At 47.6% G+C, this 144,179-nt stretch overlaps 1 protein-coding gene across 1 annotated transcript; it reads left to right on the top strand.

The window, feature by feature from the left end:
- Nucleotides 1-26,409: 26,409 nt before the first annotated feature.
- Nucleotides 26,410-125,010, top strand: KCNK3 (potassium two pore domain channel subfamily K member 3). The gene is made up of 2 exons (XM_035110733.3): nt 26,410-26,958; nt 122,514-125,010. Exons 1-2 carry the CDS (start codon nt 26,676-26,678, stop codon nt 123,425-123,427), a joined length of 1,197 nt encoding a protein of 398 aa, XP_034966624.1. The 5' UTR covers nt 26,410-26,675; the 3' UTR covers nt 123,428-125,010.
- Nucleotides 125,011-144,179: the final 19,169 nt, after the last annotated feature.

Here is a 144,179-nt window from a genome sequence, read left to right as displayed (position 1 = left end):
CCTGCGAGGAAGGTTAGGCTGAGTGTGAGTGGCGCAAGGTCACCCAGTGAACTTCATGGCCGAGTGCGGATCTGAACCCATGTTGCCTCTTACCACTGCACTGCTAATAACCTCCCATGCGGGCACGCACACACACACACATTTGCAAGCCTTGGATCAGGATAGAATTTTCAGTTTTTGCTGCTGCTGCTGCTGGTTATTTTTTTAAAAAAAATCCAGGGAATAATAAACAGTCCTGTCTTGCAGCGTGCCAGAGAGCTGGCAAAGCCTTTCGGTTGCAGATAGCGAGATGGATGGGTGCCTCTCATCACCTCATTAGTCTCGCTCCTTAGCAGGGGAGGAGGGGAAGAAGGGCTTTTTTTCTTTTCCCTGGACAAATTACCTCCCACCTCCTGATGCCCGGGGTAATTGATGGGGGTGCTTCTGCCAGCTGTCTGTGCAAGGAGAGGACCCCACCCTCCCCTTCTGGGCTCATTAGGAGAGAGAGATCGGTTGGTGCCTGGTGCTGCTCCGCTTAGCTTCATTTAAGAAAGGCTTCCAGGGCTCCACTGCTGGAGGGGAAAGAATAGAGGCTCCCGTCCCTGAAAGGGGCTCCTCTGCTTGCAGAATCTGGATGGCAGCGAAGGTCTGGAATGCAATGGCAAGCCGGCCTGAGATGATGCTCCTGCAGGCAGACAACCCTGCTGCATTTCTTTCTCTCTCCACCCCCTCCAATGTTTCTCTTGAGGAATCATAGAATCGTAGAGTTGGGAGAGACCACAAGGGCCATCCAGTCCAACCCCCTGCCGAGCAGGAAACACCTTCAAAGCATTCTTGACATATGCCTGTCAAGCCTCCGCTTAAAGACCTCCAAAGAAGGAGACTCCACCACACTCCTTGGTAGCAAATTCCACTGCCGAACAGCTCTTACTGTCAGGAAGTTCTTCCTAATGTTTAGGTGGAATCTTCTTTCTTGTAGTTTGAATCCGTTGCTCCGTGTCCGCTTCTCTGGAGCAGCAGAAAACAATCTTCCTCCTGCCTGCAGGAGCATTCTTTTCCACACCAGGAATCTTCTCCTGCCTTCTGTCTCACCGGAGACATAGATGTCATATCTATGCAGTACACCTATGCAGTACATATCTATGCAGTACACATATGCAGTACACCTGTCCCTTCGAGCCACTCGCAACCTCTCCGCTTAACCTACCTCGCAGGATTGTTGTAAGGAAAAAATGTGCGAGGGAAGGGATCATTTAAAGCACCTTCTGCAGATCAATGGAATGAAATGAAATGTTAGCTGTAAGCTGCCTTGAGTTAATAATAATAATAATATTAATTGAAACTGCGAGAATGATCAGGAACATAAAAAAAGGTAAAGGACCCCTGAGAGTTAAGTCCAGTTGCGGACGACTCTGGGGTTGCAGTGCTCATCTCGCTTTACTGGCCGAGGGAGCCGGCGTTTGTCCACAGACAGTTTTTCCAGGTCATGTGGCCAGCATGACTAAGCCGCTTCTGGCGAACCAGAGCAGCACACGGAAACGCCGTTTACCTTCCCGCCAGAGCGGTACCTATTTATCTACTTGCACTTTGACGTGCTTTCGAACTGCTAGGTTGGCAGGAGCTGGGACCAAGCAACGGCACCACCCGCGTCCCTCCAGATCAGGAACATACCGGTACCAGAGAGTAAATCCTATTGAACCCAGTGGGACTTAGTTCTGAGTAAAAATGCCTAGGATTGCCAGTTACCTGGGAATAAGCTGCATTGAATACAATGGGACTTATTTCTAAGTAGACATGTAAAGGCTTGCAGAGTAAGACTCAGTTTACAATAAAGGAATAAACGCCATGCATTTCCTTAGAAATTTCCAGGCTGCTGTGAAATTCTCCTTATATATCTCCTTATATATCTGTTTCCAGCTCACTCTCTCGCCACCCTCTCTCTCTGTGTATGTCTTGCTTTCATGCACATGCTTTCTTTGTCTACATTTTTATTACCGGTATATTGCGAAATTGCCTCGTTGGTTCATAGGAAGTGATTCACAAATGAAATCAAAAAATCATAGAATCATAGAATCATAGAGTTGGAAGAGACCACAAAGGCCATCCAGTCCAACCCCCTGCCAAGCAGGAAACACCATCAAAGCATTCTTGACATATGGCTGTCAAGCCTCTGCTTAAAGACCTCCCAAGAAAATGAAATAAAAACCATAGTAATAATAATAATAATAATAATAATAATAATAATAATAATAATAATAATAATAATAATAATCTGGTTACAGGTAGGTAGCCGTGTTGGTCTGGATCAAAGTAAAATAAAAAAATTCCTTCAGTAGCACCTTAAAGACCAACTAAGTTTTTATTTTGGTATGAGCTTTCGTGTGCATGCACACTTCTTCAGATACCAGGTATCTGAAGAAGTGTGCATGCACACGAAAGCTCATACCAAAATAAAAACTTAGTTGGTCTTTAAGGTGCTACTGAAGGAATTTTAATAATCATCATCATCATCATCATCATCATCATCAAATGAAGCCGACATGTACCCCAGAGGCAATGTACCCTGGGAGATGCACATAGTTCAGCTATGGAACTCCTTCCCTCAGGAGACAGGGCTAATCCCGCCAACTTGGATGTCTTTAAAAGAGGAGGAGAGAAATTCATGGAGGAGGAGAGGGCCCTCGAGGGCTCCTAGCCAGGATGGCCATGCTCTGCCTCAACGGTCAGAGGCAGCCATGCTTTTGAATCCTAGTTGCTGGAAACCACAGGAGGGGAGAGTGTTTTTCTTGTCCTTGGTTCCTGTTTGCGGCCTTCCCATAATGGGCTTCTGGTTGGCCACTCTGAGAACAGGATGCTGGCCTAGATGGACCAGTGGCCATATTTCATAAAGTAAAAACCAGGAAGACACCCTGAAAGCTGTTGAGTTTTTTTTTTTTTTTACATAAACACTTTCTTTCTTTTTGGCGATTTTTCCATTGACTTGCCTAAGATCCAGGAGCAAGCGCTGCCTTTTTGGAAATTCCCCTGGACATCAATTCTGCCTTCGAAATCCTGGTAATCCCTGGGAAAATCCGGACTTATGGCAGCCCTGCCAATGGCCATATAGCTGCAGAGTTCTTCTTCTGTTCCTAAGGGCCTCCTGCAATTGTGAGCTTCTACAGATATCTGGCTACCCGTCACTGGAAAGAAACAGTGAACCAGAACGAATTTGGATTTGATACAGAAGATCTCCTTTCATGCTGGTTGTTTTTTTTAAAATAAAAAATAAATAAAACTGGAACCATCCCCACCCTGTATTTTGACAGGAATGTGTGCATGCTCTTTTAGGGGCACTGGCGTCATTCTCCTTAAAATAGTGCTCGGACGTTACCCTTTCCAGCTTCGAGAAGGGTGACGTCACCAGGAGGACAATGTCAGCCGGGAACTGGAATGCCGGCTTCTGACAAGCTAGCCGGCAAAGGCAAATCGGCAAAGGAGTCCTGAAGGACGATTCTAGGCTGCCGGGAGCTTGCAGCAGAAGTGTGGGGTTGCCTCTGCGCAGCCTGAAGATGGTAGATCTTGAGCAAAGCTTTGACCTGTCACAACTACCTTGAACGGTGGCGCCAGTAAGGCTGGGGAAAAGGATGGTGCAAGACGGAGCTTAGGCATCGGTCCAGTATACCTGAAGGAGCGTCTCCACCTCCATCATTCTGCCCGGACACTGAGGTCCAGCACCGAGGGCCTTCTGGCGGTTCCCTCATTGCGAGATGCCAAGTTGCAGGGAACTAGGCAGAGGGCCTTCTCGGTGGTGGCGCCTGCCCTGTGGAACGCCCTCCCATCAGATGTCAAAAAGGAAAACAACTACCAGACTTTTAGGAGACATCTGAAGGCAGCCCTGTTCAGGGAGGCTTTTAATGTTTAATAGATTATTGTGTTTTATTCTTTTGTTGGAAGCCGCCCAGAGTGGCTGGGGAGACCCGCTAGATGGGCAGGGTATAAATAATAAATTATTATTATTATTATTATTATTAGGGAGTGAGATTGTGCATGCTGTCACTGCCTCCCACCTGATGTTGTGGGTTTTGTGGGAGGGGTCAGTCTGGATGATGCCCTGAGGTCCCGCTTCCAATTCTTGGGGCCCTGTACCCAGTGAGGGTTGGTGTCTAACAGAGGATTCATTGGCAAACTAGTCAGACAGTTTTCTTTGTAAGGCGATGAACGGTGCTGGATTTACGTATAAGCTAAACAAGCACTAGCTTAGGGCCCTACTCTCTTGGGGGGCGCCAAAAATTTAAAGGAAAAAAAACCTGGATGTACATTTCCAAAATCTAAGATAAAAAAACAAATAAAATAAAACCTACATACAGCAACAGTGTTTTGTGTTGTGTAGGCTCCTATGATGGGCCATGGGCCTGCCTGCTCCCTAAAATATCACTGGTTTGCTCCTTTCTATATATAGGGTGCCTACATTCTGCATGGACTGGATGCATGGCAACATGCGCAAATGGCTTGAGATACCTATGAGGTCCATAAATGACCATATAGCATATATTCAACACACACAAAAAAAACAGCAACCATTTGTTGTTGACAAAGGACAGCTGGACATAGAAAGGGCCCCATTACCTTCAGGAGCTTAGGGCCTCATCCAACCTAAATCCTGGCAATGACCCTGGCCGGCCTCAAAGGAATGAGGCAAGAATGACGGCAGCAATTAGGAATACACCAAAACAAAAGTTAAAAGTCGAATGGAAATATGTGGAAGAGTATTTTAGAGGAGAAGGTATAGAAACAAAGTTAATGATTTTTTTGGATTAAGGGAATATATGGGAATATGTAAATAGATATTAGGAGATGAAGTAGTAATTTAATTATTTAGTTTGGTAAATTAAATTATAAGAATCAAAGCAAGTTACAATGATATAATAAGGGAAACGATCCATTAGCAATTGGAAGTTGCTTTTAAGTTACGATGAGTAAATTGTTATGGTATATTTTACATTTATGTTTGGGGACTTATTTTGATATATTGGTATGTATATAGTTTAATTTGTTTAATTTGCCCAATAGAATTAATTCAGGTTATGCGTTATCTTGTGTTGGGTGGCTTAAATTTTGAATTTATGTTATTAATTCGAATTTATGCCATTTATGTTATTTCCATTATCTTTTTTGTATCCCCTTTTTTCTTGTTATTGTTTGTATTTTTTTGTATGTTTTTTAATCAATAAAGATATTTTTATTAAAAAAAATCAAAGGAATGAGGCAGGTTACAATTTATTATTTTTATTATTTATTAAACATGCGTACATACCTGCAGGTTTCAGGGTGGCTCACATGGTAAAACCACAATATAAAAACACAAGACACTTGTGAGCTGAGCTGCGAGCTGGAGACCCAGGAGCCCTGCTTCCTCTGTGCTGGATCCACAGCTGAGCCTGAGAAGCAAGATTTGCTGGGGTGTGAATGCCACGAGCCCCTCGACCGTAAGCGTATATGTGCGTAAATAAAACCCGTATAACCTCAAGCCATCCAAGTCTCTGCTGACCTTCATTGCAAGCGCCCTGGGGTGGCGTGTGACACGATGCAGCCTCGGCTGGAGGGTGGAAGAAGATGAACGTGGGTCTCAGGCTCACGTACAGAGAAGATCAAGACCCCTGGGCTCATGCCTGCTTATAAGATGCTGCAGGCCATGGAGAAATGGGACCGTTTCCCCCCCCTGTCTTCTAGCACTGGACTCGAAACCAGGACCTTGAGCTGAAGACTTTCATGTTCTACCCACTAGGCAAAGCCCCAGGAGGGGAGAGTGCCTCTCTTGTGCTTGGATCCTACTTGCTGCTTTCCCATTGAGCCACCTGGCTGGCCACTTTGAGAACAGGATGCTGGGCTCGATGGGCCCCCTTTGGCCTGACCCAGAAGAGCTCTTGTTGCAACCTTTTGTGTGTACAGCGGTGACCTGCCTGTGGGCCCTGCTCACCCCCCTCCAGATGTGCAGCCAGAGTACATCGTCTGAAGGTCTGGAAAAAAGGCTAAGAGCTGGACTTTTCTGCTTCCCAGATGGCCTAATGCAATCACAGCTCAACCCCCCCCCCCGGTTGCCTGCACCCCCGCTGCTCCCGAGATGCTGGAGTTCTCTCTGTGTGGCAGTCAGACGCACTCTGGCCTCTCTGCTCTGCTTGGTGGAATCTGATTTCATCTATTAAATTTGGAAAGCAAAACCGGAGGAACACACTTTGCAACCTGCTCTTCAGATGTTCCTTCCGGAGGCAAAGGTCCAGTTTGTCTCAGGCCACAGGCCTGTGCAACAAAAAGCAAAGGAAATAAAAAAATTCCTTCCAGTAGCACCTTAGAAACCAACTACGGTAAGTTTGTCATTGGTATGAGCTTTTGTGTGCATGCACACTTCTTCAGGTACATGCACACGAAAGCTCATACCAATGACAAACTTAGTTGGTCTCCAAGGTGCTACTGGAAGGATTTTTTTTATTTTGTTTCGACTATGTCAGACCAACACGGCTGTTGTTGTTTCGTCGTTTAGTCATGTCCGACTCTTCGTGACCCCATGGACCATAGCACGCCAGGCACTCCTGTTTGGTCAAACTCATGTTCGTAGCTTCGAGAACACTGTCCAACCATCTTGTCCTCTGTCGTCCCCTTCTCCTAGTGCCCTCAATCTTTCCCAACATCAGGGTCTTTTCCAAGGATTCTTCTCTTCTCATGAGGTGGCCAAAGTATTGGAGCCTCAGCTTCACGATCTGTCCTTCCAGGGAGCACTCAGGGCTGATTTCCTTCAGAATGGATAGGTTTGATCGTCTTGCAGTCCATGGGACTCTCAAGAGTCTCCTCCAGCACCATAATTCAAAAGCATCAATTCTTCGGCGATCAGCCTTCTTTATGGTCCAGCTCTCACTTCCATACATCACTACTGGAAAAACCATAGCTTTAACTATACGGACCTTTGTAGGCAAGGTGATGTCTCTGCTTTTTAAGATCCCTTCATGGATCAATGCCTTGTCGTGGCGAAGGGGCTTAAATAACTCAGAGAAGCTATGAGCTATGCCATGCAGGGCCACCCAAGATGGACAGGTCATAGTGGAGAGTTTTGACTAAACGTGATCCACCTGGAGAAGGAACTGGCAAGCCACTCCAGTATCCCTGCCAAGAAAACTCCATGGACAAAGACAACAGGCATATAACACGGCTACCTACCTGTAACTAAAAAACAAAGACTTTGACTAAGTACAGCAGTGCTGTTTGGACCCAAGGCACCTTGCTGCCCGCCAGGCATGGGGCATGGTAACCAAGGCTAGCCAAGTTATTGTGGCATTTCATAGAATCATAGAATTGTCGAGTTGGAAGTGGGATCCCCAAGGGTCATCTAGTTGAACCCCACTGCAAGGCAGGAATCTCAACAAAAGAATACCTGACAGATGGCCATTCGAACTCTAAAACGTCTAAGAAAGAACCCACCATCTTCCAAGGGAAACTGGGAGCAGCTATAGTAGAAGTCAGTTGTTCATACCCTAGTGACTGCTTGGACTACTGCAATGAGCTGTAGGTGGGGCTGCCCTTGGAGGCTGTCCAGAGGCTGCAGCTGGTGCAGAAGTTGGCAGCGAAGTTGGTAAGGGCCGACTCTGCCATTAGGCAAACTGAGGAGAACATCGGAAAATCTTCCCAATGTGTAGTTCACGACAACCCACAATACCTATATGTCGAGGCATACATGATTGTTATGGGAGATAATAAATGAACTTTGCCCAAGCTGGTTCTCCCTGGATGTTTTGGGCTGCCGGTAGTAATTGCAGTCCAAAGAATCAGCTTGACCATTCCTTTCCAAGCTCACTTCACCAACCCTACAATTCTAGGATTCTGTGATTTTGTGAGCCTGATGCCCTGCTGCTGCTTCTTTGGCGATCCCTTGTAGCCAAGTAAGATTGTCTTCCATGAACACGGTTTTAACCATGAGTCTGTAAGTGACTGTGGAGGCCAATTCTGGATCCACACGTCCTTCCACAGTGGGGACATTGGTTTCCAGGTGGGAGTTGATCACGGTGTGGATTTGCCAAGCGTGCCTCCCTCTTAGCACGTTTCTCCCTTGTGTCCTGAGTTCGAGTGTCTTCAAAGCCCATGACACCTTTGGGAAAGGCTGTTCTCCAACTGGAGTGCTCGCAGGCCAGTGTTTCCCAGTTGTCAGTGTTTATACGACATTTTTTAAAGATTTGCCATGAGACAGTCTTTCAACCTCTTTTGTTGACCACCAGCATTACGCTTTCCATTTTTAAGTTTGGAATAGAGTAGTTGCTTTGGAAGACGATCATCAGGCATCCGCACAACATGACCAGTCCAACGAAGTGGATGTTGAAGATTCTTAATCTTAGGGTTGTGGGTTTGAGCCCCACGTTGGGCAAAAAAATTCCTGCATTGCAGGGGGTTGGACTAGATAACCCCCATGGTCCCTTCCAACTCTATCATTCTATGATTCCATGAATCTCAGCTAAAAGAATGCAGGAATCACATCAATCCCTTCCAATGGCCATGCAGGGATCACAGCCACAGGATCTCTGATGGTTACAACCACCTCCAACATAGGAGAGCCCATCGCCTTCCAAGGCAGTCCGCTCCAGCACTGAACAGCTCTTGCTGTCAGAACCTTCTTTCTAATGTTGAGTCAGAATCTCCTTTCTTGTCATTAGAATCCGTTGGTTCATGTCCTCCCCCCTGGAGGAGCAGAAAACAAGCTTGTTCCATGGAGGCGGCACACAGAGAAGGACCCTGGATGTTGATCCCAGAACAGCAGGTAATATACAGGGTTCTCTCAGTTCCCAAGGCAAGGAGCAAGAGAGAAAGTCGGCTTCTTGCAGAGGGAGACGGGGTGCTGAGTTTTGACTGGTGTTTTCCTAAACTCAATTGCAGCTGCTGCTGTTTAGGAACCTGAAGGAGGCACGATGGGTGGTTGGCTGCTTCCGAATTTCTTTGCTTGCTTATTCGTCAATGAACAGGAAATTGTGAAGGAACCACATTTCACGTGCTGTCTGGAAACAGACCCTGTAGAAGAAATGCATACACCCTTGGAACTCCCCGCCACTTGAGCAAGACGAGCAGCCTGTTTTTGTAACTATTATGAAAGCCCAGCTTCTTTCCAGAGACTGAAATGACAACATTCAGCCAGTTGGGTCGAGATGAGGGAGCTGATGCCTTCAAGACACATTCTCTGGTATGTTAATGAAAATCAACTGTGATCATGGCAGATCATATAAATAGCTTGCCCCCGAGGGCACAGCGTGTGTGCATTTATAGCATTTAAGGTCAGCGTGCGGTGCAAAAGCCCCTCTCTCGCCTCAGCCTGTCCTTGCAAGACTGCAGAAGCTGGAGACTTGCCCCCAGTTATTATGAATAACCCTATTTAAATCAAACTATGCTGGGTGAAATCGTCTTTTAAGAGCTAGAATACATCGGAGCAGGAAGTTTTGACTGGCTGGACCAAACATTCCCTTGCATGTCCACTCTAGGAAAACAAGGAATGTTGTACTTGACTGCTCCCAGTGGATTACATCCCACAAGGTCACCGTATTTGGGGATTTTTTGGTTTAGATAAAAGGTGAATATGTAGGAGACAACATAACAGAAGTTCATGAAATTATGCCTAGTGTGAAGAAAATGGGACAGAGAACAGTTTCTCTCTGTCTCTCATAACACTAGAACTTGTGAACATCCAACAAAACTGAACATTACAAGATTCGGGATGGATTTTAAAAAAAGGACTTCTTCACACGGCACAAAGGTTACCTATGGAACTCCCTGCCACAGGAGGCAGTGATGGCCACCAACTTGGATGGCTTTAAAGAGAGGATTAGACAAATTGATGGAGCAGAAGACTGTATTGATGGCTACTAGCCAGGATGGCTGTGCTTTGCTGCTGAAAACCAGTTTCTGGAAATCACAGGAGGGGAGGGAGTGTTTGAATCCTGCCCACAGGTTTGATTGGTCCCTGTGAGGACAGGATGCTGGATTGTAGGGGCCATTGCCCTGGACCAGCGAAAGGCTGTCCTTGTATGTTCTTAAAGCGAAATAGCATGTGAACTGTCCAGTAAAACATTTGCTGCTCCCAGACTTTGGAATTCCCTCCTGGGCTGCCTTCTTGTTTTCCTTCTGCAAGCAGGTGAAGAGCTCCTTATTCTAAGAGCTGCTTTTTAATGAAAGGGCTGGTGCTATTCTGCTTTTATTGTAATTACTGGAATGTTCTTTATAGATCTTAGATAGATAGATAGTTTAAATTCTATTAATGTTTAGTAGTTTTTAAAGGGTTGTGACCTTCAGTGTTTTTAGCTGTTCTGATCTGATCTGTAAGATGCCTTGTGTCCCTGTCAGGGGAAAAAGCGAGGTATCCAAAAATAGAGAGCATCATCATCCTGGATAGAGCATGGTGCTGATAATGCCAAGGTTGCAGGTTCGATCCCTGTATGGGACAGCTGCATATTTCTCCATCTTGAAAGACCTACATTGGCTCCAGTACGTTTCTGAGCACAATTCAAAGTTGGTGCTGACTTTTAAAGTCCTAAATGGCCTCGTTCCCAATATTCTGGAAGGAGCGTCTCCACCCCTGGACAAGTGAAGTTACAGGGAATCAGGCAGAGGGCCTTCTCGGTAGTGGCACCCGCCCTGTGGAACGCCCTCCCATCAGATGTCAAAGAAATAAACAACCACCTGACATCTAGAAGACATCTGAAGGCAGCCCTGTTAAGGGAAATTTTTAATGACTGATGTTTTAATGTATTTTAAATTTTTTGTTGGAAGCTGCCCAAAGTGGCTGGGGAAGTGGGGAAACCCAGCCAGGTGGGTGGAGTATAAATAATAATAATAATAATAATAATAATAATAATAATAATAATAATAGCAGGGGGTTGGACTAGATGATCCTCAGGGTCCCAACTCTACTATTCTATGATTCTATTCTCCCAGGTGGGACCCAGGTGGCGCTGTGGGCTAAACCACTGAGCCTAGGGCTTGCTGATCAGAAGGTCAGCGGTTCAAATCCCTGTGACGGGGTGAGCTCCCGTTGCTTGGTCCCAGCTCCTGCCAACCCAGCAGTTCGAAAGCACGTCAAAATGCAAGTAGATAAATAGGAACCGCTACAGCGGGAAGGTAAACGGCGTTTCCATGTGCTGCTCTGGTTTGCCAGAAGCGGCTTTGTCATGCTGGCCACATGACCTGGAAGCTGTACGCCGGCTCCCTTGGCCAATAATGCGAGATGAACGCCGCAACCCCAGAGTCGGTCATGACTGGACCTAATGGTCAGGGGTTCCTTTACCTTTACCTATTCTCCACTATCATTGCATCAATGGGTTGTTGCAGAATAAACCACTGAAAAACAAAACAAAACACAGGCTCATGCAATAACCATTTCCCGCTTTGTAACCGCAAAATGTGCAGTCTGATCCATCACCTCCCTTTTCATAAAGAGTATCGAGCTTAGCACATGATAACAGGTTCTAAGTCCCTAGAAACAGCTGATTTTGTGGGGATGGTACCAGAGCAAGTGTTCTGTACTGCAACCCTGGTTGCATCTGCATGCTTCCAAACAGGTAGACCTGCCTATGCAAACTGTCCTAGATACAGGGAAAAAACCTGCGGATGGGATGAAAGAGAAGAATCTTCCTGCACAAGCAAACATCTCATAACGCCGGGCTGCTTTAGGCAGGTAATTATTGCAAGGCAGATCATCATGCAATGTGCAGATTGACTAAAGCTTGCCTGCGCATATGGTTGGACCTGTGGGAAACAAGGAGAGCGCAGAAGGAGCCAGCCAGCCAGCTGAATGAGTTTCGCCTGTGCAGAGCACAGAATTCAGCAGCAGCAGCAGCAGCTCCCTGTAACACAGCAAAGCGCGACACACGTACAAGCACAGCCGCTCAGTCCCAGTTGCGGGAACAAACATCAAATGTTTCTCACGAGCTCAGGAGGGGAGCTTATCCTGCCCCGCCGTTAGGAAAACAATCGAAGCCAAAGATCTGCACAAAGTTTGCTCATGTTCCAGAACCTGCATGATGTGAAACAGGATTGGAATCATCATCACCATCATTTTATTTGTATGCTGCCTTTCCATAGTTGGAACAATACTCAAGGCGGCTTACAACATAGAATCATAGAGCTGGAAGAGACCACAAGGGCCATCCAGTCCAACCCCCTGCCAAGCAGGAAACACCACCAAAGCATTCTTGACATATGTCTGTCAAGCCTCTGCTTAAAGACCTCCAAAGAAGGAGACTCCACCACACTCCTTGGCAGCAAATTCCACTGCCGAACAGCTCTTACTGTCAGGAAGTTCTTCCTAATGTTTAGGTGGAATCTTCTTTCTTGTAGATTGAATCCATTGCTCCGTGTCCGCTTCTCTGGAGCAGCAGAAAACAACCTTTCTCCCTCCTCTATATGGCAACCTTTAATATATTTGAACATGGCTATCATATCACCCCTTAACCTTCTCTTCTCCAGGCTAAACATACCCAGCTCCCCAAGCCGTTCCTCATAAGGCATTGTTTCCAGGCCTTTGACCATTTTGGTTGTCCTCCTCTGGACACGTTCCAGCTTGTCAGTATCCTTCTTGAACTGTGGTGCCCAGAACTGGACACAGTACTCCAGGTGAGGTCTGACCAGAGTGGGATACAGTGGTACTATTACTTCCCTTGATCTAGATGCTATACTCCTATTGATGCAGCCCAGAATGGCATTGGCTTTTTGAGCTGCTGCATCACACTGCTGACTCATGTCAAGTTTGTGGTCTACCAAGACTCCCGCGACTGTATTTGAGCAGATTACTCTGTATTGCCTGTTGTCTTTGTCCATTGAGTTTTCTTGGCAGGGATACTGGAGTGGCTTGCCAGTTCCTTCTCCAGGTGGATCACATTTAGTCAAAACTCTCCACTATGACCTGTCCATCTTGGGTGGCCCTGCATGGCATAGCTCATAGTTTCTCTGAGTTATTCAAGCCCCTTCACCACGACAAGGCATTGATCCATGAAGCTGAGGCTCCAGTACTTTGGCCACTTCACGAGAAGATAAGACTCCCTGGAAAAGACCCTGATGTTGGGAAAGATGGAGGGCACCAGGAGAAGGGGACGACAAAGGACGAGATGGTTGGACAGTGTTCTCGAAGCTACGAACATGAGTTTGACCAAACTGCGGGAGGCGGTGGAAGACAGGAGTGCCTGGTGTGCTCTGGTCCATGGGGTCACGAAGAGTCGGACACGACTAAACGACTAAACAACAACAACAACTCTGTATTGCGACACAGGGGTTTGTTTTTGTCTCTAAGCACAGAACCCCTATGGAAATTCATTCCGTTAGGCTTGCTCCCATTCTCTGATCTGTTAAGATCATCTTGAGTCCCAATTCTGTTGTTTGCAGCGTGTATGTGCACGAGAGATCTGCAAGGCTTGGAGGCCTGCTTTAGAGCGCATTGAAAGGGAAGGTCGCACAGCCACAATAAATGGCTGTTATTTCTGCCACTGGCCAGAGGACCACAGGGCAACCAGGTAGGTGCTGTGTGCTGTGTGAGTGGTTCCTTTGTCTGATCTAGGAGCTGGGGACATGTTCCTTCCTGGAATCCTTTTTCTTGAAAAATAAAAAACCAGATTCACAGTGGCTGGCTGTTTGGGAGAAGTGCAGGTGGGGGACAGAGGGGTCGATTCATTCCCCCCCCCCCCGCATTCTCTCTTTTTTGCCAGACAGTTGATCAACAGAACTAGACACCTGCTGTCTGAGATCAGAGAGCCCCAACCATCCAGGCAATAGATATATTGTTTACCGCTGCTCAGTCCAATCATATTATTACCAAGCATTTTTATTTTTAAATTTCATTTATGCTTTCCAGGTTTATACATTTCACTAATTTTACAGCCATTTTAACATTTCAGAACTTGACTTCCTTCCCCCTCTTTCTGCGGTTCCTTAAATTTATTTTTTAATATCATCTGCATATCCAAATTTACTTAATTTGCTCATTTATTCATCTACTTTAAATATATACTCTTATGAAACTGCAGGTTATTACAATAATCCTGCCAGTGTCCTTATCTGTTTACAATTTATCTGTAAATATTCAATAAACCATTTCCATGCTTTTAGAAAAAGTTTGTTATCTTGATTTCTTATTCTTCTGGTAAGTTTTCCCATTTCTGCATATTCCATAAGTTTTTGTATCCATTCTCCCTTTGCTGGGACTTCTGCTTCTTTACATTTTGGGGCGAGTAGCATTTTTGCCGCTGTAGTTCCATACATGAATAAGTTTCATGGGGTCACGAAGAGTTGGACACGACTAAACGACTAAACAACAACAACAACAAAGGAAAAGTGGGACATTCCAGGATCAAATCAGAAACCGGGATGGCTTCTCTAGATCAGGGACTTCTCTGGAAAATAGGGACACTTGGAGGGTCTGCTATAAATGGATCTTGTCTTCCTAGGTGTGTGTGTGAGTGGATATATATATATAGAGAGAGAGACTGTCTCAAGGCAAATCTAAAAAAAAAATGTAGTATAAACATTGACAACTGGAAACACTGGCCTGTGAACACTCCAGTTGGAGATTGAGGTTGAATCCTGACAAGACAGAAGTACTGTTTGTGGGGGACAGGAGGCGGGCAGGTGTGGAGGACTCCCTGGTCCTGAATGGGGTAACTGTGCCCCTGAAGGACCAGGTGCGCAGCCTGGGAGTCATTTTGGACTCACAGCTGTCCATGGAGGCGCAGGTCAATTCTGTATCCAGGGCAGCTGTCTATCAGCTCCATCTGGTACGCAGGCTGAGACCCGACCTGCCCGTGGACTGTCTAGCCAGAGTGGTGCATGCTCTGGTTATCTCCCGCTTGGACTACTGCAATGCGCTCTACATGGGGCTACCTTTGAAGGTGATCCGGAAACTACAACTAATCCAGAATGCGGCAGCCAGACTGGTGACTGGGAGTGGCCGCCGAGACCACAAAACACCGGTCTTGAAAGATCTACATTGGCTCCCAGTACGTTTCCGAGCACAGTTCAAAGTGTTGGTGCTGACCTTTAAAGCCCTAAATGGCCTCGGTCCAGTATACCTGAAGGAGCGTCTCCACCCCCATTGTTCTGCCTGGACACTGAGGTCCAGTACCGAGGGCCTTCTGGCGGTTCCCTCGTTGCGAGAAGCCAAGTTGCAGGGAACCAGGCAGAGGGCCTTCTCGGTGGTGGTGCCTGTCCTGTGGAACGCCCTCCCATCAAATGTCAAAGAGAAAAACAGCTACCAGATTTTTAGAAGACATCTGAAGGCAGCCCTGTTTAGGGAGGCTTTTAATGTTTAATTGTTTTATTTCATTTTTCTGTTGTAAGCCGCCCAGAGTGGCTGGGGAAACCCAGCCAGATGGGCGGGGTATAAATAATAAATTATTATTATAATATTATTATTATAACAGCCTTTCCCAAAGGTGTCCTGGGCTTTGAAGACACTCGAACTCAGGACACAAGGGAGAAACATGCTAAGAGGGAGGCACGCTTGGCAAATCCACACCGTGATCAACTCCCGCCCGGAAACCAATGTCCCCACTGTGGAAGGACGTGCGGATCCAGAATTGGCCTCCACAGGCACTTACGGACTCACTGATAAGACCTTGTTCATGGAAGACAATCTTACTCGGCTACGAGGGATCGCCAAAGAAGAATATATATATATATATATATATATATATATATATATAGAGAGAGAGAGAGAGAGAGAGAGAGAGAGAGAGAGAGAGAGAGAGAGAGAGAGAGAGAGCGCGCTAAAAAGGTTCTGGTTGGACCTTTCCTCACCCAGACAGTTTCGCCCCCCGCCCCCGAAAAACACCCCCAGGCTGGCCTTGATGATGACAAACCTGCTTCCAGGAGCTCACAGCTCTGCTGCCCCCCCCCCCCGGAAAAGAAAACCCTTTAGCACAATACTTGGCAACAGCCTCGGGGACAAAAGCTCTCTTCCCACGACAGGTGCTGTGGTCTCCCTTCCATGCCTGGAACCAGCCTGGGCTTGTTCCATGGAAATTTTGGGAGCTGGCCAGGATGCTGAAAGTGGTGGCTGCGGCTATTTTTTGCTTTCTCTCTACGCCCCCCTCCCCCCGCCTCCCTCCCGCAGCCAGCTGCTTCTCTTGTGGCCAGGACACTGGCACGGGACGGACAATTCTCAGCCTGTTTGCGTCCCCGTTTTCCAGAGGAAATCTGAGCAGGGCAGGCCCTAGCCTGCCAATAAAACACAATAATTTGCCAGCCGGATGCCTATATTTAGATGCCTGACAGGTGGCAGGGCTGGGAAGAGGATGGGAGCCAAATTCGAGCCCTGCCCCTCAGAGGGGAGCAGCGGCTATGAGGCCTCGCTGCCACCCCAACGATCAAGGGGATGGAGAAATTCATGGAAGAGGAGAGAGAGCGATGAATGACTCCTATCCCAAATGGCTATGTTCCCCCTCCACAGTTGGAGGCTGTGATGCTTCTGAATGCTGATTGCTGGAAACCACAACAGGGGAGAATTGCTCCTGTGTTCGAATCCTGCTTGTGTGTGGGTTTTCCATTTGTTTGTCCGGTTGGTTACTGTGAGCAGAGGATGTTGGGCTAGATGGGCCATTGCCCTGATCCAGTAGGCTCTTATTACTTATTTCATAAAAACTATACACTGCTTGTAGTTAAAACAAACAAACAAACAAACAAAAAACTCAAAGCAGTTTACAAAAGATAAAACAGTGAAATCAGGGGGAAAACCACAACCATACTAACCGTATTTTAGCCAAAGTTAAAATACTAAAACAGATTAAAATCACCTCCGCTTTCTAAGCAACTGGGCAGCCTGGTTGAAACAGGAATGTTTTTTATTATTATTTATTTTATTTATTGAATTTATATACTGTCCTATATCTGGAGGTCTCAAGGCGCTTCATAGAAAAGATCACAATGTATATAAATCAGAAGAAAAACAACAACCCAATAATCCCCCCCTAAAAAAAAAAGAGCCACATGTCAATCAGATCAACCAAAGGCCTGGTTAAAAAGGAACATTTTTGCCTGGCGCCTAAGGGTGTGCAATGAAGGTGCCAGGCGAACTTCCCTGGAGAGAGCATTGCGCAAACGGGGAGCCGCTGCAGAGAAGGCCCTGCTCTCGTGTTGCCACCCTCCGGACCTCTCGAGGAGGAGGCACACGAAGGAGGGTCTCAGAAGGTGATCTCGGGGTCTGGCTTGGTTCATATGGATCAAGGCAGTCCTTGAGGTATTGCAGTCCTGAGCCGTTTAAGGCTTTATAGGTCAAAACCAGCACTTTGAATTGGCACACTTTTTTAGCAGGTGCTGAAAAGAGTGCCGTGAAGGCAGTGTGGTCAGCGCTTCTTTCCTTTCCTCTGAAGCGTGATGAGTAAAAAACAAAAAGGGGCCCAGCAGGAGCCAGGAGTTGCTGCCACCGGCAGGTCTACGGGGCATGCAATAGAGAAGAAAAGGTGAGTAGGAAGCATTGTCATGCAATTTGCACCCTCCTCCAGCTTTCGGTTGGATGCCAATATTGAGCTGCGGATACCAAAATAAAATGTTTTAAAGAGAAATCTTAGCTCTGCTCTAATTAGAACTGCTCAGCATCACACCACTGGGATAATGGAATGTGGCTAATGCTGCAATAATACTAATTATAATGGTTTTATTTATATGCTGGCCATTTGAATGGGTTTCCCCAGGCACTCTGGGCACCTCCCAACAAAATATTAAAACCACAATAAAAATATTAAAAACACAATAAACACAAACAAAACTTCCCTGTGCAGGGCTGCATTCAGATGTCTTCTAAAAGTAAAAGAGTTGTTTGTTTCCTTGACGTCTGACGGGAGGCTGTTTGCCAGGACGCAGAAGTTGAGAGCCTGTAGAGCCACAAGACGAAGCCACCCAGATCACAGCAGACTCTGCTCTTTTGGACCGAGGTGCATGGAAGCAGAGTCTGCTTGCAGCTGCGTGACATTTGGCCGTGGACGAGCACACGCTGCTCTTTGCTGCGAAATAGTTGAAAAGGTTCGGCCCGAGAAAGGGCTGCATTTTAGCAGCTGCAGTCCTGCAAATGGCACAGGCATCATCCCGGAGAAGGCAGCTGTTCTCTGCACCTGTGAGTCGCCTCCTCATCTGGTTAGGTTTCAAGGCTGCAGGGGGAACTTTTGGGGCAGCTTTCAAAGATGATTAGGTGAATTCATGGAGGAGGAAAAGGCTACCAAGCACTGCTAGCCACAATGGCTATGTGGACGCAGGTGGCACTGTGGTCTAAAAACCACTGAGCCTCTTGGGCTTGCCGATCAGAAGGTCGGGGGTTCGAATCCCCACGACGGGGTGAGCTCCCATTGCTCTGTCCTGGCTTCCGCCAACCTAGCAGTTTGAAAGCACACCAAAAAGTACGAGTAGATAAATAGGTACCGCTATGGCAGGAAGGTAAAAGGCGTTTCCGTGCACTCTGGTTTCCATCACGGTGTCCCGTTGCGCCAGAAGCAGTTTAGTCCTGCTGGCCACCTGACCTGGAAAGATGTCTGTCTTCTTCTTTGGCGATCACTTGTAGCTGAGGAAGATTGTCTTCCATAAATTAAACACGGTTTTAACAATGAGTCCGTAAGTGACTGCGGAGGCCAATTCTGGATCCACATGTCCTTCCACAGTGGGGACATTGGTTTCCAGGCGGGAGTTGGCCACGGTGTGGATTTGCCAAGCGTGCCTTCCTCTTAGCACATTTCTCCCTTGTGTCCTGAGTTCGAGTGTCTTCAAAGCCCATGACACCTTTGGGAAAGGCTGTTCTCCAACTGGAGCACTCGCAGGCCAGTGTTTCCCAGTTGTCAGTGTTTATATTACTTTTTTTTTTAGATTTGCCTTGAGACAGTCTTTAAAGCGCTTTTGTTGACCACCAGCATTACGCTTTCCATTTTTAAGTTTGGAATAGAGTCGTTGCTTTGGAAGACGATCATCAGGCACCCGTCTTTGCTCTTGTGCTTGAATCCTGTCCACTTGGGGGACAGTCCATTATGTTCTTACAGCGGCCAGCCAGATGTCTCAGTGGGAAGGCTGCAAACAGGGCTTGAGTACAATAGCAGCCCCTTTCCCACCACAGTGCCACTCGAGCAACTCAAGCAGCCTGCATTGGCTGAGCTCTCTCTCTCTCTCCCCCCCCCCCGACTTCCAGTTGTCTTCTGAACCAGTTGCAATTTCCCAAGGCATGCTTATGTGAGTTCATGGAGCACATGACAGTGGTCCGATCTCGATGTGACTAAGGCATGAATCACTTGGTCATAACTCTCCAGGAAGGGTCATAGCAGGTGAATCAGCCTAAGACATCCTTGCCACAGACGCTACCTCTGCATCCAGGTATAGTTCTGGACGCTGGAGGAAATACAGCATTTGGAACAGTCATGCCTCGAAACATGATTTCCCTCCTAGACATTTCGCAAGCAGAGAGGCCTTTGGAAACTAGGTTCAGTTAATGCAAACCGTATCTTAATTGCTGGTTCTAAATGTGTTCTGCTGTATTTTAATGGTTGTTTTAAACTACAGTGGTCCCTTGGTTCTCAAACTTAATCCGTTCTGGAAGTCCGTTCCAAAACCAAAGTGTTCCAAAACCAATGCAAAGTAATGCAAAATTGGTTAATCCGTTCCAAACTTTTGAAAACAACCCCTAAAACAGCAATTTAACATGAATTTGACTACCTAATGGGAGCATTGATCCAAAGAATGAAAGCAATAAACAATGTACTGCAGTCACACAATCAACCAATCAGTACCGTAGTTGAACTGGGTTCTACACAGTCACAAAAACAAAAAATGAGCCGCAAAAACAAAAACACAAAATAAATAGCAAAAACAGACAGACCTCAGTGTAATGCTCAAAACAGAAGTGTGGCACTCAAATCAGAAGCATAACATTCAAAACGGAGTATGTTCGGCTCCCAAAACAAGTTTGCCAACCAGAACACTTGCTTCCGGGTTTGCAGTGTTTGGGTTCCAAGTTGTTTGAGTACCAAGGCGTTTGAGAACCAAGGTACCACTAGTTTGTCTTTAATTGCTCCCATTACACCAGTGTGGTGTAGTAGTTATAGTGTTGGACTAGGAACTGGGAGAGACCAGGGTTCAAATCCCTGCTTGGTCATGAAGCTCATTTTGTGTGCCCTTGGGCCAGTCACTGCCCCCCAGCCTGACCTACCCCACTCATCCCTATCAGCGCTGTGGGGTATTTAAAACACCACCTGCCAGCCCCAGAGCTTCCATTCCAGTTGTGGATATTTTTAGATACAGTGTTTTTGATCTGGAGAGAGCGTTGATAGGTGGGGAGTCACCTGTATTTGGAAATGGCCACCACATCACCTTTCCGTCTCTCCTCTTCTCCAGGCTAAACATACCCAGCTCCTTCAACCATTCCTCATCTGGCTTGCTTTCCAGACCTTTGATTCTCTCGGTCACCCTCCTCTGCACCCCTTCTAGCTTGTCCATATCCTTCTCAAACTGTGGTGCCCAGAACTGCAGGTGGAGATCTGGCCAAGGCAGAATGGTAGCTGCTGCAGTGCTAGGATGGAAGATGCCCCTAGGGTTTTTTTTATTTTATTTTAAGTTACTCTCAATATCAAAATAAACCTTGGAAAAAATGGCGGCCCAAAGTCCTGAATATACGGGTAGGTCATAGCTGCCAAGTTATCCCTTATTTTAAGGGATTTTCCCTTATGCTGAATAGGCTTCCTCGCGAGAAAAGGGAAAACTTGGCAGCTATGGGGTAGGTTAACTATGCAATCTCTTGCACAAGCCCCATTGACATGACTGGGAGCAGCTGTGCGATGGCATAGCAGTTAAGGAGCACCGCCTGGAAACGGGAGGCCTTCATCTGTTTTGGATGGAGATAACAATTCATAAAGGGCAGGCAATGGCAGAGCAATGCTCCTGCTCACATGTCCGCTGTCCCTATGTCTCAACTCCCCTGCTCCTCTGGAGAAGAGCCACAGTGAGCTACAGTGTGATAAATGACTTTTGAGCATTTAAACAAACAGGCGCCAGATGTTCCCTTAATCAAATCTCCATTTTGCTGCTTTTAACTATGTTACAAATCAAGGTCCGGTTTCGGAGGGCTGCTGCTCGCATGGGAGGCAGCAACAGACGCCTTGCGTGGCTCGGAGAACGCGCAGAATCTCCTAGACTCCCAAGAGTCCCATCTACCAGGAAATTCTCCTGGGCAAGCAAGGTGCTCTTCCCTGTACTTCTTTCCTGAGAAGCTAGAACATGCTGGGAGATGCTGTTGTTTTACGGAGGCCAATGGAGAGCTTTGCTGGCTGACTCGGCTTCCCAGCGGGATCAGTCCAGGAAGTTTGGCTCACATTCTGCCCATGACGTCAGCATACGATTGCCCACACAAGCGCCGATCCCTGATTGGCTGGGATCACGCTGACAACTAGATGGTGCAGCAGCAGCAGCAGCAGCAGTCTGGAGAGTAATGACTGAAAACAGGCACACAGAAGAGGTTTCTCAGGAAGTATTTTGGTGCCTCTGCAAACACGACTCCTCGCCCCTGCAAAGCCAAAGTGGGGAGGGGAACGGAGCTCAGTGACAAGGATGCAGAAGGTCCCAAGTTCAATGCCCAGCGTCTCCAGCCATGGGACAATGAGAAAACCCCAGGGGGATTAATCTGGGCACAATGCAACCAAAATACAGATCAAGGAAAAGTGGGACTGGGATGTGAGATTGTTCTCTGAGCACCTGGCCATGGAACTTACCATGCTGATGGGCTCTGGGAACCAAGAGAACTGTCTTGGTTTTGGCAACTCTGTGGGTGTCTGCCCTGCCTTCAGACAGCCCAGACTTAGCTGCTAGGAGATTGGTAATTAGCGAATAAAACCCCAGCTCCTTTGACTCTGCTGGGCAGCACAGCTGTGCCTGACTTTATGGTGTTTGCAAAAGGGAGGGGAGCAGAAACCGCCATCAACTGTTTCATAGAATCATAGAATCGTAGAGTTGAAAGAGACCACAAGGGCCATCCAGTCCAACCCCCTGCCCAGCAGGAAACACCATCAAAGCATTCTTGACATATGCCTGTCAAGCCTCTGCTTAAAGACCTCCAAAGAAGGAGACTCCACCACACTCCTTGGTAGCAAATTCCACTGTCGAACAGCTCTTACTGTCAGGAAGTTCTTCCTAATGTTTAGGTGGAATCTTCTTTCTTGAAGTTTGAATCCATTGCTCCGTGTCCGCTTCTCTGGAGCAGCAGAAAACAACCTTTCTCCCTCCTCTATATGACAAGCTTTGATATATTTGAACATGGCTATCATATCACCCCTTAACCTTCATTGCTTTGAGGAAGCAATGAGATGCAATTGGCTGGCCTTGTGATTTAACACTAAAGGTTAGGGTTCGCCAGGGAATCCACTCTTAAAAAATCAAATATTAAGGATGAAATGGATCAGAATATCAAAGATCTAAAGGGCTGCCACATGGAGGATGGAGCAAGCTTGTTTTCTGCTGCTCCAGAATGGAGGATCCAAACCAATGGATTCAAATGGCAAGAAAGGAGAATCTGAGTAAAACTTTGGGTGTGATGGTCTTTCAGACCTTGTGGTGGTGGGGAGCTCCTGACCGGTGCTGAAGCAACACTCAAGACTATCTCAACACTCAAGATTATCGGCAGCAGCATCCCCACGCTCTGTCCATGGTCCTGAATCTCCCCTTTATTTTCCTGCATCTTGCTCTTTGGATCACTTGCTCCCTAAACTCTGGAAGGCTGCCTTACTTCTCTCCTCAGGCCAATGGCCAGCGTGGTGTGGTGGTTAAGAGAGGTGGACTTGTAATCTGGGGAACCGGGTTCGCTTCCCCGCTCCTCCACATGCAGCTGCTGGGTGACCTCGGGCAAGTCACACTTCTCTGAAGTCTCTCAGCCTCACTCACCTCACAGAGTGTTTGTTGTGGGGGAGGAAGGGAAAAGGAGATTGTGAACCGCTTTGAGACTCCTTCGGGTAGTTATAAAGTGGGACATCAAATCCAAACTCTTCATCCTCTGTTGGGGGATAGACCCCTGCCTTGGAAAACAAACAAGCAGAAGACCTAGATTCCTGTCCTTCTCTCATGCAGAATTCAGGGAAGCTGAGCTGGCTTTTAGGAGCAGAGCACTCAAATGATATTAGGCAACAGAGCCTCGCAAACCTGCCCTATTCCTCCAGTGGCACCTGTGATCAAATTGTGTTGTCTCTCTGTGCATGGAAGCGTCCCACAGGAGCCAAGCGTGGCCAATTATTTATAAGTACACCAAACCTCTCTTATTCCTCAGAGGACTCTTCCGGAGCCTGACAGGCATCAGTGTGGCATAATATTGTCTTCCTCGCTTTTGTCCTTGTGTTGGGGGGGGGGGGGGAGGCTAGAAGCATCTTTCCATGGAAGGGGTCTCACTGTGGGTGTGCTGCAGACAACTCAGCTCTGGAGGCAGAGGGGAAGGGGAAACGGAGTGGAACATTGAGGTGGGCCTTCGCCAACTTGGTGCGCACCAGATGTTTCCCACAAGCACCACCATGTGGCCATAATGATTGGGACTCATGGGAGTTGTAGTTCAGAACACTAGCTGGCAAGAGGAAGCCAATTCAGGCAGCAATGCCTCCTTCATTGATTTGTTTGCACACATTTTCACTTTTAAAATCCCTTTGCTGTGAGTTGTGCACATTTTTTTTAAAATAAAAAAGTAAGGATGGTATTCACCTAAGTCAGGCTTCCTCAACCTCGGCCCTCCAGATGTTTTTGGCCTACAACTCCCATGATCCCTAGCTAGCAGGACCAGTGGTCAAGGATGATGGGAATTGTAGTCCCATAACATCTGGAGGGCCGAAGTTGAGGAAGCCTGACCTAGGTCCTTCTGCCACTGTTTTATTCCGACCGGCCTTTGCAAACTGACAGTTTTTTTTTTAAAAAATAAATATTATTGTTAAAGGAAGTGGCTTTTAACAGTGTTGTACTGTTTTTATTATCTGTATACATTTGGGTGTTTTATTTTTTACATGGTTGTCTTTTATATGTTCTTAGTGTCTTGTATTTTGTCAGTATTGTTTTTAATTTGTGTGAGATGCCTTGAATCTTGGCCCGGCGGGAAAAGGCAGGCTATAAGTAAATATAAAATGAGGTTTTACTCAGAGTGGACCCATGGAAATCAAAAGACATGGCTAAGTTAGGTCCATTAATTTTGACGGGTCTACTCTGTGTGAAACTGTCCTAAAGAATCGAAAAGAAGCAAGGGAACCCTGATAGAGTTGTCAGAGGGAGGATAAATATTTGGAATGAACAGAGAAGGAGTTTGAAAAGTCTGCTGAATCCTTCCATCATCACTATGGGGTATCATAGCCCCCTTTTTGTGGAATGCTAATTTTAGTCTTTATAGAGAGGTTGTGCAAATGAGGGCAGGAAAACTGAGAGTCCAGTAGCACCTCCAAGACTAACAGATTTAGCGTGGCTTCTGGAATCCTCTTTACGCCAAACAAAGGAAGTCCTGCTCCCAGTTAGCAGATAGACACTCGCATACAAGCACAGAAGAAATCTTCTTTTGTAAGCTGTGGTCCTAAAAGGTCACGAGATGTAAGAGGAGCACTTTGCTCGTGACATTTCTAAGCACTTCCCAAACGGGTACAAGATAAGAGCGGAGTGACCTATTCACAGCGGTAATCGTTTCCGTCTGGGGCTCTGGGCCCTTTAATCTAATACCTGCAATGGGAAAGATTCTCTCCCACTCTTGTGGTGGCACTAGATGTCTTCACGGGCATTCATTGAAGTGGGACGGTGGAAGATTCAGAACAGGGGAAAGGAAGACTTTTTCTACGCAGCGCAGAGCTAATCTATGGAACTCACTGCTGCAAGAGCCAGGGGTGCCAACAACCGGGATGGCTTTAAAAGAGGACTGGGCAAATTCATGGAGGAGGAGAGGGCTATCGATGGCTACACTCTGCCTCCACAGTTGGAGAAAGCAATGCTTCTGAATACCAGTTGCTGGTAACCACAGGAGGGGAGAGGGCTCTCTTGTGCTCGGATCCTGCTTGCCAGTTTCCCATTGGGGCATCTGGTTGGCTCCTGTGAGAACAAGATGCTGGCTGGGGGGTGGTGGAACTGAAAACATATTTTGTTCCATCAAGCTTTCCAAACTGGATGAACAGGTCTTTGCCATAAGTGTCCACTTGGAATCATTTTAAAATTCACCCTCTGTTGTTGTTATTATTGTTTTGCAATTGTGTTTCAGCTATGTCTTTTACAAGATAAACCAGATCGCCTTGTGAAAGGGGATTAATAAATAAGCGCATAAGCAGAAGAGGCCAATGGCTCATCTAGTCCAGCATCCTGTTCTCGCATTGCCCGGCCAGATACTTGTGGGAAACCCGCAAGCAGGATCTGAGCACAAGAGCCCTCTCCCCTCCGGTGGTTTCTAGCCACTAGTATTCAGAAGCGTTGTTCCGTCTGATTGTGGAGGCAGAACACAGCCATGGTGGCTAGTAGTCACAGTCGTCTTCTTCTCCATGAATTTGTCCAATCCTCTTTCAAAGCTGTCTAGATTGGTGGCCATCACTGCCTCCTGTGGGAGGAAGTTCCGTAGCTTAACTTTAATACTTTAGCTGTGGTTCCGGAATTGCAAGGGACTGGGATAGATGCCCCTTGGGGGTCCCTACCAGCCCCTACAATTCCATGAGTCTATGACCTCAGAAGGTGGAGGACTCTCCTTTGTTGGCTGGCCATCTGCCAGGAATTCTTTATCTGAGATCCCTGCATTGGGGGCCTCTTCCACCCCTGCAATGTTATGATTCATTGAGATTTTAAAACAGAAGTTGGGTGGCCATCTATGGTGGATCCTTTCACCGTTAGCTCTGCATTGCAGCGGGCTGGACTAGATGACCCTTGCAGTCCCTTCCACCTGTACGATTGCATGATTCTGCAAGACAGAGGCTTTTAAAACAGAGTTTGTATGGCCGCCTCTGGAGGATCCTTCCGCTGCACCACAGGCGGTTGAACTAGTAGACTCTTGGGGTCCTTTCCAACCCTCCTACCCCATAATTCTATAATTCCCCGGAGGTTTGTAAACACAGGTCAGACGGCTATCTCTTATGGACCCTTTCCCGGAGGTCCCTGCCCCGCAGAGGCTTGGGCTAGCAAGACCACTCTTCCAACCCTCCCAAGCTAGCCAAGTGCGGGGGGGGGCAAGGAAACAGCAGCACCCCTGGGATCCAAAGTCACCTGGCTGGGAGAGTGCGGGCCGGGGGGGGGTCTCTCCCTACCCCTCTCTCCCTCCCCCTCCCCCTCTCCCCTCCCCTCTCTCCCTCCCCCTCTCCCCTCCCCTCTAAGGCTGCCCAGGCGGCGTGGCCCGGGCTCTCCTGGAGGTGGTGCTGAAGGGACAGCTCCGCGCCTCCCTCCGCCCTCCGGCGCACTCTCCCTCCCTCCCTCCCTCCCCCCCGGGGAGCAGCCTGGGCGGCGGGTGCTCCCCGCCCGCCCGCCCGCCTGCCTTCCCGGAGCAGCCGTCGCCTTGGCCAGCCCAGCTGCCGCGGGAGCCTCAGCAGCGGCGGCGGCGGCAGGAGGCAGCAGGCAGGCGCCGGAGCAGCAGCCATGAGCCAGGCAACGGCCGCTTCTTGCGTCTCCTCCTCCTCTCCATCCTCTCCATCGTCTCCAGCAGCAGCAGCAGCGCCCTCCGCTCCCGGCTCCCCGGCGTCCGGCAGCAGCCTCCCCAGCCCGGCGGGACCATGAAGCGGCAGAACGTGCGGACGCTGGCGCTGATCATCTGCACCTTCACCTACCTGCTGGTGGGCGCCGCCGTCTTCGACGCGCTGGAGTCCGAGGCGGAGACGGCCGACCGGACGGCGCTGGAGGAGAAGCAGCTGGAGCTCAAGAGCAAGTACAACCTGTCCGAGGCCAACTACTGCGAGCTCGAGGGGGTGGTCCTCAAGCTCAAGCCCCACAAGGCCGGCGTCCAGTGGAAGTTCGCCGGCTCCTTCTACTTCGCCATCACCGTCATCACCACCATCGGTAAGGAAGGCGGACTCGCCGCGCGCCCATCGCCGCCGCCTGGGGCTCCCCACCAAGCCCCGGCTATTTGCCCGGAGGGGGGGGGGAGGAGGAGAAGGACTGTCCCCAGAAAGTGTGCATGTGTGCCTGTCTCTCTCCCCCCCCCCTCCGCCGCCGCCTCATTCCACCTGTATAGTTTGTCCTCAGTTTCCCCGTCTGGGGCCGCACCTGCCTCTCCCCGCGCCTGCTGCGTTTCAGAACCGCGTTCCCACTTTGGGGTGGTTTGGAGAGGAGTTGGGCAACTTGTTTGGAAGAACGGGCTTCGGAAACCTTCCGCTGAGCTCGGAGGGGGGGGGGTTCCCTTCCCTTATTACAGTTCACTTTACTCTCCAATAGACCCACAAAGAAGCCCCCCCCCTTCCAGCTATATAATCGCTATCTCTCTCGATCACCATCCAAGCTCAGTACACGGCTCACGTCCCGCTCCCCGTCCACCCGTTTTTTCTCTCCTTCGCCTTCTTCTGTCCCCCCCCCACCCCCCACCCAAGTAGTCTTGGGGTGGGGTGTGCGCAGGAGATGGCACGTTCTCAGCAGCGTCCGGAAGAAAAATCTCCATTAAAAAAAACCAGCAACACCCTCCCAGACCTAAAGCAAAGCTGTTTCTGGAAAAGTGGGGGGGGGGGCGGCTGGTTTTTTAAAAAGTGACACTCCCCCCCCCCCCCACAGTAGGCTCGTATAGAAAAAGTGGCGAGGGGCGCGGAGAGGTCTGGAAGCAGGGAGCGTGAAATGCATACTAAAGCGCGGAGGAACAATGAAGACAAAGGGGTCTTCCCTGGAAAGCAGACCCCTCCTCTCTTGTCTCTTCCCCCCCCCCCCCCATTTAAGATAACCAAACCAGATTACTGGTTGGGTTTGGAGGCGCGACTCTGATCTTCGGAATTTCTCATGGAGGATCGTTGGTGTGTCTGGGTAGAAGCTGTGGCCGAATAATCTTTTGCCGAGTTGCGGGGGGGGGGGCGGCGGCGGGGCTGCTGTCGATTATGGGATGGGGGGCTGTTTAGGGTGTTAAGCGAGCGGATCAGGGGGAAGGCTCCAATTCCCCAGGGAACTCAGAGGCTTGGACGAAATTCTCGCATTATTGACCCGACATGCTTACCAAAGAGTAAATGCTGTTGGGCACAGTGGACGTTACTTCTGAGTAAACACGCAGAAGGGTGCGTTATTGGGCTGCGGGATATGTATATATAAATTTACTGGGAAGAGTGGGACTTACTTCTGAGTAAAAATACATAGGTCGTGCCATAAAAATGTCTTTTGCACGAAATGAGGAAGGCAGTCGCTAGCTCAGAGGCAGAGAGCAGCTGCTTTACTTGTAGGTTCAGTCCCCTGTGGCATCTCTAGGCAGAAGCGGGAGAGATCCCTGGCTGACACCCTGGGGAGCTGCTGCCAGCCAGTGTCGACAATATTGTGTTGGATGATGAACCAATGGTCTCTGACTGTCATAAGGCAGCGGCCGAGGTTCTTATCAGATACATTCACTGTGCAATCCCATGCGTGGTCGCTCGGAAGCAAGCCCAGCCGCAGCATTCCGCGGGGTCTACTCTCGAGTAGGCGCGCCGGATCGCGACCTGCGAGAGTTAGAGAGCACTTTTCGGACCCCTCCCCCTTGCCATCTGTGCGTGACCGCTTCCTAATCCCTGTAGGGAAGAGAGCCGACGCTCTGTGTCATGAAAGCGATTTATTAATCTGTCCTTAAAGGCGTGAGCTGAGTTTATCTACCTGCCCTCAAGAGGGGTGTTTTTGGGGTGGGTGCGTGGGCTTAGCAAGAGGAAGGTTGCCCCCCCCACCTACCCTACTATGCAGGAAGCGACTGAGGTTCAGGATGCTTGTTTTTTCTTCCTGCTTCTCTGGAGTAAAAAAAAAATGGATCTACTGTACAGTACTTTGCTCCTCCGCTGTTCCCAGAAGAAGGAGGCGAGTTCGTGGATTCAGGGCTCGTGGGTCGCTTATGGGGAACACCCAGCCTGTCATATTGCCAGTTTCCAAACATGTGAATAAAAACACAGAGGAAGCCGGGGGGGGGGAGGTCTCGCCGTGTCTGCAATGCGCAGGATTCCTGCGAGTGGGCAGCGTTGCAAATGGAAGGGGGGTTTCCTCGGCCAGAGAAGTCCTATAGTTGGGGATCTTATTTGCCGCTCTGCTTTCCACTAAGCTTCGGAAGGTCCTCTGAGAGAGAGCCAACAGCGCCTCAGATCTTTAAGAGCATCTTGCAATTCAGTCTGCAGTTGTAAGCACACCAAGGAAGGAGTAAACGCCAGAGCCCAGTGGGACTCACTCCGACGTAATCGTGGCTTCCTGACCTGCCAAGCTTTCAATAATACTGTATTCCGAATGGGTAGATGGAGATTTGAGGTGGGCAGAAGGGAACCCATGTCAGAAGGTGGAGAAATTAAATCCCAGGCCTTTTTGGGGGGGTCCCAAAGCTCTACCATCCTCGAAGTTTACGCTCGGGTCTATTTGTTGTTTCCTCATCATACTCAAAGTGCCCCCACCCCCCATGGGCTAAGTCATGTGATCTGAGGTGGGTAGGCAAGAAACCCGTGGATTATCCCAAAGTTCATTAGCACAATATTAGATATTCTATGGGGGAAATGAGGAAAATACCCTTCTGTAGGCAGAAATGTATTAATTTCCAGAAATTGCACCTCAATATTTTCTCTTGCCTCCGTACAATAAAGTGAGAAAGGTCAGCTGTATTGCAAAGTCTAAATCTTTAGCTGTGCATGAAGCAATTCATCTCCAGTCCTGTGCACTTTTACTTAGGAGGAATAAACGTAGAATTGTGTTGCATGTTGAGTAAACTGGACAGGCCTTTGCTTTGACCCTTCCGACATTTCTCTTCTTAATGGGGACAGAAGGCTTTCCTTTGACGCTTTTAAAAGGAGAAATTATGTGCCTCTGTTTACGATGTATTAAGCCAGCTACAAATAGAGCATTTTTAAGGACAAACGAATGCAATTGGGCGCAGTTTGACGCGCAGAGGAAGAGATCAGTTTAAGCTCCTAACTCTTGCTTGCAATCAGATTAATTCCTGATTTATGCCGCTCTGGAATTCTGGCCAAAGACCCCCAGAGGCCAGACAGCCTTGAAGCCTGTTGCAATGTTTCCAATTTGTTTCTCAAATCCCGAACTCTTAAAAGCTCTTCCCTGCAGAGTCTCTTTGAAATATGGTGCACACCCTCTCTTCCTGGTTTGGATTTTTTTTTTGGTACTTTCCCTCTGTGCTGAATTATTTCACTTTTTTTATTTTAAAAAAGTCCTTCTATAGCTTTCCTTTTTTGTTCGTGTTCAGAACACCCTTTTGAGAAAGGCCCCCGACTGCTGTTGCTGGTTGGCAATACTTATGCCTAAAAAGAGTATTAATAAAACAAAGGAATAAATGCAATTGAATCAATAGCAGCAGCAAAGCCAAAATAGGTTGGAAAAGAACAGCTTTTTATCTTCTCTGAAATAGCTATCTATCTATCTATCTATCTATCTATCTATCTATCTATCTATCTATCTATCTATCTATCATCTATCTATCCATCTATCTATCCATCTATCTATCTATCTATCTATCTATCTATCTATCTATCTATCTATCTATATCTATCATCTATTCATACCACCCTTCAGCCAAAGCTCGCAGGGCAGTTTAAAATATAACAACAGAAAAATATATAGCATAATAACAAAAAAAGCAATCCCCCCCCCAGTTCCAAAGGACATAGATTGTTAAAGGCCTGGGAGAAGAGGGATGTTTTTTGCCTGGCACCTAAAGATATATAATGAAAGGACCAGCTGAGCTTCCCTGGGGACAGCACTCCACAAGCATGTTAGCCAAATATCTGGAGATGGAGCAAGCTTGTTTTCTGCTGCTCCAGAGGGCTAGGACTCGAACCAATGACTTCAAACTGCAAGAAAGGAGTCAGGAGGAACTTTTTGAGGGCAAGAGCTGTTTGACAAGGGAACAGACTTTTCAGAAGGTGGTGGACTCTCCTTCCTTGGAGGTTTCTAAGCAGATCGCCCTCTATCATGGATGCTTTAGCTGAGATTCCTGCATTGCAGGGCGTTGGATTCGATGCCCCTCAGAGGTCGCGTCCAACTCCACAATCCTATAATTCTAAGTCACAAGAACAGAAAGAGTCCCTAACCCTCTGACAGCGGCCCTCACACTTCCCGGGGCACTTGGGGAGGGGGAGTGGCCCTGTTGCTTGCTATAGAATATAAACAGCAGCTGAACTCCATTAGGGGAAAGGCCCCTCTGACTTTTGTAGGTTGCAGGCCCTGGCAAGAAAGAACCAGGACACTTGGTGCAAAAGAGGTGGCGCAGGATCCCTTGGGTTGGCTGGGGAAGTTTTTAATGTTTGATGTTTAATGTTTTATCGTGTTTTTAGTATTCTGTTGGGAGCCGTTCAGAGTGGCTGGGGAAACTCAGCCAGATAGGCGGGGTATAAATAATGATGATGATGATAATAATAATAATAATAATAATAATAATAATAATAATAATAATAATCTGCACTAGTTGCCAAGTGCAGCTCCATGGAAACAGAGGCCAATTCCAGAGGTTACAAGGAACTGGATCAGTTGGGAAACTTGGCCCAAGACTCAATTCCTATTGCAGTTTTGGCACACAATGGCTTTGGGAAAATTGCAACCTTCCCAGTGGCTTTAGTGATGGCAAATGTGCCAGTGCCAGTGCCGTTTGTTGGAGGTTTTCAAACCAAGGTCGGGTGGCCATCTGTAAGAGATGCTTTAGCTGTGATTCCTAAACTGCAGGGGGCGGGACTAGATGACCCTTGAGGTCCCCTCCAACCCTCCAATTCTATGATTCTATGACCATAGCTGTCAAGTTTTCCCTTTTCTCGCGAGGAAGCCTATTCAGCATAAGGGAATTTCCCTTAAAAAAAGGGAGAACTTGACAGCTATGTCTATGACCAAGAGGTCAATTCCCCCCCCCCTGCAAGGTTGTGCTGGAATTATCGCATGAATTGCCTTTGAGTGACATTGTCTTGTCCAACATTGATGGTGATTATTTAGTCTTGATAGTTGCATTTCTTTATTTATAAGAATAGTTGCATACAGCTGCATCATAAAAAAAAATAAACCGAAGCAGTTTACAGAAATGAAAACATAAAAACTGTGCAATGGCATCCATATAAAAGTTTAAAAAAAGACCTCAAACAACAGTTGTGGACAAATGTGTTCTTAATTGCAGGCAGAGGCCTGGCAGAATACAAAAGTTTTACAGCAGGCTTTTAAAACTTGACGCAGTGGCAGAGAGTTCCAGAGGACAGGGCCAATGACACCAAAGGCTAAGCTTCTGGTTGTCAAATTAGCCCCAGCAACTTGGGGGGTGACCAGTGATGCTCTTGCAGATGACCTCAATGACCAAGTGGGGATAGAAGAATTCAGGTGATCCTTGAAGTATCCTGGACCTCAGTTGTCCCAGGGTTTGGTGAATTAATAAAAGAAACTTGAACCAGGCTCTGTATAATGTATTTATGTTAGCATGTTATGCAAAGTTCTCCAAGCAGCTCGCATCACTTTTCAATGCATAAATATAAATATACTATACGATTAGAAGAATTAATTCAAACACCTGAACACATGAAACAGCCCATACCATAACAGTCACAGGCAGCACATTGGCAGCAAACTTAAGTACCGGTAGTCTCTTGCTGTGACAGGATTTGAATCCAGGACTTTCAGCTTCTAATCCTACTGTCTGTCTACTGGATGGATGCTTTCTGTCTTCTTCCATGGCTTGCTTCCTTCCTTCCTTCCTTCCTTCCTTCCTTCCTTCCTTCCTTCCTTCCTTCCTTCCTTCCTTCCTTCCTTCCTTCCTTCCTTTTTTGGTGTGTGTGTGTGTGTGTCATATCAATGGTCAAATCTCATAGAAATCCATGAGAAAATAATAGTAGAAAATGGAATGAAGTTTTATTAAGTGCCAGTTTGATGTAATGGTTAGAAAGCGTGTTGGAGTAAGACATGGGAGAGACCAGGGTTCAAATTCCCACAGCTGGGTGGCGAAGCTTGCCAGGTGACCTTGAACCATTCGCTGTCTCTCTGCCTTGCCTACCTCACAGGGTTGTTGTGGGGGTGAAAAGGGGAGGTGAAAAACTGTGCTCAGCACCTTGAGCTCCTCGGCGGAAGGGTGGGGTGGAGATATAACAAACAGACTAAGTTTGAAGCCAGCTCCCACTTCCAAACCAATTGCTCTAATAACTCAAGAGGATGCCTCTCATATCAGCAGAACAATGCGATATTTGAGAGATACAGCTCACAAACTCTTCTGCGGAGTTTGGGCTCCATTCCTTCATCTCGTTGCCTTTTAGACCTTTTTAGTTTTCAGATTGTTTACGGGAGTTACTTGATATCGTCTTGAGTTTAATTAAAGTGTGTGTGTATATTTACCCTGGCTGTAAATTCCCTCGCATCTATTTTATAGACTGTTGGGATCTAAATCTTAATCGTTGTCTCTGCAATATCCCAGTGCAGAGAAGGACAACCGAAATGATCAAGGGGGTTGGAGCAAAATCCCCTAAGAAAAAAGGGGAGCCATGTTTGGGGCTTTTCAATTTTAAGTTTAGACCAGTTTCTGGAAACTGCAGGAGGAGAGAGCATTCTTGTGCTCCAATCCCACTTGTGGGTTTCCCATAATGGGCATTTGTTTGGCCGCTGTGAGAACAGGAGGCTGGACTAGATGGGCCACTGGCCTGATCCAGCAGGTTCTTCTTATGGAGCCTCCAGGTCCAGAGGCAGTCTATTTAATATTTCATGTATTTTTACTCTTTTGTGGGAAGCCGGCCAGAGTGGCTGGGGAAACCGAGCCAGATGGGCGGGGTATAAATCATTTAGCCCGGACAATGAGGTCCAGCTCCAAGGACCTTCTGGCAGTTCCCTCACTGCGAAAAGCAAAGTTACAGGGAACCAGGCAGAGGGCCTTCTCGGTGGTGGCACCCGCCCTGTGGAACGCCCTCCCATCAGATGTCAAGGAAATAAATTCAAAATTGGTGATCTGTTTAGATTGAATGCATAAGTTGGTAAAGTAGCCGAATAACAAAAGGGATAATAGATAAGACATAGAATTTAAATGATAGAGAAGCCTGGAAAATTGCATATAGAAAGGGAACCGATATTAAATGTTTGGAGGTTTGTTTTTCGATATGTTAATTATTATTAGTTTTTGGTTGTTGTTCTTTTTTCCTTTTTTATCTTTTCATAATTCTTTTTGTGCCTTTTTCTTTTTTCTTTCCTCTTTTTCTTTCTTTCTATGTGTAGCTTATGGCTATGTCTGATTATGTCTGATTATGATATGTTATATTATGTTATGCTGAGATTTGTGTTGATTGTAAATGGTTTTAACAAGAAATAAAGATGATATTTTTTAAAAAAATAAAAAAATCATTTAGCCCGGACACTGAGGTCCAGCTCCAAGGACCTTCTGGTAGTTCCCTCACTGCGAAAAGTGAAGTTACAGGGAACCAGGCAGAGGGCCTTCTCGGTGGTGGCACCCGCCCTGTGGAACGCCCTCCCATCAGATGTCAAGGAAATAAACAACTACCTGTCTTTTAGGAGACATCTGAAGGCAGTCCTGTTTAGGGAAGTTTTTCATACAATCATAGAATCATAGAATCATAGAGTTGGAAGAGACCACAAGGGCCATCCAGTCCAACCCCCTGCTAATGTTTGATGTTTTATTGTGCTTTTAATATTCTGTTGGGAGCCACCCAGAGTGGCTGGGGAAACCCAGCCCAATGGGCAGGGTAGAAATAAATAAATAAATAAATAAATAAATAAATAAATAAATAATAATAATAATAATAATAATCCACCCATCTCTTAGGACAGGCAGCATGATAAAGGGGTAACCCCATGGGGAGTTTCCCATTAGCCACCTTGTCTCGCTGGGACAGCCCCATAACAAGCCTTCTCTTTGCCAATGATTGGAAAGGTAGGAATGGGTTGCTAGAATTCCCGTGTAGATGTGATGGGAAAGGTTGCAGCTCATTCAAAGTGCAGGTCTGGTCCCGGGCACATCCAGGTAGGGCTGCAGAGTAAGCAGGATGGGGGAAAACCCTTGGAGAGCTTCTGCCAGCCAGTGCGGGCAAGACTGAGCTCAATGGGAGGTAAAGGGACCCCTGACCATTAGGTCCCGTCGCGGACGTACAGCTTCCGGGTCCTGTGGCCAGCATGACTAAGCCGCTTGTGGCGAACCAGAGCAGCGCACGGAAACGCCGTTTACCTTTCCGCCGGAGCGGTACCTATTTATCTACTTGCAATGCCATGCTTTTGAACTGCTAGGTTGGCAGGAGCAGGGACTGAGCAACAGGAGCTCACCCCGTCGCGGGGATTCGAACCATCAACCTTCTGATCGGCAAGCCCTAGGCTCTGTGGTTTAGACCACAGCACCACCAGCGTCCCATGTGAAGCTCGATGGGAAGCCGGGTGCAAAAGGCATCTTTCTTCGTTTGGGGCTGCTTTGAGCATCTCTTGCCGCTGCTTCCCGACCTTTGCATGCAAATTGTCAAGTTGGTTAATCCAGGGAAGCTGAGGGAGGCTGGATTTGAAACCAAATGTGAAGAGAGAGAGATTAGGTGGGATTATGATGGGGAGGGGAGAGAGGAGGGGAAGGAAAGGTCAAGGGCCAGCAACAAGGCGGCCGCAGCAGGGAGAGGAGGAGGCTGAAGAGTGAAGACCAGAGCTTAGTTTTTACAACTGACAGCCTGGGGTGATGCCCTCCAGGGGCTGATTCATGGTCCACAAGGACGAAAGGGCTGGGAGGGCTGGGAGAATCTCAATTTCTCATTTCTCTGCTCTTAGGTTCAATTCTCCATATTAGTTTACGAATTCTTCTTCTTTTTTAGAAGTCCTCATGAAAATTATTCAGCACCATACTGAGAATTTCTCCTAATATGCACATTTTTTAAAGTTTTTTTGCAACTGCTAGCATAATGAATTTCAGCTGGGGAACTGCAAGGCCAAATTCAGAGAAGTCCAATTTCCCAAAGTGAATCTCAGTTTCTCATTTTTCCGTCTTAAATTCAGTTCAGATTACTTTATGAATTTTTTTTAAAAAGTCATTGCGAAAAAGCATTTTAGTCTGAATTTCTCGTGCACCTTTTCAAAGGGAATTTTGACTGATATACACAAAGGCATTTCTGCTAATAAAATGCATTTCTGAATATGGACACTTCCCCCTCGTCAATGCATTTCTGTCGGCTGCAGAATCGCACCACAAAATTCAGAGAAATGCAAATTTCAAAGGACAGGACTGCTTTGGTTCTTGTTTTGTAACCATGAACTGCATAGAATACATTCTCCGCCTGGGAATGTCAGTGTCGGTTGTGAAGGACAGGCTTACATTGGAGTGACAAACAGGCCCCACTTCCACGATTACAGCGAGGTTAAATTCTGCATGGAGAAAGTGTGGCACAGAGAAGGTTTTCTCCCTTTCTCAAAAATACTGGTGTGTGTGTGTGTGTCACTCAATGAAGCTGTGAATGGAAGGAGATTCAAGAAGACGAAAGGAAGACTGTGGAACTGACTGCCGCAAGATGCGGCGATGGCCACCAACTTGGAAGGCTTTAAATATGGTTCAGACAGATTCATGGGGGGAAAGGCTACCTCCTTCTCCTCCTCCTCCGGTCCCTTGTACATTGTCTTCCATAAACACGGTTTTAACAATGAGTCCATAAGTGACTGTGGAGGCCAATTCTGGATCCACACGTCCTTCCACAGTGGGGACATTGGTTTCCCTGTGGGAGTTCTGGCCACGATAGCTGCACTGTCGGAGGCAGTTTGAGTCTGAACAGCAGTTGGGGGCGCTTTTGCTTCCCAGAGTTTTCTAGTTGTGAGAGCAGGGCTAACCTAAGAACACTAGGAGAGCCCTGCCGGATCAGGCCAATGACCCCTTCAGTCCACCATCCCGTTCCCACGAGATACCCATTGTGGGAAACCAGTGCTGGACTTATGTATAAGCTAAACAAGCTATAGCTTGGGGCCCCACTCTCTTGGGCCCCCCAAAAAATGTAAAGGAAAAAAAGAACTGGATGTATGTTTCCAAAATATAAGATAAAAAGCAAATAAAATAAAACATACATACAGCAACAGTGTTTTGAGTTGTGAAGGCTTGTGTGTTGTGAAGTCATGGCTCTGCCTGCTAATGGTCAAAGGCCTGGAAACGATGCCTTATGAGGAACGGCTTAGGGAGCTGGGTATGTTTAGCCTGGAGAAGAGAAGGTTAAGGGGTGATATGATAGCCATGTTCAAATATATGAAAGGATGCCATATAGAGGAGGGTGAAAGGTTGTTTTCTGCTGCTCCAGAGAAGTGGACACGGAGCAATGGATTCAGACTACAAGAAAGAAGATTCCACCTAAACATTAGGAAGAACTTCCTGACAGTAAGAGCTGTTTGGCAGTGGAATTTGCTACCAAGGAGTGTGGTGGAGTCTCCTTCTTTGGAGGTCTTTAAGCAGAGGCTTGACAGCCATCTGTCAAGAATGCTTTGATGGTGTTTCCTGCTTGTCAGGGGGATAGACTGGATGGCCCTTGTGGTCTCTTCCAACTCTATGATTCTATGCTCAGCTCCTCCCTAAAATATCACTGGTTTGCTCCTTTCTATGTATAGGGTACCTACATTCTGCATGGACTCGTTGCATGGCAACATGGGCTAATGGCTTGAGATACCTGTTAGGTCGATAAATTACCATATAGCATCTATTCAACAACAACAACAAAAAAAACCAGCGACCATTTGTTGCTGACAAAATGCAGCTGGACATATAAAGGGCCCCATTATCTTCAGTAGTTTACGGCCTCATCAAACCTAAATGCGGCCCTGTGGGAAACCCACAGGCAGCATTTGTGCGCAAGAGCGCTCTCCCCTCCTGTGCTTTCCAGAAACTGGCATGGAGATGCTCTAGTGATTCTAGGACTGCAGTCTGAACAAAGTGGTTGGAGAATTGGGGGAAAGGCCTCTTCACCCTCTGGTTTATTGGGTCTGTGATGCTCCTAGGCCACGGGGACCCAGGGCGCTGTGGCGCATGAAACGGCGCCCTCCTCCCAACCGCACAGAATGTACGCTATCTCCGGAATCCCTGCTCCGGCCTTGACTCTGCGGCCGGCTCTGCCGGTGGCTCAGAATCACCCTTGGCTCCACTCACGAGGCTGTGCTTATCTCCCCAACCATTTCCTGATCTAATTCTCCGTCGAGGAAATCTCCATTTGAAGATGAGCTTCTAACAACGCCTCTGTGTGCCTGCTTCTTTGAGGAACACGGCCGCCCAGCATTGCAATGGAACCTGCCATGGGCGTACCCAGGATCAAAACTAGGGGGGGGGGCAAGGGGAGGGGCCAAGGCACGGAAGGGGAGGGGCCACAAAGTGGGCGGGAACAGCGAACTCGCGCTCCGCCGGGCTGTGCCCCTCCCTAGAAGCAGGGCTGGTGGGCAGAGGCGGAGCCCAGCCCAGCGGAGCGCGAGTTCAGCGTTCCCGCCCACCGCGCCGCGCTCCCTGGTTCCCCGCCGCGCTTGGCCTTGCCTGAGGGCGCGCCGGGGAGCTGGAGGGAGGGTGCGGCGCGGTGCGGCGGGAATGGCGAACTCGCGCTCCGCCGGGCTGTGCTCCGCCTCTGCCCACCAGCCCTGCTTCTAGAGTAGGGCAGCTGCCCTAACTTGCCGAATGGTGGGTACGCCCTTGGAGCCTGCCAATAATTTGGGTCCCCGTCACGGCACATTGAGCATAGGTGCGCTTCCCCCACTGAAGCCGGATTGGCTGAGCGGAGTTTCTGTTCAGGGTGTGCTCTCAGAGATCTGGCATTCTTGGCATGCTTCTAGACCTCATGGTCATGCGATCACTTTCTGGAGCGTTTTGAAGTTTTCGTATCGTAGTCAGCACGATGGTGGTGATGGTGATGATAATTTATTTATACCCTGCCCATCTAGCTGGGTTTCCCCAGCTGCTCTGGGCGGCTCCCAACAGAATGTTAAAAACACAATAAAACCAGGCAGAGGGCCTTCTCGGCAGTGGCACCTGCCCTGTGGAATGCCCTCCCATCAGATGTCAAGGAAATAAACAGCTACCTGACTTTTAGGAGACACCTGAAGGCAGCCCTGTTTACAGAAGTTTTTAATGTCTGATGTTTTATTGTATTTTTAATGTTTTGTTGGAAGCCATATTTTTTTATTATTATTATTATTATTATTATTATTATTATTATTATTATTATTAATTATTACTACCGGTATCATCATTATCAAACATTAAAAACTTCCCTAAACAGGGCTGCCTTCAGATGTCTTCTAAAAGTCAGATAGTTGTTATTTCCTTGACATCAAAGGGAGGTTGTTCCACAGGGCGGGTGCCACCACTGAGAAGGCCCTCTGCCTGGTTCCCTATAACCTCACTTCTCGCAGGGAGGGAACCTCCAGAAGGCCGTCGGAGCTGGACCTCAGTGTCTGGGCTGAATGATGGGGGTGGAGACGCTCCTTCAGGTCTACTGGGTCAAGGCCATTTTGGGCTTTAAAGGTCAGCACCAAGACTTTGAATTGTGTTCGGAAATGTACTGGGAGCCAATGTAGGTCTTTCAGGACCGGTGTTATGTGGTCTCGGCGGCCGCTCCCAGTCACCAGTCTAGCTGCCGCATTCTGGATTAGTTGTAGGTTCTGGGTCACCTTCAAAGGTAGCCCCACGTAGAGCGCATTGCACGATCCCCTTTCTCTCCTTTGGGGTTGGTAATCATGTTCTCCTCTAGAGCGACAGAAAGCAACCTTGCTCCATCTTCCATGTGGCAACCTTTCAGATACTTGAAGATGACTATCATATCACCTCTCTGTCTTCCCTAGGCCAAACACCCCCAACTCCCACCAACCATTCCTCTTAAGACAGATGCTTCCTGATATTTTACTGTTTCTGCACTGGCTGCAAAAAAAAAGTAAATTGAAAAGAGAAAGAGAATTCTAAATTCTGTCACTGTGGTGCTTTGAGAATCAGCAGTGGCTTAAGAAAGCAAATGCGGAATTTCATTCTAGGCACAGAATTAAGTTTCCGGAGAATTTCAGCTTTCATTCACTGTCCCATGCTCCTAGATCTCATGACTGCCAAGTTTCTTTTGGAAATGTATGGGCGATGAAGACTATTGATATGAAACCTCCAAGAGGTTGGGGCAGGGTGGTGGCTATGTTATGCTAGATGGATCAGTGACTCTGAATATAGAAGTTTCTTATTTATTTTATTCTTATTTATTAAATTTATATCCTGCCCTTCATCACAAGAGCTCAGGGCTGTTCACAGAATAAAAAACAAGATAAAAACACAAGTAGACAATTGTTTTTCAATTTATTTTTTTTAAATTAAACTTCCCCAAACTTCACACATACATTTCAATACTTTTTTTCTGGCTTCCCACCTCCTTTCCCACGGTGTTTCTGTTTCTCTCCCTCTGCTGAACCCCGTCTTCTATGTCTTCAACCTTAACAAAAACCGCTATAATCGTTAATCCCTTCTGTTGCTCATGGTTCAAATCCTGCTCTCGTGTTCATCGTATAGCATTTCTTTAAATACTCCATTTCCCCACAAAACCTTTGTCATTATCTTATTTTAGCTGCCAATTTTGCATAATCCAGCACCTTAATTATCCATTAGTGGGTATATCTGCTTCTTTCCATAAACAATTAAAACAAAACCAACAATGCTGGTCGAGAACCGTAACAATAACTAACTAACTAACTAACTAACTAACCAACCAACAACACAACACAACACAACACAACAACAAAACAATCACCACCCCTTCCTTCTATGTGGGGTTCCTAGGTGTGGGTCTCTGCTGCTCAGCCCGGCACCTCAAAGCTAGCATGTTTAGAAGACATTATGTGGAGAAGACAAGGTTAAGGGGTGATATGATAGCCATGTTCAAATATATAAAAGGATGTCATATAGAGGAGGGAGAAAGGTTGTTTTCTGCTGCTCCAGAGAAGCGGACACGGAGCAATGGATTCAAACTACAAGAAAGAAGATTCCACCTCAACATTAGGAAGAACTTCCTGACAGTAAGAGCTGTTCGGCAGTGGGATTTGCTGCCAAGGAGTGTGGTGGAGTCTCCTTCTTTGGAGGTCTTTAAGCAGAGGCTTGACAGGCATATGTCAAGAATGCTTTGATGGTGTTTCCTGCTCGGCAGGGGGTTGGACTGGATGGCCCTTGTGATCTCTTCCAACTCTACGATTCTATGATTCTATGATTCTATGTGAAATAACAATGGTGACTCCTGCATTGCAGGGGGTTGGACTAGATGACCCTTTGTAACTCTACGATTCTATGTGATGCAATGTGCTCCATCACTGCAATTTATAAAGCTTATGAGATTCACTTCCTTTGCAGAATTTCAGTGCTTGGACTAACAACATTTTTAGAGAAAGGTTTCTCCTTTTAGCAGAGAGGACAAACATTTTGCATGGAGCAACGAGGCAGCCGTATCATTGTACGGGGCAGGCAGCTGGCATTTTTTCTGTGCCAGCCTGAGAACTTCTCCCTCTTTGCCAGCCTCCAACCTGCTTTCGGCCCAAGCTGGCAAAGGCTTCTCCGCAGTCTGCCGCTGCCTTGCCAGTTACGATATCCATTGCCAACATTGCATTTCTGCCTTTCGATGCCAGCATCTGTTCTGCAAGCATTTCTCTGCTCTTGCCTGAGAGGGGAAATGATGCCCTACTAAGAGCCCTTTCCTTTGAAACATTCACTTAACCTAAGAACGTAAGAACAGCCCTGAGGCTGGATCAGGCCCATGGTCCATCTAGTCCATCAGCCTGTTCTCACAGTGGCCAACTAGATGCCCCAATGGCAATTTCCACAAGCAGGATTCGAACGCAAGGGCACTCTCCCTTCCTGGAGTTTCATAAGCAGAAGTGGAGCTGCAGCAAAGAGACGTCCTGGCTAGTAGCCATGAAGAGCCCTCTCCTCCTCCATGGGTTTGTCTAATCCTCTTTTAAAGCCATCCAGGTTAGTGGCAGGGAGTTCCACAGTTTATGTGCTGCATGAAAAAGAACATTCTTATATCGGTCCTGCACCTTCTAACATTCAGCATGCATGGAGTGTTGGTGGTGAGCTGCAGGGTGGGATGGAGAGGTGCAAGGAGGAAGTTGGAGGCAGCAACGCTTCGGAACACCAGTTGCGGGAAACCACAGGAGGGAAGAGGGGCCTTAGGTTCGAATCCTGCTTGCAGGCTTCCCATATTGGGCATCCGGTTGACCACTGTGAGAATAGGATGCTGGAATAGAGGGGCCATTGGCCTGGTCCAGAAGGCGGTTCTCATTGGTGTGAGGGGGGTGTTTTGTTTCTTGTTTTTGCTTGTCCCATCGCTTTCCCCACTCTTGACCACTGTATTGGAGCAAATATGTCATATTATAGAGGAGGGAGAAAGGTTGTTTTCTGCTGCTCCAGAGAAGTGGACACGGAGCAATGGATTCAAACTACAAGAAAGAAGACTCCACCTAAACATTAGGAAGAACTTCCTGACAGTAAGAGCTGTTCGGCAGTGGAATTTGCTACCAAGGAGTGTGGTGGAGTCTCCTTCTTTGGAGGTCTTTAAGCAGAGGCTTGACAGGCATATGTCAAGAATGCTTTGATGGGGTTTCCTGCTTGGCAGGGGGTTGGACTGGATGGCCCTTGTGGTCTCTTCCAACTCTATGGTTCTATGATTGTATGAAATGTCAATCTAAGAAATACCCAATTGGCATTTGCTACGATTCAGTGGTGGGATGGTCCACTAGGACAAGTGGGGACGATCTCTCAGTCTCATCTTTTCCAAGCTAAACATCCTCAGCTCCCTCAACTGTTCCTCGCAGGGCTTGGTTCCCAGACCCTTGACCACCCCGCTCACCCTCTTCTTCACATGTTCCAGCTTTTCCAATACCCTTCTTACATTTCTGGTGCCAAGAACAGAACACAGGACTCCACGAAGGCAGAATCGACTGGGATGTTGCCACGGCTTTGCTGTTTCAGTAGCTGTTCTTCCTGGGCTTTTACGCCGACTGCTTTTACCACTGCTGTTTCGGAAGGTATTTTTAATCGGCCGGTCGTTAGTTTTTATGGGAGCTGCCTCGCTTAAATAAACACGCAGGAATGAGATCACCGCGGGGGCTCCCAGATCGCTCCCAGAACAGCAGGTATTAAGACTCAGGCGAATTGATGGGCTGGCACAGAGAGCTGGCAGGTGGACGGGCTGATCATTCATCTGAGCCAGAGGACAGAAGAACTTCCTGATACCCTCCCCCTTCTGACAGAGCTGAGACACAACGCTATCCTTTCCCTGCCGACTAACCTGGGAGTCTGGTTGGAGTCCAGCTCAAGGGTTCGATGGGCACGCAATGTCCTCTTCCTCCTCGTCATCAGAAAGGACCAGCCAAGGCCTCCATGACCAATTGGGACAATGAGAAAAATAATCCGGCCTTGGAGGTTGGTGGGATTCTTTCCCAACTGTTTCAGTGCAAGGACACATCCCAGGGGTCTTTCATAGAATCATAGAGTTGGAAGAGACCACAAAGGCCATCCAGTCCAACCCCCTGCCAAGCAGGAAACACCATCAAAGCATTCCTGACAGATGGCTGTCAAGCCTCTGCTTAAAGACCTCCAAAGAAGGAGACTCCACCACACTCCTTGGCAGCAAATCCCACTGCCAAACAGCTCTTACTGTCAGGAAGTTCTTCCTAATGTTGAGGTGGAATCTTCTTTCTTGTAGTTTGAATCCATTGCTCCGTGTCTGCTTCTCTGGAGCAGCAGAAAACAACCTTTCACCCTCCTCTATATGACATCCTTTCATATATTTGAACATGACTATCATGTCACCCCTTAACCTTCTCTTCTCCAGGCTAAACATACCCAGCTCCCTAAGCCGTTCCTCATAAGGCATTGTTTCCAGGCCTTTGACCATTTTGGTTGCCCTCTTCTGGACACGTTCCAGCTTGTCAGTATCCTTCTTCAACTGTGGTGCCCAGAACTGGACACAGTACTCCAGGTGAGGTCTGACCAGAGCAGAATACAGTGGTACTATTACTTCCCTTGATCTAGATGCTATACTCCTATTGATGCAGCCCAGAATTGCATTGGCTTTTTGAGCTGCTGCATCGCACTGTTGACTCATGTCAAGTTTGTGGTCTACCAAGACTCCTAGATCCTTTTCACATGTACTGCTCTCAAGCCAGGTGTCTCCCATCCTGTATTTGTGCCTTTCATTTTTTTTGCCCAAGTGTAGTACTTTACATTTCTCCTTGTTAAAATTCATCGTGTTTGCTTTGGCCCAGTTGTCTAATCTGTTAAGGTCATTCTGAAGTGTGATCCTGTCCTCTGGGGTATTAGCCACCCCTTCCAATTTGGTGTCATCTGCACACTTGCTCAGGATGCCCTCAAGCCCATCATCCAAGTCATTGATAAAGATGTTTCCTGACAACAGCCCACCAGTCATTGTAATGAATAGCATGCCTGCTTGGTGGAGGCCCCGATTCCAAGGCAGTGGAAGCTGGCAAAGCAGAGAGTGATGCAATAAGTTAATAGGCACCCCCCGAAAAAAAATCTTTCAACAGAGAAACAGGGAGAATCTGTCAAACTACTGCAGTGGGGGAAAGCAAGTTCATTCCTTTTTTGGGGAACTATTTCTGGCCATGTCGGTCGGTTTCAATCACATGCACTTTCTAATTTAAGGGCATATCCCTTTGTGAGCTTTGCAATGTCAGCATCCAGGAACCAGGACAAATATACTCAGCATTACTTAGCCATGCCGAGAATTTTGGTGGTTTTGAAGTGTGGGCTTGTGGGGCCTTCAGTTTCCCTCCTCCGTCACAGAAATTCTAAAAACGGGGCATGAGTAAAGCCTACGTCGTAGACCCCGCAGGCTTAATTTCATTTCCATGTAAGTTCTGAGCAGGGGATTTCCACAGAAAATCTATCATCCTGTCTGCTCTTTGGCTGATTCGGTTTGCACAGCCCTTCTTTCAACTTTGTCATAGAATCGTAGAGTTGGAAGGGACCCTGAGGGTCATCTAGTCCAACCCCCTGCAATGCCGGAATCTCAGCTAAAGCACCCATGACAGGTGACCATCCGACCTCCAAGGAAGGAGACTCCACCACCTCCTGAAGGAGACCGTTCCCTGTCAAACAGTTATCACCCTCAGAAAGTTCTTCCTGATGTTTAGTCGGAATCTCCTTCCTTGTAGCTTGAAGCCGTGGGTTCGAGTCCTACCCTCCAGGGCAGGAGAAAAAGTCAACTGATCACTTTTAAGTGAAAGGCTTTGGGTGGTTTTTTGTTTTTGTTTTTTTGTTTGCCGCTGCATGGAATTGCTTATTGCCCCTTGGGCCCCAAAGTCGTGGGTAACAGACTTCTCCTCTTGGCTCCCCGAATTTGTCTAAGCAGTTTTGGAACCGCCCAGCAGCGATGTTGATTTACATTTGTTAGTTGTTTGATACAAAGTAATAATAATAATAAAATGTCAGAGTGACATTGCAGCGAGATAAAATCAATTCAACTATCAAATTGCAAACAATGTACAAAACAAAATTCCTAAAATGCTCCTCTAAAACCACAAGGAGAAGGATAAGTTCTGCCACCCACCAGTAAAAGCTGAGCAACACAAGGAGAGGCAGACTTAACTGTGAAAAGCCTGGGCATAGAATAATAGAATTGTAGGGTTGGAAGGGACCCCCAAGGGTCCTCTAGTCCATCCCCCTGCAAGGCAGGAATCCAGCATCTGCTTAAAAACCTCCAAGGAAGGAGAGTCCACCACCTCCCAAGGGAGTCTGTCAAACAACTCTTACTGTCAGAAAGTTCTTCCTGATGTTTAGTCGGAAATGCCTTCCTTGTCACTTGAAGCTATGGGTTCGGGTCCTGCCCTTCAGAACAGGAGAAAACAAGCTTGCTCCATCCTCCATGTGACAGCCCTTTTGAAGAAGGCTCTCCTATCTCCTCTCAATCACCTTTTATCCAGGTTAAACATCCCCAGCTCCCTCAACTGTTTGGTTTCCAGACTCTATCATATTGATGCAGCCTAGAATAGCATGTTCTCTTTTTTTTTTGCTTCTGCGCCACACTGTGGACTCATGTTAAGATTGTGCTCCTCCAAGACCCCTGGATCCTTTTCACATGTGCTGCTAGTGAGCCAGGTGTTCCCTGTCTTATATTTGTGCAGCTGGTCCTTCATGTCTAAGTGTGGAAGCTTAAATTTGTCCCCATTGAAATTCACTTTGGTAGTTTGGGCTCCAATCTGTTAAGGTCACACTGAATCCCAGTATTCTGTCTTCTGCAACATTAGCTACCTGTCCCAGCTGGGTGTCACCTGCAAATTGGCTGAGCCCTCCATCAAAGTCATGTAAAAAGATACATAGCATGGCTGGGCCCTTCTAGAGGAGATGCAATCCAGACTAGAGGCCTCGAACTGCTTATATGAGTGAGCAATGCCAGGATGAGACCCTGAGGAGAGCCAGCAGTCTGGTTCTTGAGCTGTTCTGCCGAATTAGCCAAGCTACCCATCCTCCGGCCCAAGGACAACACGAAATATTTCTGCCCAGCTAGCCTGTTCCCCGGGACAGAGCCCGAGTGGAGAGGACGGGCTCGCAGGTTCAATCTCCAGATGTTCACCAGAAAAGTTCAGATAGAGAGGAGCCCCCAGGCCAAGAAGTCCAGATGGACCCGTGCCCTTCTCCACTATGCGGTGGGAAGCATCAATTTAATAACTTCCTAAAAACCTCCGAGGAATTCAGCTGTGTGCTTCCTATGCTTCGTCCAAGCGAGCGGTCACCCCGGCTGACCTTGTTCTTTGCGGACTCTTGAAGCCTCTCGGTCACCCTGGGGAGACCCAGGACCATTTAATCATAGAACTGTAGAGTTGGAAGGGACCCCAAAGTAATAAATAATAATAATAATAATAATAATAATAATAATAATAATAATAATAATAATAATTTATTATTTATACCCTGCCCATCTGGCCGGGTCTCCCCAGCCACTCTGGGCAGCTTCCAACAGAAAAATAAAGCACAATAATCTATTAAACATTAAAAGCCTCCCTGAACAGGGCTGCCTTCAGATGTCTTCTAAAAGTCTGGTAGTTGTTTTCCTTTTTGACATCTGTTGGGAGGGCGTTCCACAGGGCAGGCGCCACCACCGAGAAGGCCCTCTGCCTGGTTCCCTGCAACTTGGCTTCTCGTAATGAGGGAACCGCCAGAAGGCCCTCGGTGCTGGACCTCAGTGTCCGGGCAGAACGATGGGGGTGGAGACGCTCCTTCAGGTATACTGGACCGAGGCCGTTTAGGGCTTTAAAGGTCAGCACCAACACTTTGAATTGTGCTTGGAAACGTACTGGGAGGTCATCTGGTCCTGCAATTTGCAAAGTCACAGACCAGGGCACTGCTCTTGGACAGAGCCCCATTTTCCTGTGTGTGCAGACTGGGTTTTTTTTTTTTAAATAGCAGTGCTCTTTTTCTGGGGGTACTTAAGGAGATGCCGTACCGGCACTTTTTTTCAGGAAGAAAAGCACTGGTTTAAAGTGTAACAACTTCATGGGGAATACCAGCGCCATTTTCCCCTAGGGGATCACACTCACAAGGGGGGAAAGGAGCGTTGCAAATTTCCTCCCTCTCCCTTTCAGCTGTTCATTAGGAAGAACTTCCTGACAGTAAGAGCTGTTTGACAGTGGAATTTGCTACCAAGGAGTGTGGGGGAGTCTCCTTCTTTGGAGGTCTTTAAGCAGAGGCTTGACAGCCATATGTCAAGAATGCTTTGATGGTGTTTCCTGCTTGGCAGCGGGTTGGACTGGATGGCCCTTGTGGTCTCTTCAAACTCTATGATTCTATGTTCTGTATGATGCGTCCCTCTTTAAGGCAAGTAAGAGGCAACATCAAAGAAGTTTATAGAACCAGGCATGGTATGGAGAAAAGACCCCCTCCCCCAACACTAGAACGGGTGGACATCCCATGAAACCTCATTGCGGGGGGTTGGACTTCATAACCTCTGGGATGATGATGATGATGATGATGATGATGATAACATTAAAAAGGTAAAGGTAAGGGACCCCTGGCAGTTAAGTCCAGTTAAGTCCACTTGTAGATGACTCCGGGGTTATGGTGTTCATCTCGCTTTCAGGCCGAGGGAGCCGGCGTTTGCCTGCAGACAGTTTTTTTCCGGGTCATGTGGCCAGCAGGACTAAGCCGCTTCTGGCGCAATGGAACACCGAAACCAGAGCAGTGCACAGAAATGCTGTGACGACGACAACAACAACAACATATTTATACCCCGTCCATCTGGCTGTGTTTTCCCAGCCACTCAGGGCAGCTCTCAACAGAATTAATGATAATATTAATGATAAAAAACGATAAAACACCAAACATTAAAAACTTCCCTAAACAGGGCTGCCTTCAGATGTCTTCTAAAAGTCAGATCCTGTAGTTGTTTATTTCCTTTGACATCGGATGGGAGGGTGTTCCACAGGGCTGGCGCCACCACTGAGAAGGCCCTCTGCCTGGTTCCCTGTAACCTCACTTCTCACAGGGAGGGAATCACCAGAAGGCCCTCGGCCTCAGTGTCTGGGCAGAACAATGGGGGTGAAGATGCTCCTTCAGGTATACTGGGCCGAGGCCATTTAGGGCTTTCAAGGTCAGCACCAACACTTTGAATTGTGCTTGGAAACATACTGGGAGCCAATGAAGGTCTTTCAGGACCACTGTTATACGGTCTCGGCGGCCGCTCCCAGTCACCAGTGTGGCAGCCGCATTCTGGATTAGTTGTAGTTTCCAGAACACCTTCAAAGGGATCCCTACCAACTCCACAATTCTATGATTCTAAGCTGAATGCTGGAGGATTCCGGGCAGATAAAATAAAGAGCTTCCTCATGCAGCTCAGGGGCAAACTGTGGAACTCCCTTCCACAGGAAGCCTTGACGGCTGCCAGCCTAGATAGCTTCATAATAGCCATCTCCAAATATCTCAAGGGCTGTCACATGGAAGAAGGAGCAAGCTTGGTTTCTCCTGCTCTGGAGGGTAGGACTCGAACCCATGGCTTCAAATTACGAGACAGGAAATTCAGACTAAACTTCAGGAAGAACTTTCTGACAGCAAGAGCCGTTCGATCGTTGAATAGACTCCCTCACAAGGTTGTGGCCTGTCCTTCCTTGGAGGTTGAAGGTCACCTGTCATGGATGCTTTAATTGAGATGCCTGCATTGCAGGGGGTTGGACTAGATGACCGTTGGGTCCCCTTCCAACTCTAAGATTCTCTGATTCTGTGGAAAGGGGATGAGACACATTCACGGAAGAGGAGAGTGCTAGCTGTCTCCACTAGCCATGAAGCCATGTTTCTGAATTCCACTTCCCGGAAGCCGCAGGAGGGGAGAGGGGCCCCAAATGGGTTGGCAACCGCTACTCAACCAGTTAGAGAGCGAAGCTGCCAGTTCGGAGAGAGTGAGAGTGCTATTGTCAGCTGTTGGTGAGCCTTGGTGCCTCTTTTGAGACTCGAGGTCCTGGGGTGGGGGGCAGGCAGGAGAGAGGCGAGGGGCGCCCTTCGTTCGCAGCTGCAGAGAGCCTTGCCAAGTGGCACACAGCTTGGCTTAATTTTAGCCCCAGCCGCAGCTCAAACATGGGCATCCATGAGGTGCTGTTAACCCAGCTGGTGCGACAGGCAGGCAGCTGCCACCGCCCTTCACAGGCCGGATCCTGGGGCTTTAGCTGGCACCCAAATCCTGCCCTCTTTTGCTGAGTTACAGGGAAGGATTAGAAGCTGTCATGATCCCCAGGGCTGTTAAGGGATTTGGAAGCTGGCAGCCAGCAAAGGGGGGGGGGGCTGATGAGACCTCGCATAGTCTGAAAAGTAGCCACTGATTCCTTTGTGCAGCCATGGATTTCATGGCATGGATAGCGTGGATAAGAACCGAATTGTAGGGTTGGGAGGGGTGCCAAGGGTCATCTAGTCCAGCCCCCGGCAACAGAGGAGCTGCAGCTAAAGAATTCCTGTTTAAAAACCTCCAGTGAAGGCATCCAGGTGGTTCCCCCCTCACCCTTTCATTTTATCAAAAGTCATTGGAGGTTTTTAAGCAGAGGTTGGGTGGCCAATCTGTCATGGATGCTTTCGTTGAGATTCCTGCATTCCAGGGGGTTGGACTAGAGGACCCCTGGGGTCCCTTTCAACTCTATTATTCTGCGATTCTATACTTTGTAGGTGTTTTAGGAATTGCTCTAGATGATGTGGTGCATCTATTTGGACAAAAGTGGCTGTAAGGAATCGAAGGCACTGACCCCCAACTTTTCCTCCAGCAGGGAACTCGGAGTGGCACAATGGTTTTGAAAGCCAGATGTTGTAAGAGTCTCCTTGGTTGTGGCTCCCTGTGGAATTCTCTCCACATGGGGAATATTCACCTGGCACCCATTTTAACGTCTTTTAATGCCTCCGTCTTCTGCCAAGTGTTTACCATCTGATGTGTTTTAAACCTCTGGCTCTTTGGATTGTTGTGTTGAGGGTGCCTCTGTTGCAAGGATTGTGGGAGGTTTATTGTGATGTTGTGGGTTTGGAGCTGTCAGTCTGGATGATGCCCTGAGTAACCATTCCAATTCTCAGGGGTCCTGTACCCAGGGAAATTTGTTGTTGTTGTTTAGTCATTTAGTCTTGTCCGACTAAATGAGGAACGGCTTAGGGAGCTGGGTATGTTTAGCCTGGAGAAGAGAAGGTTAAGGGGTGATATGATAGCCATGTTCAAATATATGAAAGGATGTCATATGGAGGAGGGAGAAAGATTGTTTTCTGCTGCTCCAGAGAAGCGGACACGGAGCAATGGATTCAAACTACAAGAAAGAAGATTCCACCTAAACATTAGGAAGAACTTCCTGACAGTAAGAGCTGTTCGGCAGTGGAATTTGCTACCAAGGAGTGTGGTGGAGTCTCCTTCTTTGGAGGTCTTTAAGCAGAGGCTTGACAGGCATATGTCAGGAATGCTTTGATGGTGTTTCCTGCTTGGCAGGGGGTTGGACTGGATGACCCTTGTGGTCTCTTCCAACTCTATGATTCTATGATTCTATGACTCTTCGTGACCCCATGGACCAGAGCACGCCAGGCACTCCTGTCTTGCACTGCCTCCCGCACTTTGGTCAGACTCATGTTGGTAGCTTCGAGAACACTGTCCAACCACCTCGTCCTCTGTCGTCCCCTTCTCCTAGTGCCCTCAATCTTTCCCAACATCAGGGTCTTTTCCAAGGATTCTTCTCTTCTCATGAGGTGGCCAAAGTATTGGAGCCTCAGCTTCATGATCTGTCCTTCCAGGGAGCACTCAGGGCTGATTTCCTTAAGAATTGATAGGTTTGATCTTCTAGCAGTCCATGGGACTCTCAAGAGTCTCCTCCAGCACCATAATTCAAAAGCATCAGTTCTTCGGCGATCAGCCTTCTTTATGGTCCAACTCTCACTTCCATACATCACTACTGGGAAAACCATAGCTTTAACTATACGGACCTTTGTCGGCAAGGTGATGTCTCTGCTTTTTAAGATGCTGTCTAGGTTTGTCATTGCCTTTCTCCCAAGATGCAGGCGTCTTTTAAAAGACGCCAGGGAAATTTAGCATCTAATAAATATTGCTGGAGAAGGGGACGTCAGAGGACAAGATGGTTGGACAGTGTTCTCGAAGCTACGAACATGAGTTTGACCAAACTGCGGGAGGCAGTGCAAGACAGGAGTGCCTGGCGTGCTATGGTCCATGGGGTCACGAAGAGTCGGACACGACTAAACGACTAAACAACAACAAATATTGCTGAACTAGCCAGACAGGTTTCTTTGTAAGACAGCGACCTTAGCTGGTCGCTCGGGTGTCCTCATCAGCATCCCCCCAAAATGAGCCAGCTTGCAAGAGCTGCAGCTAAGTCCTGGGGCTCTCCAGGGTCCTGGGTGGGCCTTTCCTCCACCCCCTCACCTAGCTGCAAGGTAGGAGAACCTTTGCCAGAGTTCTTGGATGTGAGATGAACTGGAAGCTGGACACACAGAGACCTGCTTGCTCTGTGCTAGATTCAAAGTCGTGACTAATGGAGAAGCAAGATCTTTTGGGGTGTCCATGCTGGGAGCCCCTCCATCCTAGGCTCAGCTTGTATATATGGGTAGTTAAAACCATTTCCCTAAAGACACTACAGCCTCTGCTGACCTTAATTCCAGGGATACTGAACCCAACTGAACCCTGGAACCCCAGGAGTCTCACCCCCTGGGTGACATGTCACCTAATGCTTTATTGCTTCCAGTAGCACCTTAGAGACCTACTAAGTTTGTCATAGGTATGAGCTTTCGTGTGCATGCACACTTCTTCAGATACACGAAAGCTCATACCAGTGACAAACTTAGTAGGTCTCTAAGGTGCTACTGGAAGGATTTTTTAAATTTTGTTTTGACTGCGTCAGACCAACACGGCTACCTACCTGTAACTTGCTTTATTGCTGTTTCATTTTGATTCGACAAACTTCCCCAGCAAGCAACTGAACATCTAACTTCAAATCCAACTTCAAATCCAAACTCTTCTTAAAGATGATATCAAAACCCGACCGATACACAACCAGTCGATCAATCTCTCTGCTCTTAAAAGACAAATACCCACCACCCTGCCACATTTCGGGCGCTTCTTTCCGTCGACGCTGACGGCATCCTGACAAGAGGCAATGAGAGAATTGCCGCTGTAAATCCTGTCCTTTTCTGAGTTGCACGAGGAAGCCCCTCTCTCCTGATGAGCTGGCATCTAGAGAGAGGAAATCTCTTATTTAAATAAGAGATTATTGAGAATTTTAGTTTCAGCGGAAGCTTTGCTGGACACCTCTCCCCCTTCCCCCTTCCCTCTGTCCTTCCTGGGCCCACGGTGGCAGTAAGTTCGGGGTGCGCAGGGACGACACCTGCCCGCCCTCCTCCCTCTCTTGCCACAGCAGGTGTGTCACGTCTCCCTGCCTCCTGCCCGTGGCTAAGAAGATTTTCTCGCCGGAGTGCGGCCGCTAATGCCACTGACGTCAATGGGGACCTTGGCTTGAACCGCGCCCAGGAGAGAGGCTGAGTGGCCGGCCGTCTAAGGCTCTGGATGCAGCCAGATGGGCCCTACGCAGGAAGCCTCTTTTCGCCAGCGGCATTGGCTGGGTGCGGCTGATTCCTAAGGAGAGGGAAAGGCTGGGTCTTGATGGGAGGGGAATCTAGCGGCCCACCCTCATGATATTGGCGGTGGCAGCACAGTTCTGAATTCCAGTTGCTGTGAATAGCTGGGGGGGGGGGTTGCTGTGGATTCCAGATTTCCCAGATGTATCTGGCTGGCCGCTGTGTGAACAGAAGGGTTACTTAGCCATGATGGCTAAGCTCTGCCGTAGTTCTTCCCATCTTCATTTAATCCCCACCACAACAACCCTGGGAGGTAGAATCATAGAATCATAGAGTTGGAAGAGACCACAAGGGCCATCCAGTCCAACCCCCTGCCAAGCAGGAAACACCACCAAAGCATTCTTGACAGATGGCTGTCAAGCCTCTGCTTAAAGACCTCCAAAGAAGGAGACTCCACCACACTCCTTGGTAGCAAATTCCACTGCCGAACAGCTCTTACTGTCAGGAAGTTCTTCCTAATGTTTAGGTGGAATCTTCTTTCTTGAAGTTTGAATTCATTGCTCCGTGTCTGCTTCTCTGGAGCAGCAGAAAACAATCTTTCTCCCTCCTCCATATGACATCCTTTCATATATTTGAACATGGCTATCATATCACCCCTTAACCTTCTCTTCTCCAGGCTAAACATACCCAGCTCCCTAAGCCGTTCCTCATAAGGCATCGTTTCCAGGCCTTTGACCACTTTGGTTGCCCTCCTCTGGACACGTTCCAGCTTGTCAGTATCCTTCTTGAACTGTGGTGCCCAGAACTGGACACAGTACTCCAGGTGAGGTCTGACCAGAGTAGGCTGGCCCGACTGGCCCAGGGTCAAACCATGAGCTTCACGGCTGGGTGCAGATTCAAACCCTGGTCTCTGAGGTCTTAGTTTGAAGCTGCAGACGCTGCACAACCCCATTCCCTCCAACATTTCTCCGACGGAAATAGGGACATCCCATTCCATAATGATATTTTTTTACTATTTATACACCCCCCCCACACACCTTACTGGGTTGCCCCAGCCACTCTGGGTGGCTTCCAACATATTAAAAATAATAATGAAACATTAAACATTTTTTTAAAAGCCCTTCCCTATACAGAATTGCCTTCAGACGGCTCGGAGATTGGATAATCCCAACATTTCTCAAATGAAAATAGGGACGTCCTAAGGAAAAGCGAGACGTTCCAGGATCAAATCGGAATCCGGGACGGCTTCTCTAAATCAGGGACGTCCCTGGAAAACAGGGACGCTTGGTGGGTCTGCAGTCCTGGCTTTCCTTAATAAACTTGCAGCGACGGATAATTGATCTATCAGGTCAAGTAGTTGGGGAAGCCTGACTCCCACCTGATGAAGCAAAATAAAAAAATTCCTTCAGTAGCACCTTAAAGACCAGCTAAGTTTATATTTTGGTATGAGCTTTCGTGTGCATGCACACTTCTTCAGATACACTTGAAACAGAAGTGTCAGACCCTATATATATATACAAAGGGTGGTGGGGGTGGGTGGGAATGGGTGGTGGGCTGATGGGAGTGGTAAACCTGGAGATGGCTGTTAACGCCTGCTGATGACTGCAATTGGTCCTGCAGGGAAAAAGCAAGGGCTGAGGTGCTAAAGAAAGCTTGATCATGCATAATGAGATAAGAATCCAATGTCTTTATTCATCCCAGGTGGCTCCATGGTTTTAAGCTTGGTAATGAGTTCCAATTCAGCAACTTCTCTTTCCAGTCTGTTCTTGAAATTTCTCTGTAATAAAACAGCTGCTTTGAGATCTTGTATAGAATGTCCTGGGAGATTGAAGTGTTCTCCTACTGGTTTCTCTGTCTTATGGTTCCTGATGTCAGATTTATGTCCATTTATCCTTTGGCATGAGAAGAGAAGAATCCTTGGAAAAGACCCTGATGTTGGGAAAGATTGAGGGCACTAGGAGAAGGGGACAACAGAGGACAAGATGGTTGGACAGTGTTCTCGAAGCTACGAACATGAGTTTGACCAAATTGCGGGAGGCAGTGCAAGACAGGAGTGCCTGGCGTGCTATGGTCCGTGGGGTCACGAAGAGTCGGACACGACTAAACGACTAAACAACAACAACATCCTTTGGCATAGGGTTTGGCCTGTTTGTCGCACCAGATGAGTTCATAGCTGAGGTGAGATACTGCTAGTTCATTGAGAGTATTTTGCACCCTGACCTCCAGTAACTCAGGACGGTTACTAGAAAAACAGGTTTAAAATACTACCACTACTATAATGAAACGACATAAGATTCCAAATTAAAAAGCAGTAGAGGTAACAAAATTCTTTTTTTTTTTTAAAAAAAAAGCAGTGTAAATTTGTGCATCCCACAGAGAGGGAGCCACCACTGAGACGACCCTGATGCTGCCGCCCGTGCGACTTGCTGATTTTTACGGCCGTCTTTTGCATGCCTCCCTTATGGGTTAGGCCCTTCGGGGCTCATGTGTGGGAAAGCTGTTTCCAGGGACAGTAGCTGCGATTCATGCATCGCAGGGGGTTGGACTAGATGACCTTTGGGGATCCCATCGAACCCTCCGCACTTCTGCTCATTTTGCTGATTTATTGCCATTTGCATCCTGCCTGCCATCCTCCAAGGAGCTCAAGGCAGCACACGCTGCTTTCCTCCTTGCCATTTTGTGCTCACGACGACCCTGCGAGGCAGGCGAGGCGGCGACTGGCCCAAGATCGCGCCTGGTGAGCTTCACGGTGGCCAAGTGGGGATTCGAACCCTGGTGTCCCAGGTCCTAGTCCGGCACTCTGAGCAGCACACACCACACTGGCTCTTGAAAGATCCAAGGTCTCCTCTCTTGCTAGATTTGCTGAGCCAACCAACTCACATGTGGAAAGGAAGGAGCTGTTCCCTGGCATGCTAAAAAGGGCCTTGGAAGGATTCCCAGCATCTGCCAGGAATGTGGATCTATGCTTGCAGAACAAAAGTTCTCTTAACCAGCATGTGTGTGATATATATATATGCATATATGATTTATACACACAGAGAAAGAAAACTCTGGGTCTGCATTGCACAAAAGGAAACAGACCATGTTGCTCCGATATTATTTTAATGGCTATGCTTATTGATACATTAATTAACGATGAGCAGAATCGGCTCGAGGCTTGATGGGAGAAGCGCAGCGGGGAGAGTTTGAAAGGATCCAAAAACAATGTTCGTCTGTGTCACGTTCCCTCTCCCCCCCCCTCTCCCTGCCCAAACGGAAAAATTATCTGCCGGGTGACCTTCTCCCCAACTGCCAAGCAGAACAGCTGCAGCCGGATTCCTGCCTGCTCTCTCCACCCCCCCTTGCCCTGCCCCACCCTCATAACTCTCCGACTTTCTTCCGCCTGTGTTAGGGGGAAAGGGTTTCCACCTTTCTGTCTGGCAGGGCTGCAGAAATCAAACAGGTGGAGCCCTTTTTATCTCGACAGCAAGGAGAAGAGAGAGCTGAACCTGTTGAATTTCTGTCTGCTGCACGACTTTGAAGGGCATAGAGCTAGGGCATGGCAATGATTCTCAACCCCAAGAGGAGCAGGTAAAAGAACTGAGCTGGGAAAGCAAATACTTTGCCCAACTCCCAGCCCCATACAATTGTAGGAAGAGACCCCATAGGATCTAGTCCAGGCATGTCCAACAGGTAGATGGTGATCTGTGGTAGATCAGTGGTAGATCATTGGCTCCCCCCCCCCCCAAGAAGCTCAAAAACGTTGGCTCTCCTAAAAAACAGGCCTTCCTCGTTCCTAAAAAAAAGCTCAACAATTTTGACCTGAACCTCCCAAAAGGAGGTAGATCACTGCCAGTTTTTATTTTAATATATTTATTGAAAGGTTTTTAGAATACAGAAGGAAAAAGAGAAATAAGAAAAATGCAAAAATGAAAAATGAAAATGAAAAACCAAAAAAAAAAAATACAAAGCAAAAAGGGAAAAAAAGAAAGAAATTCAATCTAATTAATATCCCACAATTATAACCAATTCCGACTTCCCCGTCCCAACCTTTCCGAGTCCAATTTTATCCCCAAATATACAGCTTCCAGATTGTTACAAAAATAAAACCTTTTAAATTCATTATTCATCTCTAAAACATCAAAAATTTCAGCTTTTCTTATATATAGACATTTAAATCTTATTTATCTATTAAATTTCCCCATTAGCCTCTAATTTCTCCTCAAAAATGCTTCCTTTAATTTTCAAATCTCATTTTCTGTCCCTCATTTGCCTCTATGTCTTAACCCCCCCCTCCCTGGTTTCAGTTCCCCCAGATGCCTCGACTAGCTCCTTAAAATTTCCAATTTCAAACCTATATAATCTGAGATCACTGCCAGTTTTTAACTCTGAGAGTAGATCGCAGTCTCTTCGGAGTTGGCCACCCCTTGTCCAACCCCCTGCAAGGCAGCTGTCCCATATGGGGATCGAACCTGCAACACTGGCGTTATCAACACCACGCTCTAAGCAACTGAGCTGATACTTTGAGACTTCTTCAGCTGCGATTCCTGCATCACAACGGGGGTTGGACTAGTTGACCCTTGGGATCCCTTCCAAGTCTCCAGATCTATGAGTCTATGACTTATTCCTCTTGGGAGATGCTAAAAAGCAGACTGTATTGACCTGGGTGGACCAACGGCCCAGTTGGTGCGAGACGTAAGTGGGTGACTCTTAGGTGGGCAAGCTTCACCCAGAGAACAGATCAGGCTGTTGCTGGCCTGCCCAGACCCACGACACATTTTGGAGCACCGCATGAGGTCACGAGCCTTGAAAAAAACCACCAATTTCAGGGCGAGATCTCACATGAAATCGTGTGAGATCACAGCGACACTTGCAGGGTCTGAGATGGACAATTGATTATGACCTTTAAATGGCTTGCAGCCAAGCTTTCAGAAAAACCATATTCCCCCGTACGAACCTGTCCTGGTTTTGAGATGTTCAGGAGAGGCCATTGGCCTCATCCAGGAGGGTTCCTCTGATGTTCTTGTGACTCATTAGAAGAACTCTTCCAGTTTTTGGACTCTCCTTCCTTGGAAGTGATCAAACACAGATTTTTTTTTTAAGCACACCAAACTGCCATGGATGCTTTACCTGAGATTCCTGCATTGCAGTGGGTTGGACTAGATGGCCCTGGGGGGTCCCTCCCAATTCTAGGATTCTATCCCCAAAACAGGTTAGCAAAGCCAGAGGGCACCTGGCATCATCTTGCGCAGGAGAGGTCGGCCTCTCCTCCCCAATCTTCCCCCCTGGAGCCACCGTGGCACCTCGCCCTACCCGGCAGAGTTCTATAGGCAAAGCGAATATTTTTAGCACCTGGGGCGGCTGCCGTGCCTGCCGGATTGATGGGTTCAATTAAATATTTATCAAATGATTTTCATGCTGGAGTGAGTGTCGGCGTCTGGTGCGGGTCCCGGAGGGGAGAGAGGAGCTGGCAAATTGTGCGAGGGAGAGCAGGCCGGGTGGCAAAGGAGCGTGGCCTGCACACACACACCCTGGCTCACAAAGGGTTGCCAGCTGTCTCCCCAAACGTTCCCCTCATGCAGATTGCAGAAAGGGATCCTGAACAAGTGCTTTGTGCAGCCAGGATGGTGAGGGTCTGGAAACCAAGCCTTATGAGGAACGGTTGAAGGAGTTGGGGATGGGTAGCCCCTCAATACTGGGAGGTGACATGATGCCCATCTTCAAATATCTGAAGTGCTGTCCCGTGCAGGATGGAATGAGCATGTTTTCTCTTGCCTCGAACGGAAGGAGTACCTGAACCCATTCCAATGAGAAGAAAGGAGATTCTGACTTAAACTTAGGAAGTTCCTTCTAATGGCAAGAGCCGTTTGACAGTGGAATGGACTACCGTAGAACGTGGCGGACTCTCCTTCCTTGGGGTTTTTAAATAATAATAATAATAATAATAATAATAATAATAATAATAATAAATTTATAATCAATGGCTGGGTTTCCACAGCAACTCGGGGCAGCTTTCAACAGAATATTAAAACACAATAATCTATTAAACATTAAAAAGCTTCCCTAAACAGAGATTGGGTGGCCACCTGTCAGAGTTCTCTTTAGGTGCAATTCCTAGATGACGCTGGTGTGGGATGTGATACATAAGAAGCAGTCAAGTACAACATTCCTTGTTTTCCTAGAGTGGACATGCAAGGGGATGTTTGGTCCAGCCAGTCAGAACTTCCTGTTTCCTCCTGGGCTGGGACATACTTCCTTTGCATGTGACTAGAGGTGGGCGTGACCTTACCTGTCCAGGTAGCAAAAAGGACAAGGCACGCAGCACCCTCTCTCTCTTTTTGACTTCCTCTGTTGTTGGAGCACCTCTTTTTAGCTAGAGATGCTTCCAGCCAGCAGAGGAGACACTGGGACTATCTCCATATGGAATAGCTCCACATGTACAGGGTGAGTCCTTTAAAAGAGGCCCCGTGGATACAGAGTACACATGTTCCATGGGGCCTCTTTTAAACGACTCATCCTGTATATACTTTGTAACGAAGTCTGCCTTCAGGGATCCAACTGTGAACTGATGATGTGAGTAAACTTCTTCTACTGACTTTAAATAAGATTGTTGTGTCTTTATTCTTTTAAGAGGGATAAAAAGGGGACTTACCAGGAACATACAATTCAATACTGAATTGCATGATAGTGAGAGGCTTAAACAAGCCTGCAATTAGCCAGCCGCTGTGCGTTTAAAAGGGGAATGTAAAACTCTGCTAAGTAAAGGAACTTGCTAGCGCAATTTAGGAAGGATATTAATAAACAATATATCCTCTCCTGCCTCCCGGAACATTCCTGCAACTTAACCTTAGGAAGATTCTTCTAATGGTAAGAGTCGTTTGGCAGTGGAATGGGCTACCATAGAACATGGCGGACTCTCCTTCCTTGGGGTTTAAGAACCAGAGATTGGGTGGCCACCTGTCAGGGTTCTCTTTAGGTGCAATTCCTAAATGACCCTGGTGATCCACCCAACTCTATAATTCTATGAAAAAGAAGTCCCCTTTTCTCCATCGCAAGGAAGGCACCAGGTGAGGTTGAGATTCCTGGATTGTCTCAAGACATGAGCTGAGATTCCTGCATTGCAGAGGGTTGGACTAGAATCACAGAATCATAGAGTTGGAAGAGACCCCAAGGGCCATCCAGTCCAACCCCCTGCCGAGCAGGAAACAGCATCAAAGCATTCCTGACATATGCCTGTCAAGCCTCTGCTTAAAGACCTCCAAAAGAAGGAGACTCCACCACACTCCTTGGCAGCAAATTCCACTGTCGAACAGCTCTTACTGTCAGGAAGTTCTTCCTAATGTTGAGGTGGAATCTTCTTTCTTGTAGTTTGAATCCATTGCTCCGTGTCCGCTTCTCTGGAGCAGCAGAAAACAACCTTTCTCCCTCCTCTATACGACATCCTTTAATATATTTGAACATGGCTATCATATCACCCCTTAACCTTCTCTTCTCCAGCTCCCTAAGCCGTTCCTCATAAGGCGTCATTTCCAAGCCATTTTGGTTGCCCTCCTCTGGACACATTCCAGAATGAGACTAGATGAGCCTTGAGGTCCCTTCCAGCTCTACAATTCTATGATTCTATGCCTGTTCAATCCGCTGAACAGGTGCTCCTAATTCTGCTGATAGGTAACCCAGAGTCCTCTCCTCCTGTTTCCTCTTCCTTGTGTTTAAAACAGACAAGGACAGGCCAGGCCTCAAAGACAGGACGCTTTCAAAGAGAGGACAGTGCGCTCTGGCAGCCCTTCAAAACAGAGGACCGTCCCCTATTAAGCAGGACACCCGGCCACCCCCCTTGGCAACAATTAAGGTGGACCCAGTTCAGGTGCAGCAGCTTTGGAAAAGGCTAATTCCAAGCTGGGGGTCCTTAGGAAAGGAACTGGAAATAAAACTCTCAGTGCTATAACGTCATTGTACAAATCTTTGGCGTGACCGCAATTGGAGTGCTGTGTGCAGTTCTGAATATTGTAGAGCTGGGGGAAAGTTCAGAAAAGGGCCACCGAAATGTTCGAGGTGCTGAAGCGATTCTCATGTGAAGGAAGGTTGCAGTTTCAGTTTAGGGAAAAGGTGACAAGACAGAAGTTTAAATAATTGTGCATGGCATGGAGAAAGTGGATGTTGTTGTTGTTTAGTCGTTTAGTCGTGTCCGACTCTTCGTGACCCCATGGACCAGAGCACGCCAGGCACTCCTGTCTTCTACTGCCTCCCACAGTTTGGTCAAACTCATGTTGGTAGCTTCGAGAACACTGTCCAACCATCTTGTCCTCTGTCGTCCCCTTCTCCTAGTGCCCTCCATCTTTCCCAACATCAAGGTCTTTCCCAGGGAGTCTTCTCTTCTCATGAGGTGGCCAAAGTTCTGGAGCCTCAGCTTCAGGATCTGTCCTTCCAGTGAGCACTCAGGGCTGATTTCCTTCAGAATGGATAGGTTTGATCTTCTTGCAATGGATCAATGCCTTGTCGTGGCGAAGGGGCTTGAATAACTCAGAGAAGCTATGAGCTATGCCATGCAGGGCCACCCAAGATGGACAGGTCATAGTGGAGAGTTTTGACTAAACGTGATCCACCTGGAGAAGGAACTGGCAAGCCACTCCAGTATCCCTGCCAAGAAAACTCCATGGACAAAGACAACAGGCATATAAAAGTTATGACGCTGGAGAAGGTGGATAGAGAAGAGTTATTCTCCATCTTTCACAAGACGAGAACTCATGGAAAGTGATTTTACGACAGGAAAAAAAGAACACGGGGTTAAACTATGGAACTCCCTCCCACAGGAGACAGTGGCGGCCACCAAACTAGATGACTTTGAATGAGGATTGGACAAATTCATGGAAGAGGAGAGGGCTATGGATGGCTGCTAGCCAGGATGCCTCCTTTCTGCCTCCACTGCCAGAGGCGGAAAAATCTCTGAGTCCCCATTGCCAGGAGGAGAGAGGGTTCATGTGCTCAGATCCTGCTTTCGGGTTTCCCCATCTGGTTGGCCACTGTGAGAACAGGATGCTGGGCTAGACGGGACATGGGCCTGATCCAGCAGCCTCTTTTTATGTCCCTACATTGAAAGGGACAAATGGTTTGAGTCTGGATAACGCCCCTTCCCTGTGCTACGTGACATGTTTTCACACCTGAGCAAGATTTGAACCAGGCAGTTTTTCCGGCTCGTAGCTCATGCTGTCAACCACTATCCAACACCGTCTCTAAAACAGTGTCCAGAAATAATAGTTGTTATGGAAAACTACTTGGGTTTATTAGGAATAGGACATCCTGCCTTATGGCCGATAGTTGATCTAATTCTAAAAGGGTTCCTTTGAAGACTATAGTTCTATGGTTATTTAATCCAGTAAAAGCGCTTTAATCAAATCAAAGCCATTCATTAGTGCTAGCCTGTTCCTTGGCTTTGGTGTCCCTTGGCCAAGTCTGATCTTTTTTAATGACAATATGCATTTCTGTTTTTTAAAGAAGTCGTCAGAAGCGGCATACATATATCCTTAAATGTGTGACCTTTTGCTAAATTCTGTGGATCCTCCCCCCCACCCATTTTGTTTGCCCAGAAAATTGAAGGCTGGAGCAGTTGCTAAGGTCCTTTGAAGCACCCTGTCATATTTTTATTTGATTAATTATCTGCACACGAGAGAGAAAATATTTGCCAATTGACCTCCCTGGAGGGATATGATGATTAATGATTAAACACACTGAAAGGAAAATGTGCCTAGAAACCAATGGGCTTACTAACTCCTTGTGGCAAGGGAGGTATTTTGGAGGTGGATGGATGGTGAGGGCTGGGCAGAATTGAAGAGTTGGAAGGGACCCCCAGGGGTCATCTAGCCCAACCCCATGCAATGCAGGAATCACAACTAAAGAACCCCTGACAGGTGGACATCCAAAAACCTCCAAGGAAGGAGAGTCCACCACCTTCTGAGGAAGCCCGTCCCACTGATGTAAAGCCCCTAAAGTCAGAAAGTTCTTCCTGATGTTTTGTCAGAATCTCATTTGAATCAGTTGGTTTGTGTGTCCTAGAATCATAGAATCATAGAATCCTAAAGTTGGAAGAGACCACAAGGGCCATCCAGTCCAACCCCCTGCCAAGCAGGAAACACCATCAAAGCATTCTTGACATATGCCTGTCAAGCCTCTGCTTAAAGACCTCCAAAGAAGGAGACTCCACCACACTCCTTGGTAGCAAATTCCACTGCCGAACAGCTCTTACTGTCAGGAAGTTCTTCCTAATGTTTAGGTGGAATCTTCTTTCTTGTAGGTTGAATCCATTGCTCCGTGTCCGCTTTCTCCCTCCTCTATATGACATCCTTTTATATATTTGAACATGGCTATCATATCACCCCTTAACCTTCTCTTCTCCAGGCTAAACATACCCAGCTCCCTAAGCCGTTCCTCATAAGGCATCGTTTCCAGGCCTTTGACCATTTTGGTTGCCCTCCTCTGGACATGTTCCAGCTTGTCTGTATCCTTCTTGAACTGTGGTGCCCAGAACTGGACACAGTACTCCAGGTGAGGTCTGACCAGAGCAGAATACAGTGGTACTATTACTTCCCTTGATCTAGATGCTATACTCCTATTGATGCAGCCCAGAATTGCATTGGCTTTTTAGCTGCTGCATCACACTGTTGACTCATGTCAAGTCTGTGGTCTACCAAGACTCCTAGAGATCCTTTTCACATGTACTGCTCTCAAGCCAGGTGTCACCCGTCCTGTATTTGTGCCTTTCATTTTTTTTTGCCCAAGTGTAGTACTTTACATTTCTCCTTGTTAAAATTCATCTTGTTTGCTTTGGCCCAGTTGTCTAATCTGTTAAGGTCATTTTGAAGTGTGATCCTGTCCTCTGGGGTATTAGCCACCCCTCCCAATTTGGTGCCATCTGCAAACTTGCTCAAACGTCCTCTTCTCTGGAGCAGCAGAAAACAAGCTTGCTGTATCCTCCATGTGACGACTACTTTAGCACTTGGCCTGTTTTGAGCTCCTCTTTCTTCCCCGGAATTAGCGTCCCATATCAAATATGGTGAAGATTCTGCAGTACCAGGCAACCTAACCATTTAGTTACGGCACGAACTTCCAGGATCTTCAGCTCACTGCTGGTGCCTGGGTGACTGTTTTTATCCAAATAATAATTTTAAAATATCCAGTAGCACCTTAGAGACCAACTAAGTTTGTTCTAGGTACAGTATAAGCCAGACACCCCCAAACTTCGGCCCTCCAAATGTTTTGAGACTACAGTTCCCATCTTCCCTGACCACCGGTCCTGCTAGCTAGGGATCATGGGAGTTGTAGGCCAAAACATCTGGAGGGCCGCAGTTTGGGGGTGCCTGTTTCGTGTGCATGCACACTTCTTCAGGGACCTCCTTCTTCAGATTTTGTGCATGCACACGAAAGCTTATACCAGAATAAACTTACTTGGTCTCTAAGGTGCTAAAGGATAATTTATTTATTCGTTTCGACTGCATCAGACCAACACAGCTACCTACCTGAACCTGTTTTTATCCACTACGTGCTACGTAAAACGCCAAGGGATGGGTGATAGTAGGGGGGGGGGCTGCCACAGTCTTGAAAAACAGCTTTCTGCAGGTTCCTGAGCAAAGATCAGAGCAGCCGAATTGGCTTGGTTCGGCTGCAATGGGGTGCAGAGCGGCACAGCACAGCAGAAAAAGGATGGCCGGCTGGCAATCTTGGGCATGCCTGTTTCTAGAGAGAGGTCAGCTGTTGCACCTGAGGCATGAAATTTCAGTCTCACTTAACTGCTAGAGAAAGTAAGAGATTCATTTCTTCCTGCTAGCTCGTTGCACTTGGCAGCCAGACGGGACTCCGCTATTAATCGGAGGCCTTTGAGATGGGAGTGGCTGGCTTTTGATTAATACCCCTCTGTGAAGAGCTTTGACTGAGTGCAAGAACACTTCATGCTGATCTGCAGCATGCTGTGGTCACCTCACCCACGATTCGCAAGTGCAAATTTCACTCCACGGTCTGTAGGATTTATTGTGAGGATTAAGGATTTCTCTGCAGTCAAATTATTGTATGTCTGTTTCATAACATTTATACGCTGCTTGGTTGCAGCCCCTTCCTGAAAGGAAATTTTAAAAAATTCCTTCCAGTAGCGCCTTAGAGACCAACTAAGTTTGTTATTGGTATGAGCTTTCGTGTGCATGCACACTTCTTCAGATACCATGCATGCACATGAAAGTTCATATCAATAACAAACTTAGTTGGTCTCGAAGGTGCTACTGGAAGGAATTTTTTTATTTTGTTTCGACTATGGCAGACCAACACGGAAACCTACCTGTAACTATTCCTGAAAGGAGTTTGGAATCATAGAATCGAAGACCTGGAGGACCCAAAGGGTCATGCAGTCCAACCCTCTGCAATGCACGTGTTCTTGAAATTAAACTGCAACCATCCCACAACTTTGTGAATGAGCAGGAACTTGGCGACTCTTCTGGCACAACTTTTGAAGGATACAAAGGCAAGCCGCTTATTTCCTTCTGCTCACAAACGCTTAGGGTCTTTGTGGGCCTGGAATCAGGCACCACCCACTGAAAGTTGGGAGCAGGATGGTGAAGGTGGCATGTTTTGTGCCAATCTACCCCAGGCAGGGCTCCCAAGGATGCAATGGAGACATTGCACTCTAATCCTGACTCCCTTCCCTTCCGTTTTTGCTCCTCGTCTCTTGTTCCTTGCGTTTCTTTTCAGTCTTGTTTCTTGAACAAGGTCCGGGGCAATTAGAGTCAATTATCTCTAAGCGATGAGCTGCTTTTCAGATCACAGGAAAACACTGCGCGAGGCAAGGCACTTTGTTTGCAAGCCAATTAAAAGCACCGCCTGGTTCATGTTCTCATTTTAATCAGCTTACAGTGGAGTATACCTAGGCACTCCAGGTTCTTGTTTTAATTAGCTACGGTGGAGCCAAACGGTTTTGCTAATGATACAAGCAAGCCCATGCCGCCCGACTTAAATTAGAGCTCCTTACAAGGTTCCCACTCGATTTGCTACACCCGAGGTCTTTGTTCTCTCAGATCCAGCTCTTGCAATATGCCCAATGAGAAGCATTGCTAAAATCAAACCTGCTTGGTAGAAAATCAGCAGCCAATGCAGATCTCTGAGCACAGGTAGTCTATGTTAGTAAGAGGGCTGTCTTTTTTGTCTGTAGGGATGGGTGAACCCCTCAGTTTTTCATTTTTTGAATCTTAACTTCTGTTCCCAACATGGGGATCTTTTAAAAAGTCCTCACGAAAGTTCGCCAGCCTTTGGGTGCGAATTTCTCCGACTGCACACATTTTCAAGTGAAAGTTTGTCCAAAATGAAATTTCTGCAACACAGATTTCCCCAGCGCGATGCACTTTTTTGCATGCTAGTTTCACTAATATGTGCATTTATAGTTACAGGTAGGTAGCCGTGTTGGTCTGAGTCGAATCAAAATAAAAAAATAATTTTTTTTGCCACACTTTACCACCCATTCCCACCCACCCCCACCACCCTCTGTATATATATAGGGTCTGACACTTCTGTTTCTAGTGTATCTGAAGAAGTGTGCATGCACACGAAAGCTCATACCAAAATATAAACTTAGTTGGTCTTTAAGGTGCTACTGAAGGAATTTTTTTATGTGCATTTATGTGCATTAGTTATTAAAGCATTTTGATGCGCTTTGCTTGGCTGGAGAACAACATTGCAGAATTCCGAAGGCTGGCTCTGCGCTGCGTTTCATGTGTCTTTTTAGAACAATGTGAACTTGGGAAGCTGGCCTTTAAGTGTGAACAGAAATGAAACCCTCCCCTATCCTGGGGCGCAGGGTAGCGGGTTTTTCCTTTCCCCCCACCCCACACGTGGAAAGGCCCCACGTGGAACCCTGGCCTGGCCTGGCCTTGAGATGTCAACTCAACAGGTGCTGCGGACGGTGTGTTTACTGCTCTTTTGTCCTGCTCTGTGAGATGGCGTCATCCTGGTCCCTGGAAACTGAACCCGAGAGAGAGAGAGGGAGAGGGAGAGAGAGAGGTGCAGAGATAAGCCAAGGCTGTTTCATTCTTGGATTTACGACCAGCATCATCTCAAGGTCAGAGAGCGAAGCTCATGAAACCCCAGGTGACAAAACCAACAGGAAGCTCCACCTGGCCTTTGATTTAATTAACGCAGGCAAGCCTTGCTTCTCCCAGGTCAGTTTTACGGCTGACGTGCCAATTCATGCCCTGCTTTCTCTGCCTCCTCTTGGAAGAAGGGTTTCCCTGTACGAAACGGGCAGGTTCGAACGATAAACAAGCGAGCTGTTCAGAGCTGAACAGTAAGAGCTGTTCGGCAGTGGAATTTGCTGCCAAGGAGTGTGGTGGAGTCTCCTTCTTTGGAGGTCTTTAAGCAGAGGCTTGACAGGCATATGTCAAGAATGCTTTGATGGTGTTTCCTGCTTGGCAGGGGGTTGGACTGGATGGCCCTTGTGGTCTCTTCCAACTCTATGATTCTATGAGCTTCCTCTTCTACTGCTTTTCAGAGGGTCATCGTACGTTGGAGGGCAACAAAGAACATCTAATAACCTTTTCAGGCAGGTCAGGTGGCAGATGCACAACTTTCGAGGGCCATGTCCCTGCAGCACCTCCAAGTTCTTAGAGTTTTCCTTTGGAGAAAAGCTAAAGTGTTTGAGGGAGGGCTGTGCTCTGCCCCCCCCCCCCAGGCAGTGATGTTTCTGAATCCCAGTTGCTGGAAATCTCAGCTTGTGCTCAGATCCTGCTTGTGGGTTTTGCATAATGGACATCGGATTAAAGGTAAAAGGTAAAGGACCCCTGGACAGTTCATAGAATCATAGAGTTGGAAGAGACCACAAGGGCCATCCAGTCCAACCCCCTGCCAAGTTAAGTCCAGTCAAAGGCGACTATGAGGTTGTGGCGTTCATCTCGCTTTCAGGCCGAGGGAGCTGGCATTTGTCTGCAGACAGCCTTTCTGGGTCATGTGGCCAGCAGGACTAAACTGCTTCTGGAGCGACGGGACACTGTGACGGAAACCAGAGCAGCACACGGAAACGCTGTTTACCTTCCTGCCAGAGCGGTACCTATTTATCTACTTGCACTTTGACGTGCTTTCGAACTTCTAGGTTGGCAGGAGCTGGGACAGAGCAACGGGAGCTCAGCCCATTGTGCAGCTTCGAACCTCCGACATTCTGATCAGCAAGCCCAAGAGGCTCAGTGGTTTAGACCACTGCGCCACCCGCGTCTTTTACCATCGGCTTAACCACTGTGAGAATCGGATGCTGGACTAGACGGTCTGCTGACCTGGTCCTGCAGGCTCGTCTAATGTTCATAGAATCATAGAATCATAGATTTGGAAGAGACCACAAGGGCCATCCAGTCCAACCCCCTGCTGAGCAGGAAACACCATCAAAGCATTATTGACATATGCCTGTCAAGCCTCTGCTTAAAGACTTCCAAAGAAGGAGACTCCACCACACTCCTTGGCAGCAAATTCCACTGCCGAACAGCTCTTACTGTCAGGAAGTTCTTCCTAAGGTTTAGGTGGAATCTTCTTTCTTGTAGTTTGAATCCATTGCTCTGTGTCCGCTTCTCTGGAGCAGCAGAAAACAACCTTTCTCCCTCTTCCATATGACACCCTTTTATGTATTTGAACATGGCTATCATATCACACCTTAACCTTCTCTTCTCCAGGCTAAACATACCCAGCTCCCTAAGCCGTTCCTCATAAGGCATTGTTTCCAGGCCTTTTACCATTTTGGTTGCCCTCCTCTGGACACGTTCCAGCTTGTCAATATCCCTCTTGAACTGTGGTGTCCAGAACTGGACACAGTAATCCAGGTGAGGTCTGACCAGAGCAGAATACAGTGGTACTATTACTTCCCTTGATCTAGATGCTATACTCCTATTGATGCAGCCCAGAATTGCATTGGCTTTTTTAGCTGCTGCATCACACTGTTGACTCATGTCAAGTTTGTGGTCTACCAAGACTCCTAGATCCTTTTCACATGTACTGCTCTCAAGCCAGGTGTCTCCCATCCTGTATTTGTGCCTTTCATATTTTTTTTTGCCCAAGTTCTTAATGAAGTGGCTTCATGTATGTATGTGTTGGGGTGTGCATGATCCAAACAGGCACCAGGGGGCAAGGGCAGAGATTCTGATGCAGCAAGAGACCCTTGGCTGACAGAGGGTGGCAGAGAGCAAAGACCCCAAGCAGGTTTGTGATGGCAATTGGATGGCAATTGTGCCTGGGGTGACGCATTATCTGGGCTTTCAGACATTTAGCAAAGCTGGTCCAACATCCAAGTAGGTTATTAATATTTAGATCTGGCCTTGGCTTTGCTAAATCACACACACACACACACACACACACACACACACACACACGCCTGCAATTCTGGGCATGGAGCAGGATTTTCGCAGGACGTCAAAGCAGGATGACACCCTCGAGAGGAGAGGATTAGAGTACTTCCCCTGACCTTGGCAAAAGGGGCCTCTGGAGCGACACAATGAAATTTGGTAAGGGCAAGTGGGAAAGTATTGTGTGTGTGGGGGAGACTCAAGCGGTGCCAGGGAGGAGGGAAGGCTCAGAGGCAGAGGCAGCAATGTGGTGCAGTGGTTAGAGCCTGAGCGACTTATTTATTCCACAAAACTTACCGTACATACCGCTCAAGTGTAGGAAACCTCACAGAGTTTTCCCCTCTGCACACTATCCAACAGTATGTACGTTTTCAGAGGCTCTTTTTCGCCTTGCAAAATCTGGTAAAGTGCAAATTTTGAAGGATAGACTCTGATGCACATATTTGGTTTGCTTGAGGATGTGCTGGTCAGGCAGGTTCTGGTTAAGATGCCAGCGGGACTCCCTCCACCCCAAGTTGCTTTTTAAAATAGAATTTCAAAATATTAAAGAACACCAAAAGGATAAAGCACCCCTCTTCTTCACCCACCCAGCCAGTCTGTGACATGTAAGTCCCTGCCATGTCCCTGCCACTATTAGTATATACAATTAACTCACGCCAGATTGCATATAAATTATCTTTTTTGGGGGGGTGGGATTTGTCCCTGAGACACTTTTAATTTGCGTGGTAATCTTTTCACCAAGGCTGTTTGCCAAACTGTGCTCTACCATTGGTCTATATCAAGAAAATGCAAGGTTTTCCAAGTTCAGGATGCTCTGTCAGCATCGAGAGATGCCTAGTGGGAAGGGTGCAGAATGGAAGCCTGGCCCTCTGTTGCTGCCGCTCACCCAGGTTGCAAAGGAGCAGTTTATTTTAAGAGCATTTGCTGTGACTACTTTCTTTTTTTAATCCCTCGTAGCATCTATAGCGGTGTTGCTGACACAGGGTGGAACTTTTCTCTAAAACAAGCCTCTGCTGAGTTTTTTTAAAAAAAACAACAACAACAACCCTCTTTTTTAAAACTTAAAAAAAGGTATAGCGCGATAACAGCAACTGCGATATAGAATCATAGGATCATGGAATTGAAGAGTTGGAAGGAACCCTAAGGGTCATCTAGTCCAACCCCCTGCATTGCAGGTATATCCTAATGGAACCAAAGGAGGTGGGGAATCAAATGGGGTCAAATAGCTATGGAGAACACCATAAACAAGGAAATGTTTTAGTTAAAATAACAAGACATAAGTTTCAATGTGCTCAGAATCTGATTTTGAATAAGTTGCAAAAGGAGCTGGCTTTGAATATTGTGGGGGAGAATCAGGCCAGAGGATGCCTTGAGTCCAGTGCTATTTCCCCCCCAGAAAAAGAGGCTACTCTGCATATTCTCAGATATTTAGCTTTTGCAGTTCTGAAAGCTGGCCGGCACCTGAGAAACCCCTCTTGCAAGAACCTAAGAACAATTCCCCCCTCCTGCAGCTTCAGAAGCGCCGCTGACTAGTAGTAGCCACTGATAGCTCTCTCCTCCTCCATGAATTTCTCCCGTCCTCTAAAAGCCACCCAAGTTGGCGGCCTTCACTGTCACCTGCGGGAAGGAGTTCCACAGTTAGTGTGGTGATGGCTATGACGACGACAATTTTATTATTTATACCCCACCGATCTGGCTGGGTTTCTGTAATCTCCAGCTTCATTGGCTGAAGTCTCAGCGTTAAGGGAGAGGGAGAAACAAAACATTTCTGTAGCCTTTTTCTTCTTGTGTGTCAAGGCCCCAAGAAATCCCAATAACTCACAACGGACACAATAATTATGGTTTGGTTTTTGGGCATTATTTTTGGCCACAACTTTATTTAAAATACAATTTAATTCTGAGTGTTGGCTTAGGCTTTGGTTAATCCATCTGTCCACCCTAAGGGACAGGATCATTTCCATCTGACCCCTTGGGTCAGGACCATACCATCTGCCCGTTGGGCAGGACCAATTCCATCTGACCATTTGGGTCAGGACCAGCTCCGACTTACCAAGTGGTTGGTAAGTCAAGTAAACACCCCAAGGGATTGGAGGTACGGTTTTACTATACTCTCCTTCCCCCAAGGAGTGTTCCCCAAGGCTCGGCTCTGTAATGGACACACCATCCTTGCTTAAGGCCGGATGATGGACTAGAGTACCTGAGCCCCAGGATTCCTTTAACGGAATACTTCTATGAGGAGCAAATAATGGGGGGTAGGCATTTAGCCATGCCCCTCCCATCATAGCTGCCAAGTATCCCGTATCCGCCGGGAAAACCCCTCTTTTCTCACCGTTTCCCGGCGGTCTCCCGTTTGGCAGAGAATCCCGGCATTGTCCCTTAAATTCGATTCTTCCTGGCGGCCATTTTTCTGGTGCCGCTTTGCCCTTCTATGGGCACCAGAAAATGGCGGCGCCGGCGCCGGACGTCGCTTCCGCGCATGACCGGAAGTTGCGTGACGCGACTTGCGGTGGCGCTTCGCCCTTCTATGGGCATCAGAAAATGGCGGCGCTGGCGCCGGAAGTCGCTTTTACGTGTTTCCGGTCATGCGCGGAAGCGACTTCCGGCGCTGGCGCCGCCATTTTCTGGTGCCCATAGAAGGGCGAAGCGCCACCGGAAGTTGCGTCACGCAACTTCCGGTCGTGCGCGCGCTGCCGATCCCGGATCTTTACGATCCGGACTTGGCAGCTATGCCCTCCCATACCATTTAACCAAAGCCTAATGGCCAACCTAACAAGTTATGACAGATTGCTTGACAGTAGGTGAAAACCAAATGGCAACAGCCAATCAGCCAAGTGGAAAAATTCCTACTGGACCCCTGAATACAGGCAACCCCCGCTAGTCGGGCAAGCAGCGTCGACTAAAGCCTAAAGTCAGGGCGGGGATTCGGAAGCTTTTCAAAAGACTGGGGAAACCGAAAGCGACGCAATCATGAAGTTAGATGTGCCTGTCAATCAAATAAAGGCACGCCCCGTGACTCAGCTTACACTTGGCCCACCCCCTCCCAGATTTCTTTCAGGCCTGTCCGCAAACGCCACTACACTCTATGAGTGTAATGGTCTATGCCAGGCATCCTTTTGCAAAGTTCGATCATGTCACTTCTCGCTCGCCTTTCCTCTGAGCTGAGAACGTCCACAAGAGCTACACCCCGGCTTTATGAAGGAAGTCTTCCCAAGAGGAGGGCTTTGTCTCCAAGCATCCTGCCCTCCTGTTGGTGGAGGAGGGCGGGGGGGGGCCTGGCGAGATCGGGTGTGGCATCCCACTTTGCTTGGCCTTTGTTGTTGTTGTTGTTATTGTTATTAATTTATTGTTAAAATTAAAACGATATACTGTACTGCCCTTCATCCGAAGCATTTGCCACTTAATGACGTAGGTAGACTGCTCCTGGAGCTGGAGGTTCCATAAGAACATCAGGAGACCCCCCCCTCCCTGCTGGATCAGGCCAAATGGGCTCTATCTAGTTGAGCATCCTGTTCTCGCAGTGGCCACCCAGAAACCCGCAAGCAGGATCCGAGCACCAGAGCCCTCTTTCTCCTCCTGCAGTTTACACCAGCATCTTCTTCTTCTTTTCCTGCTCTTTCATCTGAAACCCTCTTTCCCTCTGGCTGGCGAAAGCAAGCTGCTTCTGGGGAGGGAGGTTGTGGTCACTGGGTGGGTGGGTGGTTTGCAGGGAAGGGGGGCATTTCTCCCTCCAGGCCTGGGTGTGGGGAAGGGGGGGGGGGAAGAAGAAGGAGCTCTCGTTCTGCCTTGATCCTCTGCTGGAAGGACTCGCTGCGCCTGGCCAGCAGCCAAGGAGAAAGCAGAAAAAGCAGAGAAATTGCCTGATTCTGTCGGCACAAACACTCCCTTTGGCCGGCTGCAGCATTTTCCATGACACCATCCGCTCCGATGGAGGGCTAAGGTCCCTCCCAGCTGAGCAGCAGGGGTGGGGGGTGGGGGGTGGGGAGGCAGGCAGGCAAGGATGACAAATTTGACCTGACAGGTCTGGATGCTGGCTGGGCCTTTCTGGGATGCAGTGTGTGCCGTTCTCCCCTTTCTTGTAACCCGAATTTCGCAGACATGCAGAGAAGCTGAATGTGGGCAGGGTCAGGACAGAGGAGACTTCTTATTCGCACAGCACAGAGTTAACCTGTGGAACCCCCTCCCACAGGAGGCAGCGATGGCCACCAACTGGGATGGCTTTAAAAGAGGCTTAGGGAAATTCATGTAGGAGAATGAAGCTATTTTGATGTCTCCTGGCCAGGATGGCTCTGCTCTCCCAGAGGAACCAATTGCTGGAAACCCCAATAGGGGAGCAAACTCTCCAACATTTCTCCAATGAAAACAGTAACAATAACAATAATAAATTGAGGTTCAAAATGGTTCAGACTTGCATGTGTGGTCTGCCTGGAAGCATGTCAGAGAAAGGGGGGGCTGCCCAGGCAGAATGAAGTACAGTTGTACCTTGGAATCCGTTCCGAGAGTCTGTCCGACTTCCAAAATGCTCGGAATCCAAAGCGCAGCTTCTGATTGGCTGCAGGAAGCTCCTGCAGCCAATCGGAAGCTGCGGAAGCCATTCTAGACGTTCGGCTTCTGAAAATTGTTCAGAAACCTGAACACTCACTTCCGGGTTTTGATTGTTCGGGAGCTGATTTGTTCAGGAGCCAAGGCGTTTGAGATCCAAGGTATGACTTGGATATAGCTTCCTGCCAAGGCAGACAAAGGAAGTGATCTCGTAGAGTTCTCTCTAGCAAATTTTACGGAAAGCTCTGTGACCCACCAGTCCCGTCATGTGCCTAATAATAATAATAATAATAATAATAATAATAATAATAATAATTCTATTATTTATATCCCACCCATTTGGCTGGGTTCCTCCAGCCACCCTGAGCAGCTTCCAACATATATAAAAACAGAATAAAACATTAAGCATTTTTTTATAAAAAACTTCCCTATCCAGGGCTGCCTTCAGATGTCTTCTATAGGTTGTAAAGCTCCTTAGCTCAGGCGTCAGATAACTCCATACCCTCCAACATTTCTCCGATAAAAATAGGGATGTCCGAAGGAAAAGCGGGACTTTCCAGGATCAAATCAGAAACCGGGATGGCTTCTGTAAATCTGGGTCTGTCCCTGGAAAATAGGGACACTTGGAGGGTCTGGGGGGGGGGGGGAGTGTGCTGAAATACTCCTTGTGGGTTTGTTGTTGGCCACAGTGAGAACAGGATGCTGCACCAAGATGGACCATTGGCCTGATCCAGCCCCCTCTCCTTACGCACTAAAACCAGCTTTTGCAAACTTGGTGAAACTCTCGGTCCTCTTTTGCCTTCTCTTTTTGGTGGCATCTAGTTGGCCACCCTTAGCTTGGGCTCAGCGCTGGAACGCGTGAAGCCTTCCTGCGGGAAAGAGTGCCTCTGAGTGCGTGCAGACTTCATTTCTCCCAAGCATTCTCTCTTTGGAGACCTTGCCCTTCCAAACCGAGTCTGGCACAGGTTGCAGATATTATATGGCCAAGAGCGAAGCACGCACACACACACACACACACACACACACACACACACACACACACACACAATGTCGACCCTTTGCATCTGACTTTCCAAATGCCCAGGCAGAGAACAGCTGGGTCTCTAGGGCTGAATGTCCTAAATCTCTCCTGTCAGAGGCCTTGGCATCCTGCCCCCACCTCTCAGGGAAATGAGGGATTAGCCAGGAATCAGGTGTTCCACTGCCTAGATTACGATCCTGCCTGCTGATCCCTCCCCTGTGTGCAAAAGTCCCCAGCCCTTCCTATTTCCACGTCATAATTTGGGGCCACAGACCCATCTTTCTGGCAACTGGTCCCAGCTCCTGAGGTGCCCCAGATAATAATAATAATAATAATAATAATAATAATAATAATAATAATAATAATAATTTATTATTTATACCCCCGCCCATCTGGCTGGGTTTCCCCAGCCACTCTGGGCGGCTTCCAACAGAAAAATAAAACACAACAATCTATTAAACATTAAAAGCCTCCCTAAACAGGGCTGCCTTCAGATGTCTTCTAAAAGTCTGGTAGTTGTTTTCCTCTTTGACATCTGTTGGGAGGGCGTTCCACAGGGCGGGCGCCACCACCGAGAAGGCCCTCTGCCTCGTTCCCTGCAACTTGGCTTCTCACAACGAGGGAACCGCCAGAAGGCCCTTGGCGCTGGACCTCAGTGTCCGGGCAGAATGATGGAGGTGGAGACGCTCCTTCAGGTATACTGGACCGAGGCCATTTAGGGCTTTCAAGGTCAGCACCAACACTTTGAATTGTGCTCAGAAACATACTGGGAGCCAAATAATTCATAAATGACCCTCATCCAAACACTCAGATTTCCATCTAGCCTCCTGCTTGCCTCTCACCACTCCCCCCCTGTGGAAACCCGATCTTTACCGCTGAATCAGTGCAAATGCCGTAGAATCGTAGAAGTGTAGAGTTGGAAGGGACCCTGAGGATCATCTAGTCCAACCCCCTGCAATGCAGGAATATGCAGCTGTCCCATACGGGGATTGAACCTGCAACCTTGGCGTTATTAGCATGACATCGTTGCCGGATTTACGTATAAGCTAAACAAGCTATAGCTTAGGGTCCCACTCTCTCCCCCCCCCAAAAAAAAATTAAAGGAAATAAAAACCTGGATGTACATTTCCAAAATAAAAGATAAAAAACAAATAAAATAAAAGCTACCTACAGCAACAGTGTTGTGTAGGCTCCTGTGATGTAATCCATGGGCCCTGCCTGCTCGCCTGCTCCCTAAAATATCACTGGTTTGCTCCTTTCTATATACAGCGGTACCTTGGTTTTTAAACTTAATCCGTTCTGGAAGTCTGTTTCAAAACCAAAGCGTTTCAGAAGCAAGGCGCCCTTTCCCATAGAAAGTAATGCAAAGCGGATTATTCCATTCCAGACTTTTAAAAACTAACCCTTAAAACAACATTTTAACATGAATTTTACTATCTAACAAGACCATTGATCCATAAAATGAAAGCAACAATCAATGCGGACACGGAGCAACGGATTCAAACTACAAGAAAGAAGATTCCACCTAAACATTAGGAAGAACTTCCTGACAGTAAGAGCTGTTCGACAGTGGAACTTGCTGCCAAGGAGTGTGGTGGAGTCTCCTTCTTTGGAGGTGTTTAAGCAGAGGCTTGACAGGCATGTGTCAAGAATGCTTTGATGGTGTTTCCTGCTTGGCAGGGGGTTGGACTGGATGGCCCTTGTGGTCTCTTCCAACTCTATGATTCTATGATTCTATGTTCTGGACTATAAAATAAATAAGACAGAGCTGATCCATAGCGGCTAGTAGTGAACAATAGCCTCTCCTCCATGAATTTGCCTAATCCTATTTCAAAGTCATCTAAGTGGGTGGCCATCCCCTGCCTCTTGTGGCAGGGAGTTCCATAGTTTAACTGCACGAAGGAGGGCTTTCTTTTATCTGTCCTGAATCGTCCGACATTCTTTATCAGTTGTTATGAGATCTAGTCTTAGGAGAGGAGTAGATAAACTTTTCATTCTACCCTCCCTCTCCATGCCACACATAATTTTATATGGCTCACTCGCCTTTCCTCCTATCCAACCTCTGGATAAGTCTGATTCCTCTTTTCTGAATCTTTCCCAACCTGACAATATCCTTTTTGAGCTGAGGCGACCAGAACAGCACACAGTATTCGAAATGCGGTCCTACCATAGATTTGTATAGATTTGTATAATGGCATTGTGATACTGACAGTTTTAGTTTCCTTTCCTTTCCTGATGATCCCTAGCGTGGAATTTGTGGGAATGTTGTGGATAGTAGGAGAGGATATCTTGATTGAATATTATCCTTCCTCACTCATGCTAGTGAGCTGGTAGCAGAGCACATTCCCCTATATCAGGCATGTCCAACAGGTAGATCATGATCTACTGGTAGATCACTGGACCTCTGTGGTAGATCACTGGCTCCCCCCAAAGAAGTTAAACAAGTTTTGCTCCCCTCAAAAAAGCTCAACATTTTTGCCCTGTACCCCTAAAAACCGGGCCTTCCTCATCCTAAAAAGCTCAACAACTTCGACCTGAACCCCTAAAAAATGGGCCTTCCCTCTTCCTTAAAAAACACTCAACAACTTTGACCTGAACCCCCCAAAAGGGGGTAGATCACTGCCAGTCTTTAACTCTGCAAGTAGATCACAGTCCCTTGGGAGTTGTCCCCCCCCGCCCTATATATTGCAGGAAGCTGGTTGGTAGATTTGTTTGAATCTCTTGAGTTCAGCAATCCAGTCTGGCTTGTCCAGATTGGATTTGTTCCTGGTAAATCCCTTTTGTTCCCTCTTAAAAAGAATAAAGACACAACAGTCTTCTCTTAAAAGTGACAAGAAGTTTACTTACATTCAGTTCACAGTACAACACATGTACACATGTACAACACAGGTGGTACATTGACAATAAAGGTATTATTATTATTATTAGTAGTAGTAGTAGTAGTATGATTATGAAGGCAGGCTTTAGCTTGTAGTAACAGAAGAGAGTGTGGGTTCATCCCATATGGGAATGAGCCCATGTGCTGCTGGCTGAGAGCCAGCAGACAGCAAAAGCATCGAGATGGAATAAAGCAGAGGAGGAGGGTTCAAGAGAAGGGAAGATGGCTGTGTGACCAGCCCTTTTATGGAGGGAGGATGCTCCAGACCAGGTGTGTGTGACAGGAAGTCCTCCTGGCTGGAGCAACATTCCCCCGTGTGTCCACTCTGGGCAAACATGAAATGTTGTACTCTACTGCTTATGTGGGACCCAGGTGGCACTGTGGTTAAACCACTGAGCCTAGGGCTTGCTGATCAGAAGGTCGGCGGTTCGAATCCCTGTGACGGGGTGAGCTCCCGTTGCTTGGTCCCAGCTCCTGCCAACCTAGCAGTTCGAAAGCACGTCAAAATGCAAGTAGATAAATAGGAACCGCTACAGCGGGAAGGTAAACGGCATTTCCATGTGCTGCTCTGGTTTGCAGGAAGCGGCTTTGTCATGCTGGCCACATGACCTGGAAGCTATACGCCGGCTCCCTCGGCCAATAATGCGAGATGAGCGCGCAACCCCAGAGTCGGTCACGACTGGACCTAATGGTCAGGGGTCCCTTTACCTTTTACTGCTTATGTTACACCCCATAGAATTTCCCTTTCCCCACAGCCACTGCACACTGGGTGGACATCATCCTCAAGCTATCCACTCTGGTTTCTCCACCAGCTGTCTCCATGCCATGTACAATTTTATCGCGTTCTATTGTTGGACTACAGAGGGTTGGACTAGATGACCACTGGCGTCCCTTCCAGCTCTACAGTTCTGTGATTCCTGGCAGGCCACCTCAGAGCCGCTGCCATGTCCACACAAGACAAATCCAGCTGTTTTAGCAGCTGGATTGATATTTGTAGCCAGAAGCCCACCCACCGTGCAATGCTGAAGACCCAGCCAAGGCCGAACCATATCTGGCCAAGCAAGGAAGAGGGGCTGGGGGGGGGTCTCCTCTTCCGCCTCCGCTGACTCCTCTTCCATTGCCGGCCGAGACTTTAGCACGTGAACCCGTTTCCTTATTAATAGCATATGCTCTATTTTCTTTCCCTGAGTTGTGAGGTTTCGGTGCCACTTTGAGGGTAAACAGCTCTTTGGAGAAAACGCTAACGAAGGGTGACAGCTGGGGACGAGAACCGGGGAAAAAATAAAGGCGGCTGGCTGGGTGAGTTTGGGGGAAAATAATAGGAATGTCAGCAATGTAAGGTCAGCTGGCCTAGCAAGCACCAGGCAGATTGCTGCAATCCACCAGGCTGCAGAATTCATCCCTCTTGGTTCGATAAGGCACAGGAAGAAAACGAGGGGCAAAAAAAGAGAGATTTTTACGAAGCTATTGCATCATGCCAAAGCAGGGGAACAATTCTTTTTTTGCGCGCGCGCGGGGGGGGGGGGAATCTTGGATGTCTGAGATCACAGCCCGTGATTATGACTCCTGGCATTTCAGAGAATGGGAAGAGAGGAGTTCTAGTAAATGAGGCAATGCGCCGGCCAAACATGTCAAAGGCGCAATGGCTTTGCCCTCGCTCTGGATCAGTTGCCAGGAAGGGAGGGAAGCTTGGCAACAGCCTTGCCCTTTTGTGTCACCGTCCCCCGTCACTTTCTCCTCCCCATGCATAAGTTTATAAACCTCTAACACTCCTCCTAACTTTTGTTTTCTGAACTGAAAAGCCCCAAGGTTTTAGCCTATCCTTGGAGTGGCAGTGCTACCCCCCCTTCCCGATCATCTCTCTTCCCCCTTTCCAGCTCCACACTCCCCTTTTGGGGATCACAGAACTGTAAAGCTGAAAGGGACCTCCAAGGGTCCTCTAGTCCAGCCCCCTGCAATGCAGGAATCACAGCTGAAGAATCCCTGGTGGGTGGCCGTCTAACCTCCAGTTCACAACCTCCAATGAATCATAGCACCATAGAATTGTAGGGCGGGGGACGGGGACCCTCAAGACTCATCTTGTCTAACCCGCTGCAATGCAGGAATCACAGCTAAAGAAACCCCAATCTATCTTTTGAAACCTCCAAGGAAGGAGAGCCCATCACCTTCTAAGAAAGTCCGTTCTACTGTATTGACAAACAGCTCTTGCACTCAGAAAGTTTTTCCTGATGTTTAGTTGGAAGCTCTCTTCTTGTCATTTGAATCGAGTGGTTCAGGGCCTCCTCTCTGGAAGAACAGATAACAAGCTGGCTTCATCTTGCATGTGGCATCCCCTTGGATAGTTGGAGATGGCTATCATTTCACCCCTATGTGGATCACTGAGCTCTTTCCCTAGAAAGCAGTGTGTGTGTTTAGGAGTCTTGGTAGACCACAAACTTGACATGAGTCAGCAGTGTGATGCAGCAGCTAAAAAAGCCAATGCAATTCTGGGCTGCATCAATAGGAGTATAGATCAAGGGAAGTAATAGTACCACTGTATTCTGCTCTGGTCAGACCTCACCTGGAGTACTGTGTCCAGTTCTGGGCATCACAGTTCAAGAAGGATACTGACAAGCTGGAACGTGTCCAGAGGAGGGCAACCAAAATGGTCAAAGGCCTGGAAACGATGCCTTATGAGGAATGGCTTAGGGAGCTGGGTATGTTTAGCCTGGAGAAGAGAAGGTTAAGGGGTGATATGATAGCCATGCTCAAATATATAAAAGGATGTCATATAGAGGAGGGAGAAAGGTTGCTTTCTGCTGCTTCAGAGAAGCGGACACAGAGCAATGGATTCAAACGACAAGAAAGAAGATTCCACCTCAACATTAGGAAGAACTTCCTGACAGTAAGAGCTGTTCGGCAGTGGAATTTGCTACCAAGGAGTGTGGTGGAGTCTCCTTCTTTGGAGGTCTTTAAGCAGAGGCTTGACAGCCATCTGTCAGGAATGCTTTGGTGGTGTTTCCTGCTTGGCTGGATGGCCCTTGTGGTCTCTTCCAACTCTATGATTCTATGATTCTATGTTTGTGTGTGTGCACATGTTAAAGTCTGGGAGCCAGAAGGAAGACAGTGACTATCTCTCTATGCCAAGCTTCCTCAACCTCGACCCTCCAGATGTTTTGAGACTACCATTCCCATCATCCCTGACCACTGGTCCTGCTTAGCTAGGGCTCATGGGAGTTGTAGGCCAAAAACATCTGGAGGGCTGAGGTTGAGGAAGCCTGCTCTATGCCGAGCCTCTCTGAACCAGACCCCCAAACTCTTGTGCTGAGATTCCCATTAACATCTCGTAGGAGTTTATTCTCCCGGGGGGAAAAACCTCGCCTGCCAGCTTTCTGTCTCTCTAATTCAAACAACATCCTTTGCTTGGCTGGATGTTGCCGTCCAAAGCATAGTGAGATTCTGAGATGAAAGGAAGACGCTTTCTCTGAGCCGAGTCGCCGTCATTCGTCTGCCAGGGAAAGATCAAGCTCTTATTGATTTACTCTCCTGGGAATAGATGCCCGGGCGAGGGACCTTTCTTCTTTCTTTCGACTTCATATCTATCCTGCACAGAAAAGGAGTCACGGTAACCTGAAGGAGAGGATGATTTGGAAGAGGCAATATTTTGTCTTCATGAGCTGGGGACAGATGTGGTACCCAGGCTCCATGAAGTTCCTCTGCCCAGCCCCCTTGAGATCAATCACATGTGCAGACTTCCCCCCCTTGTCTCTAGGAAAAAACTTGCTGCAGGCCTGTGCTCAGCAGAGATGGGGCAAATCCCCCAAAACAAGGTGGGCACATAATTGCATAAATATGTGCATATGCTCACTTATTCAACTAGATGCAAACTGAGAAATTGTCGCTGCAATTTAAATAGAAATGCATATCACCAAGGGGACTAGTAAGGGCGGGTTTTTAGCCTGGTTCTCAAACTTTTTTCCTCCGGGCCGCATTTTCAGAATAAAAACTTGCTCACACCGCACTGTTTTTTGTGTGGTTTTTTTACACGTTGGAAAACAAAAAGAAGCAACTCTTAGCAGTGCTTGATTTATAACACAGAACACAACTTCTTTATAATAATGGGACGCGCAGAAAGTATTAAGCAATGCAGCTACATGACAACATGAATCCTTTCAAAATATAATTATAAACAAGCCTCATAGATTTGTACCTTAAGTAGCTATACAAAGTCAATGAGAGGCGTTAGCTTGCTTTTGCTGGGTAATCTCATTTATATGAGATCTAATCAGACAAACTCTCATCTCCTCACCAATACAAAGAAGTCTTTTTCTTTTCTGATCTTTCATAGAATTGTGGAGTCAGAAGGGACCCTGGGGTCATCTAGTCCAACCCCCTGCAATGCATATTAGTCAAAGTTGAAAATCCCTGCTCACAACAATACAGCCTGGAGAAGAGAAGGTTAAGGGGTGATATGATAGCCATGTTCAAATATATGAAAGGATGTCATATGGAGGAGGGAGAAAGGTTGTTTTCTGCTGCTCCAGAGAAGCGGACACGGAGCAATGGATTCAAACTTCAAGAAAGAAGATTCCACCTAAACATTAGGAAGAACTTCCTGACAGTAAGAGCTGTTCGGCAGTGGGATTTGCTACCAAGGAGTGTGGTGGAGTCTCCTTCTTTGGAGGTCTTTAAGCGGAGGCTTGACAGGCATATGTTAAGAATGCTTTGATGGTGTTTCCTGCTTGGCAGGGGGTTGGACTGGATGGTCCTTGGGGTCTCTTCCAACTCTATGATTCTATGATTCTATATCATGGAAGACTGTAGAAGAATACCCATTGCTCTTGAAGAGAGGCATGGATACTGTTCTGGTTGTGCGTGGATAGATGATAGATAGATGACAGATGATAGATTAATAGATAGATAAATAGATATATAGATAGATAGATGATAGATAATACTACAGTGAAATATTTAAATGTTTATTTGATGGTTCTTGAATCTTCTTGCCACACTTGCCATCAGTGTGGCTCACTCTTCTTCTTTGGTGACCCCTCGTAGCCGAGTAAGATTGTCTTCCATGAACACGGTCTTAACAGTGACCCTTTAAGTGACTGTGGAGGCCAATTCTGGACCCACACGTCCTTCCACAGTGGGAACATAGGTCTCCGGGGGTGGGAGTTGATCACGGTGTGGATTTGCCAAGCGTGCCTTCTTCTTAGCACGTTTCTCCCTTGCGTCCTGAGATCGAGTTTCTTCAAAGCCCAGGACACCTTTGGGAAAGGCTGTTCTCCAACTAGAGCCCTCGCAGGCCAGTGGTTCCCAGTTGTCGGTGTTTATACTACATTTTTAAAGATTTGCCTTGAGAGAGTCTTTAAACCTCTTTTGTTGACCACCAGCATTACGCTTTCCATCTTTAAGTTCAGAATAGAGTAGTTTCTTTGGAAGACGATCAACAGGCATCCGCACAACAAGACCAGTCCAACGAAGTTGATGTTGAAGAACCATTGCTTCGACACTGGTGATCTTTGCTTCTTCCAATACACTGGCATTAGTTCACCTGTCTTCCCAGGTGATGTTCAATTTTTTTCGGAGACACCATTGATGGAATCTTTCGAGGAGTTGGAGATGGCATTTATATATCCATGTTTCACACGGATAACTTAATGTATGTGGAACATGGGCCACTTATAAACGCCATCTCCAACTCCTCAAAAGATTCCATCACTACACCCTTTGAGAACCGTGGGCTTAGAGAAAAGGCCAGTGAAAGGCGACACTATAGCATGCTCAAATCCTGCTTTCGGGTTTCCCACTGTGAGAAGAGGGTGCTGCACTAGATGGGCTGTGGCCTGATCCAGCAGGCTCTTTTTAGGTTCTTAAGAATCCGCCAAACATGTGAGAAGGAAGAGCTCCCAGGTGTCCTGAGGGGCTGATTTGCAGGATGACCAAGGACCAGGTATGATGGGAATTCTGGTCCTACAACATCTGGAGTTTGGGGGAGCATCCATGAAGCCCCCTTCCCTTGCACCACCTGGGGCTGCTTGTCCAAACACACCCCTTCCAGATGTTTCTAAATGTAGCAACGGCCGTAAGCTTGCATGATGGTAAAACAGGGGAAAGGAATGATTGTTATCATGGATAGCTAACAATGCTTGCTCCATGGACTCTGCATAGAGCCTGTAAATATAAGTCTGCATCTTTCTGCATGCAAACAAAGTGGATGTTGGCACCATGCCCTGCTTGCTGGCTTCCCAGAAACACCTGCTTTCCCTGTTTCTTTATTTAGAGTGCATTTTTATGCCACCTTTCCAATAAGGAGCGCATGGGTGGCACGAACTGATCCCTCTGTACCCGCAGAGCAACACTAGAAGGTAGCTTAGACTTTTCCAAGGGCGTTGCATGTGCATTGTGGTTCGATCGGGATGGGAAAGGGCTCAGCAGCATGGCAGAGCACCTGCTTGGCATGCAGAATGTCCCAGATCCAATCACCGGGTACTCCAAATAGGGCTGGGGATGGTGCCCTGACTGGAAACCGGGAGAGCTGCTGCCACTCAGTGCAGGCAATATTGAGCTAGATGGACTGAATAATGCTCTGTCCTGGTATCACAGAACCATAGAATTATGGAGTTGGAAGGGACCCCCAAGGGTCCTCTAGTCCAACCCCCTGCAATGCAGGAATCTCAGCTAAAACATCCATGGCAGATGGCCGTCCAACCTCTGCTTAAAACCCTCCAAGGAAGGAGAGTCCACCACCTCCCAAGGGAGTCCGTTCCACTGTGAAACAGCTCTCACTGTCAGAAAGTTCTTCCTGACGTTTAGTTGGAATCTCCTTCCTTGTAGCTTGAAGCCATGGGTTCGAGTCCTACCCTCCAGGGCAGGAGAAAACAAGCTTGTTCCCTCTTTCATGGGACAGCCCTTAAGGTATTTTAAGGTGACTCTCATATACAGCGCTTTTTTCTGGGGGGACCCCTAAACATTTTGTGAATCTAACAGGAGGAGAAACTATTTTTTTAGTTTCTTCTCTAGTACAGTGTTTCCCAACCAGTGTGCCTCCAGATGTTTTGGGACTACAACTCCCATCATCCCTAGCTAGCAAGACCAGTGGTCAGGAATGATGGGAGTTGTAGTCCCAAAACATCTGGAGGCACACTGGTTGGGAAACACTGCTCTAGTACAGTGAATCGTCAGTTCCGTTGCTACCCCCGATGGCGGCTTCATTTCCTGTCACGGTGTTTCCTGAGTCTCAGATGGAAATGAGCGTTTAATGTGTGAAGTAGGAGTTGGAATTGGTCAGTTTCATTGTTACCACCTCCAATGGTGGCTTCCTTTCCTTTCCCGGTGAGTCAAAATGAGAGTACCTCTGAACATTTCCTTAAAGAAAAAAAAAAGCACTGCTCATATCTCCTCTCAGTCTCCTCTTTTCCAGGCTAAACATACCCAGCTCCTTCAACCGTTCCTCATCAGGCTTAGTTTCCAGACCCTCGATCCTCTTGGTTGCCCTCCTCTGCACACCTTCCAGCTTGTCCATATCACATTAAGCTGAGGTGCCCAGATCTGGACACGGGACTCCTGGCGGGCAGAATAAAGCCGTGCCATTCCTTCCCTTGATCTAGACCAGGGGTCAGCAACCTTTTTCAGCTGTGGGCCGGTCCACCGTCCCTCAGACCATGTGGTGGGCCAGACTATATTTTTTGGGGAGAAGTGAACGAATTCCTATGCCTCACAAATAACCCAGAGATGCGTTTTCAATAAAAGGACACATTCTACTCATGTAAAAACACGCTGATTCCTGGACCGTCCATGGGCTGGATTGAGAAGGGGATTGGGCCACATCCGGCCCACGGGCCTTAGGTTGCCTACCCCTGATCTAGACGCTATCCTTCTGTTGATGCGGCCTGGAATTGCATCAGGTTCACCGCTGCATCGTACATTCCTCTGTTTCAGTGTGAACCTGCCTCCCCCCCCTCCGACACGAGCACTCTAACCACTGCACAACACTGCCCCTTCTCTAGATGCAGGCAGGCTGGCAGAAAGTTCCTTGCATTGGCTTCTCCCACTAGATGCTTGTGGGAAATGGGCACGTAGCACCAAGGAGACAAAAACCGAAGGCCTCCCATGGCCGAATCCTGATCCCTGGAATCCCACCACCAGATTTCTTGGCCTTGCGGGCGAAAGCTCTCCTGCTTCCCTCCCAAACGATGAGGGTTAGGCACTTGTTCTTTTAAAAAGCAGGGCAGCTGAGATTCGACCTCATTGTGTGCTCGAGGGCTTATTTCATAAATCTCAATCCCCTGGGGATACTTTTGTCTGTGGCGGCAACAGCTGGGGTGGGTGGATGGGTGGGGGCAGGCATAGTTGGCAGGAGCTGCCGCCCCTTGGCAGGGCATCCTTCCTCTCCGATGGCATCCGAGCCAATTGGGCTGTCATCTGCTCACTCCCAAATGCTCCGCGAATGTCCGGCAGAAGGTCACTTGGCCACCGAAATCTTGTTGTTGCTCTGGCAGGGAACAAAAAACTTCAAGAAAGAAGATTCCACCTAAACATTAGGAAGAACTTCCTGACAGTAAGAGCTGTTCGGCAGTGGAATTTGCTACCAAGGAGTGTGGTGGAGTCTCCTTCTTTGGAGGTCTTTAAGCAGAGGCTTGACAGGCATATGTCAAGAATGCTTTGATGGTGTTTCCTGCTCGGCTGGGGGTTGGACTGGATGGCCTTTCCGGTCTCTTCCAACTCTACGATTCTATGATTCTATGATTCTAAAAGCTTTCTTCTTCCAGAACATCCATCCCAGGAGATGGAGAGGATTCTCACAACCTTGGTGTGTGTGTGTGTGTTGGCTGCTTCCAGATCGCACTCTATGCGGGGCCTATTGGGGGTAGGTAAACTGGTCCCAAGTTGGTAATAATAATAATAATAATAATAATAATAATAATAATTTATTACTTATACCCCTGTCCATCGGTCTGGCCCTCCTGAGCCACTCTGAGCAGCTTCCAACAGAACATTGTTGTTGTTTAGTCGTTTAGTCGTGTCCGACTCTTCGTGACCCCATGGACCAGAGCACGCCAGGCACTCCTGTCTTGCACTGCCTCCCGCAGTTTGGTCAAACTCATGTTCGTAGCTTCGAGAACACTGTCCAACCATCTCGTCCTCTGTCGTCCCCTTCTCCTTGTGCCCTCAATCTTTCCCAACATCAGGGTCTTTTCCAAGGATTCTTCTCTTCTCATGAGGTGGCCAAAGTATTGGAGCCTCAGCTTCACGATCTGTCCTTCCAGGGAGCACTCAGGGCTGATTTCCTTCAGAATGGATAGGTTTGATCTTCTTGCAGTCCATGGGACTCTCAAGAGTCTCCTCCAGCACCATAATTCAAAAGCATCAATTCTTTGGCGATCAGCCTTCTTTATGGTCCAGCTCTCACTTCCATACATCACTACTGGGAAAACCATAGCTTTAACTATACGGACCTTTGTAGGCAAGGTGATGTCTCTGCTTTTTAAGATGCTGTCTAGGTTTGTCATTGCTTTTCTCCCAAGAAGCAGGCCTCTTTTAATTTCGTGACTGCTGTCACCATCTGCAGTGATCAAGGAGCCCAAGAAAGTAAAATCTCTCACTGCCTCCATTTCTTCCCCTTCTATTTGCCAGGAGGTGATGGGACCAGTGGCCATGATCTTGGTTTTTTTGATGTTGAGCTTCAGACCATATTTTGCGCTCTCCTCTTTCACCCTCATTAAAAGGTTCTTTAATTCCTCCTCACTTTCTGCCATCAAGGTTGTGTCATCTGCATATCTGAGGTTGTTGATATTTCTTCCGGCAATCTTAATTCCGGCTTGGGATTCATCTAGTCCAGCCTTTCGCATGATGAATTCTGCATATAAGTTAAATAAGCAGGGAGACAATATACAACCTTGTCGTACTCCTTTCCCAACAGAACATTACAAACAAAATAAAACATCAAACGTCAAAAACTTCCCTGGTCCATAGTTCTGCTTGTCCAGAGTAACTATAGATTAGTGTTCATTCCAATTCAGCGGTAAACAAGAGGGGAAAGCAGCAGGGCAAACGAAAAACATAAATGGTAGAATTGTAGAGTTGGAAGGGACAGCCAAGGGTCATCTAGTCCAACCCTTTGCGATGCAGGAATCGCAGCGTATTCTGTGCCTTCTGCACCCAGCTCTGCATTGCAGGGGGTTGGACTAGATGACCCTTGGTGCCTCTTCCAACTCAACAGTTCTATGAGTCTGAGCCCTTTGCTTCGGCTAAGGAGCATGTGGCTTTAACAGAGTTTGGGGGGTGGGGAGGGCATCACAGAGGACAGTTCCACTCCAAATAGAGTGCACGGCGGGTGTTTTTCTCGGCACGCTAAGAAACTTTGTCCCATTCTAAATACAGTGGTAACTCGGTTTTCAAACCGCTTAGTTCACGAACAACTTGGAACCCGAAGGCTGCAAAACCAGAAGTAGGTGTTCCGGTTTGTGAACTTTTTTTTGGAAGCCAAACGTGCTCCATTTTGAGTCCTCCTGTTTTTCCTGTTGCGCTGCTAATTTGCGTCCCCCCATTGTAATTCAAGTCTTCAGTTTCCGATTGCAGTGTTTTGAGGTGATATTTGGAGCTTATATTTGGTGCTTCTGTTTTGCTACTCATTTTGCGTTTTTTGTTTTGAGGCTTTTTCGGTTAATCTGTTTTTGTGACTGTGTGGATCCCAGTTCAGCTACTGATTGATAGATTGTGTGACTGCGGAAATGGATAAAAGCCCCCCATCCAAACAATGACTATCATCAGTGTAGGTAAAAAAATAATAATTTTTTTTCATTTATTTTATAGTACAGTACATTTTATAGTGTCTTTATTTTATAGTACAGTACAGTACATTTTATAGTACAGTACATTGGTACTGTACTATACAGTACCAAGAAGCGGACACGGAGCAATGGATTCAAACTTCAAGAAAGAAGATTCCACCTAAACATTAGGAAGAACTTCCTGACAGTAAGAGCTGTTCGGCAGTGGAATTTGCTACCAAGGAGTGTGGTGGAGTCTCCTTCTTTGGAGGTCTTTAAGCAGAGGCTTGACAGGCATATGCCAAGAATGCTTTGATGGTGTTTCCTGCTTGGCAGGGGGTTGGACTGGATGGCCCTTGTGGTCTCTTCCAACTCTATGATTCTATGATTCTATGGTTATTGCTTTCATTTTATGCATCAATGGCCTCACTAGATAGTCAAATTCATATTAAATTGCAGTTTTCAGGGTTGTTTTTAAAAGTCTGGAATGGATTAATCCGTTTTGCTTTACTTTCTATGGGAAAGCGTGCTTTGGTTTTGGAACGCTCTGGTTTTGGAACAGATTTCTGGAACTGATTAAGTTTGAGAACCAAGGTTCTCTCATGGGCCCAATCGTCTTTTAAACCAACCAAGCTGGAGGCCACCCTCGCCTCCTGTGGGAGTGAGTTCCACAGGTTAACAATGAGTCGTGTGGAGAAGCCCTTTCTTTTCTCTGCCCCGAATCTTCCAACATTCATTGTTGGATTTTCATGAGTTCTAGTGTTTTGAGAGAGGGAGGGGAACTTCCCTCTATCCACTCTCCCCATGCCAGGCATAATTTTTATAAACTCTTATCGTGCCTCACTTCATCTCTAGTCCCAAAGGCTGCAACCTTTGTGTGTCTCTCCATCCCCTTAATCTTTTTTGGGGGGGGAGGGGGGCCTTTCACCAACTCTACAATATACTTTTCCAGGTGAGGCGGCCAGAACTGCGCACATTATCCCAAATGTGGTTGCACCATTAATTGGGATAAGGCCTGATAATGATGTCGCTGTTCTCTGTGACCTTTTCCACGCAGATTTAAATCAGACAGACAGGCTTTATGCGGCTTTTCTTGACCTCGGGCCAATCTCAAACCGCTTGAATTCTGCTTTTTAGACCACTTGCGTCTAGACCATGCCTGCGTGACTTCTCTTGCACTAAATGTTTCCATATATATATCAGGCCCGGGGGCCGGATACGGCCCAATCACCTTCTAAATCTGGCCCACAGACGGTCCAGGAATCAGCATGTTTTTACATGAGTAGAATGTGTCTTTTTATTTAAAATGAATTTCTGGGTTATTTGTGGGGCATAGGAATTAATTCATCCCCACCCCCAAAGATATAGTCCAGGTCTGAGGGACAGTGGAACGGCCCCCTGCTGAAAAAGTTTGCTGATCCCTGATATATATATATATATATATATATATATATATATATATATACACACACACACACACACACACACACACACACACACAGTTTTTGAAAAAAATATACATATAAAACAAAACCATTTCAAACATTCAAATACAGAGTTCTTTCGAAGCCTTAGATCTCCTTCCCTCTGTTCATGGGTTCTATCTTTAAGATTAAATTTACTGCAGCTTTTACCCTTATCTATCTGTTATAGAACAATAATTAACGTATTTTTCGTGTATAAGACGCCCCCTATTTTGGGGGACTCCAAATTAAGGAAGGAGCATCATTCCCAGGTCTTTGACCATTTTGGTTGCCCTCTTCTGGACACGTTCCAGCTTGTCAGTATCCTTCTTGAACTGTGGTGCCCAGAACTGGACACAGTAATCCAGTTGAGGTCTGACCAGAGCAGAATACAGTGGTACTATTACTTCCCTTGATCTAGATGCTATACTCCTATTGATGCAGCCCAGAATTGCATTGGCTTTTTTAGCTGCTTTATCACACTGCTGACTCATGTTAAGTTTGTGGTCTACCAAGACTCCTAGATCCTTTTCACATGTACTGCTCTCAAGCCAGGTGTCTCCCATCCTGTATTTGTGCCTTCCATTTTTTTTGCCCAAGTGTAGTACTTTACATTTCTCCCTGTTAAAATTCATCTTGTTTGCTTTGGCCCAGTTGTCTAATCTGTTAAGGTCATTTTGAAGTGTGATCCTGTCCTCTGGGGTCTTAGCCAATTTGGTGTCATCTGCAAACATGCTCAGGATGCCCTCAAGCCCATCAACCAAGTCATTGATAAAGATGTTGAATAAGATTGGGCCCAAGACAGAACCCACGCAATGTAAGCTAGCAACTCACAACTCCTTAGTGCTTTTAACAGAAGCTTGGCCATTTCAGAATAAATAACTGAATGTTTGTTGAGAAGGGTTTACGGACGTCTTTTTAAACGTAAGAACCATTGATGAATTAGGAGCATTTGGGCTGAGGCTCAAGATGTGAGAGGAGTTGGGTGGTTTGCCTTTATATATTAGTGCTTAATGGTTAAAACTCATTCCAAGCTGAACACCAGTGTTTTGTGCCTCCAGGGGAGAGATTTAATTCAGATTGCATTTAAGGGCGAATCTGCCTAATTTGCACTTTCTGAAACAACCTGCAAACTGAAATTCAGGCATTTTTTGAAATTTTCACATCTCTGAATTTTGCAATGTAGTTCTCCATCCAAATGGTGTGGACGGAAAGGCACGGAACTAAGGCAAAGTGGGCAAATAAATGCAAGTATCGGTGAAAATAACAGCTAAAAGTGGATCGTAGGAGGGGAAACTGCTTTGTGGAAACATTAGGCAGGGAAACAATCTGTTTAACTAAGAGAAGTTTGCACTAAATGGCTGGCGAATTTTCATTTTTTAAAAAACCCAATTTGCTGTTGAAATGTTTATTTATTTATTGCATTTATAGCCCCACCTTTTTCTCTACGGAGCTCGATCGAGGTGGTGCGTAAGATTATCTTCCTTCCCATTTAGTCCCCAGAACATCCTTGTGAGAGAGGTTAGGCTGAGAGGTAGCGACTGGCCCCCAAAGAAACATCCCGTGAGCTTCATGGCCCAGTGGGGATTCGAATAATAATAATAATAATAATAATAATAATAATAATAATAGGTAAAGGTAAAGGGACCCCTGACCATTAGGTCCAGTCGTGACCGACTCTGGGGTTGCGCGCTCATCTCACATTATTGGCCGAGGGAGCCGGCGTATAGCTTCCAGGTCATGTGGCCAGCATGACAAAGCCGCTTCTGGCAAACCAGAGCAGCGCACAGAAATGCCGTTTACCTTCCCGCCAGAGCGGTACCTATTTATCTACTTGCACTTTGATGTGCTTTTGAACTGCTAGGTTGGCAGGAGCTGGGACCAAGCAAAGGGAGCTCACCCCGTCACAGGGATTCGAACCGCCGACCTTCTGATCAGCAAGCCCTAGGCTCAGTGGTTTAACCACAGCACCACCTGGGTCCCTAATAAAAATAAAAATAATAATAATAATTCCTGTATTGGGAATTTTTTAATGCTTAATGCTGTATTTTGTTTTAATATTTGGTTGGGAGCCACCCAGAGTGGCTGGGGAAACCCAGCCAGATGGGCGAGGTATAAATAATAAATAATAATAATTATTATTATTATTATTATTGAACCCTTGTCTCTTCCAGGTCATAGTCCAGCACTCTAACTACTGCACTACACTGCCTCCTATGCAGAATATGAAATAGGCAGAGCTGAACGTAAAACAGAGGAAGTGAGATCGAGCGAAATGGATGGCTTTGCTCGTCTCCGCCTACTCCTATCACCTGTTTGCCCCGGATCAGTACTATTAATTGGCAATGACAGTTGGAGATAGTTGGGGTGGGTTGGGGGGCTGGCATCCCCCAGGGGCGAAGATCTTTTGGCGGCCTTGGGATGGGAGCTGGTGGGCGTTGGCAGAGAAGGGGGAGGAATCTCAGCAGCAACCGTACTTCTGTCTCCTCTCCTCCAAGCCATCTCAAAAGTCTATTAAACTGAGAGGGATTAGAGAAGGAGAGAACGATAATCCCCGAGAAGCCTCTGAGATCAGCTGTCATATCAAGGTTCCCACAACATGTTCTGAGCTGCTCGTTCCTCTTCCCAGGAGAGTTTGGAGATAAGGGGCACCTCCAGAGAACCGTTGTGTTCTTCCCATTAGAAGAAAATACCCCAACATGTCAATCAGGGCCAGATTGAGGTTGGATGAGGCCCTCAGCTCCTGAAGGGAATGGGACCCTTTCTATGTCCAGCTGTCCTTTGTTAACAACAAATGGTTGCTGTTTTTTTGGGTTGAATATATGCTATATGGTAATTTATGGACCTCATAGGTATCTCAAGCCATTAGTCCATGTTGCCATGCAGGCACCCTATATATAGAAAGGAGCATGTAGGCACCCTATAGAATGTAGGCACCCTATATATAGAAAGGAGCAAACCAGTGATATTTTAGGGAGCAGGCAGGCCCATGGCCCATCATAGGAGCCTACACAACACAAAACACTGTTGCTGTATGTAGGTTTTATTTTATTTGTGATTTTCTCTTATCTTTTGGAAATGTACATCCAGGGGTTTTTTCCTTTAAATTTTTGGCACCCCCCAAGAGAGTGGGGCCCTAAGCTAGTGCTTGTTTAGCGTATACGTAATTCCGGCACTGATGTCAAGGCTAAGAGATGGCCCCTTCCAGCTGTGCTCATTGGCAAAAGGCAAGAGATTGGCAGCAGTTGTTAGTTTTTTTGAAATAATCTTTATTTGATTTTACAAATATAAAATTATAACAATACAACCACACACATCAACAGTTTCCATGTTTTCTATAAATCCATTATCTCCATAGTTCTGGCCACTTTACAAGTGTCATTGCAATCCTGCAAGAAATGTCACGGCGCAGTAAATTCAGCAGTACAGTCGGAAGCCTTCCTCTGCCCCGGCTGCAACAAAACATGTCTCTCCCGTATCGTTCTTTACAGCTACAACTAGCATTGCAACCATCCAACAGCTGGACTTCACCCCTAAAGGTGCACTCCTCTGTTGTCTCCCAGGACAGACGGATGCAAAAATGTTAAAAAATAAAATTGTGGGCTATTTGATGAAGTGAATATATATATATATATATTTCCTACAATGGAAAGGCCTGTTTCCATAATGCAGGGCATTGCACTCCCTGGTGCCTCAGCCCAGCACCTACCAAATGGGTTTTCTCATAAGTAAATGCATCCTTCAAGCCCAACAGGTGTGCTATAAAGAGGAAATGACATGTAACAATTGAGAAGCACTTTGCCCTAATGAGAGGTACCCCCCCCCCCAGCAGCATTGAATTAGAGTCCACAATCTGAGCTGGTTAACGCACTCATTTGGAAAATAGCACCGTTAATTCTCAGTCAATTCAGGCAAATATTGTGCTCCTGATGGCATTATCAGGAGCTAATGAGGGTCTGTATTCCTCCATAGCCCCACAACAACCTACAATTCATCTTGTGTTGTTTCTGCAGAGGCGTTGATGGCCATTTCTTTTTGTAACAATGATGACAGCGTTGTTGTTGTTTAGTTCTTTAGTCGTCCGACTCTTCGTGACCCCATGGACCAGGGGTCAGCAAACTTTTTCAGCAGGGGGCCTTGCGGGGGTGGTGGTGGTGGTGGACTATATTTTGAAAAAATATATATGAACAAATTCCTATGCCCCACAAATAACCCAGAGATGCATTTTAAATAAAAGGACACATTCTACTCACATAAAAACATGCTGATTCCTAGACCATCCGCGGGCCGGATTTAGGTGGTGATTGGGCCGCATCCGGCCCCCGGGCCTTAGTTTGGGGACCCTGCCATGGACCAGAGCATGCCAGGCACTCCTGTCTTGCACTGCTTCCCGCAGTTTGGTCAGATTCATGTTCGTAGCTTCGAGAACACTGTCCAACCATCTCGTCCTCTGTCGTACCCTTCTCCTTGTGCCCTCCATCTTTCCCAGCATCCAGGGAGTCTTCTCTTCTCATGAGGTGGCCAAAGTATTGGAGCCTCAGCTTCACGATCTGTCCTTCCAGGGAGCACTCAGGGCTGATTTCCTTAAGAACTGATAGGTTTGATCTTCTAGCAGTCCATGGGACTCTCAAGAGTCTCCTCCAGCACCATAATTCAAAAGCATCAATTCTTCGGCGATCAGCCTTCTTTATGGTCCAGCTCTCACTTCCATACATCACTACTGGGAAAACCATAGCTCTAACTACCTATATGGACCTTTGTCGGCAAGGTGATGTCTCTGCTTTTTAAGATGCTGTCTAGGTTTGTCATTGCTTTTCTCCCAAGAAGCAGGCGTCTTTTAATTTCGTGACTGCTGTCACCATCTGCAGTGATCAAGGAGCCCAAGAAAGTAAAATCTCTCACTGCCTCCATTTCTTCCTCTTCTATTTGCCAGGAGGTGATGGGACCAGTGGCCATGATCTTAGTTTGACAGCGTAGAGAGCAGCAATTCTCTGTTCTTCCTCTTCCCAGGGCACCCGGGATCCAGAGAAACTGGATTTTCCCAGGGCGCCCGGAGTCTTGGGATAATCACATTTCCCAGGGCCCCCTGGTGCTTCAGATCAGAAAACTGCTTTATGAGTGCACCGTGTTTGTATTCCAACTCAGGTCACTGCAAAGCCTGGTAAAACATAACTTGAAAGAGAGATTTATCAGGTGACCTGAAGACAATCTGCAATCCTTACATTTTAGAATACATAAGGATGGAAGAAGAGCCTGCACAGGATCAGGCCAATGGCCCTGTGGGAGCGAGTTCCATGAACTACCTCAGAAGGTGGTGGACTTTCCTATGTTGGAGGTTTTAAAAGAAAGGTTGGATGGCTGCTTGTTGGGGATTTTTTTTATCTGCGATTCTTGCATTGGAAGGGGTTGGGCTAGATGACCTTTGGGGTTCCTTCCAAATCTACAATTCTATACGATCCTTCAAGATTCAGCTACAGTGTCTTAAGAGGTGTCGAACTGCATAGCAAACCAACAACTTTCCAAAATACAGACTGAGTTGGGTCTGTTACTTTGAGTGGGTCAACTCTGAGTAAAGCATAGTTGAATATAGCAGTTTTCTGTAGCCCAATCTGTGGATGTTACAGTACAAAGAAGATGGGGCTGCCTAACATTTATCAGCACCATTTTGCTAACATTTTAGAGTCTGCGCTCTGTCAGTTAGGTGCGCAAACTGTCAGACACGAGGACTATTGAAAGCATTATCTCTTGAGCTGCTTGCATGCTCCCTGATTCGCTCGCTGTGGCTAAGGCACTCAGCACATGCCCAGAGGCCCACTTTTCTATTAACGCTTCTCTGTTTTCAGGGCTGCATTGGTCTCCAGACAGCGAGTTTTAAAGCTCTGGGGCGAAAGCCCTTTGCTCGAAACCCTTGGCCTGAGACGGCTTTGGGGTTTCGCCCGGGGGGAACATTTGGGTATGACGCTCGCTGGCTTTGGCTTGGAATTTTTTCTTTTCTTGCGGCGGGCTAAAGGGTGCTGAGTCAGACCGGGGAGATGAGCAGCGCTGCCGCGCACGACCCGGACTCCCTTTCGTGCTTTTTTTAGCCTCCTCTGCTTCCCTGCCTGGTGAGATGAGCTGTCTCTGCTCTCCTGCGCTTAAGCGAATGTGATGGGTCTCTCCCTCCCTGAAGGCGGGGGCATTGTGAGGACATGCAGCCTGCAGGGGAGGGGGGGCAGCCTCCTCTGCCCTTCCTCAGGCTGTCCTGATAAGTTGGGCTTGGGGGCTTGGGGGGGGGAGAAGAAGCTCTGTGCTCCGTGCCCAGAACGCCCCTGGCAGAAACCCCCTCCACCCCCACCCTGCAGGCCTCATCCTTGCATCTGCAAGGAGATACAGTCAGGCAGGAAGCATTTCCCACCCCTTAATCGCCTAAAAACATTTGCCGTCCTCTGTGAGGTCAAGCGAGGACAGGAAGAGAGCTTGGAATGCGGCCTTTGGGGGCTGAACTGACCCCTAGGGCAGCAGGGTCCCTGCAGAAGGAAGCCAGGCCGTTTGTGCTTTGCGCATGTCCAGGAACACTCTTTATTCCTCCCCCCCTTTTTTTACTTTGTAAAAGTGTATGCAGCGCTTGGTTGTGAAAAAGCAACAACAGCCTTGAAGCAGTTTACAAAAAGAGACAAAACTGCCAATAAGAAAATAATAATAATGACAATGATTTAAGCTTTCCGGCAGGCTAAAGGCAGGCTGAAACTCTGGGTAAACATCTGGGTAAGCTGGTCTAAACAAGGATGTTTTTAGCAGCAGCCGAAAATAATGCAATGAAGGCGCCTACTTGACCTCAAGAGGCAGGGAGTTCCAAAGGGTAGGTGCAGCCACACGAAGATTGAGTTCTTGCAAATGCAGAACAGGTGTTGTATGGAACATAGAATCATAGAATCATAGAGTTGGAAAAGACCACAAGGGCCATCCAGTCCAACCCCCTGCCGAGCAGGAAACACCATCAAAGCATTCTTGACATATGCCTGTCAAGCCTCTGCTTAAAGACCTCCAAAGAAGGAGACTCCGCCACACTCCTTGGTAGCAAATTCCACTGCCGAACAGCTCTTACTGTCAGGAAGTTCTTCCTAATGTTTAGGTGGAATCTTCTTTCTTGTAGTTTGAATCCATTGCTCCGTGTCCGCTTCTCTGGAGCAGCAGAAAACAACCTTTCTCCCTCCTCTATATGACATCCTTTTATATATTTGAACATGGCTATCATATCACCCCTTAACCTTCTCTTCTCCAGGCTAAACATGCCCAGCTCCCTAAGCCGTTCCTCATAAGGCATCGTTTCCAGGCCCTTGACCATTTTCCGAAAAGAATTCAATGAAGGCTTGACCTCAAGAGGCAGGGAGTTCCAAAGGGTAGGTGCTGCCACACGAAGATTGAGTTCTTGTAAATGCAGAACGGGTGTTGTATGGAACAGGGCAAATTTTGCCACTTGAAGCAGCGGGCTAGCCAGCACAGAACATTTTGGCACCTGAGGAGAAGCACAAGTGGGTGGCACAGGAAAAAGGGGTGGGGGGGGGAAGAGAGAGATGTTCATTGGGAACAAGGCGGAGAGGAGACCATCAGCGTCTTCTGTTCCGCAAGAGGACACTGTGGAAATGGCATGCAGGGTGGGGAGCTGCCAACCGGGAACGGTTGAAGAAACTGGGTATGTTTAGCTCGGAAAAGAGGAGACTGAGAGGAGTTAGGAGAGCCATCTTCAAATATCTCAAGGGCTGAACCATGGAAGATGGAGCCAGCTTGTTTTTGCCTGCTCTGGAGGGTAGGACTCGAACCCATGGCTTCTAGTTTCAAGAAGGGAGATCCTGACTAACATCAGAAATAACTTTCTGGCACGGTATGAGCTGTTCGACAGTGGAAGGGACTTCCTTGGGAGGTGATAGACTCTCCTTTCTTGGAGGTTTTAAAGCAGAGGTTGGATGGCCACCTGTCATGGATGCTTTAGCTGAGATTCCTGCCTTGGAGGGGGTTGGACTAGATGACCCTCAGGGTCCCTTCCGACAGGGCCCCTTCCGACTCTATGATTCTATGATCTATTATTTTCAATAACTAAGCCAAGTACCACTCAACCCGTCGTTGGCTATTTTGATATGGCGGGAGTAAACGGAACATGTTTCGCCAAAGAAAATCTCATTTAAAGAAAGCACATGTTAAATTTTTGGTCGTTTCTGCCATCGCAGAGGAAAGTGCCATCTACTCCGGGGAATGCTCCAAACCCCCTCCAGGAAAGCAATTAAATCTGACCCTACAAAAGGGCAGCCAATATTTGGAAAGAGTCAAGCTGTCTAAATAATTGGCACAACTCTTAGACTAATCAATAGACAAAGACCAAGATGCAACAGAGAGCGGGTTTTACGAGCCGGGTGCTGTGCATCAATAGCCTTAATTTGAAGATTAAGAATAGATTTTGCCTGGCAATGGCCCTGAGAAAGAAGAAAATTTGCAGAATGAAACCTAATGCTTGCAATTTGTTACTGGAAGCTTTTGGCTGCGAACTAACATAAATACCATGCTGGTGGGTTATGGCAGGGGATAAGGGCTGGACATTGATTGGGGACAGGTCGTAGCTCAGTAGGTAGAGCAGCTGCCTTGCACTCAGGTTCTAGGTTCGAATCCCGACCTTTGCAGGTAAGGCTGGGAGAGATCCCTGCCTGAAATCCCAGAGAGATGCTGCACATCAGAGCGGACAATGCTGAGCAAGATGGACGAAGGCTCTGATTGAGTATAAGGTGTTTTCCTATGTCGGACGCCTCTGCCTGCTTGCCTTCCATTGTCCAGAGAGGGTCATGAGCATCCCAAGAAGTCTTAACCTCCAATCATTTAACTAACACGAGTCAGGCTTAACACGAGTCAACAGGGTGATGCAGCAGCAAACAAAAACTAATGTAATTCTGTTGTTGTTGTTGTTGTTGTTGTTGTTTAGTCATTTAGTCCTGTCCGACTCTTCATGACCCCATGGACCAGAGCACGCCAGGCACTCCTGTCTTCCACTGCCTCCCGCCAACTCATGTTGGTAGCTTCGGGAACACTGTCCAACCATAGAATCATAGAATCATAGAGTTGGAAGAGACCACAAGGGCCATCCAGTCCAACCCCCTGCCAAGTGAGAAACACCATCAAAGCATTCTTGACATATGCCTGTCAAGCCTCTGCTTAAAGACCTCCAAAGAAGGAGACTCCACCACACTCCTTGGTAGCAAATTCCACTGCTGAACAGCTCTTACTGTCAGGACCTTCTTCCTAATGTTTAGGTGGAATCTTCTTTCTTGTAGTTTGAATCCATTGCTCCGTGTCCGCTTCTCTGGAGCAGCAGAAAACAATCTTTCTCCCTCCTCTATATGACATCCTTTTATATATTTGAACATGGCTATCATATCACCCCTTAACCTTCTCTTCTCCAGGCTAAACATCTCATTCTCTGTCGTCCCCTTCTCTTTGTGCCCTCAATCTTACCCAACATCAGGGTCTTTTCCAGGGAGTCTTCTCTTCTCATGAGGTGGCCAAAGTATTGGAGCCTCAGCTTCAGGATCTGTCCTTCAAGTGAGCACTCAGGGCTGATTTCCTTCAGAATGGATAGGTTTGATCTTCTTGCAGTCCACGGGACTCTCAAGAGTCTCCTCCAGCACCAGAATTCAAAAGCATCAATTCTAGGCTGCATCAACAGAGGTCTAGTAGTGTCCCGATCAAGGGAAGTCATAGTCCCATTCTATTCTGCCTGGTGTTTTAGTTCCAATTCTGGGCTTCACCATATTGGCAAGACAAGGATATGGAAGAAACAGGACTGAGAGGAGATACGATAGCCATCTTCAAATATCTCAAGGGCTGTCACATGGAAGATGGAGCACGCAAGCAAGAGATTCCAACCAAACATTAGGAAGATGGTAAGAGCTGTTTGATGGTGGAACAGACTTCCTTGGAAAGTTGTGGACTCTCCTTTGCTGGAGGTTTTCTAAGCAGAGGTTGGATGTCCACCTATTAGGTGAGAGCATCTTCAAATCTCTGCAGGGCTGTCCCATGGAAGATGGGGCAAGCTTGCTTTCTCCTGCTCTGGAGGGTAGGACTCGAACCCGTCACTTCAAGGGGCGAGAAAGGAGATTTTGGCTAACTTTCTGACAGTCAGAGCTGTTCAGCAGTGGAACGGACTCTCCTTCCCTGGAGGTATTTTAAAGCAGAGTTTGGATGTCATGGGTTCTTTAGCGGAAATTCCTGCTCTTACTGTCAGAAAGTTTTTCCATATGATCGGAGGCAGTAATGGTGGCCAGCCTGGGTAGTTCCATTGGTTAGAACATGGTGCTGTTAATACCAAGGTTGCAGGTTCAATCTCCATATGGGGCAGCTGCCTATTCCTGCATTCCTGGACTAGATGATCCTCTGAGTCCCTTCCAAGGTTATGATTCTAAGAGTCTGGCTACCAGTTCCTGGGAATCGCAGGCGGGCAGAGTGTTGCTGGGATCCCGCTTTTTGGATTCAGGCATCAGGTTGGCCCCTGGGAGAATGAGGGGCTGGTCTAGATGGGCATTGGCCTGATCCTGCTGTGGGGCTCACCTTATGTTCTTACCTTTAGAGTGCCCTCCATGGAGCTCTGCTCACAAGCCACCAAGTGGAGCTTTTAGGAAGGGGAACAGGAGAACTAGGGACCCCCCCATGTCATATGGGGGTGCATGGCTGGGAATGGCCGAAAAGCCCTCTCCCAGAGTGCAGGGTCCGTGCCTGAAGCAGGATTTCAATTAATCTCCATCTGGCCTGGCCCAAACCACATGTTAAATTATGTTAAAAGGGCTTATTCCTTATATTTCCCGGGGGATTATCTGCATCTGTGTCTAATGGAATCGGCCAGCTCAGCAAAGAGCTTGTGGGGCATCTCCACCCCCATGGCTATTTTGAAACTTAGAGACATAGCCTTACTGGGAGAAGAGCCTCCTCACATGGAGGGCACACAGAATTTTTTTTTTGGGGGGGGGACCCACATTCAGGATCTCTGGTGCATTCAGTTCGCCCTTGTAGATTGCAACAGTTGGGACTGTTTAGCTCCCAAACCCCCTTTCTAAAATATACCAATGGTATGTGGGAATTGTATAGGTTAGAGGTCACCAATGTCATAGGTTTCCGGGCGGGAGTTGATCATGGTGTGGATTTGCCAAGCATGCCTTCCTCTTAGCACGTTTCTCCTTTGCGTCCTGAGTTCGAGTGTCTTCAAAGCCCAGGACACCTTTGGGAAAGGCTGTTCTCCAGCTGGAGCACTCGCAGGCCAGTGTTTCCCAGTGTATATACCACATTTTTTTAATATTTGCCTTGAGAGAGAGTCTTTGAACCTCTTTTGTTGACCACCAGCATTACGCTTTCCATTTTTAAGTTCGGAATACAGTAGTTGCTTTGGAAGACGAATCAGGCATCCATACAACATGACCAGTCCAACGAAGTTGATTGATACATGTTAAGCTTGTGGTCCACCAAGACGTCTAGATCCTTTTCACATGTCCCACTGTTAAGCCAGGTGCCCCCCATCTTTTTGTTTGTGCAGCTGGTCAGACAGATGTCTCTCTCAACCTGCCCTGGAGATGCCATCAAGAATTGAACCTGGGACCCTTGCATACAGGGCAGAAGCTCTAATCCTGAGCTAGAGTCCTTTTCCAAAGGGCAGAGGTCAGCCATTCCCGCAAGGACAGGGCATGCCCAGTAAGCTGATCAGGTGCCTGGGGCGATGTGTGTGCCCTGCGCCCAGGGGCGGGGCCAGCCACCTGCGGAGCGGGGCAAGCTGGGACAGGACGCTCCGTGGGGCCTCCGAGGAGTCTGCAAGCCTCCTCCCACTCAGCCCCCCTACAGCTGAGGGTGAGGCGGTGGGTGGACCATTTAGGGCCGCGTGGAGCCTGCGGGCACCCAAGCCACTCCCAGGAGAGGCGCGTGGCTCGGGCGTGCTGCAGGCCCAATGGTGAGTACTTCCCGGCATTTTGTCACCCCTCTCAGTGGTGAGACCCGGGGCCCCTGGGCATGCCCACGTGTGACAAAAATGGGTGTGTGCAAAAGCACCAGGCATGCTCACTTCTCTCCCCCATTGGAGGGCATGTTAACTCAGGTGGGGGAGAATTTGTATTTTGCTTGCCAGCACATTGAAGGCGCGTCAGGAAGCAAACAGAAAAGCCACTGCAGTTGAAGCAGCACCCGCGTAATGTAGCAAGCAAAGCTCACTCCAGGAAGCAATCTCCAGAAAGCAATGAAGAGCGCATGGCGGTAATCTAGGCAAGAGGCAATTCAGGCATGTATCCTGCAAATGAGAGCAATTATTGAAATCTCTTGATTTGTGGAGGGGGGGGGGAAGACAGACGGTGTTGCCGATGATTAAATGGGCTGCCTTTTGCTCAGGCAAAACATCTGCAGGAGTTTCAAGGCCCAGCAAAATAATCCCGGTCTGTTAAGCAGAACCACCAGGAGTAGGTGTGCACAACTCTTGACGTGCCCACAATGAAGAACCTATGGCAAATTGATTCTGGATCATCCCACTTGGTGTCAATGTCAATGATTGTATTATCAGGAGCAAATAATTAGGGGATTGAGTCGCTGTGATTCAGGGAAAGGGAAAGTTAAGCAGCAGAAATGTTTTTCGCTGGGGCTCATCGAAGGAAACGAATCTAGCCTGAGGCTGGCACAGGCTCCCTCTTGAGGTCCTCTTCGGTAGCTTCCTGATGACTGGTCTATTGAACTTTCATAGCTTTGTAGAGCTGGAAGGAACCCAAGGGTCATCTAAACCAACCCTCTGCAATGCATTCATCCTGGTTTGTTTGCAGGGGGGTTAGACCAGGGCTTTTCCCCCAGCTGGAACTTGGCAGAACTCAGTTCCGGCGCCTCTCAGATGGGCGCCATTGCCATTCCAAGAGAATGGTGTTCATGGTGAGTTCAGGCACCTCTTTTTCTAGAAAAATAGCTGGGTTAGACAACATTACGGCACAAAATTATTCCACATTTTTCAGCAAACTTCCCCTCCTATCTCTTTATGGTAGAAAGTCTTTTTTTGGGGGGGGGTCAAATTTTTTTTATTAAGTTTTACATAGCAAATTTACATTCGAACATTAAACATCAACATCGACATTAAGGATTGTCTGAACCCTTTGACTCCCTTCTGCCCTTCCATGGTTACCACCATCAATCTTTTCCCAACTGCTTCTCTTATTTTTCTCTATTTTTCTTAAATAATCCATTCTTTACCATGATTTTTAGTACATTACAAGCGTTACTCAAATCCTGCCAAAGTTTTTAGCTGTTTACAGTGTTCTCTTAAATACATTATAATTTTCCCCCATTCCCTCTTAAAGTTATTCTCTCCCTGGTTCCTGATTTTCCAGTCAATTTTGCCATTTCGCCGTCAACCTTTCGTCTCTAGTCAGGACTTTGGCTTTTTTTCCATCTCTGGACCAATAGTACACAGATAATCATTTCTGCTCCCTTTATGGTGGAAAGTATACTTGTTATGTACTGAGCTGAATCCTAGAACAATAGGATTCAGAATCAGCGGGAGCTACCCAATCCAACTCCAGGTGGAAGTGAATCCGCAACCTGATTGGCCTGCTGGAGCAGCCAATCAGGCGGCTGGCAGAAGTGAATCTGCTACCTGATTGGCCTGTAGGAGCAGCCAATCAGGCTGCAAGCAAAAGTCAATCCACAATATAATTGGCCCACAGGTGTAGCCCTGAAGTAGCCAATCACGCAAGGCCCATTGTGTAAATAATGTATATAAGCAGATGGTTTTGGGAAAAGAGCCATTCGTCTTCTCTTCTCCTCCTTGATGACTATGAGCTGAATAAAGAGCATGAAATTCACTCTTGACTCCGAGTATATTTCAATACTCTTTTGGAGAGACAAGTTTGTTGCACGAGACCTTCAAATCCATTTTGATTCTGCAACCTGGAATTTGCTTGAAATTCACTTGAAATTCACCAAAGCCCAGAAGTAGCCCCAATCTTTGTTACCCTGAAAACCACGAGGAACGCCTTTTTATCTTTGTCATGCTACCCTGCTGAGCCACTGATGTTCCTGCCATTCCACCATCACCACCACATTTCTCTCTCTCTCTCTCCGGTCATATTACCCTCTTAAGGCTTTAGAACCACCTGCAATTATGCCTTGCAACTCCAGGACAAGTTGAAAGCTGATTTTCCTGCCCAGTTTTCATTTTCATTGCTGCTGAGATCAGTCAACAAGGAAATTTCCGGTCATCCACTTGGGAAGCTGCAAGAGGGTCAGTAGACAAGCCACCACCTTTGGGGGCTCAGCAAGCATCTTTGGAGCCTTTCTAGTAATAATAATAATAATAATAATAATAATAATAATAATAATAATAATAATATTTATACCCCGCCCATCTGGCTGGGTTTCCCCAGCCACTCTGGGCGGCTTCCAACAGAAAAATAAAACACAATAATCTATTAAACATTAAAAGCCTCCCTGAACAGGGCTGCCTTCAGATGTCTTCTAAAAGTCTGGTAGTTGTTTTCCTCTTTGACATCAGTTGGGAGGGCGTTCCACAGGGCAGGCGCCACCACCGAGAAGGCCCTCTGCCTAATTCCCTGCAACTTGGCTTCTCGTAACGAGGGAACCGCCAGAAGGCCCTCGGTGCTGGACCTCAGTGTCCGGGCAGAATGATGGAGGTGGAGACGCTCCTTCAGGTATACTGGACCGAGGCCATTTAGGGCTTTAAAGGTCAGCACCAACACTTTGAATTGTGCTTGGAAACGTACTGGGAGCCAATGTAGATCTTTTAAGACCGGTGTTATGTGGTCTTGGTGGCCGCTCCCAGTCACCAGTCTAGCTGCCGCATTCTGGATTAGTTGTAGTTTCCGAGTCACCTTCAAGGGTAGCCCCACGTAGAGCGCATTGCAGTAGTCCAAGTGGGAGATAACCAGAGCATGCACCACTCTGGTGAGACAGTCCACGGGCAGGTCGGGTCTCAGCCTGCGTACCAGATGGAGCTGATGAACAGCTGCCCTGGACACAGAATTGACCTGCGCCTCCATGGACAGCTGTGAGTCAGAGCTTGGAGTGCAGCGACTGAGGAAGGAGCAGAAGGTGAGCTGAGCTTGGGAGACACTCTGTAGGTTTTGTGGTTTTGTCTTTTGGGGCTGTGTGTGAGTAAGTTTGTGTGCTTATTTGTTTTCTTACTTGTTTGTGTGCTTGTGCTGGTTTTCTAGGGCTGCTGCCTCTTGGATTTGGGTGACTGTCCAGGCTTGTGTGGGTGTTTGTTTCTGGCTGTGACCTTGTTTGTTTCTGGCTGTGACCTTTCACCTAGAAGTGTGAGTCAGGAAGTTCAGGTGATTAGCTGTGGGCGGAGCTAGTCAGAGCTTGGAGTGCAGCGACTGAGGAAGGAGCAGAAGGTGAGCTGAGCTTGGGAGACACTCTGTAGGTTTTGTGGTTTTGTCTTTTGGGGCTGTGTGTGAGTAAGTTTGTGTGCTTATTTGTTTTCTTACTTGTTTGTGTGCTTGTGCTGGTTTTCTAGGGCTGCTGCCTCTTGGATTTGGGTGACTGTCCAGGCTTGTGTGGGTGTTTGTTTCTGGCTGTGACCTTGTTTGTTTCTGGCTGTGACCTTTCACCTAGAAGTGTGAGTCAGGAAGTTCAGGTGATTAGCTGTGGGCGGAGCTAGTCAGAGCTTGGAGTGCAGCGACTGAGGAAGGAGCAGAAGGTGAGCTGAGCTTGGGAGACACTCTGTAGGTTTTGTGGTTTTGTCTTTTGGGGCTGTGTGTGAGTAAGTTTGTGTGCTTATTTGTTTTCTTACTTGTTTGTGTGCTTGTGCTGGTTTTCTAGGGCTGCTGCCTCTTGGATTTGGGTGACTGTCCAGGCTTGTGTGGGTGTTTGTTTCTGGCTGTGACCTTGTTTGTTTCTGGCTGTGACCTTTCACCTAGAAGTGTGAGTCAGGAAGTTCAGGTGATTAGCTGTGGGCGGAGCTAGTCAGAGCTTGGAGTGCAGCAACTGAGGAAGGAGCAGAAGGTGAGCTGAGCTTGGGAGACACTCTGTAGGTTTTGTGGTTTTGTCTTTTGGGGCTGTGTGTGAGTAAGTTTGTGTGCTTATTTGTTTTCTTACTTGTTTGTGTGCTTGTGCTGGTTTTCTAGGGCTGCTGCCTCTTGGATCTGCCTCTTGGATCTGGGTGACCCATCTTTTTGACCTAGGGCAGCAAATCTCATACGTTTGTTAGGGGGGACCTAGGCCTCTTCCTCTTTCCCCCTTGACCTCAAGGTTTTCAAGATGGAGGTGGAGGGAACAACCATTGTCACCTGCAATTCCTGTGCAATGTTTGTTTTCTTGCCAAAGGATGTGGGTAGCTACACCTGCAACAATTGCAAGTTGGTTGCCCTACTGGAAAACAAGGTTGCCCTTCTGGAAGAGAAGGTGCAGCAGCTTCAGGGGCGTGTATCTACGCTCCAGAGAATTAAAGAGCTGGAGCTTTTCTTGGATGCAGCAGAGCACACTGTCTGCACCAAGGAGGAGACAGGGGATCTCCCTGAGGAGGAGGTCAGTTCCCCAACACAGCAGCCAGATGTATGGAGGAACGTGACTCATAGAAGTAGAAGGCCCAGGGATCGCTCTGAGTGCTTAGAATTACACAACCGTTTTGAAGTGCTCATGGAAGACGAGGAACAGACTCCACCTGAGGATCTCTCCCTCATCACAGTTGATGAGGAATATGAAGACGAGCAACCAAGTCAGTCCTCTGGAAATATGCAGGTAACCTTGGAAGGGACAGCACATAGAAGAATCCCAACCAAGCCTATGAAGAGGCGTGTAGTGGTGATTGGGGATTCCCTACTGAGGGGTACAGAAGCAGTGATCTGTGGGCCTGACAAGATGTCTCGAGAGGTGTGCTGTCTACCTGGGGCCAAGATCAAAGATGTAACAGAACGGCTGCAAGGAATCATAAAACCCACCGACAAATACCCCTTCCTTTTGGTGCATGTGGGAACCAATGACACTGCAAGCCATAGCTTACAGAAGATCAAAAATGATTATGAGGCTCTGGGCAGGAAGTTGAAGCAATTAGATGCACAAATTGTCATCTCTTCTGTCCTCCCAGTTGAACGACATGGCCCAGGGAGAGAGGGAAAAATAGGGGAAGTGAACAACTGGCTTCGCAAATGGTGCAAACAGGAACGGTTTGGATTCCTAGATCACGGTCTGCAGTTTCTTGAAGATGGACTTCTGGCAAGTGATGGACTGCACCTCACAAAAGTCGGGAGGAATGTTTTTGCCACAAAACTCAAAAACCTCATCAGGAGGGCTTTAAACTGACTTATGTGGGGGAGGGAGACAGTGGTCCTGAAGGTAGGAGTCTATCAAATGCTGAAGATGATCATCCAAATGTCAAGGACCAAATGGAGCAAGCAGCATGCAGACCTAGTGGTGGGACGAAAATATCCTTAAATAAGAGACATGGGGGAATGATCAACGGTCTTCAATGTCTGTATACTAATGCACAGAGCATGGGAAATAAACAAGATGAACTTGAGCTCTTGGTACAGCAAACTAAATATGACATAATAGGCATCACTGAAACCTGGTGGGATGAGTCTCATGACTGGAATGTAGTAATAGAGGGATACAATCTATTTAAGAGAAATAGACCAAACAGGAAAGGAGGAGGAGTAGCTTTATATGTTAGGGATATGTATACCTGTGAAGAGATCCAGGATTTAAAACTTCAAAGCCAAATTGAGAGTATCTGGGTCAAAATTAAGGGAGAGAAAAACAACAGTGACCTCATTGTGGGAGTTTACTATAGATCCCCAAGCCAAACTGAGGACACAGATGATGCCTTCCTGGAACAGATGGCCAAGCATTCCAAAGGAAGTGAGATAGTAGTAATGGGGGATTTCAACTATCCTGATATTTGTTGGATGTCAAACTCAGCCAAGAGCATAAGGTCAAACAGATTCCTCACTGGCCTTGCAGACAACTTCATTGTCCAGAAAGTGGGAGAAGCAACAAGAGGATCAGCCATTTTAGATCTGGTCCTAACCAATAGTGATGACTTGGTTAGTGGGGTAGAAGTGGCAGGATCATTAGGTGGGAGTGACCATGCTCTTCTGGAGTTTATTATCCAGCGGAAAGGAGCAACCAAGCATACTAAGGTCCAAATTCTAGACTTTAAGAAAGCCGACTTCAGAAAACTTAGGGAAACGCTGGGTGAAATCCCATGGACAGTAATACTAAAAGGGAAGGGAGTTCATGATGGTTGGGAGTTTGTTAAAAGGGAGATATTAAAAGCACAACTTCAGGCAATACCAATGAGACGGAAACATGGAAGGTGCCTAAAGAAGCCAGGCTGGCTATCTAAAGAACTTTTGACTGAGTTAAGATTTAAAAGGGATATGTACAAAAAATGGAAAAGGGGGGAAATCTCCAGAGAGGAATTCAAACATATAGCCAGCACGTGTAGAGACAAAGTCAGAAAAGCTAAAGCACAGAATGAACTCAGGCTCGCCAGAGAGGTTAAAAGCAACAAAAAGGGCTTTTATGGGTATGTCCGTAGCAAAAGGAAAAACAAGGAAACAGTGGGGTCACTCAGAGGAGAAGATGGTGAAATGCAAACAGGGGACAGAGAAAGGGCAGAACTCCTCAATGCCTTCTTTGCCTCAGTCTTCTCCAAGAAAGAAAACAACGCCCGACCTGAAGAATATGGAGCAGATGATTCAGCAGGGGAAACACAGCCCAGAATAAGTAAGGAGGTAGTACAAGAATACTTGGCTAGTTTAGATGTATTCAAGTCTCCAGGGCCAGATGAACTACATCCAAGAGTATTAAAAGAACTGGCAGAGGTGATTTCAGAACCACTGGCAATAATCTTTGAAAATTCCTGGAGAACAGGCGAAGTTCCAGCAGACTGGAGGAGGGCAAATGTTGTCCCTATTTTCAAAAAGGGGAAAAGAGAGGACCCAAACAATTACCGCCCAGTCAGCCTGACATCAATACCAGGAAAGATTCTAGAGCAGATCATTAAGCAAACAGTCTGTGAGCACCTAGAAAGAAACTCTGTGATCACTAAAAGTCAGCATGGGTTCCTGAAAAATAAGTCATGTCAGACTAATCTGATCTCATTTTTTGACAGAATTACAAGCCTGGTAGATGAAGGGAACGCTGTGGATGTAGCCTATCTTGATTTCAGCAAGGCCTTTGACAAGGTGCCCCATGATATTCTTGTAAAGAAGCTGGTAAAATGTGGGCTAGACAATGCTACCATTCAGTGGATTTGTAGCTGGATTACTGACCGAACCCAAAGGGTGCTCATCAATGGCTCCTCCTCATCCTGGAGAGTAGTGACTAGTGGGGTGCCACAGGGTTCTGTCTTGGGCCCAGTCTTGTTCAACATCTTTATCAATGACTTGGATGATGGGCTTGAGGGAATCCTGAGCAAGTTTGCAGATGACACCAAGTTGGGAGGGGTGGCTAACACCCCAGAGGACAGGATCACACTTCAGAATGACCTTAACAGATTAGACAACTGGGCCAAAGCAAACAAGATGAATTTTAACAAGGAGAAATGTAAAGTACTACATTTGGGCAAAAAAAATGAAAGGCACAAATACAGGATGGGAGACACCTGGCTTGAGAGCAGTACATGTGAAAAGGATCTAGGAGTTTTGGTTGACCACAAACTTGACATGAGTCAGCAGTGTGATGCAGCAGCTAAAAAAGCCAATGCAATTCTGGGCTGCATCAATAGGAGTATAGCATCTAGATCAAGGGAAGTAATAGTACCACTGTATTCTGCTCTGGTCAGACCTCACCTGGAGTATTGTGTCCAGTTCTGGGCACCACAGTTCAAGAAGGATACTGATAAGCTGGAACGTGTCCAGAAGAGGGCAACCAAAATGGTCAAAGGCCTGGAAACGATGCCTTATGAGGAACGGCTTAGGGAGCTGGGTATGTTTAGCCTGGAGAAGAGAAGGTTAAGGGGTGATATGATAACCATGTTCAAATATATAAAAGGATGTCATATAAAGGAGGGAGAAAGGTTGTTTTCTGCTGCTCCAGAGAAGCGGACACGGAGCAACGGATTCAAACTACAAGAAAGAAGATTCCACCTAAACATTAGGAAGAACTTCCTGACAGTAAGAGCTGTTCGGCAGTGGAATTTGCTGCCAAGGAGTGTGGTGGAGTCTCCTTCTTTGGAGGTCTTTAAGCAGAAGCTTGACAGCCATCTGTCAGGAATGCTTTGATGGTGTTTCCTGCTTGGCAGGGGGTTGGACTGGATGGCCCTTGTGGTCTCTTCCAACTCTATGATTCTATGATTCTATGATTCTATGAGTCCAAAATGACTCCCAGGCTGCGCACCTGGTCCTTCAGGGGCACAGTTACCCCATTCAGAACCAGGGAATCCTCCACACCTGCCCGCCTCCTGTCCCCCATGAACAGTACTTCTGTCTTGTCAGGATTCAACCTCAATCTGTTAGCCGCCATCCAACTAGTGGGAACCAGTTGCATATTGGGGGACCAGCGAAGATGGCTGCCAAGAGGAGGACCATGGTTAATTCTCTTTGCTTTTTTGGTCACAGTTGATGAGGGCAATGTTGACCATGGGGGCCTCTATTGGTCCCTTTTCTTAGGAAGTCCTCTGTTTCGGAGCCCGTTTTTGTCTTTGTAAATAGGTCTGCTTGTCCAAATTGGAGGAGAAGGGAACAATCAATTTCACTTGGCGTAAATCTGTCAAGTGATGCCAGAATGGCTGCCTGCCACCCAGGTCGCTACCAATGGCCCATGAAACTCCTTCCCAGCATGCACTCACCGAGGTAACATTCAGGTCACTCCTTTTCTGACAGAGATGCCAGAGTAACCATTCAGAGGATGCAGGCTGTTCTTACTTTATCTGCAAGCCACATTGATGCCCTGTCAGGTGAAAAGACGGGGCATAGATTCATCATCATCAGTGCTATTTTTCCTAGAAAAAGGAGTGCTGGAGCTCACAATGAACTTCTCCCACATTCTCTTGGAATGGCAATGGTACCCATCTGAGAGGTGCCAGAACTTAGTTCCAGTGAGTTCCAGCTGGAAAAAAAGCCCTAGGGGATTTGTCCAGCCCTCTTTTAAAGCCATCCAGGTGGGCGGCCATCACTGCCTCCTGTGGCAGGGAGTTCCGCGGTTGAACTCCATGCGCTGCGCAGAAGAAGAACTTCCTCTTGCCTGCCTCAAATTTTCCAACGCTCAGCTTCCCTGGATGCCCAAAAGTTCTAACATGATGAGAGACAGAGAAACACTTTTCTCCCTCTACTTTCTCCACACCATGCATAATTCAGGACTCCGTGCATGAATATGTCAAGAGTCTCTGCCAAGAAAACTTGAATTCTGCGCCGTTTATACATTATTTATCAAAATGGCACCCGCTGGCTTGTTTTTCGCACACGTGCCGAGGGAATAGAGGTGGGAAGTGTCCCACTTTTGCAAGAGACAGTCCTCTACGTGAAGAATTGGCCGTTACAATTCTCGGGGAAAGGTACGGAGGGGCTTTGGACTGGGCAGGGAACAGGTAGCAGCAGAGCGAACCAGCACAGTGCGGAAGACCCCTGGCCACAGTCTCTTGTTCCCCATGATGGTGGGATCACAGAATTGTAAAGTTGGGAGGGATCCCCAAGGGTCATCTAGATCAACCTCCTGGTCTTACAGGAAAAAAGCAATGGGTGAGATGGCTAAAAATAGCTTAATCGTGTATAATGAGATAAGAATCCAATGTCTCTATTCAGACCAGGTCTCTCCATGGTTTTAAGATACATACAAATTATCCATACAATGTCTTAGAATCATAGAATTGTAGAGTTGGAAGGGACCCCACGGGTCATCTAGTCCTACCCCCTGCAATGCAGGAATCTCAGCTAAAGCACCCATGGCAATTAATTATCAACCTCCCAAAAAATCAGAGAGAGCTCTTCTTGCTTTTCATATAGCCCTGTGGAAGGCCCCAGGCTATGGCCTTTTCACCATACATAAAAAGGTAAAGGGACCCCTGACCATTAGGTCCAGTCGTGACCGACTCTGGGGTTGCGCGCTCATCTCGCATTATTGGCCGAGGGAGCCGGCGTATAGCTTCCAGGTCATGTGGCCAGCATGACAAAGCCGCTTCTGGCAAACCAGAGCAGCACATGGAAACGCGTCGTTTACCTTCCCGCTATAGCGGTTCCTATTTATCTACTTCCATTTTGACGTGCTTTCGAACTGCTAGGTTGGCAGGAGCTGGGACCAAGCAACGGGAGCTCACCCCGTCACAGGGATTCGAACCGCCAACCTTCTGATCAGCAAGCCCTAGACTCTGTGGTTTAACCATACATAGGCACTTCCATTTCAGTGCAAATTAAACCAATTACCGGTATACTCGAGCTCCCTCAAGCGTCCTCATAAGGCTTGGTGTCCTTGATCAATCTTGGTCTCCCTCCTCGGCCCATTTTCGTACATGAGTTGTAACTATTTAATTTACATGCTGCTTAGTGCCTTCTGAGCAGTGTACAAAGTGTAAAAACCCATTATGCAAATCTTTGAGAAGGAGCGTCCATAGTATAAATCCACCCAACTTTGAAATTGAAATGTCAGAATAGAAAGCTCCACAATGAGAAGACACAATTTTGTGATTCAAGTTGGTTTCTCCAAAAGAAATGAGAGCTGGCTGGAAAAGTACGTGGCGGCAGGTAGAGAGACATGGAGCTGAATCTTTGCTAAGACTCCGTGAGGCTGTTATTAATGACCGCTTCCATGCAAATTAAATTTAGAAACGTCTTGCGGCGACTTCCCTGCCTGCAGAAGCCAGCGACAGAGTTACTTGGGGAGCTTCCTCAAACATCATGAAATTCTAATGGTATTTTCTTTTTTAATAGAATGAAGTGTGTGCCCAATTGTGGGACCCTTCTCTTACCTGTCTTTAATGAAGTTGTGGAAATATAAATAATAATAAAGATAATAATGATGATGATGACGACGATGATGATGATAAAAATAAAGAAATGATACATTCAAGATGGAGCAAGCTTGCTTCCTCCTGCTCCGGAGGGCAGGACTTGAATCCATGTCTTCAAGGGACAAGCAAAAAGATTCCTACTAAACAGTAGGAAGAACTTTCTCACAATAAGAGCTGTTTGATTATGGAACAGACTCTCTCAAAGGGGGTGGACCAGGGGTTCCCAAACTACGGTCCGGGGGCCGGATGCGGCCCACGTGAGCCAATTGTGTGGCACTGCAAATGACCCCCGCCGCCCGCTCTTACTGGTGCGCCACGGTGTTGTTGCCCATCTCTGAGTCGGTACAGCGCCAGAAATAGCTTGTGTGCACGCCCGGGCCGGAGGGCGGGGGAACACGCTCCCATAAGCACATGCACAAGCTATTTCTGGTGTCACGCCAACCCGGAAGTGCACCCGAAATGACATCTGTGCATGCGCAGAAGCCATTTCCAGTGCCGCGCTGTGCCAGAAAAAGTGAGTGTGTGTGCGTATGGGAGCATGTTCTCCCGTCCTCCGGCCCACCGCGCAATTGGCGCCAGAGGAACCGGTCCGAAGTTGTGTAAGTTTGGGGACCCCTGGGGTGGACTCTCCTTCCTTGGAGGTTTTGAAGCAGAGGTTGGATGGCCACCTGTCAGGGACGCTTTAGCTGAGATTCCTGCATTGCTGGGGGTTGGACTAGAGCAGCGTTTCTCAACCGCTGTTCCGCGGCACACTAGTGTGCCGCGAGACGCTGGCTGGTGTGCCGCGACGTGCGATGACGAGAACGGCGATTTGCATTGTCACGTGCCTGGTGGCCGCCAATAATCAGCGCTGACCCGCCGGAAAGGAAGCCGGCCGGGTCACGACGCGGGGCAAGCGCAGCTCTCAACAGCCACCACCACGGGAGGGTGGTTTTAGACAAACTTAAAGGAGCTGGCTGGATGAGCTCAACCTGAAACTTGCTGAGCAAAGGATTGTGCTGGCAGAGAAATCAGCGGCTTGTGAAGCCTTATTACAGGAGATTGCAACCAACACAGCAATTGGCAAGTGTTTCTTACAGTCATAATTATATAGTCAATATAGGGCGGCACAGAGTTAAATTTTTTAACTTTTTTAATGGTGGTGTGCCTCGTGATTTTTTTCATGGAACAAGTGTGCCTTGGCCCAAAAAAGGTTGAGAAACACTGGACTAGAGGACCCTTGGGTGTCCCTTCCAACTCTACGATTCTACAATTATTAGGTCCTACAAGTCTACACCCTGACCTGGCCTCCAGGAGGTCCAATTGAACATAGCTGCCAAGTTTTCCCTTTTCTCACGAGGAAGCCTATTCAGCATAAGGGAATTTCCCTTAAAAAAGGGGATAACTTGGCAGCTATGCCAATTGAATGGAAGGAAGCTGACTTCTGAAAAGGGCAAGCTGGACGGGGTGCAAATTTCCATGCTGTTTCTCCCTTGTCATACTCATGGATGGCCTTACTGTCTTCCATAAATTTGTCTAATCTCCTTATTTGAATTCCATCATAGCCTATATAAACCTCTCTTGTTTTATGCCCACTGCCTGCTATGTGTGCAGGCAGTAATGTAAATTGAGGGATTTCTTTTAAGGGGATGTAAATAATATAACGGATTTAATATAGCAGATAAAGGAGATATTAAAAATAATACGAAATTAAAAGACGCCTGCTTCTTGGGAGAAAAGCAATGACAAACCTAGACAGCATCTTAAAAAGCAGAGACATCACCTTGCCTACAAAGGTCCGTATAGTTAAAGCTATGGTTTACCCAGTAGTGATGTATGGAAGTGAGAGCTGGACCATAAAGAAGGCTGATCGCCAAAGAATTGATGCTTTTGAATTATGGTGCTGGAGGAGACTCTTGAGAGTCCCATGGACTGCAAGAAGATCAAACCTATCCATTCTGAAGGAAATCAGCCCTGAGTGCTCCCTGGAAGGACAGATCCTGAAGCTGAGGCTCCAATACTTTGGCCACCTCATGAGAAGAGAAGAATCCTTGGAAAAGACCTTGATGTTGGAAAAGATTGAGGGCACTAGGAGAAGGGGACGACAGAGAACGAGATGGTTGGACAGTGTTCTTGAAGCTACGAACATGAGTTTGACCAAACTGCGGGAGGCAGTGCAAGACAGGAGTGCCTGGCATGCTCTGGTCCATGGGGTCACGAAGAGTCGGACACGACTAAACGACTAAACAACAACAACAACAAATATAATATAAATAATATTTTTAATATCTCCTTTATCTGCTGTCTTAAATCCGTGACCAGCCAGCTTCACCGGATAATGTTGCTTGTGAGTTTCCTTTGCTTGTCGAGAGTGTGTGGATAATTTCCTCCTTATGTGCCTCTGTACTGTAAATAAGTCAACGGGTTTTTGTGTGCAAATAACAGAAAAGGGCTGCTCAGGTATACTTATTGGTCCAAGAAGTGGGAGCAAGATGATTCCAGAAGATCCCAAGAAAAAGGTCCCTCCTGCGAATGGTTGTGCTTTTCTTGGGTGGGGTTGAAGAACTGGGCTGACATACATAATCTCTCCTGTGCCTTCTTGATATGGTCCTGGGCCAGAAGTTTTTTTGCTGCCTCAGTTCTCCATTTGTTATAATACAAATTGATGTCAGGCTGCCCAGTCAGCCTGGAACGATGCCTTATGAGGAACGACTTAGGGAGCTGGGTATGTTTAGCCTGGAGAAGAGAAGGTTAAGGGGTGATATGATAGCCATGTTCAAACATATGAAAGGATGTCATGTAGAGGAGGGTGAAAGGTTGTTTTCTGCTGCTCCAGAGAAGCGGACACGGAGCAATGGATTCAAACTACAAGAAAGAAAATTCCACCTAAACCTTAGGAAGAACTTCCTGACAGTAAGAGCTGTTCGGCAGTGGAATTTGCTACCAAGGAGTGTGGTGGAGTCTCCTTCTTTGGAGGTCTTTAAGCAGAGGCTTGACAGACATATGTCAAGAATGCTTTGATTCTATGATTCTATGATTCTTAGTATTATAGTTAAAATGCTTCTTAAGATTGCTGAGACGGTAATTGAAAAGACACACCATATTTTTAATTTAAATTAAATTTACAATGATGTGTCTGGATAGCTGAGTTGGCTAGAGTGTGGTGCAGGTCTGATCTCCATATGGGCCAGCTGCATATGTATTCCTGCATTGCAGAGGGTTGGACTAGATGATCCTTGGGGTCCCTTCCAACTGTACGATTTTATGACTCTGTGTAAACTTGGGACCTGTTTACCTGCGAGATCATTTTACCCTATGTGCACCAACACAACCTCTTCAATCGGGAGCCTCTTCGGTTGGTGTCATTTCACATTTGCCCAGAGTTGTTGAGATTTTTCTTGGTTATGTGTGTGAGTGTGTGTGTGTGGCTCTGAGGTGTTGGGCTCTTTTTAGGGATGATTGCAAAAAATTGCTCACCCGCCTGCCCTGCGCTGCTGCTCACACACGTCGCGATAGCTGCTTGTCATCTGTCCCATCGCAGGCACAAGAAGAAGAGTTTGGATTTGATATCCCGCTTTATCACTCCCCAAAGGAGTCTCAAAGCGGCTAACATTCTCCTTTCCCTTCCTCCACCACAACAAACACTCTGTGAGGTGAGTGAGGCTGAGAGACTTCAGAGAAGTGTGACTAGCCCCAGGTCACCCAGCAGCTGCATGTGGAGGAGCGGGGAAGCGAACCCGGTTCCCCAGATTACGAGTCAACCGCTCTTCTCGGTAGTGGCACCCGCCCTGTGGAACGCCCTCCCAGCAGATGTCAAGGCAATAAGTAACTATTCTACTTTCAGAAGACAACTAAAGGCGGCCCTGTTTAGGGAAGTTTTTAATGTTTGATGCTGTACTGTTTTTAATATTCGGTTGGAAGCCGCCCAGAGTGGCTGGGGAAACCCAGCCAGATGGGCGGGGTATAAATAAATAAATTATTATTATTATTATTATTATTATTATTATTATTATTATTATTATTATTATTTACTACACCACACTGGCCACCAATTGGCCGCCCAATTAACGCAGCAACAGCCAATCAACACCACCCCTTGTCGCAGCCACCAATAACATGCCCAATAGCCGTTGACAATCTCCAGGTCGCAGTAACAGCCAATCAAACGTCACCCCTATGCACTATCTGTGTATAGGACGACTCCAATTTTTTTAGCTTATTTGTAAATAAAAAACCCTCGTCTAATACACGGAAAAGTATGGTAATTGTTGCTCGTTTTTCTTGACATCCGCCTGTCTCGGGAGACAAGGGAAGAGTGTGCCTTTGTGGGCAGAGTCAAACCGCTGGAAGGATGCAGCACCAGATGTGGCTGCAGAGACTGATTCAGGAGAGACATGTTTTGTTGCATCTGGAGCAGAGGAAGTCGTCCATGTGCTGCTGCGGATGCACGAGGGCGATTTTTATTTCTGCATTCCTGCAATTTTTTCTTAGTGATCATTTTACTGCTTTCTCTTTTTTGTAAACTGCTTTGAGGTCTGTTTGTTTTTTCCTCCTGCAGTCAAGAGGTGTATAAATTCTATGAAATAAAACAAGCCCATACAGTCATACCTCGTGTTGCGTCCGCTGCGGGTTGCGTTTTTTCGTGTTGCGAACGTGGCGGACCCGGAAGTGCTTACTTCTGGGTTTCACCCCGTGCGCATATGCAGAAGCGTTCTGCGCACTTTGCGCATGTGCAGAAGTGCTCTGTCGTGCTTTCGTGCAAAAGCGCCGCTCAGGTTGCAGACTTTTTGGGGTGTGAACGGCACCCCGGAATGGATCTGGTCCGCAACCCGAGGTACCACTATAAATGGTGTTAGCATCCTCTGGCTGGTTTGGCAGTAAGAATGCCTCCTTCTATATAGAGGGCCTTCTCGGTAGTGGCACCTGCCCTGTGGAACGCCATTCCATCGGAGGTCAAGGAGATAAACAACTACCTGACATTTAGAAAACACCTAAAGGCAGCCCTCTTTAGGGAAGTATCTGTGATATTTTAATGTATTTTGGTATTTGTTGGAAGCCGCCAAGAGTGCGGGGGAAACCCAGCCAGAAGGGCAGGGTATAAATAATAATAATAATAATAATAATAATAATAATAATAATAATAATAATAATAATATGCCAGAAGGTCTTCTGAGTTGATGCTCTTTGATTCCTGGACAGAGATTCGCCAGCTGTGAAGAGTTGTGGCTGTGTGCCTTCCTTCAAATGTGCAACTGGACTGCGCCAAAGAGATTGTCACAGTTCAAAATGTGCTGTGTTGATCTCAAAGTTTTCTCATCCCCTCCCTCAGCTCATTATCCGAGTCCACAACTCGACTTAAGTTCAAGCCTAGCTTGTTCATGGGTTAACTGCCAGCGAGCTCTTCCCACTAGTCCCCCCTTCCCCTTTACAAAGGGCCAGGGCCGGATTCAGGTTTGATGAGGCCCTAAGCTACTGAAGGGAATGGGGCCCTTTATATGTCCAGCTTTTCTTTGTCAGCAACAAAGGACCACTGTTTTTTGTGATGAATATATGCTATATGGCAGTGTTTCTCAACCTTTTTTGGGCCAAGGCACACTTGTTCCATGAAAAAAATCACGAGGCACACCACCATTAAAAAAGTTAAAAAATTTAACTCTGTGCCGCCCTATATTGACTATATAATTATGGCTGTAAGAAACACTTGCCAATTGCTGTGTTGGTTGCAATCTCCTGTAATAAGGCTTCACAAGCCGCTGATTTCTCTGCCAGCACAATCCTTTGCTCAGCAAGTTTCAGGTTGAGCTCATCCAGCCAGCTCCTTTAAGTTTGTCTAAAACCACCCTCCCGTGGTGGTGGCTGCTGAGAGCTGCGCTCGCCCCGCGTCGTGACCCGGCCAGCTTCCTTTCCGGTGGGTCAGAGTTGCTTATTGGCGGCCGCCAGGCACGTGACAATGCAAATCGCCCTTCTCGTCGCCACACGTCGCGGCACACCAGCCAGCGTCTTGCGGCACACTAGTGTGCCGCGGAACAGCGGTTGAGAAACGCTGCTATATGGTCATTTATGGACCTCATGGGTATCTAAAGCCATTTGCACATGTTGCCATGCAAGAAATACATGCAGAATGTAGGCACCCTATATATAGAAAGGAGCAAACCAGGGATATTTGAGGGAGCAGGCGAGCAGGCGGGGCCCATGACTTACATCACAGGAGCCGACACAACACAAAACTGTATGATAGGTTTTATTTTATTTGCTTTTTATCTTAAATTTTGGAAGTGTACATCCAGGTTTTTTCCCTTTAATCCCCCTCCCCTGAGAGTGGGGCCCTAAGCTTGTTTAGCTTATACATAAATCTGGGACTGCAAAGGGCCAGCAATGGGGAGCAACTTAGCTGTCTAGTTTGTCTCGAAGGCCTGGCTTCTCCTGCCCAGTAACAACCATGGCTGAGATTTATGGATCTTGTCATTTCCTGTATCCGATTTAACTAGGGATGGAAGGACCTGTCAATTTATGATCTCTCACTTTCTCATTTCCCCCCAGTCTTAAACACAGTCCTCTGCATCTGGTGGCAATTTGTGATTACCAATGAAAATTTGTCAGCATTTCAGTGCAAATCTGTCCTTATAAACACATATTTATATGCAGCCTTATCATATTTTTGCACATTTTCCTCTATTATTTTTGTACATTATTTGCATTAATACCTTCATTCTTATGCACATGCTCCTGTAATATTTTCATTTATGTAAGCATTGCTTGGTTGGAGCACTGTATTGCAAAATTCGGCTAAGTGCGAATTTTGAAGGACGCCTGAGTTTCAGTCTGCATATCGTCTTGGAAAGTGTGGATTGGACAGAGCTGGTTTTAAACATGTTCTCCCCCATCCCTAGATTTGACTGGTTGAAATTTCTGTCTCGTTTTGGGTGCAAGCATCAAGCAGGCTTCCAAATTGAAATGGGGGGGGGGAAGCTGTGCAAATCAACCAGGCTTTGTGACGGAGAACCAGAAGGTGAAATATCAAGAGGTCTGTTTCCTTCGGGCTCTCTTGGTAGTTCATCCCCAGAGGCTCAGGGGTGGTTCTGGTCCAACAGGATATGGTCTTCTCAGTGGTGGCCCCTAAGCTATGGATCCCCGCACAGAGGTGTGCCTGGCGCCTTCGTTGTATGGCTTCCAAAGGTTGTAGAAGAAACACCTCTTTACTCTTGACACTGGAATAGTATGTTCTTAGGACCCACTGTGTTCTTAGGGTCGAAAGTTGTTTCAACCGCCGAAAGGCGGTTGGAGGATGGATGGCAGCTAACAGATTGAGGTTGAATCCTGACAAGACAGAAGTACTGTTTTGGGGGGACAGGAGGCAGGCAGGTGTGTGTGGAGGACTCCCTGGTCCTGAATGGGGTAACTGTGCCCCTGAAGGACCAGGTGCACAGCCTGGAAGTCATTTTGGATTCACAGCTGTCCATGGAGGTGCTGGTCAATTCTGTGTCCAGGGCAGCTGTCTACCAGCTCCATCTGGTACACAGGCTGAGACCCTACCTGCCCGCAGACTGTCTCGCCAGAGTGGTGCATGCTCTAGATATCTCTTGCTTGGACTACTGCAATGCGTTCTACGTGGGGCTACCTTTGAAGGTGACTCAGAAACTACAACTAATCCAGAATGCAGCAGCTAGACTGGTGACTGGGAGCGGCCACCGAGATCACATAACACCAGTCCTGAAAGACCTACATTGGCTCCCAGTACGTTTCACGGCACAATTCAAAGTGTTGGTGTTGACCTTGAAAGCCCTAAACGGCCTCGGCCCAGTATGCCTGAGGAGCATTTCCACCTCCATCGTCCAGCTAGGATACTGTGGTCCAGCGCTGAGGGCCTTCTGGTGGTTCCCTCCCTGTGAGAAGTGAGGTTACAGGGAACCAGGCAGAGGGCCTTCTCAGTAGTGGCGCCCGCCCTGTGGAACGCCCTCCCAGCAGATGTCAAGGAAATAAACAACTACCTGACATTTAGAAGACATCTGAAGGCAGCCCTGTTTAGGGAAGTTTTTTAATGTTTGGTGTTTTATCGTGTTTTTGATATTCTGTTGGGAGTCTTCCAGAGTGGCTGGGGAAACCGAGCCAGATGGGCGGGATATAGATAATACATTGTTGTTGTTGTTGTTGTTGTTGTTGTTGTTGTTGTTGTTGTTGTTGTTGTCATTGTTGTTGTTGTTGGTTTGTTTGTTTGTTTGTTTTTAATGTTCGTTTTGTAATGCTGTATTCTGCCCTGGGGTCAGGCACTGGCTGCAGGAAGAGGAATGGTGGAAGCAGGGAACGCACAGAGGGAGAGAATTTGGATTCTAGATCCTAGCCGTGGGAATAGTGGTTTAGGCCCACGCCCCAGAGGAGGGGAAGAGCTGGGAAGTGCTGGGATCTTGGAGAAGGAGGAAGAGGAGGAAACAGGCAGGGTGGCCCAGGGCAGGGCAGGGCAGAGACAGGAACCAGATATGGCAGCTCCACCACAGAGCCACCCTGACAGCTTCTCTTCTGACAGCCGGCAATCCCAGAAGAAGGCGCCAGATGCATGTTGCAGAGCAGAGAGCCAGGCAGAGACAGAGAGGGTCCCTTGGGACTTGCGTAGACAGAATGAAGGGCCAGAGAGAGAGAGGGATGAGGAGTGGAGGGGGTGGGGCGTTACAAGCCAGTCCGGGCAACTGCTTCATCTAGGCAGGACCAACCTTTAGAAGTCTCCGTGTGTTTTCTGTTCTGCTTCCTTAATGGGGGGGAAAGCCCCCACTAATTGTAAGATAGCTGGTGTTTCGCTGTCCTTCTCTGATCTGTGAACGACCTGTTCTCCTTGTCAGCTCCCTACTTAACAATAAATAAATATGATAATGTTGGGTCCAGGTATGTGGGGGAAGCACACCTCGGGCACTTTGCATAGCCACACCACACTCCGTGAGTTTGTTCCCCTCCGATTCCCCCCTCCACCCTTCCAAGTTTCCGTTTGCCCATCCTGTCCTCCTCCTCCTCCCCCCCCACAGCCCTCCATGCCCCATATGGTGGGTCCTATGACAAGGTCAACCCCCCCACATCCCTGGTCCCCCCTTCCCCCGCTTTGCCTCCTCGCTTTGCTTGAGGTGGCTGCTGTTCCCGCCTGCAGACTTGGTGGTGTGGCTCTGCTGTGTGCCCAGGCTGAAGGGATGGGGTGGCGGCGGCGGCCGCAACATCATCGTGGCGATGGAGCCTCGTGGCTTCTCCGGGCTCTTGTACCAGAAGCAGGAGCACATGGACCGGAAGAGGAGGACCATGGCTGAGACGGGCACACACCACCACCGAGTTTGCAGGCCGGAGCAGCGCCTATCCTGACTCCCCTCCCTTCTCTCTGGCTGCCATTTTGGACGAGGAAGGAGGAGGACGAGGAAGCAACTCCCAGCACGCCTTGCCTGCCTGCCTGCCTGCAGAAGCCCAGACCAGGAGGCTGGAGGCCCTTCCCTCCACCTTCCTCCCCGCCAGCGACCGGTCCCCGTAACCCACGAGGTGCTACTGACCAGGGTTGCCTCTGCTTTGTGTCTTTGTTCCGCAGGGTACGGCCACGCGGCCCCCAGCACCGATGGCGGGAAGGTATTCTGCATGTTCTACGCCCTCCTGGGGATCCCGCTCACCCTGGTGATGTTCCAGAGCCTCGGCGAGAGGATCAACACCCTGGTGAGGTACCTCCTGCACCGCATCAAGAAGTGCCTTGGGATGAGGCGGCCGGAGGTCTCGATGGCCAACATGGTCACCATCGGCTTCTTCTCCTGCATCAGCACCCTCTGCATCGGGGCGGCCGCCTTCTCCTACTACGAAAACTGGACCTTCTTCCAAGCCTACTACTACTGCTTCATCACGCTCACCACCATCGGCTTCGGAGACTATGTGGCTCTGCAGAAGGAGCAGGCCCTGCAGACTCAGCCCCAGTACGTGGCCTTCAGCTTCATCTACATCCTCACCGGCCTGACCGTGATCGGAGCCTTCCTCAACCTGGTGGTGCTGCGCTTCATGACCATGAACGCCGAGGACGAGAAGCGGGACGCTGAGCACCGGGCGCTGCTCAGCCGCAATGGGCAAGCCAGCAGCGTCCACACCACAGACACCACGGCGTCCTCGACGGCCGCCGCGCTGGGGGGCGTGGGGGTGGTGGGCGGCGGGGCCGGGGGCCGGGGGGCCGGCCTCCGGAACGTCTACGCCGAGGTCCTGCACTTCCAGTCCATGTGCTCCTGCCTCTGGTACAAGAGCCGGGAGAAGCTGCAGTACTCCATCCCCATGATTATCCCCAGGGACCTCTCCACCTCGGACACCTGCATGGAGCAAAGCCACTCGTCCCCGGGGCGCTACCCGGAGACGCCGCCCAACCGGTGCTTCTGCAACGCCCAGCGCTCGGCCATCAGCTCCGTCTCCACGGGCCTGCACAGCCTGTCCCCCTTCCAGGGACTCATGAAGCGGCGCAGCTCAGTGTGAAGGCTGGCGAGACCCTTTCCAGGACTGTCCTAAATGGCAGAGGAAGGGGAGGAGGAGGAGGAGACCGGTGGGGGTGGGGTAGGGAGGTGGGCACGCAGAGACCCCAGGCGGGGAGGAACGGTGCCCACCGGAACCTAGAATTCATACAGGTGACAATCTACAAGGGAAGGGGAGAGTCGGCAGCTGGGCCAGGTGTCGTGGGTGTGAGCCCAGGAGGACAGAGCAAAAGCGGGGTTGGCTCTCTGGGTCGGTGTCATGGGGAAACCGAGTCATGGAGAGCTCGGAAGGGGCTCAGCTGCAGAAAGGAGGGGGGAAGAGATATGGAGGTCAAGCTGCTCCAGAGGGGTCAGCAGCTTGGAGCCCGTTCTCTCCAGGATGGGAGTCCCGCCGGCCGCACTTCTGAATGCAATGCTCCCAGTTGCAGCAGCCCCACAAAAATGTGAAACTTGAAAATCGGGGTTTCCCCCCCACCCTTACGGGAGTGGTGTATGGGATGAAGCAGGGGGGGGAGAGGCGGCTCTGCTGGTGGAGTGTCCACACTTTGATTTATACCTCTGTGAGACTGATGGAAGGACATAGCATCTCTTCCCACCCGGGCCAATAAATGGGGGGAAATCAAGTTCTGTGTCGCCCCGCTCCATTCATTTGATCCCCTTCATTTCAGGGGTGAGTTATTTCCTTCCCCCCCTGTGCAGAGGGGTTTGTGCATCAGATACGGGGCAGGGAACTCTCACCCTAAGTGTGCAAATGTCTTCAGTTACGAATGGTGTGCGGGTACCTCGATGGAGGCGTTGGCTCTTGTGTGGCCAAAGGCGGACATGGATGTGCTGCGTCCTGCTCATTCAGGGCCATCTCCCCTCCTCTGGGCTTGTGTGTTTTCCGCAACGCCCTTCCTTGCAGTTTTATACAAAACCTTTTATGCAAGAGTCCATGAAGCCCGTGAAACACCCAAGTCCTGCTCCACGGGTCTCAGAGCTGTGCCCCACATCTCCCCAGACTTGACCCACCCTTCCCTCTTTTTGCCCTCAGCCCCTAGAGCTTCCTCTCAAACCTGTCTCTGTTTTGTAGGGGGGGTTGTGTTGCTCTTTTCTTTAGGCGCAGCGGAGTATCATGCCAGCAACGTCTTGACTTGTGGGGGCAGAACAAGCTCTGATCCATCGCCGCTGCAGCCAGGATCTACCCACTCTTCTAGGAACTGCAGTTTTCCTGCGAAAATGCAGTAGCCATACAAAAGAGGGGCATTTGCCAGGCAAAAATGAGCAAGTGAGAAGTCTATTGACCCCCATTGACCAGCCATTTGCTCCTATTGGAGAACCAGCCACATCTCTGCCATTGATGTTGGCCAATGGCCTTGGAACTAACCCACATAGCTGCTGGGGGCATGCTAGAATGTTGTGGGGTGTCAGCCAGACCAGTGGCCCCCCTCCCTCTTCCAACTCTCTCCAAGAGCTGAAACACACACTCAGAGAAGCATCCGATCTGCCCATTTTGGTTTCTCATCTTTTCCTGTTCAGTTCTCCATGTTTCCACACCAGTTTGTGATTTTTCTCTCTCTAAAAAACAATTAAAGTTCATCGGCATTGGATTCGAATCATGACTATGATACTATTACCTGCCTTACTGGAGCAGAATTTTAAAAGCAGCACAGAGACGGGGCTTCCTGGAGTGGCCTCTGGTTCTTAGAATCATAGAACTGTAGAGTTGGTTCCAGCCTCTGGCGTGAGCCAACAGACTTGCGCTGCCACTGCGTGGGACCCCAAAAGTGTGTCTTTTGGCCCGATGCTCTGGGGCGGCCACAGTCCTGGAGCTAAAATAGGACATCTATTTTAGAGGTTGGGATCAGAAGCTGGGGTGACGTCTGTAGATTCAGGATGTCCCACTTAAAACAGGACAGTTGCGCAGGATGTGTCCCCCATCTTATATTACAGTTGTACCTTGCTTGTCAAATGCCTTGGTACTCTTCCACTTTGGCTCTTGAACGCCGCAAACCTGGAAGTGAGTGTTCCGGTTTGTGAACGTTTTTTGGAAGCCAAACGTCCGATGTGGCTTCCGCGGCTTCCGATTGAGTGCAGGAAGCTCCTGCAGCCAATCAGGAGCCGTGCCTTGGTTGTTGAACATTTTCAGAAGTTGAACGGACTTCTGGAACGGATTCCATTTGAGAACCAAGGCACAATTCTAGTTGTTTCAGATGGTGGAAGCTGTGGCAGTGGGCGGGGGGTTGCAAAGGAGGAGGAGGAGTCCCAGTGCTTCCCTTCCATCTCCAGCGGCAAAACGTCCTAGGTCGTCCCGGAGAGAGGACACCATCTTGCCACCCCCTTTGAGCAGCACAATGTTTGGGGCTGGTCCTAGAGGCCGCTGTTCTTTCTGAGTGATGATGGTGGTTGCGAACCCCTGTCCCCATTCTCTTCCTTCCAGGGGCAAGTTCCACTGACCTCGCCCTCCGTCCGTGGCTGTGACCTCCTGCTCTAGAGCTAAGAGCATTAACTTTCTCCCAAGCATCCGTTCAGGCCCGTCCTAGCCATAGAGGCTAGTGGCGCGGAGAACCACGGCGCCGGGTGCTGGAGGGCGCTGGAAGGGCGCCAAGTGAGCTCAGGGATCCGGCGATCTGGCCAGGACTGCGCTCCTTCTCTGAGGACTCTGTGCTGCGCCTCCTTCTCATTTCCCCAGCACTGGGTTCCGCTCAGTCGAGCTTTGCCACCAGTGCGCGCACAGCGCCCAAGCAGCTCTTGCTGGTCCCGCGGTGCGCGCGCTGGTGGCGAAGCTTGACTGAACGGAACCCAGCGCTGGGGAAACGAGAAGGAGGCGTGGCGCGGCGTCCTCGGAGGTCGCCTCCCGCTGCTTCTGCGGTCCACTCGGCACTCCCGGGCCCTTGGAGAGGCTCTGGAGGGGGGCGCTGGAGGGACCTAGATGGGCTTAAGACGGCCATGCATCCGTTGCTTCTCCTTCTGCACATTTGCTGAACATCGGTGTGGAGGAGAGCAGAGCACTCTGTGTGTGGTGCAGCGGAGGGAATCGGGAGGAAAGCAGAGAGAGAGAGAGAGAGAGAGAGAGAGAGAGAGAGAGAGAGAGAGGATCACAGCCCAGCTCTGCTTCCCAACTAAAACAGACCCACGCATCAGCAAGCAAATTAGGCTAAGACGGTCTTAGGCGAAAGCTTTTTATATTTCTGCCCATGTGACCCCAGCTGTGGCGGCAGAGGCAACCCGAGAAGCGTCACGTAGGCAAAGGAGGAAGTCGAGGCTGCCTGGGTTGCAGACGGACCCTCTGGGGTGCCTCCCTGTGCCCTGTGGCTGTGGTTCCAGAGCGCCAAAGCATGGAGGGGGAGATGGATGGGTCGATGGAGGAGGAACAATCCCTTGGCTCTTTTCGGAAGGAGGGTGCAGAAAGAAAATCATCTTTCTGCATGCGCATGTGCGTGTGCAATTCACAGCCCCGCTCGATAAAAACCCCTTCTGATACGTCCATTTTGGCAAAGCTGTAAAGGCCTCTTAGGAGGCAGAATTAGGCCAGGAAGCATCAAGCGAGCATATTGCTCGTGCTGCTGTCAGTCGTGCCCATCCCGAGTCGTTAAGCAATAGTGGCTTAACGGGGGGGGGAGGGGAGGGGAGGCATTGAGCGAATGAGATCTTCCCTCACGCATTTCATTACCTGGGAGAAATAAGGGAGGCGAGGAAGCAATATCTGCCGGTTGGCGGAAATGAGTTTCTCAAGCGGAGGATCAATTCTTCCTGGAAACCCGGATCCAAGAGGAGCAAAAGGTTGGGTTGTAGGATCCCAGGAAGTCAGGAAGCTCGTACTGAGACCAGATCGGGTTCAGCCCAGCACAGGAACCCTCATGCTGCCTAGCAGTGGCTCCCCAGGGTTCCGGGTGCAAGTTCCGCTTACTTGACGGGTGGGCGCTCTGCACATGCTCAGATGCACTTCCTTCACAATTCAGATCCAGTGTTAGGAACACAGTGAAGCGCTGGCTCAGGACCTCAAAGATGACATTTACTGAAACTGAAACATGGCAGGGAGGTCTTGCGCCGCCCCTCCTGTGTCCCTGGCCTTCGAACTCAGGGGTGGCCAACACGCTGCTCTCCTGAGGATACTGGTCCAGAGTTCCATTTATTCCCGGCCAGCCACTGGGGATTATGGGAGCTGTAGTCTTGTAGCATTTTGGCCTAGCTGTGTTCTTCCCAGCATTCCTCACTAATCCCTTGCCTTCTTTAGGCAGCATCTCACAACAGAGAACTGCATGGACCAGGCAACACGCACCTGGAGACTGTGAATCTACGTGTTCTGTGAACAACTCCCATGGAGGTCCCTTAAAGCTCCACAATTCAATGATTATGAGGTTCTAAATATGTGTGCCCCCAGGGGGACAAAGAGGGCAGTCCCCCCCATATGAACCATAATCCCCAGATTATAATCCCCAAATAATCAAGAATAAGTTTCTAGCCTTTGTAGGACCTGAGATAGGAGGCAAAATGTACAGGCACTTTTCTAATTTTTTTGGGGGGAGGGTGTTAACTTGCTCCCTCTCTTTCTGTGTTTTCCTTTGCCCCCACCCCCTTGGAAAATCACCGATGGCACCGATGCCTGGGAATATCTGTTTTTCTGCAGGATGCAAGTCAAGCTTTTTGTTCTGACCCAGCCAGGCTCTCCTGATGGGGTTCCATTCATTTCGTTTCATTACTATGTTTGTACGCCACTTTTAACCCACCCGAGTCACAAAGCGGCTTACGTACAATAAATAATGCCATAGTAAAGGTAAAGGTAAAAGGACCCCTGACCATTAGGTCCAGTCGTGACCGACTCTGGGGTTGCGCGCTCATCTCACATTATTGGCTGAGGGAGCCGGCGTACAGCTTCCAGGTCATGTGGCCAGCACGACAAAGCCGCTTCTGGCGAACCAGAGCAGCGCACGGAAACGCCGTTTACCTTCCCGCTGTAGCGGTTCCTAGTTATCTACTTGCATTTTGACGTGATTTCGAACTGCTAGGTTGGCAGGAGCTGGGACCAAGCAACGGGAGCTCACCCCGTCACAGGGATTCGAACCGCCGACCTTCTGATCAGCAAGCCCTAGGCTCAGTGGTTTAACCCACAGCGCCATAGTAGAACACCACAATTACAAGATAAATCATATAAAATAATTAACAAATCCTCGGTAAGACAACCTCCTTCGACAAAGCACGGTTAACAAAACAGCTTAACAAACAGGCTAAACAGCACAACCATGAGAAAAGTCATATTATAAAATTATCCTGAATACCAACAGTTTGCTTCAATTCCTGCATCTCAGAGTGTTGGGCTGGATGACCCTTGGGGGTCCCTTGCAACCAATTCTATGATTCTACCAGTAACTCTGCAATATAATATATGTGAACCTCAAATGTGTGTTGATCACTATGGTTTCCTTTGTGGGAATGTTCAGGGAGGCAGGAGAGGATATATTGTTTATGTATATCCTTCCTAACTTGCACTAGCAAGTTCCTTTTCTTAGCAGAGTTTCACATTCCCCTTTTAAATGCAGAGCGGGTAGCTGGTTGCAGGCTTGTGTAAGCCTCTCACTATTAGGTTTCTGGTAAATTCCCTTATATCCCTCTTAAAAGAATAAACACGCCACAATCTTGTGTAAAGTATATATAAAAGTAGTTTACTCACATTCTGTTCACAGTTGGATCCCTGAAGGCAGACTTAGTTACAAAGTATATACATGTGGATCTAACCCAGTGGTCAGCAAACTTTTTTCGCAGGGGGCCGGTCCACTGTCCCTCAGACCTTGTGGGGGGCCAGACTATATTTTGAAAAAAATATATGAATGAATTCCTATGCCCCACAAATAACCCAGAAATGCATTTTAAATAAAAGGACACATTCTACTCATGTAAAAACAGGCTGATTCCCAGACCGTTCACGGGCCAGATTGAGAAGGCAATTGGGCTGGATCTGACCCCCCGGGCCTTAGTTCGGGGACCCCTGATCTAACCCATATGGGGATAATCCCAGTGTCCTTTGCTGGCTGGAAGCCAACAGAGCATCTCTTGCTAAAGAGCTGCTCCAACGACGAAGGAAGTCAAAGTGTGTGTGTGTGCAGTGTGCCTTGTCCTTTTTGTTACCTGGACAGGTGAGGTCACGCCCACCTCTAGTCACATGCAAAGGAAGTACATACAGTCATACCTCGGGTTACAGGCTTCAGGTTGTGTGTTTTCGGGTTGGGCACCACGCAGAACCCGGAAATACCGGAACAGGTTACTTCCAGGTTTCAGCGCTCATGCATGTGCAGAAGCGCTAAATTGCACTTTGCGCATGTGCAGAAGTGCCGAATCATGACCTGCCCGTGCGCAGACATGGCACTGCAGGTTGCGAACACTGTGGGTTGCGAATGTGCCTCCCGCACGGATCATGTTCGCAACCCGAGCGTCCACTGTACGTCCCAGCCAGGAGGAAACTGGAAGTTTTCAACTGGCTGGACTAAACATTCCCCTGCATGTCCACTCTAGGAAAACAAGGAATGTTGTACTTGACTGCTACTTATGTATCACATCCCACACCCTTAACAGTACAGCCCCACACTAGAGGCAATTAGTCACACACACCTGAGCTGTGCTGGGAGAAATGAGGCACAATTTACAAGCTGCGATCCCTGCGTTGCAGGGGGTTCGACTAGATGAGCCTTGGGGGTCCCTTGCAACTCTGCAACTCTATGTTTCTAAGTGCTATTGAGCTCAACAGGACTTAACATTGAGTTACGTGCAACATGAATGACCCAAGCCGATGTCATTTTGCGGTAGTTGGAGGTTCTCCATGTTCAGAGAGCAGGACACACACACCCCCCCCCAATAATGTGGGTGCAGCGAACCCCAGATTATTTCCATTCAGGCTCCTTATTCTTGATCCACTGCTTGCTTCTGGGGAAATCCTAAATTCCACCTGCCTTTGCACATCCAAGGAACTGGGCACACATTCCTCACTTGGCGCAAGACGAAACCAAGGCAGATCAAGAGCCCTGAGTCACCCCTAGTTTTAAACTCAGAGCCTCCTAATTATTCCGAGACGGAAGCAACTTGCAGGGTCGTTATCTTCAGAATAATAAGACCCTTCCCCCCCATCAACAGATCTGAGTTCACAGTCTGGTTCCTTGAGCTATCAGAAGAGATTATGCTGCAATGAATTAGCTGGGCAGGCGGCTGTCTAGGAAAGAAATGGGTTTTTAGAGTTATTTCCTGGTCCTGCTATGAAATCAGGGACTTTTGCTGAATTCCACGACTGCAGGGGAATTCCACAGGGCTTCACTGCTGAGGTGGGAAATAAAGATAGGAACCATAATAATAATAATATTAATAATAATAATAATAATAATAATAAGTCTCAACACCCAGAAACAATGAATGAGAGTGGCATTTGAAAGTTGTGGAGCACAGTCTCGGAGGGCTGGGCCACACATCCCTTTCCACCAGCTCTTTCCTGACACAGCACTGTGCTTTAAAGCTTTATCCCCCCCCCCCCCGAAAAAACACTCTTGACTGCATTATCAGAGCAAATATCAATTCAGGTTTCCTGAGTGTTGCTGTTTGCTCCGATTCAGCTTTAAAGATCGAGTTTTCGTGGGTGGTTGGGTAAGCGGTGCTTGGACATTGAGCTTTAAAGAGTGCGCCATGCCTGGAAAGAGTAGAGGAAATGTACGTGTGCATAAGGAAGTGTGCATTAGCTGAGATCCCTGTATGGCAAAGGGGTTGGGCTAGATGACCCCCTGGTGCCCCCCACTCTACAGTTCTATGATTCTTACAGCTTAAGAGCTTCAGTGATTCTCCCACAACCAGCTGGAAGAAATCATTGGTTTATGGTGCAACTGGAGTGGGAAGAGGGTAGACAGAATCATTGAATCGTAGTGTTGGGAGGGACCCCCAAGGGTCATCCAGTCCAACCCCCTGCAATGCAGGGACCTCAGCGAAAGAATCCCTGGTTGACGTGCAACTGGGAGGGCCAAGACCAGCAAGCAAGCAAAAGGGAGGTGCCAGCTGTTTCTTCACAGATGCACTGCCCCATTGCTCTGATGGGCAAACCGATAATAAAACACTGATCAATGGGAAATGCTTTGGATGCAAAATAAATCTAGAAATTCAAAACAGGTGGCAAACACAAAAAGTCGGCCTTCTACCGTGTTGCAAGACTCAGCTGCGAAAGAATGAAGTGTGTCTAAAGCAAAAGGCCTAAGCCTCTGGAAGTGTCTCTGGTCAGAACTCGAACCTGTAGCCTCCCGCGCTGGCATTGGCACACTGCTCCTGCCCATTGCTACGCCTCTCCTTTGCCAAAGAGCCGCTCCGCTTTCCTAATGCTGCACACCAAAGGCGGTGGGTCAAGTCTGGGAGGAAAGAAATCTCAGCCTAACTAAGCTAAGTGTGAGATGCTTTGCAAATCAGGGTTGGACTAGATGGCCCTCAGGGTTCCCTTCCAACTCTACAGCCCTATCATTCTATGCCGCAGCTCCATGACCGATGCAGCAGCAAGGCTGGGGAGATGCTCAAGACTAGGACTGAGCCCTGTGGCAATATGCCCTTCCTCTTCCTATTCATTTTATGGGCTAGCCCACTTGGATAATATATTAGGGTATTTGGGGGGAGGGCAGAATTCAAAGGTCATGGGGAAATGGATCAAGCCGGTGTCTCTGCTTTCAAAGTTGCAAAGGTGACCCTGCATTTTGCTATTTTTTCCCCACAGGCGAAGAAGATAACCGCCCCCTTCACCTATTTCTAATACTTGACAACATTGTATATAATGTTAGATATGGGATTTTAAAGAAGAGCTATTTATTATAAATGACACTATGTACACACCATATCGATGTAGACGTGATCTCTTGCAAGGGTATTGCAGGGGGGGGGGGGACTCGCTTCCGAGCAATTGGGGAGAATTTAATTCTTAGCTGGGTTTTTTTTCACCCATAGAAAAATAAAAGAGGTGGGGGTGGGGGGTGGAGGGTGGAATAAAATGCTCCTGGACAAATCTTCTCTCTTTCTCATGCCAAAGCATATTTGTACTGCTCTTTTACTTTCATTTTAGAAACAAAATAAAGTCTGAATTCAAGATCAACGGTCTCCCTCCGTTCTTTGAACCCACTCTCCCTTTCTAGACACCTGAGATGTGTTGCAGTTGTGGGTTATTGCTGAAGCTCAGGTGTGTTGGGAAACAGACCCACTTCTCTGAGTAGGATATGTTGAAATTTGTTCTTCAAACGCTCCCTCCGCAAACCCTGATGGCAAGCATTTCCCAAATGGCTGGATATTTGGCCAATATTTGATATTCAACCTCAACGTTTGACACGCAGTGCTTCGTCCCGGTAGCAACCAACACCGTGCAGGATCTTGCCCACAGACATGCAGTAGCATATAGGTTTTACTACTGCAAGGCATATAAGCATATAAGCAAATGTGAAAAGAAAAGGCAATATCCTGTATCAGAGAGAGGGGGAGGAAATTGTGCCATATATGTAATGCAAAAAATATATAATCCCCGATGTCTACTAACTGTTTTCTTGATATAATTACTTTGCAAATTTTTGCTTTTCAAGTGTTGCTGATTTTATCCATGTTTTGTTCATAATTCCTATTCTGTGTACCCCATAGATGTTTTTTTTATGATGGAAATGGTCTATATGTTTTTCTAAGTGAATTTATGAATAAGTTACACACTTCAAAGATGTCAGGTAACAGCCAGAGTTTCACAGTATCCAATCGCTGCTTTGCAAATCCTGCAATATCTCCTAATCAGTTTCATACTATTAATTATATTCAATTATTCAGTTGAATTTAGTCCATTCCCAAATACTATTGTGAATTGCCCCAACATTTGAGGTCAGCTAATGCAGCCGATTCAACTGGTTGTGGAGTTCCAGATTTATTTCCCCAAACTAGCAGGGCCTTTTCTTCAGCAGCCCCAGATGACCTGTGGATGACCTTCCTTCCAACGTTTTCTTGTCTTCCTATGTGCCTTTGCTCTGCATTGTCCCATCGTGTCCCAGGTACTTGAAAGGTAATGTCTCTTTTGTGCTATATTGTGTTTATTACTTGTCTATTTTCAGTTGTCATTTCAGTTCTGTATTTTAATCCAAATTCGGTTTTAAGTTTGTGCACCTCTTTATTTGAAAACCAGGCTCACCATTCTGCAAAAAAAAAAAAGTCATTAAACCAGTTATGTGAACAGGGGAAGGGGAACGTCTCCAGTTCCTATGTCACATTTTGCTTTCGAAATTTCAACATCAAAATTTGAATCCAGTGGTCAGATTAAGACATTTGAATGCGTTGTATATATTTTTAAGAAATTCCAGCTCTTATGGAAATGCAATGCCCATATTCCACATGAGAATGAGATGGGATCTCTCTGTCCTGGTGTCCATCCTCAGATCTTTCTCTTCCATTGGGGTGAGGAATTACATCACTTCTGCCCCCTCTCCATCTGCAGAACTACCGGTAGGCAGTTTTTCCATGCTCCAAACGCACATGGGGATCTGGAGAAGAGGAGACAGAGAAGTGATATGAGAGCCATCTTCAAATATCTACGGCAAGTGGCTGTTCCATGGACGATGGAGAAAGCTTGTTTTCTGCTGCTGCAGAGGGGAGGACCCAAACCAACGGATTCAAACGATAAGAAGGGTGATTTTGATGAAACATTTTGATGGTAAGAGTGCAACGGATACTTTGGGAGATAGTGGGCTCTCCTTTTTCAGGGCTTTTAAAACCGAGACTGGGTGGCCAAATAGAAGTTGGGTCACGGATGCTTTAGCTGAGATTCCTGCACTGCAGGGGGTTGGACTAAATGACCCTCAGGGTCCCTTCCAACTCTACAGATAAAGGAGCGTCTCCACCACCATCGTTCAGCCCAGACACTGAGGTCCAGCTCCGAGGGCCTTCTGGCGGTTCCCTCCCTGTGAGAAGTGAGGTTACAGGGAACCAGGCAGAGGGCCTTCTCGGTGGTGGCGCCCGCCCTGTGGAATGCCCTCCCATCAGATGTCAAGGAAATAAGCAACTATCTGACTTTTAGAAGACATCTGAAGGCAGCCCTGTTTAGGGAAGCTTTTAATACCTGATGAGTTATTGTATTTTAATATTTTGCTGGAAGCCGCCCAGAGTGGCTGGGTAAACCCAGCTAGATGGGCGAGGTATAATAATAATAATAATAATAATAATAATAATAATAATAATAATAATAGAATTGGGCCTAAACCCCAATTGAAATGGATCTAGAAAATCAATCTCATATTCACAGGACCTGGATGTGATGGACCAGGAGCAAGACTATGGGGTTGTAACAGAAGACTTCTGTAACAGAAGATATTGACCCAGGGTGTGGCTCCTGAGAAACAGGCACCTTCCAATCTCAGCATCACTAGCAAAGGAATTGAAAATAAAACTGCCGATATATTCTGATGCTGTTGTGGAACACTGTATGCCGTTCTAGTTGCCTCGCCTTAGCACCTTTCTCCTTGCATCCTGAGTTCGAGTGTCTTCAAAGCCCATGACACTTTTGCGAGCTAAGAGGAAGGCACACTTGGCAAACCCACACCGTGATCAACTCCCGCCCAGAAACCAATGTCCCCACTGTGGAAGGAGGTGTGGGTCCAGAATTGGCCTCCACAGTCACTTACAGACTCACTGTGACAACTGTGTTTAAGGAAGACAATCTTACTCGCCTACGAAGAAGAAGAGGAAGAAGATTGCCCACTTTGGGACCCATTCATTCAGAGCAGCGACAGCATCTGATGCTAGCCTTCTCAGAGGCCTGAAACTGGGCGTGCGTTACCACCAATGGGCACGGTGCTTGTTTTGGAAAGTGTTCCACAGCTGGGGTGGCGGGGTCATAACTTCTCATAGTCCCTTGACAGAGAAACTGGGAACAGCTGCTTGCCAGGAATGTGCCTGGAACAGAGGGCGTCCTGAGAGGCTGAGAGGTGGGCTGCGGAGGCGGCAGGGCGGGAGAAAAGGGGGCAGTGGGGTCCTGAGAATGGAACAAGGAGCCTGCCGGCCTTCCGAGTTGCCACAAAGCGAGAAAGTAACCTCTGGGCCCCGCTTCTGCCACAGCTCCGAGGCGTCCCCGATGAGTTGGAAACTGTTTATTTTTCCTTTTTTCAGACATGAAAATCTGCTAATGAGAAGGGTCTGTTCTTGCTTCTTCCCGGTGGACTTTTCCCACGGAACGAGGCATGCCATTTCAGGCCGTTCTGTTGCTCTGCAGCAAGCCAGAAAGAGCGACACAAGTTTGGAGGGCCGGAGTGGGACTCTGGAGGAGCCAGAAATTGACCACCAGGAGGCCAATACGATAGTTAAAGGGGTGTGTCTGGGAGAGAGAAGGAGCCTTGGTTTACAGCCCTGGCCTTTCCCAGGGACTCAAGGCAGGTTAGAAGCCCCTTGAAGATGTGCAAAGCACACACAAAGAAAATGTCATTTCTTCCATTGAGTTCCATGCATGAATATGGACTTTCTGTTCACTGCCCTGAAGCCTCTCTTGGTTTTGTTCAGCTCTGGCATGGAATAAACGCCTGCTGATTCCCCAGTATCCTGAATTAAATAAATGAACAGCCCGTGTTCTACACATGCTCAGGGGTGCTCTGTATTTCACTCCTTCTTCCTGTTGAAGTAAGAGCAGCGATAGAAACTTAGTTACAGATGAATTGAAACATAATATTTACAGTCACGTGGTTGTCCAAGCATGGGCCTACAGTCCCTTCTTCCAGCTGCCAAACAACTGTATTTTCCTCTCTTTCCAGAGCTCAGCAACCTCCCGTATCTCAGCTATGTAGGCTATGCCTTGCAGCTCCTAGGAGAGATTTCCACTTTCAGCTTCCCCTGCAGCTTTGCGCTCTTTCTTTCAAGCCGAGAAGAAGCACTGCAACACTCTATTCAACTTAGCAGTGTTCACGGTGGATTCTAAAACACAGTCATCTTGCTTCACATAAAACACTACATAGTTCCTGTGTGACCAGCGTTAGACGGTCACATGAGAACTACTAGAGAACTCCTTAGAATTCAATCAAATTTAAACACATAATAATGCACACAAGCATTTGCAATCACAATTACTACATGTAACAGTTCCACGAGCAAATTCTGGCACTGGGAGCAGATTCCAGACCTTTATCTAGCTTTCATTCGGCGCAGTTTCAATGCTGGTTCACACTAATCCTTCTGTCCGAGGCACTTGCAATTTGCAAAGAATGATGGCTGCATCAGCAGTATCAGAATCAGAGGTGCCCTTTACTCAGGGGTCAGATTCCTCACTGCTGTGACCCAGATCCTTCCTGGGGGGCAGCAGCCTCCCCCCCAACATTTTCAAACTGCCCAGGAAAATGTGGGCACATTTCCCCCTGAAACCTTTTCCTTGAGCCCAATTAGCAGTCGGTCTACGTGGCGGCAGCCTCTTCTATTTTAATGCTCTGTTCAACTCGCCATGCTTCGGGTCACTAACTCTTTTCAGCAAACTTCTGAGCTGGCTTCCAGGCCTGGATGTCTCTCCCAGTTCAAGGAGATTTGTGTTTCTGGGGCTTGGGGAGAAGCTGCTGCCGGTTGTGCCACGTCACAGTGCCATCTGCATCAGAGAGGCTCTCGCTGAATCGGGAGAAACAGAGATCTTGGGAGGTGAGTGGAGGGCTGGCTTGGGAGCTGAAGACAAGCACTGAGCATTTTAGAAGAGTTCTCACCATCAGAAAACTGCTCCTGATGTTTAGTCGGAATCTCCTTTCTTGCCATATGAATCCATTGGTTCAGGTACTCCCCTCTGGAGCAGGAGAAAAACAAGCTTGTTCCCTCTTCCATGTGGCAGCCCTTGTGATATTTGAAGATGGCTATCATCTCCTTTCAATCTCCTCATTTCCAGGCTGAACATACCTAACTCCCCCTCAACTGTTCCTCTTTAAGGCTTGGTTTCCAGACCCTTGATCCTCTTGGATCCTCCTCTGCCCACCTTCCAGCTTGTCAATATCCTTCTTAAAATGTGGCGCCCAAAACTGGGCACAGGACTCCAGGTGTGGTCTGACCAAGGCAGAATAGAGTGGAACTATTCCTTCCCTTGACCTGGACACTAGACTTTTGTTGATGCAGCCTAGAATAGCATTAGCTTTTTTTTGCTGCTGAATCACACGGGTGACTCACGTTAAGCTTGTGGTCCACCAAGACCCCTAGATCCTTTTCACACGCACTGCTAGTAAGCCAGGTGTCCCCCATCTTATATTTGTGCAGCTGGTTCTTTCTGCCTAAATGCAGAACCTGACATTTGTCCCTATGGAAATTAATTTTGTTAATTTGGGCCCAGTTCTGTAATCTGTTAGATTCATCCTGAATCCTGATTCTGTCTTCTGAGGCACTAGCTACCCCTCCCAGTTTGGTGTCACCTGCAAATTGGAGGAGCTCAGTTCCTTCATCCTAGTTGTTTTGAAAGATGTTGAACAACAACGGGCCCAGGACAGAACCCTGCGGCACCCCACATGTCACTTTCCCCCCAGGATGCTGAGGAACCATGAATAGGCACTCTTTGGGTTCGGTCAGTCAACCAGCAACAAATCCACCTAACAATTACCTTGTTCATTCCACATTTTACCAGCTTCCTCACAAGAATATCCTGGGGGACTTTGCCTACTGCCTTACTAAAATCAAGATAGCTAAAGGTAAAGGGACCCCTGACCATTAGGTCCAGTCGTGACCGACTCTGGGGTTGCGCGCTCATCTCGCATTATTGGCCGAGGGAGCCGGCGTATAGCTTCCAGGTCATGTGGCCAGCATGACAAAGCCGCTTCTGGCGAACCAGAGCAGCACACGGAAACGCCGTTTACCTTCCCGCTGTAGCGCTTCCTATTTATCTACTTGCATTTTGACGTGCTTTCGAACTGCTAGGTTGGCAGGAGCTGGGACCAAGCAACGGGAGCTCACCCCGTCACAGGGATTCGAACCGCCGACCTTCTGATCAGCAAGCCCTAGGCTCAGTGGTTTAAAATCAAGATATACTACACCTATACCTAATAAAGACCCACCAACCTTGTAACTCCATCAAAAAAAGAAATGAGATTCATCTGGCATGACTTGCTTTCAAGAAACCCATGGTGGGTCTTAGTAATCACAGCATCTGTTTCTAAGTGCTCCCAGACAGACTGTTGAATTATTTGTTCTAGGACCTTTCCTGATATTGATGTCAAGCTCAACAGTCAGTAGTTACCTGGGTCTTCTCTCCCCTCTTTTGAAGATAATAATAATAATAATAATAATAATAATAATAATAATAATAATAATTTATTATTTATACCCCGCCCATCTGGCCGGGTTCCCCCAGCCACTCTGGACGGCTTCCAACAAAACATTAAAATACAGAAATCAAACATTAAAAGCTTCCCTAAACAGGGCTGCCTTGAGATGCCTTCTAAAGGTCTGGTAATTGTTGTTCTCTTTGACCTCTGGTGGGAGGGCATTCCACAGGGTGGGTGCCACTACCGAGAAGGCCCTCTGCCTGGTTCCCTGTAACTTAGCTTCTCGTAGCGAGGGAACCGCCAGAAGGCCCTCGGAGCTGGACCTCAGTGTCCGGGCAGAACAATGATATCTTCTTACATTCTCATGGGATTTGGTGGGGTTTACAGTAGCTGCAATGGACCTGGTCACCAGGAGGAAGGAAGATCTCCCCCACATCTCCCTGTTGCTCAAGAGAATCAGATTGCTAGGAGGAAGCCAGCAAGATTCAGCAGTAGAAGTGCCAACCTCTGCTTCTTCAGGAGCTGCTTTTGCTGGACAGTTCCCTGTTGTCTTTGAGGGGAAAACATTTTTGGGAAATGGAGCAGCGCTAAGCCCCATGGGTCTATGGATGGGTTGAGAATGGAGGTACCTGTCAATTTCAGTTTCTCTCCATTTCTCATTTCCCCCATTGTATAATTTAGTTCACCCCATTTCCACATCCGTTTGCAACCACCCTCCTGAAAATGTTCATGAAAATTCACAAACATTCTCTTGTGCACATTTCTCCATATACAGTGGTACCTCGGTTTATGAACACAATTAATTCCGGAAGTCTGTTCATAAACTGAAGCGTTCATAAACTGAAGCGAACTTTCCCATTGAAAGTAATGGAAAGTGGATTAATCCGTTCCAGACGGGTCCGCGGAGTACTTAAACTGAAGCGTTCATAAACTGAAACATGGGTGTAATTGGTTCCGGAAGTCTGTTCATAAACTGAAGCATTCATAAACTGAAGCGAACTTTCCCATTAAAAGTAATGGAAAGTGAATCAATCCGTTCCAGATGGGTCCGCGGTGTTCATAAACCGAAAATTCATAAACCGAGGTGTTCATAAACCGAGGTTCCACTGTATATGCACTTTTGCAAGAAAGGGACCACGTGTGAATTTTGCAAATATAATCACAGAATCATTGATTTGTAGAGTTGGAAAGGGTTGGGCTAGGTGACCCTTCCAATTCTAGAGATTCTAAGATCTAAGAACAGAGGTCTTGTTGATCACTCTGGGTCTTGAACAGAGACTGGGCTGGTCACAGATCCAGACTGAATAATAGAATCATAGAATTGTACAGCTGGAAGGTCATCTAGTTCAACCCTCTGTAATGCAGGGATCTTAGCTAAAGCCATCCCAAAACTTTTAAAGATGGAGAGTCCACAACCTCCCAAGGGAGTCTGTTCCACTGTTGAATGCAAACCTATGACACGCGTGTCAGATGTGACACGCAGAGCCCTCACTGCTGGCACGCCCATTCGCACTGTTGTTGTTGTCCCCCCCCCATTTGTTCTCCTCCTCCTCACGCTACAGCTTGTCTCCGCTGTTAAAACCTGGATCCTTTGTTGTTGTTGTTGCTGCTGGTAGCCAGAGATTGGTTTTTTAACCCTTTCTGTGCTGTTTTTCCCTAGCACTTTGGCAGACTATGATTGGGTGTAACAGGGTTTGTTTTTTAACCCGTTCTGTGCTGGGGTTTTTTGGCGCATTGGCAGACTATGTCGGTGCTACATGTTAGTTCCAGCGAAGGTATTATTTGTCATTTATTTCTGTTCTTGTTCCCCCCAAAAAGCACAGCAGCTTTGGGGCACCCCCCCAAAAAAGCAAAGCAACTTTTGCATCCCCCCCAAAAACCTCCAAAACTCCCCCCAAAAAAGCTCAACAACTCCCCCCAAAAAGCTCAACAACTCTGGGCACTTTGTCATAAATAAGGGGTTTTTGGTTGGTTTGGTTAAATAATTGGTTTTTGGTTTATTAAATACAGTTATATATTACAATTATACATTTTTGTTATTTAAACTATAAATATCGCGAAATTATGGTTTTTTTCTCGAAGTGACGCACCATCCAAGTAATGCTCGGTTTTTTGGCGAATTTTGACACACCAAGCTCAAAAGGTTGCCCATCACTGCATTAGAAAGTTCTTCCTGATGTTTGGTTGGAATCTCCTTCCTTGTAACTCGAAGCCATTGATTTGGGTCCTACCCTCCAGAGCAGCAGAAAACAAGATCATTCCACCTTCCATGTAACAGCCCTTGAGGTATTGGAAGATGACCATCTCCTCGCCTCTCACTCTCCTCTTCTGCAATGCATTTTTGCACACTGCAGTCACTAATAAAGCATTACGATGTACCCTTTGCGGTTGAAAAACCTCATTTTAAAATTCACCCAGGTGTGGATTTGGAAGGAAGCTGTGCTTGAGTTCAGAACGTGCAAAGTGAGACCATTTCTTCCCTCTCCCTCAGAAGAAGAGGAGAGGTCCTTTAATGGATCCCGTGGCAGGTTAAGAAACAGGAAGCAGAGAGGAGGAATAAATGGGCAGTTTTCCCAATGGACGGGTTCCGAAAGTGGAGTCCCCACGGATCACTGTTGGAGCCTATGCTTTTTAACAATATGTTCACAAATGTTCCAATGCTCCATTCTCAATGCGTCTAGGGTACAGTTTATTAACCATTGGCCTTTACAAAACACTGCTAGACTATTATTACGCTTTTTGCTTGACAGGTCCAGACAGATGACTACTAATATTCTTTTGCTTTCCCTTTCATTTACATTTCAGAAGGTCCTCGAGATCATCTCTTGCTAGTAAGAAGAAGCACACAGGCCCCTTGGAGATAAATTGCTCCATTATCAGGCGCCTCAAGCACCAAAGGGAGAAGTAGAGGTGCAAAGGACCCCCCAGACTTTGAAAGGCTGGTGTCATGGGATCTAGTCCATCAGCTTTGATCCCATAACTAAACCAAATATTTTGATTTTGAATAATGCACAATTAATTGTCACTGCTTTGACCTCTATTGTGTTATCGTCTGGTCTAAAGGTTAGAGTGTTGGACTATGAGGAGAGCAGGGTTCGAATCCCCACTCGGCCATGAAGCTCATGGGTAACCTCGGGCCAGTTGCCACCCCTCAGCCTAACCTACCTCGCAGGGTTGTTGTGGGGATGAAATGGGGAGGAGGAGAACCATGTAGGCCACCTGGAGCTCCTTGGAAGATAAAAGTGGTGCGATCTATAAAGGTAATAAATACATAAATAATTCCTGCAGGAGGTTGGACTAGATGACCCTGGGTCTCCGTTCCAGCTCTATACTGTAATTCTATGATTCTTAGTGGGTTATGTAAACTGTTTTTTCCAAATAATGCTTTTTATAGCATGGGGTAGGGGGCACTGTGAAAGTGGCCGGAAAAAAGCTTGGAAACCAATGATTTAGTATATACATGCATCTCCCTCAAGAATTATAGATATATTGATTTATTTTTAAAATAATTTTTATTGTTTTTATATAACAGCACAAAAAGACAAGACATAAAGAAAAACATTTCTACCCACCTTCCCCCACCTTCCCCCCACAAGTCCCCCTCTGTCACAAGTGGATCCTGCGGGTGTTGAGAGTCGAAGGTAGTCCGTTTGAAAGCTGGGTTTGTCCTCACCCCCCTCTCCCTAGCTCCTGAACCCCCCCCCCGCCACCAGGAGGCCCTGAGACATAAGGAGAGATTGGGATAGGGAACTCCCCAACCATTTATATCTTCCAGCATAATAGACAAACAAACAAACAATTAAAAATTTCAAGTTCTTACTTTGTTAAACATTGTATTTGTGACTTCCTCAGATCCCTTCTTCCTGATTTTCACAATTCTTAAATATAATTATGGCGGGTTTCTTATTCTTAATTCTGATTCTAATTCTTAAAACTCAACATTATTTCCCTCCTTCTTCGTGTCACCTCCCCACAGGCCCCCTCCTGCCACAAGAGGCACCCATGAGGTGCGACCATCCAAGGGAGGTCTAATTTGTAATTGGGTTTCCTTCCACCCCTCCCTCCCCCCCAAAGCCCCCCCTGCCACCAGAGACTTCAGGTCGACAGGGAGGAAGATGTGGCTAATCCACCCAACTACCTGTCTAAACATAACATTGCTACTCCACAAATCTAAAATTTCTTCCCCCAGCCTTTCCTCCACCCTCCACAAGAAATGTCAATTATTACATATTATTAGTTTCTCTAACCAAACATCTTAAAATTATTCTCTTAAACACCCTCTTCTCCCCCCCCCCCCGGGGGTCTCTCCCCCATTTGGTCCAGCATTTCCTTCATCCAGCCAAGATTTCAGAACCGTTTTTCAGCCAGCCTAATTACCAATTTACCAGTTTTTTCATCCCACACCAAGTCTTTCCCAAATCAAACTTCCAGTCTCTGTCCTCCCCTCCCTCTGCTTTCCCCACCCCTCAGTCTCACTTCTCTCTTTTCCATTTTCCCCATTCTCCCCATTTTCAAAGATCATTATCCATTGGGGATGATGCTTCTCCACAAAGATTGCTTTCTCACTTAAGTTCCAAGAACTGCTAGTGTTGGTACTCTTCTCTTCATCTTCTTCTTTTTCCACCTTCTGTTGAGCATCGTCCTCTTCTTGATTTTGAATCTGTGGCCAACTTGATGTTGTTGGACGGCAACTCTAATAATCTCTGCTTGTTGACGGTGCTGGTTGGGGCTGATGAGAATTTCTCCCCATCAAAATCTGGAAGGTCACAGGTTCTCCATCCCTGAGCTAGACCATCACTTGCCTTGACAGCCCCAAGCTACCTCCACCACAACTTTGCCTTCTTTTAAGGCCAGGGTGGAGAATCTCTGCTCCTCCAGATATTGTTGGACCATGACTCCCATTGTCTTTGACCGTCATCCCTGATGGAGGTCAACAGCCTCTGGTTCCCCGTGCTTCCTTTAACCCCACCACCTTGCCACCATCCAAAAGGCTCAGAGCTGGTCATAGCTGCCAAGTACCCCGTTTTCCCTGGGAAACCCCCGTATTTTCTTACCGTTTCCCGCAGGTGTCTCGAATGGCAAAATACCCCGTATTCCCCCGAATTGCGTAGCTTCTGTCTGGAAGTGCGTAGAAGCGACTTCTGGCGCTGCTGACATTTTGGAAATGGGCATAGTGGCATCGGAAGTTGCATCTACGTATGTCCGGGAGTGCGTAGAAGCGACCTCCGGTGCTGCGGTGCTGCTGATCCCGGATTTTTCAATCCGGAACTTGGCACCTATGGAGCAGGTCATTCCCAACACAGAACCATAGAATTGTAGAGTTGGAAGGGACCACATGTGAATTAGAGATCCAGAGGAGCAAAGTCTTCTACCCTTGAGTCCCACCTTTCTTGCCAACTCACTCATCCTTCATTGCCGAACCCTTGTCCAAAGGGGTCTTGCCCATTTCCCAGTTGTGGTGCTTCCAAGAAACAGCATGGAGCAATCTCTGTGTACCTGTACCTGTACTGTACCTGTACAGTAGGCAGATCTAAAAAAATG

The sequence above is a fragment of the Zootoca vivipara genome, chromosome 3 (genome assembly GCF_965207765.1).
Source record: "Zootoca vivipara chromosome 3, rZooViv2.hap1.1, whole genome shotgun sequence".
Lineage (NCBI taxonomy): Eukaryota > Metazoa > Chordata > Lepidosauria > Squamata > Lacertidae > Zootoca > Zootoca vivipara.
Note: the sequence above shows the minus strand (reverse complement) of the source record. Positions and strands in the feature narration are given on the sequence as shown.

Bases quoted from the DNA above. Each gene is read 5' to 3' on its own strand.
- KCNK3 (XM_035110733.3), top strand. From the start codon at position 26,676: ATGAAGCGGCAGAACGTGCGGACGCTGGCGCTGATCATCTGCACCTTC. The intron at 26,959-122,513 runs GTAAGGAAGGCG...TTTGTTCCGCAG, and splicing joins CACCGTCATCACCACCATCG to GGTACGGCCACGCGGCCCCC.